At 28.3% G+C, this 144,179-nt stretch overlaps 3 protein-coding genes across 8 annotated transcripts in view; all 3 read right to left on the reverse strand.

The window, feature by feature from the left end:
* Positions 1 to 2,154: 2,154 nt before the first annotated feature.
* Positions 2,155 to 5,675, reverse strand: LOC129962522 (kinesin-related protein 10-like). Its single transcript, XM_056076275.1, has 2 exons — positions 4,028 to 5,675; positions 2,155 to 2,186 (listed from the first exon to the last, which is right to left on the reverse strand). The coding sequence occupies exons 1-2, from the start codon at positions 5,673 to 5,675 to the stop codon at positions 2,155 to 2,157; spliced, it is 1,680 nt and encodes a 559-aa protein (XP_055932250.1).
* An 8,784-nt stretch (positions 5,676 to 14,459) lies between these two features.
* On the reverse strand, positions 14,460 to 72,792 carry LOC129963394 (cGMP-dependent 3',5'-cyclic phosphodiesterase-like). Of its 5 annotated transcripts, XM_056077737.1 has the most exons (27): positions 44,800 to 45,071; positions 44,668 to 44,687; positions 44,171 to 44,232; positions 43,972 to 44,024; positions 42,957 to 43,031; positions 42,826 to 42,867; positions 41,586 to 41,651; positions 38,695 to 38,816; positions 37,146 to 37,257; positions 35,361 to 35,400; positions 35,181 to 35,244; positions 33,748 to 33,832; positions 32,575 to 32,635; positions 31,667 to 31,748; positions 30,451 to 30,485; positions 30,240 to 30,355; positions 29,770 to 29,844; positions 29,276 to 29,395; positions 28,185 to 28,255; positions 26,874 to 26,999; positions 26,368 to 26,455; positions 26,230 to 26,277; positions 23,779 to 23,853; positions 20,727 to 20,826; positions 20,522 to 20,634; positions 17,729 to 17,874; positions 14,460 to 17,586 (listed from the first exon to the last, which is right to left on the reverse strand). In XM_056077737.1, exons 3-27 carry the CDS (start codon positions 44,208 to 44,210, stop codon positions 17,412 to 17,414), a joined length of 2,130 nt encoding a protein of 709 aa, XP_055933712.1. In that variant the 5' UTR covers positions 44,211 to 44,232; positions 44,668 to 44,687; positions 44,800 to 45,071; the 3' UTR covers positions 14,460 to 17,411. The 5 variants fall into 5 exon arrangements, with proteins under 5 accessions (XP_055933712.1, XP_055933711.1, XP_055933715.1 ...); XM_056077736.1 differs by lacking the exons at positions 44,668 to 44,687; positions 44,800 to 45,071 and adding an exon at positions 72,436 to 72,792; XM_056077740.1 differs by lacking the exons at positions 44,668 to 44,687; positions 44,800 to 45,071 and adding an exon at positions 60,780 to 60,798.
* Positions 72,793 to 98,894: 26,102 nt separating this feature from the next.
* Positions 98,895 to 144,179, reverse strand: part of LOC129962524 (uncharacterized) — a 46,106-nt gene continuing 821 nt past the window's right edge. Inside the window, exons 1-3 of one of the 2 annotated variants that reach the window (XM_056076277.1) lie at positions 116,363 to 116,558; positions 109,938 to 110,053; positions 98,895 to 101,525 (exon numbers count right to left, since the gene is read on the reverse strand). In XM_056076277.1, the coding sequence (XP_055932252.1) occupies positions 99,985 to 101,525; positions 109,938 to 110,010 (1,614 nt within the window). In that variant the 5' untranslated portion in view covers positions 110,011 to 110,053; positions 116,363 to 116,558 and the 3' untranslated portion in view covers positions 98,895 to 99,984. Of the gene's footprint in view, positions 101,526 to 109,937; positions 110,054 to 116,362; positions 116,559 to 144,179 lie in introns of those variants that run through there. The other variant, XM_056076278.1, reaches the window with a different exon arrangement.

Consider the following 144,179-nt stretch of genomic DNA (forward strand, 5'->3'; position numbering starts at 1 on the left):
ATCATTTGCCTAATTAAGAGGTCTAATAAATGCTCAACTTTCTCTATACCATCCTTTAGCGAAGTACAATCGTTGAAAAGTGCTGGTCTCTGGATCCTGAAAGTAACAGTACATTTGGTAATAGTTTCCAAAATTTTATCTGGTGAATACCAAAATCAAAAATAATCTGTGGGAAAGTCCATTATGATTCTTTGACAAGGCTTATGGATCCCAATCCGTCATATTTGGTTGCATATCAATGAGAGGAAATTTTTTGAATGGAATAGAAAAGTGGAATAGTTAGTATATTTCTTTAATGAAAATAAACCAACCATTTAGGAGAGCTCGTTTCCAACATTTTGTACTTTATTAGGTAGATTCATTGTAGGAAGACTATCTATTGCAATGGCTCTCATAACACAACATCAAGAAGATATTACCAGATCTTCATCGATCATTGATCCTAAAACCCAAAACCACCTTGTGTGCGCGTGCGTGCGCGCTCGTGTGCGTGTGCATGAGCGTGCGTGCGTGTACGGGTCTAACGTTTTGCTCATGTTATCTAATTAATGCGATAACTAAAATAATTTTTGACTGGATTTCAATCACCCTGGTATATGTTGTAAGGAGAGTAAAAATCTCAGATGGGCTCGCAGATGAGTCACCTAACTCAAAGAGGGGGGAAATGGGAGAATTGAAATTTTCATTTCCCTATAATTTCTTTAAGACTGTAAGAAAGCAGGCAAATTAGCTTCCCATTAAAACGAACAATTTTGAAAAACCTTTTTGATATCTACAACTGCTTAGAAAGTAGGGACGGAAAAGTAATTTTTAACCTCTAATTTCAACTATTTTTAAACATGCTTTATACTTCCACATTTAAATAAATAAAAAAACTATACTTTCTTTTCTTAATTTGAAGTTGTTTGAATGCACATCTACTAAAGTTTAATAGCTTAAAGAAAATTAATTAAATAAAAATAAAGGAGCAGAAATAGTTACTGTCAACATTTTCTAAAAATGGTCAACTTTAGGAAATTTCCGAACTTGCGCGTGCTTTAGCTCTTTTGTATTATTCGATCATTATTTATTTAGTTTAATATGACAATACAGTTCACTTTCTAATAAATACTGAGCTATGAAATATCAAAAAAGTCTTTATTCTATGCTCGCTTCAATACGAATTTCATTACTTTTGTCTAGGAATTGAAAAGAATCTGAAAATTTTAATTTAAATGATAAGGAATCTAACTTTGCCTTCCAATTTGTTGGTAGGAATATTCTTTGTTTAATTATTGTCACATCAGTACAGTAAAAGTTATTGATCCAATTTCTGGTAACTAACTTTATATCGTAAAGTACTTATACATCATATTCAGACGTATTATGGCATTGATAAATAATTCGTAAGAAAGTGAAAAGAAACCTGATTTTGGCAACATAAACAATAAGGCAGTTCAAAAATGGAATAAATACTTTATTATAATTTTTTCGATAAGTTATAAGATTCCACTGCCTTTGAAGATCTTTCATCAGATTTCATCAACTGAAGCAATCGTCGGCGACCGGCGACAGTAGTCGATGGGTTAGATCCTATCTGCATTCGACGCCTTGTCCTATGAAGCAGTTAACATTGTAGATAGTTTATTTTCTGATAGAATTATTAAAGTTTTTGAAAGAACATAAACATTAGAAATTATAATATTCAATATTTGAAATGCTTTAGTAAAGTGATTTATTTAAAAGAAAACGCAATAAGCATATATATATATAGCCCTTTCACTACTTATGGGGCAAACCGGTCTTGCTGGTTCTATAAAGCCCCGTTCCAACGACCTGTGAGGGTCTGGGGAAGGCACATCTTCCCCTCTTTCCTCTCTCTTATGGTTTCCCAAGGTTCTTTGATGTCTGTTCAGTTTATCGACAGTTTGTGGGAAACTCCGGACAGGGCGTCCACAGCCATGGATGGTCATTCAGTGGATCAGTTGGTAAATCCGTAAGCCTCAGGTCATCAGACTTAATGGCGAGTTGGTCCGTAAAGTAAACGAAGGGTGTAGGAATTATCACCAAAATGCCATCAAGGGAGAAATGTCAGTCATAAAAAACTGGACAGTGATGAATTCACCTCACTTCTCCATATGTAAACAGACATCCGTATGTAATTGTAGTCAGGTTTTAACTGTCTTCAGGGGACAGAAACTTGATTGCTATTAAAGCAAAATAATATAATTCTATAACCAAAATTGATTAACATCTCTAAAAGCACTGTAAGATTTGTAATTAGTATAAAAAAATATCCCATAGTTTGATATTAAAACAATTAGTAATGGTTTCCATGCCCGCTGACCATCATCAGCCTGAGATATATGAGATAATATTTGCAATATTGTATAATATTGATTAATACTGAATAATATTTTATAATAACATATAATATTGGGCTACAGGCTGTGCTACCTGGGAATAATAGTCCAGGTTCTTAAGGGGTTCATATACAAAAGAGATTTCCGCAATATATCACGCTTAATAAAAGGGGGTGGAATTTGATAAAAATATCCAGGGCGACTCAGGATGGCAATCGTAGCTTCGCTGATTGGGCATTTGCAATCTTTCCAAATTGACAGTTATATTTAAGAGAAAATAACCAAATACAAGAAACTACAGGCGTTTTCAAAATTATTGAAAAACCCATGCTAAATTATTTTTTGCACCTACTATGGTGTGAGTGCACCTTTGGCAGTTAAAATCACTTGAATTCTCCTTGAAATGGACATATACAAGTTTTGTATGATGTTAAGTGGGATGTTGTATTATACCTCTTGCAGAAACTCATATAACTCCCGGAGAAAGGCAGGAGGAGAATAACGAGATCTCACTCTTTTTTTCAAAGCTACTCACAGGGGCTCTTTGATGTAAACCAGTAACTAGGCAAACCGTGGAAAGTAAGTAAATAATGTTTCCGAAACCATGACAATTACGTATTTAATTTACTTCTATACAATCACATATGAAAGTCACTGTTTTCAGCTAGGATTTTCCATTGTTTTGGACAACCCTGTATATCCGATTCCTAGAATGTGCCCCTCTTCTTGTAATTAAAGATGTTAGTTAGATTAGTTAAAATCCGTATCAAAAGATTTTGCTGATATTTTCATATCCTGATTGAGCATTTATTCAATCAGTTTGCTATTCCTCTCATTTATTTAGCTGCATTAATTCAAACATCACGGTTATAGTTAACTATGTTTTTCTGTGCATTTGATAAATATATATACTGGAAAATAGTATCGGGTTAAATAAAATAATGCTCCATGCAGAGATTCTTTATAATTAATAGAAAATTAAAATGCATACTTTTCAAGTCGATTTGCATCAGCGTGGGTAATCGTGGGTCCAGAGAAGTGGCTCGTAAATCTCTCATTTTTTAACTTTGGCATTTCATTGATGTAAAACTGTGTGTTATTTTTTGCGAGTAAATTTCTTTGGGAAATATTTTCTTCGCAATATCGATAGCAAGATTTAGAAAGTTCAGGCCTGGTTTCAGCACTAATATAATTCAATGGAAAATTCTTCATCCTTCCCGTGATTTGATTACATGTAGAATGGTGAAGTTTATGCATCAATTTTTGATTTTTAATTTCAATTGCTTCTTTTCTGCATTTAAAATTTGTAGGGTCAGTTTCCTTTACTTTCAGCATTTCGTGTTTGTGAATTCTCTCATGACTGAAAATTTTATTTCCATATTTAGGGCTTGTGTCTGAACTATCTGTATTGTTTGAAATAAAACATATTTCAGACGGTTGCGAGACGTTGCCATGTAATGAATCAGTAGAATCATAACAACTTGACGATGCTGGTGAAATTTTATGTGTTTTAATTGTAATTGGTACAATACTTGCACAACTATTCAAGCTGGGTTCAGTATCAATAGAACTTTTAAAACTAAGTTTTGAGTTATCTAAATCCTTCTTTAATGTAATATTCTTTTCTAACCGTTTTGATTTTGTTTTGTTCTCATTCAAAGGAAATTTCAAAGAGAAAAAATTACTTTTAACAGACTTTACAGAAGCCAGCGAGCTGGCTTTGTTAGTTTCTGTTGATATTGTTGTATTAGATTGTTTCTTTTTCGAAGAAATCTTATCTCCTGGAAATATGACGGAATTACTTGCAGATTTTTTATTTTTAGGTGGTCTGAATACTTGGCTCATCCTAGAAATACTTTCAGAGACCGCCTTGATAGCTGTGGCACACTTACTTCTTTTCTTGATTGCATCATTGTTTGAGCTTTCATTAGCAATATGTGATGTTTTTAATGGTTGTTCGCCTTTGATAACTGTGGCACGCTTCCTTCTTTTCTTTCCTACATTGGCATTTGAATTTTCATTAACAGTGTCATCAGTTATTTTTAATGGCTGTTTATCCTTGATAATTTTGGCATACTTACTTCTTTTCTTGACTGAATTGCCATTTGAATTTTCATTAGCAGTGTCTGACGTTTTTAATGGTAGTTTGTCCTGGAAACCTTTGACATACTTACTTCTTTTCTTGACTACATTGACATTTGAATTTTCATTAGCAATGTCTGATGTTTTTAATGATTGTTTACCATTGATAACTTTGACAAGATCACTTCTTTTCTCGATTACATCAATGTTTGAACTTTCATTAGCTATATCTGATGCTTTTAATAATTGTTCGTCATTGATAACTGTGATACGCTTCCTTCTTTTCTCAAATCCATTGACATTTGAATTTTCATTACCAATGTCTGATGTTTTTAATGATTGTTCGTCTTTGATAACTATGCCAAGATCACTTTTCTTGATTACATCAATGTTTGAACTTTCATTAGCAATGTCTGCTGTTTGCAATGATTGTTCGTCCTTGATAACTGTGTCGAGTTCTCTTCTTTTCTTGATTGCATCAATGTTTGAGCTTTCATTAGCAATGTCTGAGACTTTAAACAGTTGTTCGCCTTTGATCACCGTGGCACGCTTCCTTCTTTTCTTGACTGCATTGACATTTGAATTTTCATTAGCAATATCTGTCATTTTTAATGATTGTTCTTCATTGATAAGTATGCCAAGCTCACCTCTTTTCTTGATTACATCAATGTCTGAACTTTCATTAACAGTGTCTGATATTTTTATTGACTGTTCATCTTTGATAACTGTGCCAAGATCATTTGTTTCCTTGATTACATCAATGTCTGAACTTTCATTAACAGTGTCTGATGTTTTTATTAATTGTTCGTCCTTGATAACTATGTCAACATCATTTCTTTTCTTGATTGCATCAATGTTTGAGCTTTCATTAATATTATCTGATGTTTTTATTGGTTGTTCGTCCTCGTTAGCTACAGAAAACGTAGCATTTTTCTTATTTGTATTAATCTTGATACTTTCATTTGTCACTTCTGATATTTTCAATGGCTGCTCTTCATTGTCTATTTCACGATATTTAAAAATAGGCCGATCGAACCTTGGCGGAATCAGCGTATTGTTTTCAACATCTACTGTTGGCATAAATACTTCGATTTCTACTAATACTTTGCGAGGCAATTCTTTGTTTTCTGCTTCAGGCACATTGTGTACCTGAGACCTAACTTTACGACGACGTCTGACTTTCTTCTTACCTGAGATTCGAAATTTCCTCTCATGAAACGGGGAATAATTATCAGTACTTGGAAATGACATAGGAGAAAAATATATTTCGACAATTGATTTATTAAAATTGTTCAGTTCTTGTAGATTTGAGTTTTATTTTTGTTCTTTCCAAAATTATTGAAATACCCCTTCGTAAACTGCATTTTCTTTAAAATTTCGAATAAGTGTATTTAATTTGCTTCATCAATATTAGCATGGTATTCAATAAAAATTAATGGTATCCCGGGATACTAAAGATGCCAAAATCTAAAACGGAAAAAAAAAAGAAACTTTAAAATTATCAAACAGAGATCTTGAATAATAAAATGTTAATATATTAATACGATTATTTATAATGAGGACTTATATTAAAGAATGCCTATTTCAGTAATACTCTAACAATATCAAAAAGGTAATTTAGTAGATATGATAAAAATTATTTTGGTATCTTCTACAGCGCCAATGGTTTTGAAGTATGATCGTTAGTTAATTTGCTATGCATGCAGCGAAGAATATTTTAAGTATTCTAAAATTTGAAGAAAAAAAAATATTTTGTACGATATTGATGGACGCACTTACAATATTCATATAAACTTTTCCAAACACACTCCAATCCTTTAGTCGAATCACGTGTACTCTTTGGTCAACTCCACTGATTTTCGCATGCACACCATTGAATCAATTACATTAATTTGATGTTCACTCGTTTATAAATATGCACACACATATAATGTGAAATCAGTTGCTCTCTTCTTTCCTACTTCCATCTTAATTACTTTCCACATTTGTTTCGAGCAAAACATTTTATCCCTAAGGAATTCGACTATTATCTTTGGTTATCTCTGGACTTCTATTTTTTGAATTGACAGTTTAGGAAACACAGTCCAAACAGCACACTATATTGCATAATATTGCAAAATTTGAAAATAATAATAATAATGTGTAGTAGGTTTCTTTAAAAAAAACTGAAATATAGTAAAATATAAGATTTTCGCTACATTATTCAGTACTGAGTTCCAATATTGTACGATATAGTACAATACAGTTTTCTCCGTATTCTACAACATTCAATTTATTTGCCAATAAGAAAACTAAAAGATTGGTGGGGGGATTATTTTTTTATTTTCATTATGAATCTTTTAATAGATATTTCTGGCATTTGCGCTTGTTTTATCAATTCTCTTGTAATCTCATTTGCTTTCTACCTTTACATTCAAACTTCTGTTAGCTGAATAGCTAACAGAAAGATTTGAGATTTTATCTATTAAATTAGTGAGACCTAGAATTTCTGTCGTAGATTATGATAATGGAGTAACAATTTATAAGTCGATGATAACTATTATTCATATTTATTTTCTACTGTCAGTTAATTTTTTTAATGTATTTTTTGTTAAATTGCCGCTTAAATTGAAAGAGAGAGCACATTTCACAGGTAAATAATCTTTTAGTTCAAAAATAATTATGAGACTTTAAAAAAAGTATTATTTTTGGAACCATTTACCATTTGGGGTGTTGATTTAATTTATAAATACTAAAATTTCAAGACTGAGTAACCGATGGAAAATTCTTGATAAAACGAGTACTGCTAATCGTAATTCTTAATAGCTTCCTAAACTGGTATAATGTTTACTTGCTCGTAAATAATTGCGATAGATCATTTTGAGAAAGCGGACAATTTTACATCTGGTTTGTTATTTTGTTTTAAAAATGTGAAGTGATTTATTTTACTTCAAATGATTTATAAATAATTGTACTTAAGGGCGATCCAGGAAACTTCATTTAAAAATAACAAAGAAATTAACCTTTTTTAAATCTAGGATAAAAAATTGCAGCCATGTTCATTACGATCATGTCCAGGTCCAGATTGCTTAGTTACTTCTGATAAAACACATAAAAATTGAATAATGTGTCATTTTATTGTTTTCATTCTCAATATCCCATATTTTCATTCTCAGTATATCAGTTATCACATGAATGCTTATAAATAAAAGCTATATAATATGAATACCAAGGAAAACGGAAAATAGGGTCAAATTATTCTTTAATAACAAGATTTCCTAGATTCTATAGAAAATTTTCATTCAATAAAATTTTAAAAACATCATAAAAGTAGAGTTTAATTTAACATATTAATTTTAAATAGCACTGTCAATTGATTGAGTGATTATTTTTTTAAAAAACTGAGATAATTATTCTTTGAGCTTTTGAATTTCATATTATTCAAGGCAATAAAACTGATATTATAAATTCTACATTTATCGACATTGTCAAAGATGGCGAAATGCGCTTTTGATAATGTAAAAACTTGCATACAAATTTCAATTCTCCAACATATTATAAGTATTAAATACATCTAGAAATGCGCTGAATTTTTTTTTTTTTGGGGGGTTTTTTAAAGAGAAGAAATTACAAAATCAAAAAGAAAAGTTCTTTTTGAGAGTGAAGTTATACTTGTAATCAGCAGATGGCAGCATATCATCTGTACAATACTATAAATTCTACAGTTTTCGACGTAATCAATATTAACTCGTGGAGGGATGACATCGTGAAATTGGTATATATTGAAAACAGGTTTTGATATTCAATACGGAAGAAACGCGACATACATTGGAAGAGAAGTGGAAAATTAGCTTTTATTTTAAAAATATATGACACTTTTTAAACTTTTCAAAATTATTCTGTTTCGGTGAACTATCAAGAACAACGAACGCGTTTTATAAGAGTTATTTCACATTTTAATCAATTATAATTTTCTTTTTGTTCATAAATTAAATCAAACCACAAAAGCAATAACTTTTTACGAAAACACAAATCTCACACATTTAAAAGCAATCATATTTTAACTAAAATTCGTTAATTTAAGCCATGGTAGCGCCAAGCAAATTGTATGTAAATATATTTATATAAAAAATATATAAATATATGTAAATAAATGTAAATATAATAAATGTATGTATATAATAATATATAAAATGTATACAAATGTGTGTAAATAAGCGCCAGTCAAAATGTATCTCGCAATACGAACACTGCTTAAAATAATGAGATTCTTCCCACAGTATTCCTAGTTTTTCTTCAAAACGGAACATTAATATAACTCAAAACTATTCATCCTTATTATCGAATTTCCCTTCAATTTACCATATTATGAAATATATAGCAAGCAATTAATTTTAGGTTCATTTTCAGAGCAGCGACAACCTGATGATAAGGCCTCAGCTTCGAGACCATATCAAATAAGTAAACTCATTTCCAGTTAAAAAAAAAAAAAATTAAAGTATATATAAATAAAGAAATAAAATTCTCAACTAATTTCTATCTTTGTAGAATCAGCTTTCGTTCTAAATATAGAAGGTAAAATCACTTATGTATGGAATTCATTTTGTAATGAATCAGCTTCTTCCTGGGTGACCACTGTGACATTTCTTTTTCCCACACTCGATAATGTACATTCCGGGCCATTCTTCATCAACGAAACTCCCACAGTGTTAAGTGCCTCCAGATTGCCAAATGGAAGACCCTCCTTTTAAGTACGGTCATCTGGCCATTTAGTGCTAATCCAGATAAGGAACCACACGTGCGTTTCCCAGGCAAATAAATCGTGTCTTCGAAAGGCGACAGTGTCAAACACTCCAGATGTCCTGCATTTTTCCCATGGTGGAGGGTGAATCATCAATGGACATTTTCCCACGGGCGACCAGAGACGATTCAGGTTGTTCTGAACGGTGATTGGGTAACAGGGAGTCTGAGAGGAAAATAAAAGGTGAGATTTTTCGGAAGAAGACGGAGAGAAGCTTCGTGTGAACCAAGGAGAGGAGCTTCGTGTGAACCAAGGAGAGAAGCTTCGTGTGAACCAAGGAGAGGAGCTTCGTGTGAACCAAGGAGAGAAGCTTCGTGTGAACCAAGGAGAGGAGCTTCGTGTGAACCAAGGAGGAGAAGCTTCGTGTGAATCGGACTTCTGCGTAGAATTCCACCCGAAGAAAATTCGGTGGATTCCGAGAGCTACCCCCGGAGTAGCCTAAGACGCCAACAGCCTGTTAGCTGTTCTTGTAAAGTTGTTTCCTTCGAAATGGTTCGAGGAACTATTCTTGTGTAATTTTCGTGTTGTAAATAGCATCATTCATTTAACCTAGATTAGAAAGAGTTGTTTTTATGTAATAAAGCTGTAAATAAAAAAATTTGATCATATCGCTACCTGTTTTTGGATCGAGACTTTACAATTTCAAATATTGAAAATCCGGAATTGAAAAAAGAATTCTAAATCATGAATTCATTTGAAATATTTAAGTGGATGAAGTTACATACTATTATGAATTAAACTTACGTTATATACAGTCGCCAAGTTTAATGTTTAAACTACCGCACCTGTTAAATGCTCACCAAATGCTTGTAACTTTGGGTGAGAAAAATTTTCTTGACTGCCACAGTCGGTGTATTATTTCTGGAAAGAAAATCAACTTTTGTGATAGTATCATATATTAAATTTAACAACTTGATGAATTCATATAATTTTCACTAAAGTGCAAATTTAAAAAAAAATTAAAATTTTTAATTTTAGAAAATATGAAACAAGTAATTATATTCACCCAATCGTATGAAAAATAAAAAAAATTATAACACTTGTCAATTTTATATAAACTCCTTTTCATCTTTTTAAAAAATGATACAAAATGAACGGTAAGCTTTAAGATTATAATTTGATTTCTCGCCAAGCACGACAGAATCAAGGCACCTATTTAAAAACCCGCCGTTTCGAGTCGCTAACAAAAATGGTATCTAATGGCTTTTAAAATCAGCATATTTGACAAGAAATCATTAAAATATATGCAATTTGCTCATCGACCATTATTTTTAAGTCGAGCCAAAATGCATATATATTTGTATTCTAAGAGATAATTGATAAGCGAAGAAATAAATTATAAAAACTTTATTACAATTTATTATAGGTGTAATAAAGTTTAGTAGCACTTTAGATTAATAAAAGTTTTCTCGCCAAGCACTTTCAAAACGTGCCACTTAACCAAAAATCGCCAATAATCCGCAATCATGCAGGGTTACCAGAAATGTTAACGAAAATCCTTTGAAATTGCAATGATTACCTTTGGCGAGAAGTCGCTTCCAAAATAAGTCACCTTTGGCGAAATAATATTAGCTTCAGTCTAACCTGAAGTTTGAATCTGTGAGTGCTTTATTTTCCTTTAATTTCAAAAATCACTTCGTTTCGAAATTTAATCATTTCCTTACAAATATGAATAGCGGGAAATAATATCAAAGAAATAAAAAGTAAAAATAATCACCTTAACTCTAACAAATATGCGATTCCAAAACTAACTTCTATTCCGGCAACAAATTAAAAAAATTTTTTTATTTCATTTCAGAACTCAAAACTAACGCTTGATATCTACGTACGCGACCACTTGAAGTATAAACTCACAGTTATTTCTAATTAAATACGAGCTCAAAAATATTTTAATATAATCACATTAAGATATTTCTTAAAATCACTTTAATGCCATCTATTTTTTTAGTGGCTTAAAATTTTTAAGTTTCTTATTTTTAAATTATAGTGTTTATATACTATCGTATTATATGTAGATTCCGACATGTAATATTAAAAAAACCTGCAAAATTTCAAAAGAACAGATCGTTGGAACTTAAATCGACGAAATTTGCATATAGTTACTTCTGTAACAAAATCTACTTTTTGAAAAAAAGGCTTTTTTTTCAATTTTTTTTAATTATATGAATTAAATCATAATTCTAATGTTATTATATAACCCAAATGTTAAAGTTTTTTCTTAATTACTTCAAAACATATTCCTCAATTTAAAAAAGAAAATTAAATTGCCTTAAATTTCTAAACATTCTCTCTTCAGTTTTATCAATTTTATTTTCGCCCATTTTTTCCTTCCTGACTTCACTTAAATTTGTTAAATGTTTATAACATGTTTCACTATTTTAGGTATAAATTTTGCGCTCATGCGCGTTTTAACGGTTTTAAATAATATTTTCCACGCGCATTATTGCTGTCATGTGATTAAAAAACAATTTCAAAAATACTATGAAGACAAATAAATTCTTTATGAAAAGACAACAATCCTCATGCTATGCTCATTCAAACTAAAGGCTCAAATTTATCTTGTCTTTTTTTCCCTATTGATGTTTTGAACTTTCTTTATATTGCTGTTGAATAAAGATGCATGCTTTCTTGTCATAATTTCACAATTAAATACCTACAACAAACTAGGCATTTTAGAATATAAAAACATGTATAACAAATACTAATTTAACATTCTTCCAAATCACGTTTCCAATGCCGTGGTTTGTCGGGAATAAAGACATACAAAAAAATCCGAAACCTGACAAAACTTGCATAGTAGCTCACAAAGCGCTTCTTCGAAAAAATTGATAATGGCGATAACATTGCATTTAAACAAATTGAAATCTACCATCCAGCGCTTCCAAAGAATGACAAGCGACCTCGCCATCTCCCACATGTCAAGGACATCACTTTAGCTTTCCCACCGACTTGACTCAGGATTGATTTTGTTGAAATTTATTATTGTAAAATCTTCTCATTTTTTTCTCTCATGTGTTATTATTAATCATTATATTTTAAGTAAATTTTCAATTTTTCTAGAACAACCACTTACTAAAGAATATCATTGCCATGCCATTACTCTATTCACATGTTATGCCCGGAGCTTAAGAAATTTGAGTTTGAGCACTCGCCTTAAATCGGTTGAATTCTTCCAAATATTATTCTTGTACTTGTCGCCTACAGCGTCCGATCGTTCGCCGTAGATATTGGCTATATTTAATTTCAATTAAATCGTTTAGATAAAAACTTGATGGTCATGATTCTGTCGAATTATCAGATATTAAAGACGTCTTATTTCAATAGGCGTACATATGTTCTGTTCACTGTATATACGAATTTCTTTAATGAGATCAGTTCAATAACATTATAACGCCATTATGTCTAGGTAATCTGTTTTCTAAATGCAGTGGTATTCTAACTTCACTTTTTTATTTTTTCTGTAAAGATGTATAGATATTAAACAGAATCCTTCTTTCTTAAACAGAAGCTTTCAACTATAAAAAAGAGCTGAAGCCCTCAAATATTTAATGAAACAATGAAAATGATTTCGGTTTCATTCACGGCAATGTTGTGAAACAAAAATACTTTTAAAAGTCTAGATTAAAAAATTTTTACAGCAACTAAAATTTGTATCATTGAAAAGATACTTTTTGGACTTTAAAATGGTGCAAAAATCACCGGGAATATCTTCGGAAGCAGTAGCGGAAAAACACCAAATCTAACTTATTTTTTTTAATTATTAAAATGTCTAAAATATCGCTCCAAGATGCACATCCCCATCATCCAAAGTATATCTGTGCCAATATTGATAGTTCTAAGGCAAACAGTCTGGCCTTGTTATTCTAGATCATTAAAAGCTTATATTATGAATAAATTACAAATTTCTTACAATAAAGTTGCTGTTTCATACAAATAGCATTTTTTTTGATAAAAAATCAAAATTATTGATATAAATAACAAATGCTGAATAGATTCCACTTTATTTATCCCACTATGCTTATTACATTATTACACTATCAAAAGTGATTGAATCAAAATGTTAATGTTCTTATTTTAAATGGCATTTCTGTAATAGAAAAATCATGCATGTCAATATAAAATACATAATGTACATGTAATGACAAGCACAAGTTTTTCTGTTAAAGAAATATCATTTTAAAACAGGGTTACCACTTAAATCGGGAGAGGGGGATTCCCTTTGTTTTTCCTATGAATGGACAGTATCAGAGAAAGTATGTGAATAGCACTCACCTGCTAGTTACAATAGAATGACAATGGTCTCCAAGATTTTATCAATGGGTAAAAGCAAAGAGAAGTAAACAACAATTCAACATAACTTGAAATAATAGAATATTAAATGAATGTTTATATTTACAAAAAGAAAAAAAAATTATTATTGCATAAAATTTTGTAAGACAGACAAATATATAAGTTAAGGGAAAATAATATTGTTTATCCTAATTTAAAATAACTCAAAATTAAAAACTACAGTGAAATAAAATACAAAATAATATTCTGCTATTGTTATACAAATCATTTAAAGATTTTAGCATGGTACTGAGCCATGTAGCAATACAAAGTTTTTTTTTTTTTCTTTTTAAAGTTTTGCAGTTTAGTTTAGGACAGTTTTTCGTAACAGTTGCCAAGAAAATTGGTGAACATAGCAGATGATTAAAAGTGGTGCTAGAATTTGTTCCCCGTTTCACCGTCTAAATGCGCTTGGCTACATAATAATTGTAATCTATAAGAATTGCTTTCTTTTCTTTTTCCTCTGACTCAGTCGCTTCTGACAATATAACAACCAGATACGATATTATCAGTGACGAATTTTAGACTTCCATTAAACTGTTTATTGCTATTTAGCAACAGTTATCGACAAAGTCTAAATTTTTTAAAAATAAATTTAAAAAAAATAACCCATATTCAAAATATGATCAGGCCAACCACATGGAATGAAAACAATATTCAAAAGAGAATTAGAAGTTATCATCATACTATTCAACACAGCAATGACATGTTTATTAATTCCCTAAATCTGTAGAAATTCATTTGATCGTTTACTTTAATTTAAACTCCTGCATAAATTTACTTTTAATATAAAAAAATTAAAAAATATGATGACTGGATCAAGAATAAAGACTCAATTCTTCTGTTTAGCTTTATATATTGAAATAACACAGGCATGCTAGATGAAATAAATATATAAACAAATGTTGAAGCAATTTTTTTTATTTCTAGGTTTTGTAAAATATATTTCAGTATGAGTTTTGATGTATACAAATCAGATCATTATTCATCAGTGCAATAATTTCAATACATAAACTATGTACACTATACTCTGTTTATTACAATAAACTCTTATAAACAGTCCAAAGTTTCACAAACTAATTTTAAACAAATACTCATTATTCAGTGTATACTGGCAATGCATTAAATATGCATCATTTTTAGAATTTCCAGAAATCAGGCCCCGTAATATATATTTTTGTACTAAAAAACCATTAATTCAAAATAGCACATAATATAGGGAAAGCAATAACAGATATAAAAGAAACTGCAACAATGATAAACAAATTCTGTCAGGAAATTCAAAATACAAATATTTTGGTTGACACTGTAAGAATTTCCAAGAAGTATTTCCACAATATTACTATAATATAAGTATTTGGGAGAAAGATTTAAAACAAATTTGGCAGTCGCAATATTTTCTACGAATTAACAATAAATTAAATAATAAAATTATTAATTTAAGGACTAAATTAACATATTTATAATAATTATAACAGTGGAATTTATCTAGCATTAATAGTTTCATGATAAAAGTTATAATGGGCAAAAATCATTCAAGAAAATGAATCCCAATTTTCAAGATACGAATTAGTTAATATTTTATAGAACATATTTTTATATGCATCAAATACAAAATATCCATATCATAAAAAAACAGAAATGAGAAAAAAATATTTTTGATGCAATCCAAACATTCTATTTAAAAGTTCTACTTTCAGATTGAATGCATGTATAGCTAATATTAAGTTAAATGCAAATAATAGAATTTTTAGGTCACTTAGAAAATTAACAAACTTAATAAAAGGAATAACAAAATAAAATGTAATATTTGTTCAGCATTTGAAAATGAGATCAATAATTGAACATAATGGAGTAGGTCAAACACATATAACCTTAGTATTGTTTCAGTTATATGGGTTATTTAAAAGAAAATATCTAAATCACAACAACAAAAAAGTGTGAAAACTAACAAGTGCAGCTGGATGCAATGATTACATGGGAACATGAAATAAGTCAATAAAATCTACTTTAAAAATGTAACAAGAATATATTTATTCTCTATCAAGTCAATAAGAATAAATTCTTTTATGACAAATTGTGTTGGCAATGTCACAACCTAAAAGCGCACTATCATAAGAGCACAAAAATAAATTAAACTCAACATTTATATACAAATATTATATTTCCGAAAAGAAAAACTAAAATGAAATTGATCTACAATCTTTCACTCCAAAATAATCATAAGTGTAAAGAAATGAGGTATATAAACAATAAAAGTTTCATCGAATGTTTTAGTTCATAATCTGTTGGAAAACTTGAACATTACTAAATTCTTAAGAATGATAAATAAGCACTAATGTTCATAATAACATAACAATGTAAAGGAAGTGTTTAAGAAAGATACATTTCACATCAATTAACTTTAGCTCATAAAATCGAATGCTTCAATAAATATGAAATAACCCAAATAAGAAAGAAATGTCAATGCAGCAATGAATTTAAATGAAAGTTGTTGAATGCTTAGCATGGATATGAGAAATCAGTAACTATGTTCCAAGCACATAAACATTTTCCATTATTTTCATGTGAAATATATTCATGTTAAAATATATAAATCATTGAATGAAGAGCTTTAAAAAGCAAATTTACTTATCTAAATAAGATTAATAAATTTGCTTTTTAAAGCAAAGTGTATTCTTAAGTTATTCAACTCTTATTTAAATTAACTATAAAAGTAAATGCATCCCTATTACTGATAAAAATTATCCTGATTTTAAAAGTAATACAATCCATTAAGGCTGAAAAAAACTGCATTCAATAAACTAATTAGCACAAAATAAAATTAAAAAGACATATAATTCATTCTATATTTTTTATAAAAATAATATATATAAGCAGGATAAGCAAAGTACTATTTTACTTGCTATATTTTCTAAACATGCAGATACTTAACTGCTCAAAATATTTTAATAAAACTTAGAATTCCCTTAGAATAGTTACACATTTTTTAATTTAGGTTGCATAAATACCTAACAAAAATATAAATTAAACATGCAGTAAATTGCAAGATAAAACTTTCTAATTGCTCTGCTTTTTCATTTAAAAAAACCTAACAAGTAATGTTAAATGCATTGAATTTATATCTTAAGAGAAAATTAATATCTAACATATTATTGAGCAAATTGTTTTCAAAAAACAAAATAAATCAAATGGCACATTCCTACATCTGTAACCCAGATAATATATAAAGATTTAAACAAACATAAGCTGGAGTGTTTTACTGAAATACATTGATAAAATTAAAAAATTTATATTAAAAAAAAACCTAAAAATCTGACATAAAATTAAATTTTTGTTTGTTTTTTGCACATTGTAGTGAATTTAGTAGGTCGGCTAAAAAAAAGTTTAATTTTTGATTAAGAATATTTAAACTGTAATTGGTATAATCCAGTTGCAGAACAGTAGCCCCCAAGAAAGATATCATCAGAAAATTATGCACTATTTAACAGGTATCAGAGTGATGACTATTTCATTCATAAATGTATTTACAATAATGTAATGCAAAATAAGAAAAACAGGATGCTTGTTGCAGATTTTTGAAGTTCCAAACAAAATGAACTATGCATACAAATAACTACATTACATATTTGTAGAAATTATTCAAGAAAAAATATACATGATCTTGTTATAAACTATGATCTAAAAATATTTCTCTACAAAAGCAACAACAAGCTAAACTATCAATGCATTTCTTAAATTAAATCATGCAATATAAAATAATGAAAATGTGTTATAAAGGACCTAAATAAAAAAAAAAAACTCATGAAAGCATGAAACAGGTATTTAAATTTATGAACAAAGGGCATTTATGCAAACAGAACATTTGAAATAGCAAATCAGACAGACATTGCAGCATTATCTACTCGGTCATCATCAAGAAATTCAAGGGGTTCTAAATTGCTACTTTCCAAGTGATTGGCAAACACTTCTTCCACTTTATCCCACTGTTTTTTATGTTGATTGATTATGTCTACAAGCATTTGTAAATCTGGAAAGAATCCTGACAAAAGCCTAAAAAAAAAATATGTATATATGTAAAATCATTCAGCAATTGTTTGAATAATTCATAAAAAAAAATACAAATATCAAAATAAGATTCTAAGCTTACAGAATATATCAAAATAGAATTCTTAGAGAATGATTCAATACTTACTCATAAACAGGTAAAACAACCTGTTCCAGAAAATTAATTTGTAAACGAGGTATTCTAGCCTTTTCTCTATCCATCATTTCACTAGGCATAACACCCATTGCCTTTTCAAGATCACCTTGTGAAAAGAACTCTCTATAGATAAGTTTCTAAGGAAGGGAAGAATTCGTCATTGAATAAGGGTATGTAAACAATTTTTATATAAAGCAACAAAAAGTATAAGAAAATTAGTTTACTCAATAAGTTGTTAAAAACAAATATTAATTTAAAAAATGTTCAAATATTTAATAATTCAGCCTTGATAGAAAATTCATTTGAAAAGGCTTGAAGTATGGCAACAGACTTCTACCTTTTTATTTTCTTCTTAAAATAATACTTTTGGAACTTAAAAATTTCAGGGATATGATTAGATAACAGGAAAAAAGAGAGAGAGAGAGAAAATCCAAAAATGCATAACAAAACGAAGCACAAAGAAAAAACATGTGAAAGTAAGGTATGAAATTTATAGCCTAATTAGCTTTTATATTCATTTCAAAATATTTATAAATGTAAGAAATTACAGAATATGATTTTCCAAAAGACATTTTAAGCAATATATTGTTCAAGACAAATTTAAATAAATAGAGAACAACAAATTCAAGGAAAAACCAGTCCTTTACTGTAAATATACTTCACAAGAATATCTTATTAAATATTGCTGTAATGATTAATGGATCTTTGTGCCATATCTCGGACACGTTATTGGCTTCTTCGGAATTTTTTTACAAGTCTTTCATTGACATGTTTCAATTAGCATTTCCTACTAATAGTTTCCTTTTGAACATCAGTCACATTGGTACAACAAACAGCTTCATAATATGTATAGATGCAGAAGAAATTTTTGAGACTTTGGACCTCATTTTTTCATTTGAATATTTTTCAGCAATTTTGTAGCATTCCCAAATATTTCCTTTGAAGCTTTTTCTCACAAAAGCATTTTCCTTAATTGTGATTGATTGTATTATGATTGCCACATTGTTTTTATATTTCTAAAAAATTTTCTAAGAATTTCTGCTCTGTAATTCCTTGCTGCTAAATTACTGTTTATATGAAGTTTTCTGTCCATTGTATTTTTAAAACAGTTCTTTTTATGTACTTGAATTGAAAGTTACTTTTCACACATAAGCTCATACTTCACAGTCTGATTAGCATCAAGTAACTCTTCATTTAGTCTATTATTTATTTCAGAAACAACAATCAAGTTCACGATACCAAAATGCAATTGAACTTTAGGCTCATGTGAAACTTAGCAAGTGAAAGCACATTGTTAAGAAAGTAAAAGAAGTTGAAAAATGCAATAAAAAGTGGGGAACAATAGATCTATGGTAGAATCGCATCCCTGAAATGTTTTGAGTTATTGTTGTTTATTTTTAAGTCTTTATTGAGTAAGAAATTCTATATCAAACTTATCTTTAACAATGGTTATTATCAAAACTGCACACAAATTTCATTAAAACATAATTTCATTTATCTTTAAAAAATATGAATTAAAGCATGCTAGAATATTAAATAGAATCAACCCATTAAAAAAAACCTGTATAAAAAATATGATTCAGTATCAAACTACTGTTCTATAAATGCAAAAAATTAAATATTTTATTACATTAAATATCCTTATATTTTTCTAAAGCTCCTTATTTATCCATGATTTGTAAAAATATATCCTTATATTTTTACAAATCATGAAATGAAAAATATAAGCTTTTCTATTAATCTATATTCATTGGTAATTACTTTTTAAATAAAATAAATAAATATTACATATTTATTAAATTAATTACATATATTGTTGCTAGATTTTTAAAAATAAACATAGAGTGATGATGATCAGGAGATCTTTTTAGACCTTCTTCAATACCGATTATCATCCAAATCATGAAACTGCAATTACTTTAAATTCTAAATCCAAATGAGATTTCAAAATTTAGAACTATGAAACATTCAATATGGAGTGCCTTAATACAGTGAATTACTTTATTATAAATACAAAAGAAACACATGAAATGATAATTTATAATATTTTATATATTCTTCAGATTTTTTTTATATTTGACAGATGCTTTTACATACAAGTGAATGAAATTAAAATTTCTAATATGAGGAACACTTAATATTAATAGTATTAATTATAGAGAAACTTGTCAAACTTTTTTTTAATGGCAAAGAATTGGTGATATACAATTACTTAAACTGAAATATTACTTTATGGGAATGTAGAAATCTAATTAAGTTAATTCTGAACTGTTAGGATTGCTGATATGATAAATGCCACTTTATAAAAAAAAAAATGAGTAGGCAGCTAAAAGACATTTTAGTAAAATTAAATCATATTTCAATGGAATATATAACTATTATATCATTTATATGACATAAATGATGATCATACAGGACCAATTAATCATTTAATAATAATAATAATATTAAAAAAACAAGTAAAAATTGTACTTGAAGAACATTCATATACAATATTATGGTTAAAACTTACATTTAAAAAAATGCAGTGAAATGACTTTTTCTCACTTATCGGAGTAAAATAATATAGCAAACAATTTTATTCATTGTTCCTTATACATTTTTTTCAATGTAAATATATATAACTTTAAAAATGTTATAAAAAAACTTATTAAAAATGTTGTAAAGTAATAAAAAAAATCTAAAGTTCCCAAACATTGACCATTAGAATATATGGTATAAGATTTAAATGCAAATAAAATTAATTTTACAAAAAAAAAAAAAAAAAGCACAAACTATACATACAGCTATTTCTTTAGTATTTGACCAATCTTTAGTCTGATCAGATAAGTCACATGAAGTAACCATAAGGCACAAAAGAATATTGTGATGCTCCGGATTAGAACAGTCATATCCCTCTAAGAGAATTTAAAAAAAATCATATCTTAAGTCATTTAATACTTTTCTTTCATTTAAAAAGCTTTATTCAATAAGAGAACGAAACACTTACCACTTAAAACTTTTTTAATGTCTTTTATAATCCGAAAGTGATGAGCTAAGTCTGTGGCTAAAATTATATCCCTTATATAATCCAAACATTGCTTGAACTCCTATGAATAATAAACGTGGCATTTCAATATTTAGAGTAATATTGTTGATTTGAGTTCATATGAACTATATCTGAGTTTGTAAAATTAATAGCCCTTCTTTTGAGGATGAAATATTTCACAGTAAAAATTAAATCATCCATGAGGATTATGCTTTAAAGCAACCAGAAATATTTCTTTCACAGAATCCAAATAAAGTATTCAATTAATATTCAAAATAAAGAATGTTTTTTTTGGGGGGGGGATTTTTTTATTTTCTAGAATTATAAAGAAGTAATTTGATATTTGCAAATATTTTATGATTTACAATTAATTCACTTTTAAAAGTTGCAACAACAATTACTTCTCTATATAATTCTAACTTGTATTAAATCACACATAGCACAGAGCACTAAAATTTTAAACAATATGCTAATAAAATAAAATAAAAAATTAATAATAATATATAAAAATCTCATGTCAAGGTGTTTGTGTTCGTACTCCTCCGAAACGGCTCGATCGATTTTCATGAAATTTTTATGTGTATTTGGTAGGTATGAGAATAGCTCGTAAAGTATATTTCATAACGCTAGGCAATTAGGGTGTTCCTATCCACTTTCACCGTACGCTGATGAGATCAAGGCTTGCTTGAAATCATCGCCACTGTGACGTAATGTTGAAAAAGTCCAGCTAAAAATAAACACGCGCGTCCAAATGCTACAAGATCCATCTGCTGACACATTCTCGGACCAATTGTTAGATATCGGTGATGGAAAAGTTGCTGTCTATGAAAATACTGGATGCATAAAATTGCCCACTCATTTCTGCACTATAGTTGATTCGCAAAATGCTCTCATTGACCGCATATTTCCCGATGTACGCACATACAGGGGTGTTTGTGGGACTCCAAAAAATCCCCTGAAACTTTTACGGACTCAGTACCGACATTTTGGAGTTTCGAGAAGGGGGGGGGGGGAGAAATGAAAAATTACGATTATGAAGTATTGAATGACCTAATTATAAAAGTTCAATGAATTACTTTTTTTGCAAAATTAAGACCTTAGAACCCAGGTCACGTGATCGCACATCTGGTCGAACGAAGTCTCTCCCTTTTTTTTCTGCCGCGGCTACTTGCCGAAAAGAATCCAGAAGAGAATGTCCGAGAACCGGGGGAATGAGTCATAACTCGCAATAAGGAAAGAACAAAAAAGAAGTTTTTTCCCCCTTTTCACACATTATCACTGCCTTTGGAGAAAGAAAGGAAAACTTTTCACCACACACACTGACCTTGCGTTTTCTGCTTTCAAAGCAAACAAAATTACCCAGATCAAAATAAATAATTCATTATTATTCCTACTTCCTTTTGAACGACGATCCCCGGAATTTCCGGGTATCGAAGTTCAAAATCCCCGGAATTCCGGGGTTTCCCCGGAGCACAAACACCCCTGCACATAATACATAAATCATGCGCTGCCGGCAGAAAGAGCCATTTTGGCAGCAAAAAATGTGGACTTCGACGATTTAAACTTCAAGATACAGCAGTCGTTGCCAGGCTGCTTGGTATCATACAAATTGATCGATACAGTTTGCGAGGCTAACGAAGCTGTAAATTATCCAACAGAATTTTTGAACTCACTGGATTTGCCAGGCATGTCACCACACCTTCTACGACTGAAAGTTGGATCTCCGGTTATTTTACTTCGGAATTTGAACCCATCATTGCTGTGCAACGACGCTCGATTGGTCATTAAAAAATTGATGAAAAACGTTATCAAAGCCACCATTTTGAATTGTAAATTCCAAGTCTAAAATGTTTTGCTACCACGAATTCCAATGATTCTCACAGACTTGCCAATCGAATTCAAACGCGTTCAATTTCCTATTAGATTAGCATTCACAGTGACAATCTATAAGTCGCAAGGCCAAACGATGTCTGTTTGCGGCTTAGATTTGGGCACACCATGTTTGTCACACGTGGCATGTTCTCGCGTGGGCAAACTATCGAGCTTATTTGTGTTGGCTAAAGACGGACTGGGAAAAAAATATCATACACTCAATTGCTCTTAGAAATGAATATTGATTTTCTTGATTTCATTTTTATACTTTATGACAAAAAATATATTACTTTTTTCACTTTACGTTTAACTTTTAAGAGATCAAACAATGCATATGTTCGTTACGTTAATGAAATACATTATATTGAGAAAATGAATGGTTGGTGTTTTTAGTTTTTATCGACGATCATCGTCTACAGTGCTCCCTTCCTCTTTCTGTCATAGATTTTTACATTTTTAAGAGCCCGTATCTCGTGAATCACTCGGAGTAGCAACGCGAAACTCATATCGTTACGTGCATTTCGGCAAGGTACTATCCAACGATGCGAGTAAATGCAATGTAACTCGAATTTGTAAATTTCGAGATCCGAGGTTCGGTAACAATGTCATTCGACTCTACTTATCGAGACGAGTATTTAGACACGTCGCACTCGTCTCAATAGAGTGAGAACTAGAAGTCGAGATGTAGCAACTTCCAGTTTGACCGGAAGTGACGTCATCGACATCCCAAGACCCATAGGTACTTTATGGAATCGATTCGACATTGATTTGACCATTATTAAGCAAAATCCGTACTGCGCATGCACAATGGATCGAAAATTGGGGGGGGGGGGGCTTAGAGGAAACCCTGGGATACTTCTGAAAACCCCGTGTCTCTAACATATGTAGTTTACGAGATATAACGAAAACAATCTGCGCATGCGTAGTAGATGACTCTATGGTAGGAGGGGGATCTTATAAACCATAGGATTACTATAGTACTTTGCAGGGCTTCATTGGGATCATAGATGCGCTAAGTCGCCAATTTGTTGCCTATGCATTTTGAGGCTTCAACAATTTGCCAGGCTTCAAAAAACCTCAAGCCGAAACAACATCATGTTCTTGCATGCTAAAAATATTTATAATAGGAAGAATTACTTACTGCTTCGGAAAGATTTTCAAATATATTGCATCCTTCAGTATGTAAAATGGCCATTGTTTGCGCAAAATGATGCCTCTACAAAGACAAAATTAAAAAAATTAAGCACAATATGCAATAAAGGCAAACTGAAATTGCATTCTTACATTGAGCATTTCCTATAGATTTTCATCCATAACTTTCTATATAAATTTTTATATCAATTTCAAGCAATTTTAGATGGTACAGATTTCTAAATAAAAAAAATGTTGCATAAATTATGAAATACTTAACATTGTTTTCTCTATTTCTCTATCTTTAGAAAAAATAATAATATAAATTATTCACAAGCTTTATGCAACAGCACTTGTTGCAAATTCTATCATTTATAGACCGCTATAAGTACAACAATATTCATTAAAATTTAAAAGCATGCAAATATTTCTTAAGAGGATATTCTATACAGTAATTTTGATTTATATTGAGCACAACTGAAATAAATTAAAGCAAATTATGAACAAAGATGCATGTAATCTAGAGAAAGTAAATAATTGAAAACTAAATAGAAAGTTATATTAACCTTTAAAATGAATTCTCTGACATTTACATCAATGAGAATTTAATAATTGAACATACTTAAACAAATAAGATTCAGAAACAATTTAATAAATTGGTCAAGATATTAATTTGATGCTCATGATTATAATTAATGTCATTTTGAATCTACTTCAAAAGCTATACTTCCTTTAAAATTACATACCAATAGAAAATTTCTATGTATATAATAAAAAAACAGCACTTGAAATAATTTATCATCAAAAATGAAACACTTTCGAATAAAAGGCAAAAAGGCCAATTAATTTTCAAGTTTCTTTCATTAATTCAATAACTATAACATTGAAAAGTTTCATATGCATATCTTACAGTGAAAAAAATTTGATATTTCCTACAAAGAAAATTGAGAAAAAGAGTTTTTCTGTTACTTTCAACCTAAGTCAGATTATGGGAGGGCTGGGAACCTACATAATATTTGAAGCATTTCAGATGTGTCTTATAGTATATGGCTTATAGTAGAGAGGTTAAAAAACAGATTAATTGGATCTAAAAAATTTTGAAAAATTAAGATGATAATTTTTTCAACTTCACTACACATTTCTAAATTAAAAATAACTAGCTTGGGACTGCAAAAATATATAATTAAGGTACATTTAAATTTTAAACAGAGAAGTTTTTATAGTCAAAAGTCAATAAATTTTTAATACTTGGAAATTGCAATGCAATGGTATAAAGTATTATTTTCAGCATATTATATTAAGAAACAAAACAATCTGAACAACAAAAATTGGATTATTTAAAATAACATGAATAAGAATTAATATAAATCTTGTAAATTGGAGAACAAAAAGAATTGAACAGTCGAAAATCTATACACTATATAAGGTTTTGCAAATCAGAACAAATTTTAATCAACATTTAGTTTTATTATGACTGATTTTTTAAACAAAGGAGTATATAAATTAAAAATATTTTTCTTACTTTCCTGTCATTTCTTTATTAGTGTATTACTATGCTCAAAAAGTTCTTATTTTATTACAAAAGATGAAAATAAGGATTACAAGTCACATTCTGCCACCACCTCCAAAGTCTGTATTTGTTCAGAATTTAAGAATCTCTGTCCCTTATGCAATTCTCACATGAGAAAATCTTGCACTTTCTCTATAATGGCTAGTTTTGAATAGTTGTAATCATAATTTATGTTCACACTATATGTATATGAATTAAATAGAATTAGTTCAGACTAATCTGGTCTATTGATAATATTTGTCTATTCTATAGGGAAAAAGAGAAATTCAATTATTTTTGGAAAACATTATAAATATTTCAAAATTGTTTTAATATAGTAGTTTATGATTTAATATAAATAAAAAGAATTAATATGACACACATTAGTCCTTTCATATAAACAAAACAAAAAAATAGAATAAGTACCTGTAATTTTGATTTTGTAATATTGATATTCTGTTCATATTATTGCAAAATCCCACACAAAAATATTTTGTTTTGATAAAATGACTAGAATGCTAAGTTTTAAAAAAAGATATTAACACATTTTCACTCGGTCCCTTTTAATATATTTATTATGTTCTCAAGAAGAATATTTTTAATCCATATCATTCAATATCTTTAATTCTATCATAGAATTTTTATATAATTAATGATCATAAGATTTCTAAATCATTTAAAAATATTTTGCAATATTTTTTCTTCAGATATGTTACTGATCTTTATTTTGTGTAATTATTAGCAGTTTTCCCATTTAAAAGTATAAAACTATTTTTAGATGCATGTCCCTAATTTTAAGATCGGATCAATTGAAAATAATTTTTAATTCTATCATAATTACTGGGTTAGTAACTAATTATACAGAAGGATACATAATAAACATATAGTAAATAAACTATAAATACCACATACCTCTAAAACAGACCCTTCAGAACTGTAAAGAGCTGCAAGCACAGATTTCTATAAAAAGAAATATAAACTTCATTTGCCTTAAATATTGAAAAACATGAATATTATAAGTACAATCTATGTTGTTAATATATAACTTACAGAAGTAACTTGAAAAGAACTTGTTGTACCTCGATGATCCAAGTCATGGCATAAGCATGAAACAAAAAGACATAAACCTTCTAAAACACTTAAGAAATAAAAAAAAATTATAAAAACCAACTCAAATTTAATAAAATAAATTTAAAAAATGATAATTCAAAATCATAAATCTTTTAATAGTCCTGAAATATTGACTCAATTTGCATAAGCAGTTCTAAGAATAAGAAGTGCTATAGTATAATTAATTCAAGAATTAACAGTTAATTCTACCAATATAAATTTTTTAAAAAAAGTTAGAAATTAATAAAATATACAAATTTAATACCTATATAAATGAAATATTGCACTGACAAACATATTAATAAATAGAAAAAGAAATCCAGAAGATAAAATCAAAGCAAAAAGTAGCCAATAATTATCGAGGAATTAATATTTCTCTAAATTTATACCAAATAACCTGAAAGTTATAACTTAATAATAAAGTTAATACAAGTTTATTAACTTACCTTATCTGGTTGTCCATCAATTTTAAGTTTTTTAGCAATAAATAAGAAAAATGTGCAACAGAAAAACCATGTTTCCAGTTATGATAGGGTGGATCACGATAACCTTGTTTAACTGTGATGATAAACCTGCAACAGAAATATTGTTGAAAAAAATATGCCAATTGATAAAAATAAAATGATAAAGATAATATAGCACCTATTTAATGCAGGAAAAATAAGGCAATTAATTGCAACAATCTCATTACAGTTATATAAGCACTGCTTTAATTATCAACATTTATTAACCTTTCTTTATACTTTTGTGATATTCATACAATGATAAACAATTGGTTATTTTATAACAGCTTGCACACAGATGATATATCAGTGAAATTTTGAATGTTCAAATACATTTTTATTTAACAAATTTATGTATTATGTTCATTACAGAGGCATATAAAAAGACAGCATTAAATATCTGGCTTGTAATAAAATTACAACCATTTCAATTCTATAACACAAAATTCATCTTTTATTACCTTAATCATCCCCCTGTAACACTTCGAATCATCATATGAATGAAATATGACTCCCACTGTACTTCAAGTACCATGTGAATCATATTTGATTTGCACTAATATTTTTATCTCAAGAGTAATGAAACTATTGCACTATCCCTTTCATTACTCTTGAGTAAAATCTCAATAAAGTGCTTACAAATAGTATGCACTTAATAACAGGAATTTATATAATTAATATGTATAATTACGTATGTGTTTTAACTTATACAGATAATTCTTTAGAATTTTTAACAAAATGCATCGACATAATAATGGTTTTAAAAATTTATTTTTAAAATAAAACCTTCATAAATATGATATAGCATGATTCTCAAAACATAAAAAAAAGAACAATGATTAGATATAAAAAAGAAAGATGACATTATTAATGAACTGAAAAGTACAGGTATACATAACAGTAAAAGAGCGAACATAGAAAAACTCAACTCAAAAGGGGGAGGGGATTCTGTAAAGGTTAACTAGCACTCAAAAGATTTGAGTTATCAAAGTTCTATTGTATTTTTATTTCAAAACAAGAATTAAACTTTAAAAGAATCCTAATACAAATATAGACTTATCACACATCATAACAAATAATAAATACCAATGGACTATAACACTTTGCTCAACATTTAACTATTTGACAATGCATTAAAATACAGCCTTTAATAACACAAGTACCTAATAAAAGTATATAAATTTGTTTTCTAACATATACATAAATTGTGCATTTCTTGAAATCCCAACTTTTACAATATAATTTTCAAAATACCTTATTAGTGTACTTTTCCGTAATCTCCAGAAACTTGAGAAACCTAAGTCTTCAAACATTCCAAGAGCTGCCTATTAAAAGAATAAGTTCTTAAAAGATTCATAAATTAAATGTAATATAAAATTTGTAGAGCACAGTTTATTTATTATTTAGAAAAAGAAAATATTATTAGATATGCAGTTTTTTAGCATCATATAAAAATATGTTTCACATGTTTCACACGCACATAAACAAAGGAAAAATTCAATACCCCAATACAAAATGAACTACACAAAATTTATATAGATATATATTTATAAGATATTCTTCCTTAATCAGTCTTTGAAGAAAGAAATAAGATATTAATTGATCTTAAGTTGAAGGATTCAAAGAACATCTCAGTAATATAAGGTAGTTCATAATTCCAATAACATTATATAATGATAAATTATAATAAATCTAATGATTTTCAGCAATTCACAAGTTATGCACATACATATGTAAATAAAGTGGTACATTTAGTTTAAATTGAAAAAAAAAATTGCAACAACTATGATTTGTATTAAAGAAACATCAACAAAAAATAATGGAAGTAATATAAAAGGATTTTTTTTTTAATAATGGGAATTTAGGATAGAAAATTCACTGAGAAAATAATTTTCTTTGCCTGTGCAAACACTTCAAAATTAAATATACATACATTGAGAATTCTACAAGATTACTATAGAATTTGCATAGAGTAAAATAAATGTCGTATATGAATTATTAAAAAAAGAGGGAACATGTATAGGCAAACAGAAACATTTCTTGTTTTGACAAATATATCACAAAATATTTTTTTCTTATGATCGTGTGAAAGGAATAATGATTAAAAAATGAAAGACATTTCAAATAAAGAATTTCAATATATAATCAATGTAAGATTCCTTTTTTTTTTTTTTTTTTACACAATTATTACAAAGTTAAATTTGAATTCTTTTTACATCTAAATTTGATATTTGCTAGATGAACTGTGCCCTGCTGCACAATACATTTTTGACTCAAAAAGGATGTATCTTCTATTATAAAAAAATATTCTTAAAAATAAGTAAAAAAAATTTAATAATGCTTACATGAGCTGCTTCAGAATCACTTAGCAGTCTTGGAATAAAACTAAAACTACGGAAGTTCTCAGTGATACAATTTGCTCCACTCATTTGACTCCTCAATCGTAAAAATTCTTCTTCCGAGACCTTTAAATTTTTTTAAAAAAAAGAAGAATAAAATTTCAAACATAAATATATAAAACATATTTCTAGAGCATTCTTTAAAAATCTAATGTTTTTGTTAAAGTTTTATTTAAAAAAGAATAAAATCAAAAAATATTACATAGTTTAAATACTCCATATCTGTCTTTGAAAAATGTAAGCTAATAAATAAAAACTCTTTAAATTCTTATAGTTGTAAATAAATTCTAAAAAAAATTACTTCAGACATAAAAACTGTGAAAATCCACCAACTTTATATGAGGTAAAATAAAATGAAAGTACTCTAATGATAAATTCTGTATATTGAATAAAATATAACACAAAAAAATGAAACTTACAAACCATAGACGCAATCTCACCTTTGACTGCATTATTAAACCATTTGACAAACGACTACGGGACTGTGCATCTCGAACTTTTTTCCACATCAAAGACTAAAATAAAGAATATCTAATTTATGAAAACAGAATTGTCTCTAATCTCCATAAAAGTAATTTACAGATATTGAGGAAAGTAATTATGAATAATCCATTAAGGCATATCAATTCATTATAATTAATTACAGATTAAACCATAACATAATTTAAAATGAAATGCATAAATTTAGATTACAGAAATCAAGAAAATAATTTACTCTAAGGCTTTCATCAAAGTATTTAGACCAAGCATAAAATAGATGTAGCTTTTTACCAAAACAATGCTTTTTTTATTTTAATTTGGGGATATTCAACTTAAATACAAAATTAAAGAATTGTTACTACAATAAAAATAAGTACTTCTTCTTTTGGGTATTAATATTTCAGTTCTGAAAAAAGAAAAGAAAGCTTACATGCATGATACAAATGGCACAATAAACTGAAAATGTACTAGCAATTTCTTCATCAAATGATGTAAAGTTCCTGCGATTGATTTTATTACATAATTCTGCAACACCTATAATTGCACCTAATAAAAAGCAAAGAATATAAAAAATTTTTACTATAATTTTATAATGATCTGTTACAAAAACAATTTAGGAATTCATATATAAATGTATTTACCATTATCATCTTGAATCGGGAAGCACAAAATATTCCTAATGAAAACAAAGTAACATTTAACTTTAGAAATTGATTTTAAATAAATCTTTATGAGAGAAATGGAAATAAAATTATTTTAATAAATTTTTAATAACCTAACTACATCAAGAGGCTTAATATATGATATACAACTACTAAATCAATTCTGGGGGGGGGGGGGATTAATCAGAGAGGAACTTTCGTTTCCAGAACTTCACTCATGCAACTAACCTGTAGAATTTTAAAATAAACATTTCCCATTTCTCCAAGCCATTTATGAAACAACAACAACAATAAAAGAATTTTATTTATTTTTCTTCCATCTTATACATCTTTTTGGAAAATTACTTTTTAGTGGCATTTTACCTATGTTAAACTGAAATTCAGATTGAAGTTTAAAAACATGCTCTAGTATGATTCATTTCATCAAAAATATTTCATTTTGCTGAAAAAATATCAATTAAAAATGCTCAAATTTGAATTATTCATTTACTGGATGAATTAATATGTACAAATTTAAGTCTCGGAAACAAATGAAATTACAAATCAATACCATCTATACAACTATTGCCAAAATATTATCATTTAAGAAGTAACACCATCTATTTCAATTCTCAAAAAAAAAAAAAATGTATAGAGAAGAAAAAAACAAAACACTTTTTGTAACAAGTGTTTATCACTTTTTTCAGATCAGATATGAACATACAATCTTGCATCTCTATGATGCTAAAAAAAAAAAAAAAAAAAAAAATCAGAACTGTTTGTTATATAAGGTTACACTTTCAAAAGTATACATATACAACCCGCCCCTTCCTTTAAATGAAATATAAGAGAAAGAAAGAAAGAGAGCTATTTAATTTTAATTTTGATTTTTTTTCTATAATTTTTTAAGCACAAAGTCAATGACCAAGATTCCAAAAAACAAAGTTTTATACAGCGTTAATTTTAAAGTATTTGAATTTTAATGGATATTTAAGCCAAGGAACTAACAAATAGCTATAAAAAATATTTTGCAAAAAAGTATAATGAATAAAAACAAAGAAAAAAGCTAGAACTTACAATTGTGAATTTCATTTAAAAATTAAACTATTTTTAATAGCTTAAGCTTAAAACAGAAAAACACCTTTTATTTCTAAGAAGTTTTGTGGAGGTACATCTAAGAACAATATTGGAGAAATAAAATTTAAAGAAAACTTACCTAGTTTTAAATCCTGTGGTATCATCAATTTTGCGATAAAACAAAGGATGCTCATATGCATCACTAATGTTCAAAATTTCACCTAAAAGATGTATAATATCATGCATTAAATCATATAATGAAATTCAGTTCAAAAAACTAATCACATGATGAAAATTTCAAATTTAGCAATTATAAAGAGATCAGAATATGTTTCGCAAACTCCAAGGAAAGAAAAAATAAATTAACTGCATCCATATCAAAAATATTTCTAATGTAAAAACATCCAAATAATAACAAGAACAGTTAATAAAAGAAGTATATGGTTAGATACATGACAGCATTTCTTTAACTAAGCCTGTTTACATCTAGATTCTAAATATGTAGAAGTTCATTGTGTCAGAGAAAATGTACACTTTTCACATAAATGGACAATAGATGCAATAAAGTTCTTTAAGAGTGAAATAATTTATTTCAAAGACAAAATAAGTGGTTCATTTATTCGACACAACTGTAACAATGCTATGAATACAATAGACTTTAGATAAGATTTATGGTACAACACCAGTCTGATAAACACATACTTCATAACAATCGGCATTTTAAATTAGATAAATTTAATTATAGTTTAAATACTAAAAGAAAAAGATGATTTGCTTATTTTAAAATAGTATACAACTGCGTGCATTAACTGGACAATAGTGACATAAAAAACACACCATAAAATATCATAAATGAGTATAAGTTTACAGCTTAAAATCTTTAGTATGAATAAAATTCACATCTGTAACAACAATACAAAAACAAAGAAAAGTGAAAAAGTTCCATAAACTTATTCCAATAAATACTACCAGAAATGAAAGAAAAATTAAAATAATCAAAATGATTTATCACAATTGTTTAATTAGAAACAACAGCATAATACTTACCGGTCATAGCCACATGACCAGCAATGCCTTCAGTCACAGGAATTGTTATATCTTTTGGGCACTACAATCATTTGAAATTGTAAGAAAAGAATTTTATAAACTTTAAAGAGGTGAACTATATTGAGTAACAATTAAAAAAGTGACAGGGAATAATTATTACAAAAATAATTCTATTTGATATCTAATAGAAAAGAAAGATAATATAAAATATTCTCACAAGTTGATAAGAAGGACAAATGTCATTATTCAGTTTTACATATGCTCCTTACCATAAAGGTGAATCAATCTTAAAATAGTTGATAAATGATTCAAGTTTATATAATTTTATTCATGTTGATACATGTTTCATTCATGTTCATTCGAACAACTTGAATTTTATTCTATTTACCAAAATAGCATTAAGGGGAAATTCAATATTTAGCATGAAAACTGTTAAACATAACCTCCAAGAATTCCAAAAACATATAGAAGAAGCTAAGTAAAGAATTTGCTATTCACTGGATTATTGGAGTTCAGTTTAATTGATTTAATTAAAACTATTAAACTACATCAAAGAATTTGTTTAAATTTTTATAAAATATTTGTAAAAATAAGCATTTTATTGAGTTTAATATGGAAAAAATATATCAATTAAATACAATGAAAATTTATAGTTGGGGCTAAAATAGCAAGGGAATGTATTAAAAATCTAATACAATAATAATTACATTTTGATGATTCAATAGGCAAGATAAACTAAAAAAACTTCAAACCTAAAAGATACATTAAAAAAATATTTTACCATGGTCATTGAGTAAATTCTTTGAAAATAAATAGTCTATTAAAACTATTAATTAAAAAATATTCATATATTAAGAAAAACATTTTAATGCATATGTTCTGATTTCGAATTATTTGAATCTTGGAATTTTTAAAATTGTTCAAATATTTCATTCAATTGATGAAATCAAATACCAAAGTTTTCATATTTTAAAAAGCCAAGCAAAAAAATATATAATCATTAATGCTGAAATGAATTATCATGTATATTATTTATTTATTTAAAGCCAGGGATATCTCTGAAACAAAAAGTCAAGAGTTATGGCACTTTGAATTTCAAAATATAACTCTGTCATTTTTATAAATATAATTGAATTAGATAGTAAAAATTACATTGTTAGAGGCAAAACTTACTTCATTGAGATCTTCAGTACTATTGCCATCAAACACTTTTGCAACTAAGACATTTTCTTCTTTATCAAGAAGAAATAATGAGCATCTGTTGATTAAAAAAAAATACTAGTTATAAGGCATAGCACTAATAAAAAAATAAAAATGTTCATTATTCTCAGATTAAACTGAAGAGAAAATTATTTTTAAAAAAATCATCAACATCTTTTATTTTAAGATAAAAAAAAATACACATTTATGATTTTATTTTTCAAAATGATTTATAACAGAAGCAAAATTAGTTTAAATTTTCAACCAAAGGACTTAACTCCAAAACACATATATATGAGGTATAATTGCATGGGCTAAAATATTACAACAGCTCTTCAGTATTATACTGCATTGTTATTAATGCATACAATTTCTTTTTCTTCAAAATTCAACAGTACTCTATGCAATGTGATATGCATTCCTAACTATATGAATAACATAAGCAATACATATAGGGTTATCTATGGGCAGTTGCATAGGATATATTAGAAATATAATGGTGTATACTTGTTTTAAGCTGTATAAATGAAATCTGTGTTTATAAATTAAAATTAGAGTAATTCCATAGTTATCCATGCCAATTCCTTTACTACAGCAATATTTTTATTAACAAAATTTAACTATTTACTTAAACCAATTGATGGGAGCTACATGGTGTAAATGTCACAAGTCAGAAACAAAAAGATATTGAATAATAATGTCAATATGCAAGTAAATAAAAGCATTTTTTTAAAAATTATATAATATTTTAAAATAAAAAACTAGAGGGCTTTGACCCCTGTTTGCTTTTGCTCGCAAACTCCAATGCTGTTCTCAAATTAAATAATGCTCTCAAGAGTGGGATTTCCTGAGAGATTGAATTCTTCTCTCCAGAAAACAAAAATAAATGGAAACAAACATTTCAAAATGTCATGAACAGAAAGCTTCAATTACGAATATATATTTTTAAAAAATGACTTTAGCATCAGTTAAAATTAAGAAGAAATTTCATCATAATTTTAACTTTTTTAGAAAGAATGAAGAATTAAAAAAAAATCACATATTAAATGAAAATTTTCATAAAATTTAAAAAAAAAATACTTATTAATATAGCATTTCAAGTTGCTTAATTTTCATTAACTATCAGTAACTTTAAAAACATTTTTAATGCTGGATTCTAATTCCAGCTCTAAATTTCACTCTAGGCACTACTACATACAATTGATCATGTGAAAATAACACAATTTGATCATTAATAATCAGACCAACTATGTCAAAAGTCTAACCTTGTGATGTATTGATGGTCATAATAAAATTTATGGAGTAATAATGTTTTAATAAGAAAAGAATATTGATTTTTTTAGTATTCAATATACACAAACTTAACATGGAAAAATAATAATGTACAGAAAACATAAAATGCAAACCTTTCTGCTCCAGTTAATTTTCTAGCTTCAGTCATCACTTCCTTTAAAAGCAAATTCACATTATCTAAAAACAGAAAGAAAATCAATTTAATGAATGTCAAAAAATATTTTACTATATCTTTTTTTGTTATTTAATCTTTTAACATTTTTACTTTCAGTAAAACTGTTAGATTTACATACCTATTTGTACCAAAAGTGTCTTGATAACTTGTAGCAAAGACTATGGAAAAGAATAAAAGTATTTATTTCAAAATTAGTTAGAAATCTTAAAACAATAAAAACACAGAAAATACTTATATATAATAAAATTATTCATTTCTCCCAATATCTCTCAGCTATATTAGATTTTTAATTATAACCACAGTCCTTTCTGCATAGTGAATATTTCATTCATATCACATTACAAAAAACCCCCGATTCAATTTGCAATTTTAAACCTTTTATAATAATTTCAATATGTAATCGACTTAATTTCAAACATGCAGTGATGAATAGATACATGTAACCAAATGCTAGAAAACAGTATTTGCAGCACCACCTTAGCAGACAATTCCAACAACTCCCCAAGGACATATCAACCTTTAGTTTAAGCTTCAGCAGAAACAAAAGAACATGACTTTTCCTCGAATAAAATTTATTTTTATTTTTCCATTTTAATTAATTAATTTATAATTATTTTATGTAGTGTCTGTGTTTTAATTAATATGTAATGTGTGTATATGTAACGATATCACTTAATTTAGTTTAAATCCTAATTATTTTCCTAATTATTATTTTAAATTAGCCTATGTTACAAATAAACATTTTAAAATGTTCTCTTATTCCCTAATCCAATTCTTACTTTTTATTCAATTAATTCTAAAACAAATGTAACACTATTGCTGATCATGCGATTCCCACACTGGGAATGAAAAGATAAAAATCCTTAACACTTGCATATTTTTTTTAAAAGATACCCAAGATTCCTTTGCCTATGTATTCAACCTGTGTCGAAGAAATCCCCATGAGATTCTTTAAGTAAAATCCCTGAATATTTTTGAGACTTTACTCTTATATCATGATGTAAACAGAAGTTTTTTTATCAACACCTCTTCCCTGTATAAATTTTGATTTCAAATAAAATAAATTGAAGATAACTTCAAAAGTGTCTTCTTTTCGGCCACACATCTGCAAAATTATGTTTAAATATATTTGAATTTGGATTTTGTCTTTTACAGAATTTAAAAAAAGTCTAAGCAGATTTTAAAAAGTTTTTAAAAAGTCTAAGCAGATCCGGCAGAATATATTTAAAGATAATACAACTGCAAACAGCAATTGTATTTTTAAAAAAAATAATTCAGGCACAGTAAAACAGAACAACAAAATCCATGGGAAATAAAAAAAATGAATAAACATTATTTAATACAACTGTATAAACGAATATTAAGATATCACAATGGTAAAAGTATTCATTGAACTACCCAGGAATAAACAAAAATAACATTTCTAAAAATCTAAACTTTTTCTTAAATTCAAAGTTTAATATTTTAAAATTTTATAAATGCTCAATTAAAATTATTCATAAACATCTGGACAATACTAATTATACTAATGTCTTGTAACAACGTTTTATGCAATTAGAAATGGTACAGAAATTATCATAAATTACTTTACATTAAATCATAAGCAAAATAAATTTACTTTGCAATTACTAGCCATTTCTATGAAAGCATAGAAAATCACTTTATATCTCTACATACACTTTTTATTCCATATAGAAAATTCTTCCAACAAAAAAAGATCAGTATAAAAATGAAACCACAGTAAAAAATTATTTAAATTGTTTATAATATTAGATTTTAAACAGATAAACATCAGTGTTTGTAAAGACAAAGTACAAATATAACTGCAAAATGTTTTAATTTTAACAATATGTTAGTTTTCAAAATGGAGGGGAAAAAAAAACCATTTTGTTAAATAACATACTTGTGCTTGCTTCCGAATTTTTCTTTCATCTTCATACTGACGACATCTTAACAAAAGAGGAGCTATGTATTTTGCCCAAGTTTTTGTCATCTCAAGATCTTCAACTGTGAAACTGTAATATATATAAGTAATAAATTAATAGATATATCCAAACTAAGAAAGAAAAAATATACATTGATGATTATACAAAATTTCATTGATATTTTGAATAAACATCAATCAAATATAAAGTAGAAGATGATACTTAAAATAAAAAAAATACAATACTAAAAAAATCATACCTCCTATCTATTAAAAAAATAATGTAATTTAATGTAAATTTGATACTGTTCATTTATAAGAAAATATAAAATATAACATGAATAAAGACCACATTTAAACACAAAAAGTAATAACAGTTAAACATAAAAGAGACAGGAAATCATAAAACAAGAAGAAGAAAAAAAGAGAAAAAATACTAAATTTGATCTAATTAAAAAGAACTTATAAATAAAATTAAAGTCTTTATTAAATAATCCATTTTTACTTAATTGCTTCACTATAGAAAAATTAAGGACACAAATAATCAAACATAAGAGCTTAAAATTTTTTAAATATCTTTTAGAATAATCCAGTAATAATAATAATTAAAAAAAACATTTTGTTCATGACATTTTAGACATTCATATGTAAGAAAATTTTTATAAAAATAAATAAAAAAAAATTTAAAATATTATATTCGAAAAATATAATATTTTAATATATTAAATATTAAATAAAATATAATATACTATTTTAAAGTATATATTAATATAGCAGTATATATTAAATAAAATATAATATAATATTTTATTTAATATATACTGCTTTAAAATATTTTCTTCAACATCTGTAATTAAAGTGTAAAAGAAAAATTCATAAGAAAAAGTTTAGACGTATTTTTATCTTCTACATATTAATTTAATCTCAAATGAATATATTAATAATTTCTTACCAAAATATAGTTTTTTTATTTAATTATAATAAACTAATTATTAATGTAACTACATGTATTAATTTCATTTAATGGTACAATACAAAAAAAAAAAAAAAAAAAACTGACACATTTTTGGCAAATTCTGTACAGCAGAGAAATAATCTATATAGCCATACATGATTACTTCTTCCTGTATATCCTCTAAAGGTTCTAATCCACATATAATATTGTTTGTTTTTTATCTTATGAAGCAAAAAAAGTACTCTTAACTATAAGCTGTGTATATATTTTCTGAAAAAGTTTTGAACCCATAGCACAGTGGCACATAAAATATCATACAACACATTTCTTGCTAATGATGAATTAGAATGCCACAGGGACTGATCAGGTAACAACTGATATCACTAAAATTATGGGCTTTATAAAGTATTTTATAACAAAAATCTTCAAGAGAACAGTAAATTTATTGCAGTGGCAATGAGTGAAAAACTAAGTTTAAATTTATTTCAGTTTTTTTTATTAAAACAAATAATATTTAAAAATTAAGTAAGACATAGCACAAAAATATGTGACTAAAAATGCACTGTGCCATACTTTTTCTTATTAATAAGACAAAGAAGGCTTGTAACTGTATCTTCAGCATTTGAATTAAATAATGGAGCGCATAAAATTGAGTCAACATGAAGACTGAAGCTGTTGTTGTTTCCCAGGCAAAACTAAAAAAAAATAAATGATAGAAAATAATGTATATGGCTAGTGATCATAAATTAGTGCTAATAAATACAAATACAATAATCAGGCAAAGGACTAAAAAAATTTTTTATTTCAAAATTTTTCTAAAGATAGAATTTTAAAAAATGAATATGAATTTATTAAATAAATAACATTTACAGAACTAAAAAAAAAAAAAAAAAAAAAATATTTTTTTCAAACTTCAAATATAAAAAGAAGAATTTGGTGGACATAGGATAACATTACAAAACTACAAATTCTTTACATTATAAAATCTGATTGAAAGAGAAGCCATTTGAAAGTGGTCACTTCATAGAAATTTCTTTGAATTCAAAATAAAAGTAATCACAGCAATTTTTCTTTTTTCCTCTTTTTTTTTTTTAAATTTTTAATTTATAAGTATTTGTCAAATGAAGACAGACCACTGATATGAAAATTTTCCTAAAAAGATAACTAAATTTTTTTAAAAAAATCTAATGAATTAGATTCTTTGAATAATACAAACTAATACATTTTCTTATGATGAAGCATTAAAATAGCTATAATAGTTTCATTATTACTATTATTTGAAATTAGATACCCATCACAAGCTTTTGTATTCAATTAGTCTCAATACTGAATTGCATAGCAATTTATTTTATTGTAAATCAATTCAAGAATTTCATCAAGAACAACAACAACAAAAATCAAAATATTCAAAATACTTCCATCACTATTAGGGGATAAATTCAAACCCATTAGTCCCAATGAATGGAAAAATGATGGAGTTGGATTTTGTAAGCTTATATTCAGTGAATACTAATGATGAGCACTATTCAGATCTTCTGAACTCCCATTCAATTTCAAAATTTGAAATATCTAAACAATATTCATCTTCTGTGTCATCAAAATTCAGATATATTGGAATTGGGTAAAAAAAAATGAACTGTTTGCTCCCTATTAATTCTTACAAAAATTAAACAAACAAATCATATATTCCTTAAACTTTTAATTGGTAATTATATTACATAATATAAACTATTATCTAATGTACAGACATATTAACAAAAGCCATCAAAGCTTATAATAATATAATTCAGGAAATGCCAACGTTAAATTTAAATGAGATCAGCTCAAAATCACGAAAAGATTAAAAGGAATATTTAAATATATGATTGAATAGCCTAATTAATCAAACAAAATGATTAGCTTCAAAAATATTGAAGTAAAATTCTACATCAATAATACAATATTGGTGCATGCAGCATCAATGAGTGTGTGCTCATATTACATTTTATTTAATGCAAATTTCATTTAACATTTTGCAGGTAAAAAAAAATCTGATTTTAATTTTTATTGAAATGATTTCATTGTAGGAAAAGAAAAAAAAAATCTTGGATAAGCAATTATATTAGAATTACTCCCGCCCTTTTTAAAGCATCCAAGATGATCTCAGTAACTGTAGTTATGACTTAATTAAATTTAAATTGCCCATTTTAAAACTAAAATTGGATTCTAAAAGACAACTAAACAGTTGCATTCATTGATATGCCCTTCTTTTCATTCATGCCCAACCCTTCCTATTAGATATACTTTGTAAATGAGGTGAAGGTAATATGACTCATCCCAAAAAATTACATTAGTAAAACAGAAAACATCAGTTTTCATTCATGAATTCATGGTGCATATTGGCTTTGTCCAAATAAACAATATGTGAAAGTGGATAAGAACATATTATATTTAATTCTGCAAAAATGTAGAAATTTTTTAAGAAAATAATAAAAGCAAAATCACCACTTAGAGTAAACTCATTAAAAGTAATCTTGACATGAATTCACCAAAAATCTTAAATAAAAAATACACATACATTAAGTTGTACTTACATCTGTTAAAAATATATTTGCTTATTTAAGTAAGAAATACCAACTCTGTTCCCAATTTATGACAAATATCTGACAAATTACATATAATTAAATAAAATATTACATTCAACTTAAAAATAAACCTTAGTCAAAACCTTTATTCATTTATTTTTATGATTAGAATAAGATAAAAAAAACAAACATAAATAATTCAAATAAGACAAGTATCGTGTAATAAATTATTTTGGAGAGTACAAAAAAATTGTGGTTTATATACAAAAAATAATGCATTAAATTAATCATGACTTTATCATGCTATTAATATATTGTAGCAATCTTTATTAATGCCCATTAAGTCAGTAATATATATATATATTATGAAAAGTTATTTGGCATACTTCAATGAAATACAGGTACAATTTTCAACATCTTTATAATTAAAAAAAAACACAAATAAAATTTAAAAATTATAAATAAAATCAAAAATCAACTTCTCATTTTTTTTTTGTATTTTCTTTTCTCATTATAATAGAATATATTATAATATCTTGAAATAATTTCATAATTGGCCAGTTTATAACCATATAATATCATTCAACAATTACTTTCTAAATAAAATAATTTTTTCTTTTATGTATGTTAAGAATCTAGGTACTTTAATTACAGGCAAAGAGAATGCACAGAAGAAAATATGTGAAACAAGAACATAAATCTGGTATCATATATACTGTTTTATTTATTTTTAAATATTTCCTTGGAATCAGTTTTTGACATATTGAGTCCTATGCTTTAAATTTGATGGAAAGCTCTATAAAACACAATTATGATATTAATTCTAAGTTGGCCAGAAGTACTTAAAACTGGAGGCAAATTGTCATTAACAAGCTAACACATACCTTGAGAAACACATACCTTCGCTTTATTAACAATCTGACTAGTTTTCTTTTCTAAAACTCTTTGGAAAGGGGAGTTTTCTACCTAAAACATATTAATAATCATAAGGAAAGCAAAATTTAAAAAAACATTTATAAGCATTTTATGAAAGCATTTATTACATGATTATAAAACAATGAATTAGTATTCATAAAATATATTTAATCAATAAATATGAAATTTATAAATTAATTAAATGGTCAATTTATTTTGCATGCACCACAGAAATATCAGGAATAAAATAGAAATGACACAAAAATAAGCAAGAACAGAAGCTCCCCTCCTAAAAAAACAGAAAATCTATAAAAATTGTTAACTTAATGAAAATTAAATTAAATAAGAATAATAAGTTGGTATACATTATTTAATACAATATAAACAATATTGTAAAGTATTTTTAATGTCATGTAAAAAATGTATTAAAAGATTCTAAAATCCTTTGAAATTGTAAGAAATAAAAAGAGAGAGAGGGAGAGAAATCAGCATTTGATTCTAAAAACTATTCTCATTACAAAATGATTAAAACCTGTTTCTCAAGAAGAAACTTAAAAAAATAATAATATTTAAAAATACAAAAGATATTTTATAATCAAACTCACAATAACAAATATTAAAATAAAATAAGTCTTAATTCAAATTAATATTACCTACATATGATAAATTTATAGAGAATATTTATCTAATCAACAAGAAAACACTAATTTGCATAAAATAAATATTAAATCCCTCTCCATTTTAAAAAATAGCTGATGAAAAATAATAGAAAAAGTTACAATTATTTGATGCAATAATTTAGATTTTAATTAGTATACAAATTAAAATCTAAATTATTGCATTACTTTAATACTTTTATAATACTGTAATACTTTTTTAATTGTTTCTTATTAGAAAGTTGAAGCATAAAGAAAAAAAGATGATAATCAATGAATTTAAATATTTTTTAAAAACTTTTTTGCTTTAATTTCATACATAAAAAAAATTAATTAAAAAAAGTTAAAAACAATATGTTTAAGGTATCTCCTTACAGTGTTAAAAAGATGTTTGGAACATATATTTGAAGAAAAAAAAATCAAAGCATACCATGCCAACATATTAAGAATAATATACAAAAACAATTTGACTTAATTGACATTCTGCAATAATTAAATCATAAAATTAAAAAATAGTCTTCTTAAAATATATTTATTTGTCACAAAAAATCAGTTAAGAAAAGGCTTACGGATAATTTTATTTCTTCACTCAGAATTTTACAACCGACCACCTGCAATAAAGAAAATAAAATAGAGCCATAGAAACATTTAGTGATCTATAAAGCAGAGTAACTATAGTATAAAATTCAAAATAACTTACCTCACATGTGAGTTCACTTTGACCTTCAGTAAGAAAAAGAACAAGAGCTTCTTCAGCACATGATTTTTTCATAAGCTAGTTATGAAAGAAAAAAAATCATTACAGATATATTAAATAAAAAATTAAGCTGCATAAGGTAAGACCAATACATACTATTATTTTACAAATAATTATGTTATTAGAAGAATTATTTATTATAAAGCATAAAAATAATAGTCTCAATATATGTATCTGAATACAACAGGCTGTATTTAGCAGGAATAGAAACCAAAATAATAAAATGTTATTTTTATAAAAAATTATATTATAAAAAAAACTTTTTGAATTTTATATTATGTTTCTACAAATTTAGAGCTGTCATGATAAAAATTTCTTATTTATATAAATTATGTGTTATATTAATTGTTGACTTAGTGATTAAATTCATTAACAGAGCCTTTTGACTACATAAAAATACTAAGCTGATTTCAAATATTTTTTTAATCAGTTTATTCAGATAAAAAAAGAAGAAGAAAAAAAACAACAGAAAAACTCAACGCAAAAATGATTCAATTCAAATATTGCATATGAAAGTTTTACCGTATGAAATATTTTCATATTCTTGAAAATTTATATTATGAAAAAATTTATTAAAATCCGTAATAATTTAGTTATTACAATAATGGCAGAACAGATGTAATTAATATAAAAAAACAAGGATTATAAAGGTGAGACATAAGAAAAATTAAGAGTGCACTATTTATTTCAATAACCTTTTATAAGTATTTTTATTTACTCAAATTCAATACAGTACTTCTCTCAATGTTATCAATATGGAAATAAATAAAATTAAATAAATTTATTGATATTTTATACAATATCTGTCTAAAATTACAATATTATCAATAAATATAACAACAGAAATCCAATAATCTAATTAAAAAAAGAATTAATTACTCATTAAAATAAAAAGACATATAATAATAAGAATAAACAAAATTTCTTTCTTTTTAAATATTTATACAAAATATCTTACTATTTTATTTGCTTCCTGCTGGAATACTTTAGAAGAATTCTTGTACAAACTTTCTATAAAAAAAATTACATTCCGGTTAATGCAAAAATTTCAGTTATAAATTATTAGTAATCAGGTCATTTTTTTTTCAATTTAAAAAACAAGCATATTATTTATTAATTATAATCTTATATTCATCAAAATAATTGAAAGTATTTACCACATAATTTCAAAATATCAGATGAATCCAGAAAATCCATTTTTCCTTTGGTGAATTTTCCACTATATAAAAAAAATAAAAAAATAAAGTTTAAAATAATTGATAAAAGTATAATTCTATGCTTCTAATATAGATTATGGTCAAAATTTTGAAATGTATTAGCCAGGAAAGAACACACACACTCATACACCCCAAAAAAAACTTTAAAATCTACAATATGAACTTTTTACTGTCAATAAACTGCATAAGTATAAATGAAATACAATCAAATTTTTTTTTTATTTACACATACCTAAATGCATCATATTTTCCGTAAATAAATCATTTCAAATTATAAACTTTGTAAAAAATATCATGAAAGGAAAGGAATATCTTCATTGTTAATTAATTTAATTTCTATAAATCAGTTTAATTTTTTATAAATAATTTAATTTTCAATACGAAAAAATTTATTTTTTTTTCTTTAAAAGAAAATAAAATGCCAAATTTACACTTACTTCAATATACATCTTAGATGCTGCAATAAAGTACGAAATTTTTTTAAATTAATAATTCATTTATTCAACTTTAGTAAATATTTCACAATGAGTTTTATTTAAAATAATAGGTACAACAGCATTCCAACTCACCTTAATTATAATCTAACAATTTCAGAAGAAATAAGAATAATGCATTGTTATTTTTAAAATGACATAATATTGATTTAAAAAAAATTACAAATAAATATTCTTTCCACAAAAAATTACCTAAACACACCGCAAAAGCCTTGCTATAAAAAACGGCCGAAAAGATCGGATAGCACTTCATTTGTGTTCCGAAAACTGATACCTTTTCTAAAGAAGGAAAAAACTAATAAAAATGAAGTGGTTAAACGGGAACGGAACGAAGCGCAAAATGTAAACAGTCGTCTGCTATCCCCGCTGTTGCCAAACATAATAATAAAATCATCACATTATAACCATCAATGACGTTTCTCCTTTTCCATCGCTGTCGCTCAAACCGCAGAGTGAATATAATAGTAAAATTGGGCCTTTTTATTCTCATGATTCTGGCTAAACAAAATCAAAGTTTTTGACCATGATTTTATTTAAAGATCGCAAGATTCTCTAGTAGTAACTTTTTAATTATCATTTCTGACTTTATTCCTTTAAAATTAAGAGAATCTGAGGAATAATTTTAACAATCCTGTTTCATTTATTCAACGTAACTTGATCTTTCAGAGCATCAAATTGACTTCTGGTACAATGTTTAGCCTATTCTTATCTTCAACCTTCTAGAAGATTCAAACGAACAATCTGATAATTTTTCATTTCTCACATACAAAAATATAGTACAGTAATCATCAAAGTTAACTGATTGCTGAGTCAAAGTTACGTTGTGCCATTGTTTCAAACAGAACCATGTTCCTCTATATCAGAATCAAATAAATTTAATAGAAATTTTAATCTTATAGAAGAGAATAAAAGTAATTTTATTTTTTTCTATGGTGGAATATTTCCTCATAAAGACAGATTTGGTCGAAAAGAAAATTATAAATGACTGCTTATTATAATAGATACAGAGGCAGGGTGCCATGCACATGAGTCCCGTGACTGAGGGGGGTGCCCCACCGTGATAAAAATTAAATAGTGTTCTGAACAATAATAGTGTTTACACGTTCTGAAAGTATACAAATTTGATTCTACATGGCTGGCTGAACGCCGACTGATGCCGTTATTAAGCAATGATCGCAGTGATACCTATAAAAAAGAGGGGGGGGGGGGGTTCATTTATGAATAAGGAAATCCCCTTCACACATGTTAAGATAGATCGGCGCGATTTTTGGGCGCAAGCGGGGTCAGAAGTCAAAGCTGAGGCTGGGTTCACATGGACATGTAAATCATCAGCTATTTATTTTTTCTACATCTAATGTAATATTTTTTTATGCGCGCATCTGTATATGTTTGTTTATATTAAGTTGTTCAAACAAAATGTAAAACGAAGATAAATAAAACAATCAACTTCTAGCAATGCACATTGCATTACTAATTTACCGGCCACGACCGGAACGAACACAATTAAGAAAGAAGTTTAAATGGAGCAGTCAACAGATTTGGAAATATACAAAGTTTACGGCATATATTATAGTCTAGTACAAGTGTGAAAAATATTGTTAATATAGGGTAAATAGATTTGCAGTTACTTACCTCACCTATAGGTAATAATAGCGTATAATATAGCCTATAATAATCTGATAATTCATTCTATAAATTGCTTTATACTGTTAGATATAACCATGTCCATGCCAAGGATATATCCCTCTGGGTGTCAAAAAAGAAAATTTATCAGAAAAGAAAAAAAAGAAGGAAAGCTAAACTTCAAGAAGTAACAAGTAGATCTATTTTCTTGGCGAAGAAATTGCTTCGACTCCAGAAATTAGAGATGCATAATCCACGATTTTTTGAATAACAAATGATTTTGCTATTGTTATTTTTAAATATTTGTTCCAAATGTCTGTTATTTCAATCATATTATTAATTAAAAATTATTACTTAGTATTAAATATAAAATTTATTAATTGTAATTAATACTTAATTTACTAATTTATTTAAGTAACGTGTGATTGAATTAATTAACTATTTTAGCTTACTTCTTAAATTTGATTTTTTTTTCAAAACTATTGATTTAATTTCTTTATTTGAGTAAAACATTTTCTGAAAAAATTTGAATTAAATATATATGTCATTTCTTTAAAATGTTTACTTTAGTTCTATATTCTACCAATAGATGGCGCCAGCTGTAAGCAGAATATAGGCTAAGTTATGTCACAAGCAATTAAAAATGATTTGTATGGAATAGTGCATCATCAAATGCGAATATCGGAAAGTCAAGGTCACTCTCATGAAGCGGAGCGGTGACTTCACTAGAAAGTGTGTAGTCGCCACTCCGATAAATTTCAGTGATATGCAATTCAATGATACGATAATTCCAAGAATAATCGGTTCGTTCACTTTTCAACGCATTCACAGATTTCTCCTTTTCTGTTTTGTTCGAAAGCTTCCATTGGACAGATTGTATCGATTGTTACTTTCCAGTGAAGTCACCGCTCCGATAAATTTCAGTGATATGCAATTCAATGATACGATAATTCCAAGAATAATCGGTTCGTTCACTTTTCCACCCATTCACAGATTTCTCCTTTTCTGTTTTGTTCGGGAGCTTCCATTGGACAGATCGTATCGATTGTTACTTTCTATCGTGATCCAAATCCTGTAATCGAAACATCACCAGTAAAATCGTATCAAGGATTTGAATCACAACCCTCTTTAAAAAGTATTGATCACTGGTATTTGTGACTTTATGATATTGGTTACATAATAACTGCTCGTTAAATATTCGCCATCCCTATCAGAAGTTACAATTCAAACTTCAACTGGAGAAAAAAGTTCCGCGCAAAGTACACAGTCTTGCAATGAAAATGTTGAAGAACAGTGTGTTTATACAAATATGACTGAATCAGAAAATAATGACGAAAATGGCAATAACAAATATGATCAAGGGAGTATAAATGATCCTGGTTTACAGTTAAGTATTATAATTGATAAATCTAGAGTATTTTGTGTTAAAATCGGACCTATACCACACAAAGGAGTTTTTGTTAAAAATGCTGAAAATAGATCAGTTTCCACTACGTACTACTTTAAAAAATGCCAAATGGTGAAACTCAACTTCGCAGCTATTATTCAAAAACGCAAGATTGTGTATTTTGTTTTTATTCTATACTGTTTTCCAAAAGAGGAAAATGACCAAACTACACGATTTATAGGTGACTATAATAACTGTAGAAAGCTGTCAACTATAATCCAAGATTGTGAGAGTTCTAGTTGTCATTTTAATTCGTTTATTGCTTGGAAAGTTGTTTAATAGCATAATTTGCACTATTGTCCAAAATTAACAATATCAATAAACTATTTCAGGCAAAAAAAATCTGCTATGGACTCGGCTTTCAATTTAGTCAATAAAATTAAAACTCAAATCCAAAATTTAAGAACAAAATTCAACACATTTTTAGACGAAGCAAAAGTACTAATACGTAATTTGAACATTTCATAACATTTTCCTGCAAAACGATTTCGGAAAAGGAAAAGATTATATTCCGAATTAGCGAAAGACGAAGTTATAAAAAAAAACCCGATAGAGGAATTAAGGTGTTATTTTTTTAACACTGCAATTGATACTGTTTGATACTGTTATTGTACAAATAGAAAATAGATTTTAATATATACCAAATATTATTTCTGATTTCAAATTAATCACTGATATAAAAACTTTAGAAAAACATAAATTAGAGAAATGTTCCAAAAACTTTGTAAAATTTTATAACAAAGATGTAGATGAAAACCTAATCCAGGAAATTTGTTTACTACGGGATTTGATTTTGATTGAAAGAGATGTAAATAATGCACAAGACATATTGCAATACATATTTCTAAATGTATTAACTGTGCTAAATCTTTTCTTTATGTTGCCAGTAACTATAGCAAGTGCTGGGGGCTCTTTCAGCAAATTAAAATTAATAAAGAATTATCTTCGGTCAAACATGTATTCAGAACGCTTAAATGCATTTACTATATTAAGCATCGAAAAAGAAATTGAAAAAAATTGTAATTTTTCTGAAGTAATTGATGTATTAGAAAAACGTAATCCCGCATTAAATAAACATGCATTAATAATATATATATATATATATATATATATATATATATATATATATATATATATATATATATATATATATATATATATATATATATATATATATATATATATATATATATATATATATATATATATATATATATATATATAATTTGGCTTCACAAAAAATTAGGTCCTCAAATGGCTTTTTTCACCCGGGGCCCTTCATAGAGAAGGCCGGCTCTGTACAGAGGAGCCTATTGGCGTACAGATATGGGCCCATAATACAAATGGAATATTGCATTGCTTGTGGGCAGGCATACAACATAGTATGATTGGTGAAAAATATGTAGCAAGTACATGATAGCAAGATGATGACAAGTAGTTTTCCTCGTGCATGCTCCAAGTAACAAATTATACTGTATATTATTGGAAAACTAAAAGAAAAAACAGTTTTATACAATATTAAAAAAATATTTAAAAAAGTATTTTGTTATATTGAACAATACTGGATTCCAATATCCCTTAACGTAGTTACCGGTATTGTAAAAATTAATTTCAATATGATAAATGTTCCATATCGTGTAACTAAGAAAATAAACATATTAAAAAAATTTTGAAAAATATAAAATTATAATTAAACATTATAAAAAACATTATTATTAACATTATGAAAAAAATTTTGACATATACAACTCGCAGTATCTTACCCGCTGTACTCCCACAGGCTGCATAACGATTGTAGACTACGGTAATGGCATAAGGAGAGGGAATGTGCATTTCCGCATCCTATTTTTAATTGTCCTTTATTTAAATGACATTTTCTTACAATTTTGAGTTATGAATGCGATTTGAAGTCAAAGAGGAAGAAAATTTCCTTCGTAATTAAGAAGCTAAAAAAAATATATATGGAAATCGGAATCACAAACAATTATTTTTTAAAACAAGTGCATTAAGAAAGTTATTATTTTTTTAAAAACATTTAATTTTTAAATATTGATTTATTAATGAAAAATGGTTAAATGAACTTCACTACAAAGTAAAGATTGCGTATCAAAGTGCTTGATAGTTTCTAATGAGTTTTGTAACCAATGGTTTGGTGACATTTTTTTCAAAAGAAGCCATCTTAAAATGCATGGAATGAGTAAGCTTAATTAAATTTATGAGTTATACTCGAACGAATGAAATACAAAACACTTCCGAGTATCCGATTCACAACTATCCAGCCTAGTTTTCTTTTATGATAATTAAATGAGGAAGGCAAGGTATTGCATTGGCAACATTGCCATGTCTTAATTGATATACTATTTGTAAAAGAAACTTTTCAGAAAATCCTGTTTGAATACTTTCATATTCTCTCACAATCAGGACTAGCAAAAACATTTGAAATAATGTCTTCCAGATATATGTAACTCAATATAAGAAGAGATACCAAGAAAAAGATCAAAATAGATGAATTAAGAAATGGGCCACGTTCTACCCAACGGAGGCGCACGATCTGCTCAGGAGGAAGTGTGATGATAACCTCTCAAATTTTCACCAGATCTTTATTTATTTTCTAGTTGAATAGTCCGTTGTGTGAACGAGATAGTATAAAAGTATTGTTTAAATCTATAAAACTTTATTTTGTAGCTTATTACTCTGGATATACACATTTTAAAAGAAATAATAATTTCAATCATTGATAAAATTAATTTCAATTCACGTGTGAATTATTGTGACTTATGGCACTTTACAAACCCGCTGACGGCGATTTAAGCTGAGTGAGCGTCTCTTGTTTTTTCAGTAACGCCAATAGGACCAAGAGTACGACTTAGCTACTTCATGCAACACAACTTAGCTACTTCATGCAATACCCTGTAAAAAGGGGTTCGTTTGCACAACCCCTTTTAACTGGGGGCACATTCACACACCTCACAGATAGAACACAGAAGAAGAACAACCATGCTCGAACCGGGACTCGAGCCCGGGACGCCCAAGTCACGGCGCTACCCCTATGCCAGGACGTCGGCTCAATTCACGTAATTATGTTTTCTTAAATAAAACTAATTTAAATTAACTCGGAGCTCAAACAACATACAGAAATAGGATTCGACAGTCAAATATAAAATATTTATACAAAATTAAACTATAAACAACAAAATTGATGTTTTAAAGAAAGGTGAAACTTGTTAAACTTAACTACTGGACTTTATAAATAAGTCGCATGACTTCAGATATTACCATGCAATTTGAATATATTAAGAAAGAAAAAAGTTGGTCAGTGGTGAAAAAAAAAAATCTTTTCTAAGTGTCCTTATTCATTTCCTACAAATATTATTTCCAAAGTAAATTGTTAAGTGCTTTATTTCTTGAAACTGCAGGATTATAACAGCTACAACTAAGGTTTAATTCTCTTTCTTACATTTCCTCCTGAAAAACAGAGTAGCATTCTCAAATACTACTGATTAATACTACTGATAATTTTCACCGTGGAATAATTAGGAACAGAATTTTAATGTAACAAAAACTTGTATTTTTTTATGCATTTTGGAAATATAAAATAGGATAGCAGGCGATTGTAAGTCTAGGAACACGGCAATGTTTCCTCTCTAAATTGAAAGGTAAAAATTGAATTAAATTGAAGGTATTGAATAGTTAGGATAATTTAAATGTAATATTTCATTAAAAAGAATATATTTTTTTATTTAAAAACAGTAAAGAAAATAGTACCTTGAAATACTTGAGAACGGGTGGTAAAATAAATTCTGGGAAAATAAATAGTAGTTTCTTATTATTATAAATCGATTTGCTACCGTCATCAGAAGATAAAATGCATGCTCCCAGTTACCCATATTTCCTGGGGGTAATTATGAACGTAGCTATAAATAAAATTGGTAAATGAACAAATTAATTTTGAAAAAAAAGGCTTTGTTTATGGAGTCCTTCAGGCCATGGTTATACCTTCACATAAAACATAAACTTATTTTCCTTCTCATAAGAAAATTTTAAATCAAAGCAAATGATAATTTCTGAGAAATTCGTTCACAATTACCCTGACCAACTCTGTAAATGATCAGTGCTACTCAAGTGAGTCATATGATAACTAAAGAAGCTTCAAACTATCTTCTGTTCTTTGCAGAATTAAGACGATGCATAAAAAACAGTTTATAATAAAATCAATTAATTTAGATGTTGTTACAAAATTAAATGTAACTTCACTTATCGTCTAACATCTAACTGAATATTACTTTATTATCATTTTTCTCCCACCCGGTGATATGTAATGGATCAAAAATTTTATTGATGTGGCCCAACTGATGTTCTTTCATGTGACCGCGATTTGACTTCAACAATAGTATGCGCAAATATATGAGGTTCAGTTTGAATACTTTGAGAGAGGAAGTGATGACAATACTTTTTTTATGACGTACACGCTCATACACTCATGTATAAGTATGCTTGTTAAGTATCTTAATCCACTCAAAATTTTAATAAGTGCTTGATTGGATTTTTCTTAGGTATCGTAAATGACATGATAAATTAATTCAGAGTAATGTGCATTGCTAATTTATTTTTATTGCTCTTAAAATATAAATTATAGTATTAAGTTATCTTCATTTTCTTTTTTGTGAGCTTAAAAATAAATCAAACTCAACAAAAGGTTGTAAAAGTCGAAAGAGTAGCAAAATTTATATGCGTTAAAATAAAATAAAAGGAGTATTATACGAGATTTTGTTTGATGATTAACATAATAAGTACCGAATTCCTGCACTTGTAAGATCTTTTTATATATACAATGCCCTTAGATTAACTCTAAGCCCATTTTTATACTTTTTAGTAAGAAAATTATTAATAGTGACCTTCTAAAAAGTATTTGTCTATTTCTATTTCTTATCTTCCGTTTTAAAACAATGCAGAATGTCCCCAATATATACACGCATTTTAAATAGCTAACACATAAACATAAATAATATCCACCAAAGTTACATAGATTAATAGATAAATTTAAATGTAAAATTTTGCCAACTATCGATTGTTATTTGGTATTTATTAGTTAATGAAATAAATTCTAATTTTTTTACATTCAAGCAGTATTTTTTTAAAGGATAATGACTTCATAAACCATAATAATTTTAACTATTTGACAAATTGACAATTTTTGTTTATTATTGAAATTTGCAGGTGTCAGCTAAGTAAGAAACATTGTCAACTCTTGGATTGGTTGATTTTTCTTCTTTGAGAATACGGTGACTGATGACGTTAATCTAAAGTTACAATATGAATCCATAACTTTCGGGAAAGGGATTGGTTGACATTTCTTCTTTTATATTATCGTGACTGATGACTTTCACCTAAATTCACAGTAGGATTATGTTATGCTAAACATTCAAGAACGATGGAAAAAAAGAAAGGAAGAAAAATAGTTATTTGTACTAGCATCTTTATCAGTGGTGGATTTCCGACTAGGCAGCTGCCTAAGGCCGATCGACTGAAGGAAATGCGCACAGGGGAAAATAAGATATGGTCATTAATGACTTATTAATGTAGATATTAAATTTGTAAAAATTACAAATTTTAAAAACTAAGATTGTAGTGTGTGTGTATACATAGAATTATTAAAATCATTTATTGAAGCATGAGTGAATGAAATACTTTCCTTTAATATATTGAAATATTAATTATTCATTAATTTTTATTCTATTTTATCTGACAGATATTGTTAAATAATAATTTTTGTTCTTGTATTTGTCAGAAATTTATTATTTATCTATAATATTTCTCAATAATTAAATGTTTGCATTAGTAATCGTTAAATAATAAATATATGACTATTTTTTTAATAATTGTGTAATTTTAATAATTTTTTCCATTTTGCACTTATTGAAAATAAATAAATTATATATATATATATATATATATATATATATATATATATATATACAAAGCTATTAAAATAAAAAAGAATTAAAATAAGTTATAAAAATATAAAGTTAAAAATGTGAAACTAAATTGACTAATCGTTAAAAAAAAACTCTTATAATATGCATTGCCTGGGGAACCCAAATCCGCTACTCATTGCTGAAAAAGTGAAACTTGATGGAATTCTGACCAACAGATTGCTTTGACAAAAAGGCAATATTGAATTTTCATCACCCTTGCACTGCACTAAATATCTCCAGAAGGCATTTTATAAGCGGGAATCATAGGACAATTCTTGTTGCGGCAATGCTGCAATTGCAAAGTTCAACAACAATCAACGAGTTAGAGTGCTTATTGAAAGATATTGCTCCCAAATGAAAACTGATATGCTCAGAGCTGCTTATTACTCCGTCTGCAGGCACTCCAGCAACAATGCTTGGGCAAAATCATCAATAATTTGAAGACTTGAGTTGAAACCTGAATGAAAGTTAAAATTTGAACGAAAAGTTCTTTATTAGTGTATTTCAGCTGCGGAAGTTTAATGCATGTTATAAGGAAATTGCTTACGGGATATTTTTTAAAGTAAATATGCATTTATGGTCTCCAGCATTTATCAGTATTATATTATATTTGTTAAATTGGTTCTTTTGATGACATATAGGTGCTACATTCCAAAAGGAAAAATAATTTCCAATTCTTTGTCTTCTGAAAATAAATTTTAACTCCAAAACAAAAATAATTAATAAAGTTTTCTTATATACACATACACTAAAAAAGAACGTTACCCCCAATTAAAAGAAAAATAATTATATTTCGATTGCTTATCAAAATATAATTATTTTTCTATATTACGATATTTAAAATTTCTATTATTAAGATAACAACTAATTTCCCGTTTATTTCTTCAGAAAAATTCTCATAATAAAATGTGCGTTAAATCAAAAGCGATATTTTATTAAACCTTCAATACACGATTTTTTAAAATTTCAAATTAAAAAAAAATGTTTTGGTCGTAGAAAATTTAAATATAACGATATAAAAATACATAAAAAATTAAAATATAATTGTGATGTTACTTAATTGAATTTATTAAATTTATGAAATCAGATATATTGAGCACGAAGATATTTTTTCTTTTGTTTTATATTTGGTGCAATAAGTACAAAAATTTTAGATATTTTTTCAAATTCTATTACATATAAAATTATTCATACTTGAAATGATTAAAAACCTTTATTGTTATTGTTGAAATAAAGAAAGACATAATTTTTTTCACGTTTTAGAGTTGACAATTCTCCACATTTAGGACATTTGCACTGTTTTCTATTCGCCCCTGTTGTCTATCGAAAAATGTCCAATCCTATCTTACAAACATCACAAAATGGGAAGTAAGACGCTAATGATTTTTGGCATTTCTTGCACAATTGTTTACTGTATCTGATGAAACTAACCCATATTTTTTTGGAATTATTTGGACAGATCTCATATATAGCCTCTGCTACCTTTACTCGGATTTCCATAAGTACAAATTGTTGGTAATCTCATCTTTATCTACTTTGGATTTCGTTATACTTTATATGAAATACAAGCATTTAGGAAAGTTATCTCAAGCAGATGATAAAACAGCCTGGAATATTACTTTTTACTTACGATAAAAAAATATCTTAGAGATCAATCCCCACTCGTTTATTATACGCACAAATGGGAGATTTTTTTTCCTTTTGTTTTCTATAAAATCATTCACAAAATCCCATACCAAATTTGATATATTTAAGTCATTGTATTTTTGAGTTATCCCCTTTATAAAGTAGAACATCTACTTCTTGTTGGATTTGGCTCAAAATTTGATAGGTGTTTACATTACAGATGTAAATCTGTGTACTGAATTTTATCTATCTAGATCTCTTCATCTTGTTAATGTATATTCGGACAGCCGAAAAGATATACTTTCTCTTAACGAATTTTGCTGAAAGTATGTTAGAAATTTACAAATTTGCCGTATACCAAATTTCATCGATCTATCTCAAAACCGTCTTAACTCTGTTACAAACAGATAGACAGACATAATGACAGAAATGTGTTTTTCTAATTTAGAGTGTTCTAAAACGCGGAGATTCGTCTAGATCTCGAGTTCGAATTTTTTAGCTATTACAGTACTTCCTCTACATTTCGTATACGAAAAAATAAATATATAATGAATGATTATTTTTCGATACCCTGTGATATTTCTAATTTGATATAGCGTATATTGTCAAAAAAATTTTTAAAATTCATTATTAGCATGAAAAATAGATTATGGTTCAAATCTGATACAATATGAAGTCAGGGTTAAAAAGTAAACACGAGATAACATTACAGAGAAGAAATAATAATAATAAAAATAATTAAAAAAAACAGTTATTCCGATTCGTTTTGTTAGAAATATGTTCGAAGATTTAGATGCAGTTAAAACTCATTCTATGCATAAAACTCATAAGTTTCATTCAGAGAATTCGTTTACAATACATAGCATAAGGAATCTATTCAGTACTTTTTATGAGACTCGATGAAGATAGATAAACGTGTTTAAAGGTGCACTCTCAATGCTGGCAGCTTCAAACGGAAAATGAATGATATACCATGCTCCGTAACATTAATATTTAAAGTATGGAAGTTCACTTCGGCTTTCAAATTTACTTGTTAGGGAATTAAAATCGAAAAGAAATTTTGCTTTAAAATAATAAACACGTTTATGTAAGGAACATCTCGTCACACATTTAACAAAAAAAGCAATGAACTTCAAGAAAATCTTTAAGTCTTCTTAAGTGCAGTATATTTAACTGAAATCAGACCTTAAAAAGACAAATACTATGCATCAAACCACTCAATAAATCGTCAGTTTAACTGAGAAAAACAATTGTTCTTTAGAAATTCAATTTTATTTCTAAGTTTACTCTCCTTTAAGAATGATTATTTATTCCAGCGCTCCTCTAACTTTTAAATGCCTTTTTTGTAGAATCGTTTGTCTTCGCTCTCAAAATAGGCACCAGTTTCGGCAATTATTTCTTTATTTGAGCCAATTTTTTCTTCTTCTCTGGATCTTCTCTTTATGTCTGCAAAAAGCCAGTATTCGCTGCCGGCTAGAGCTAGAGAATACGGTGGGAGGTCCAAAAGCAATTAGAAGCGTAATTTATTCAATTTAAACATCGTTTTCATAAACATTTATCACAGGGCATTGTCTTGCTGGTGCAGCACTTCTTTTCCTACTGCATGTAAAGTCTTTTCTTCTTGATTTCTACACCCAGTCCATCCAATAATGCCATGTAACATTCTCTGTTGATAATTTTATCTTTTACAAGACAGTCAATAAACAAATTAAGGATGCCATTACCTTGCCAGCTGACTTCTAAGTTTTCGTTCTCTGTGGACGACTTCAGTATAGTTCGTCAACGGATTCTGAGACGACCACATTTCGACGACTCCATCTCATTAAGGGGTGAGACGCGGAACGATAAGTGCATTTCCAGTATTCCTTTTGACCTTGGACTTTCCCTATTACATACTAGTAAATGTAAAAATCTCCTCCTTTCATGTTTCCTTTCACCCCTATTTTGAAGAATTAAACCCATACCAACGCATGCGCAAAAACGCGGAAGGTTTTACAATCCGTTTCTGAACCATAGTTGCTGGCACTTGCTGACAATCATTTTCATTCAGGTGTGTAGTAGTGGATCCATGTTTAATCCATTGTCACATTTCAATGCAAGAAATCTTGCTTGAACAGCTTCAAAGATTGCTATGAATCGTGACGCTTTGTTGTTTTTAATCCGGTGTAAGCAAATGTGGCATTGACTTCGAAAGCAACTTACGCATGCTCAAATGTTTGTGCAAAATTGCAAACCTTCTGTTATTTTTAAGGTGTGACCTATCCCACGCAATTTCATTTTACGATCATCGAAAAATTATTTTGTGGACTTTTTACGGAATAACTGCCGGTTTTGGAAGACTAGAGCGCTCAGCATCCTCGATGTTTTTTACGATCGCATTTAAATCCAGCATATCATTCAATAATAATTGATTTCCCTGGTGTAGTCTCCATAACATTTAACAAGCCACTATTTGACTTCAACAGTATTTTTCCTCATCAAAACACAATGTTTAACTCATTTTTTTAGCCATTGTTTTGAAAATTATAAAACTAGGGTCGCTAATACCATTGTAACCTGTAAACTAGTTGTCAGAATGGCACGAAATTTTAACACATATTATTTGAAAGTTGGTACTATTCAAAAATCATCTGGATCTGTCGACAACATCGCCATATATGTATCAGAACAATGACTTATAGAGTGATGTCTTATTATTATAAGTCCAGTTGAATTATATTTTTTCCTGGGAAAAGTACTTATTGTTAATTTTACTGTTTCAAATTGTTGAGTAGGCTATCCAAAACAGGCCACAAAGTTTGCACTCGAATATGTTAACGGATAAGAAGTGACTAGAGAAGGGAAGGAATTGTTTTAATACCAGTGCTTGGAGTTTAAATTTAAAAAAAAAAATGGTGATTCTTATTTTTTTTTTTTTATTTTGGAATATAAGAGAATTTTTTGGAATTTCACATAAATACTTCTTATATAGAAGAGAATAACCGATAAAAATTTCAGATCAATATCAGAATTTATTTTTGAAAAATTCGGCTTTGCTGGAAAAAAAAGTAGGGACATCGAAAAATGCCAATTAGTACTTTTTATGAATCGAAATTCAAGAAGAGAAAAAAAAAATCATGTTCTAAAGATGTTGTTTAATTATTTAAAATGATAATGATCATTCATTCCAAAATGGCCATATCATTTTCAAAAATATGAAAATGGTATCACCATTAAAATGATGTCATGGCCATACCATTATTGCCGTATAATCATTGGCCATGCCATACAATGATAATGATTGATGATTATTACAGTATGATTATTCCGTAAATTATACTGCATTAATGATGAAAATTAAATTTGAAGTTAATATTTTATCTCAATATCAAGCCTGAATTTATTTTCTGAAGAAAGTTATGCTTTCGTGTGTCTTAAGAAACCGCACAAATTGTCAGAAAGTGATACTTATTTTCCCTTTTCAAATTTTAACTTTAAGCTTTTTTTTTTAAATCGACCATTATGACATTAATTAAAACTTCTAGAACATTATCGGAATTGAATTTTTATTCTATCTTCGAATTCTTTTTGTCAAAAAAAAGTACTTATAACCATTATTAGAAAATCATATTTTTTTCCAACAAAATCGAATTTTTCAAAAAATAATTCAAATAATGACCCGAAGATTTTTCCTACTTATTTCCTACTTTATAATTTGTAACGAAGCGGATTTCCAAAAATTTCGCTCAAATAAAGAAATGAAAAATATTTTTTTCAAATTTACTTCTGATCTAATTAAGCTATCGTTATGTTTCATTGTACAGATTTTTCTTGTTTAAATCTTCCTTCTAAAAATAATAGCTTTTTATTTAGACAGGAAAAGCCGGTTTTAAAACTTTTACACATCTCGTCCTCCACCTTTCTGGAACTCACGAGGTTTCAAACTTAAAAGTCGGTTACGAATAAGCACCTCAACAACTTAAGCAAATAAAATTTCTGCTATGAATTTTTTTTTCGCATTTTGTTATTTTTCATGACAGTTTATTTGGACTATATGTACTTCTGTTATGAAGATGATATAAGAAGTGAACAGAACGAAGGTGTGAATTATAAAACTATCAGACTTGAAATAGTTAGCGCTTTACAGCGGTCGACATGACTGATGAAAAAACACGCCTGTATCTGCCATTGCTATTTCATATCATTAAAAGCATTTTGAAATGCTGCAAATATATACAGATTACAGGTTACATGAAAATTCCTTGTATAAAACATAAAGTTGGGGAATATTTTATTAACTATTTATTCTCTATGTGTTACGATTAATCAAAAAAATACACGTCTATGAAGGTAATTGATATTTCTGATATTTAAAAGCAGTTTGAATATATCAAAATGACTGGTTCACAAATAATTCTTGTATAAAACATAGTTTTTGGACTTATTTTGTAAACATTTCTTCTCTAAGCGTTAAGATCAAGCAATAAAATACACACCCATATGAGTAAATTCTATTTCATATACTTAAAAATAATTTGAAATATTATGAATAAATCAAATTATCCAATTGACAGGTTCACGAATAATCCCTATAGCAAATGTAGTTTTGGGGCTTGTTTTGTTGAACGTTCCTTCTCTGTGCGTTGAGATCAAGCAATAAAATAGAAGTTTAGATGGTTCATTGTTATTTCATATACTATTTAAAAGTAGTTTGAAGTTCTATGAATTAATCAAATTGTTGAGATGAGAGACACATGAACAATTCTTGTAGCAACATAGTTTTTGAGCATACTTTGTTTTACCATTCACTATTTGTTCACTGAAAAATAAAAACAATAAAAAAAATAATCTTTAAAAACATTCTTTTAATTAATAAACATTTTGAAATTTTGAAAGCAATAAAATACAAGTCTTCCAAGTAGTTTGAAGTACTATGAATAAATCAAATTCTCGAGATGACAGGTTCACGAACAATTCCGGTTTACATACATAGTTTTTGAACATTGTTTTACCATTCGCCATTTATTCATTGAGAAAAACAGTAAAAACATAATATTTACAAACATTTTTTTAACTCACGAATATTAATAAACATTTTGAAATTTCTTTGTATAATTTATTTTCTTGAAGCATTTTTGGAAACATTAACCACGTTTATATTTTTAATTTATAATCTCTATTTAAACTATAAATCTAAATTAATTTAGGATAAAACTAACTTTGGATATAATCTATTTAAAGTACTAGTAATATTCAAAATTAAAAATCCATTAAATTGGTTTCATTGATCATTTTAAACATAGCAACTGAAAAAAAAACGACTTTTGTTTGATGGCATTTCAAAAGAGAAGCCACCTCTATTATTAAGAGATAACATTTCCTTGATAACATTGAAAATCACGTACCTATTGAGTCAATAGTTTTTGAATGCAATATGTCAAGATCACAGCATGCTACATTTATTTTAAGAAGCACATCTTGGAAGTGCAACCCAGAAAAGACGTAAAAGAACTCTGACAGGAAGCGAGAGATTTCTACATTATGGCGAACAAACCTCTCAACATAATCAAATAATTTATTTCAGTGGAGTGCAAGAACAAAAGAGACGTTTACAGAAGATAAGTGGAATAAGTTGTTCAAAAATGTCTTTCTTCTTTCGTAAATTATGAGATATAAATAAAATGAAATGTAGTATTTTTTTCTGTTTGAGCAGAGTCAAAAATAAAAACTTAATTAAGAATGAGTTTTTATTGCATACCCATTTGTTTTACTAAATAAAAAAATGAGCAAGACATAAAACGTTGGATATTTATTACTAGTGTTAGAGAAGCTAGGAGCCTTTTTTGTCTTAATTACTTTATATATTAAGTGTACGAAAAAAATCCCTTCGCGTCAAAATGAAAAAAATCCGAAACATTATACCATGTGTATTTTAATTAAAAAAAATTCCAATAAATACTTTTATTTAATACATCTAAACAACAAGAATATTTTAGAGAAAGAATGAATTTCAAACATATGATACAAAGATGAATGCGATATGTGTTTATAAGCACTAAAATCTGTATGAATAATATAAAATATAAAAATATAGATTTTAAACTAACTGAAAATTTAAGACAGAAATAAAATTTTTCTTAGCCTTTGAGGTTCTAAATATATATAAACTGTAGCGAGCTAGTTTAACTCATTAAATTCATTAGATATAGTAGTTTTAATATATTTTTGTGCTATAAATAATAAAATACAGTTTCAAAAGTTTCCAAACTTAAGTATTAATTAAAGGCTAGTGCATTAAATCTTGTTTCTATAGAATCGGCGCCATTTGGTGATGAATTTCAGAACAATTAAATTCACGATTACATAATATTTTTAGCAATTAATAACAAATTGAGGGGAAAAAAATAGATATATTTTTTAAAAAATCTACTTTTTAGTATGATTTAAAAATATTTTATTAAATTTACCAGTATATTTTTAATATAAGCTATTCTATCAGATGCTTTGTTATTTAGTTATTAGATGCCAATTTTGTATAGTAAATACAGTTCAAAAATTAATACAGTTAATATTGATAAATAAAGTGTTCGGTGACAGATCTATTCCCGTAAAAAAGAAGGGAAGTAAATCCAAATAAGTGGAAAATAATGCCACAGGAGCGAAAGATCGCACAATGGACGAAGCAGGCACTGCTGGTGATCTGGCGAATAACAGGAAAAGGCTTTCAGAGAGCAGAGAAACAGTTTTAAGAGAACTCGACTAAACTAAGCTGAAACTTTCAGCAAAATAAACGTTTAGTTTATACTGTTTACTTTCTTTCCTAAAAAGACAAGATAAACGTTTATTTTCGCACAATGGAACAGAAAAGCGTTTGTCATCATCTATTAATTTGGATTTGGATAACCAAGAAATGTTTAATATGATTAACTTAACAAAATAATATTATGCCTATCGATTAAAAAAAGCTTAAATTTACTTTTCATTCTTGAATCGAATTTCAATAACTCGATTTCTCATGATTGGCTAGCTGTTGAGGTTTTGTATGAATGTTCTACTGGTATAAAAAAGGAAAGTTTTTCTGCCGAATTTTGTGACCAGATTTGATTTGCCAATTACATCAAAATTAATTGTTTAGTTAATTATTTGTTTTCATCATTGCCAAATAAAATAATTTATTTGTTTTGTTTTGAAATGATATACATAAATATTTATTTCTCAAATATATATCTAACGAAAATTGACTTTCTGTGAACTTAAATCACTGATAAATCAAATGACAGCATGAGAAAGCTTTGGGAAATCAAATTACATATAAAAACGCATGCAAAAATATATTTATGAGCGTTTTAGTGTCATAGAAATCATAGGATATATACAAGATTAATTAGTGATTTTTTTAAAAAAACTAAATTCTCCATAATATTATGTCTCAATGCATTAGAATAATATTTAGACTTAGCTGTTTTTGTTGAATCGTTGGTTTTATGGGGAATATTAGTTGCGTTTAATTTCAATTGAATCTCCTATGCGGAAACTTTCATGCTTCCCTAAAAAAATTACCTTTAAGCCCCAAATTATGATAGAATTTAAAATAATATTCTCTGAAAAGAATTACGCTTCTTTTATTTATTGTGTAAATTAACCTTCATAATGGAGACTACTCGCATGTTATCATAGTACTATTAAAAATACTACATTCAGGTTTATTTATATTCTAACCTTTCATGGTACTATAACTTCTCTTTCTTATTCCTACAGATATCAGTCATAATCTTTCTTTCATTGATTTTAATGATGAAAAATTATGAAATTAAATATTTTTCGAAACGACGAACTTGGGTTGAATTTTATTGAAATAATGAAATATATTATTGAAAATTCTTGTAAAATACACATAGGGTGTCTTAAAAAGTGAAATATGTTTTTATTTCCTAAATATTGCACCTAGACATGAATACAAAATTTCCAGATATCTAGTTACAAAATTTCATTAAATAATGGGGGAAAAGTATGAAAACACTTTGGTTTCTATGCAGATTTACAGTAAAACGTAAAAAAAAAATTTTAATTTTTATACGTCCCAATAATGCAAAAGTGTCACTAAACAAAATGTTTATCTTACATTCTTCTATTCACATACAAAGTTTCGCATTTTCATTGACAAAATATCAAATATGTTTATTTTTAAATTTAGAATTTTAGAAATTTACATGAAAAAATTTATTTCGGAAATGCAAATTTATTTAATGTTCTAGTATACTTAAATATTTGTTTAGACATTTGTTTGTACATTATTCAATCATCATGGTTCCAAAAAAATTATTCACACATGAAGTTTTTCACTTTGATTGATTAACAACTGCATCATAGACTTTATAAAGAAAGGGGGGGGGTCTTAAGAATGGGGCTGTATGGGTTAAAAATATTTCGATCAGAAATTATAAAATAAATATCGATGATTCTCAGAAGTAAAAAAGGAATATGCATTGAAAGTAAAAAAAAATTCAATTAAAATATTACCTACATGTCACACAGTTTTTAAACTATTTTCTTTATAATCTCTATCCGTTTTATGCAAATTTTAAAATGACTACTATAGGCAAAATAATGCTGTGGGAGTCTCATTAAAATGTTTCAGACGAAAAGCAAGTCTCAGTTATTCTTAATTTTTGTTCTATTTTTTCTGTTCTTAGAATTATATCCGAGATATTTCTTTTATCAGGAGCAATCTGGTTTTCCCAGTCGTCTTTTTTACTTCCGTATAACAGCTCTGCACTCCCATTTGTGAATTCGAGATAGATGATATTACAGAAAAAAAGTGTAACGTTCGATAAATGTGATCTTATCAGAAGAGAATTCACTATTGATGAAAAAGGGGAGATCTTGAAATCTTCTAAAGCTAAGAAAAGTAGACAAAATTAAATGTTATCTCACTTCGGTATAGACTTACTAAAATGTTTTATTTTTAATTTCGCATTTCGCTGAAGTCGTTACAGATTATTTTCAGCTCTGAAAACAAGAAAATAGTGGAATTTATCAGTTTTACTTAAAAGGAAAATTATAAAAAAGATGTCAAATTTAAAGAAGCAACTTAAAAATGATTTGAAAAATAAAAATGATATGGTGAATGACAATCATAATTCTAAGGGGAATAAAAATTCATTTTAGGTTGCAAGGTGACTGAGGGTGATGCAGACAAGAGGCGCTATCATCCAACTGGACATTAAAAGCTCTAGATTTTTTCTAGCATTGTTTGAAATTATTTTAATTTGTATAATAATATAAGGACATTTGAGATATTAAAGAGTTTTTAATTGATTTTTTCATTTTAAATTATATGATATTTTAACTTCATTGCAGAATTAAAATAAAAAAATTCAGCTATTCGATGCATTAGCCAGACTCGTCTTTGTATGCGAAGTGGTTAACTCTAGGCGCCATAGCGATCGGAATAGAAAACTAACCGAAACAAAACAAAACAAAAAAATCTGTTTTTAGACTTCTTCACATCCAGGATGATCTACTACATGAAACAGAAAGTGTTTGTGTTGTGACTTTTGGCACTTTACAAGCCCGCTGACAGTTAACTATTATCGATTTAAGCCGAGTGAGTGTCTCTTGTTCTTACAGTAGCGCCAACTAGAGCCAAGAGTACAACTTTGCTACTCCCACGTCACAATACTTTTTACGGGGCGGACTTCATCCATGCGCTCATCTACAGATCGTAATTTAGTCTTGAATAAGAGAACGATCACCCCTGAACCAGTACCCCCAGTGGTATTACACTCAACATGGAGGACTTTGTGACCAGGACATATTTATATGTGCGCCAGCTACCACACACACTGAGAGTCTTCAGCCGGCGGGGTTCGAACTCACTACCTAAGAGACGCGAGTCCAACGCCCGACCAACCAGGCTATCTCGGCCCTCAGAAAGTGCTTAAACGTCTGTTACGCAAAGTTTATTAAACCGCTACAAAATGTATTTAAACCGCAATCAACTTTTGTAGATATAGTTCCTGTGCATGCGGTATAAGGACAAAAAATATTCATCGAGAGGGAAAGTAATAAAATCTTTTGCTGCAACAGAAGAAAATTTCATACAAGTACTTATAATTTAGTCATTATAATTTATGTTTTATAAGAAGACAATTTCTAATTTCATAACTGACAAATATAATTTTATGGCTTTCAACTCTTTATAATGACTATATTTAAATAAAAAGCATTCTTAGCTTAAATGATAATCTTCGTCATATGGTAAAAACTCTGTTTTGTAATGAAGGTAAAGCATTTGTTTTTTCAGTGAATAGGATAATTGAAACAGTGTGGCTAAAAATATATTAATGGACGAAATCTGCCTTTTTGGTTAACAAATAAATTGCTTTAAAAATAGAACGATTATTCAAATAAAGTCTAGTACAGCGATTGAGAACATCAATTTCCGTGTATTTTTAGGTATGTTAATTAGGGCGTGGCGATAATGGTTGCTTGTTTCAGTAACATATTCAGATATGGAGTCACGCCACAAGTAGTTAAGTACACACATTATTTCGAGAATACATACAGTATACATAGCTCAATTATACATAAATAAATGATACATACCACACTTTGTAAACATTTTTATTTTGAAAAATACAAAAAAAAAATGTCATTTTAAGACATTACATAAAAATATTTCAGCGAAATTTCTTAAAAGACCATTGTGTAGATAATATCAAAGCAGCAATGAACCTCGCAATTGACAATTTTTAAATCCCTGTTTATATCTGCCAATATGCTCAGACACTTTTAAACGAAGCTATTTGTTATTCGCATATGATAATATATCGGATTTCAACCCTAATAATCCTTCATTGCATGATGATGGAAATTTCCATCATAAGATGGTGATTGGAGATTTTATACTGAGCTTAACATGTAAATTCGTAGGATGATGGATATTTCGATCATGCTGTTTTTTAATTATTTTATATTATATATACCAGGATTTTTAAAACATTTCTTCTTTATTCTAGAGAATGAATTATATCACCCTAATTTATTTCATAAGAAAGAAGAAATCATGCAAAGAAGAGATAATAATAGAGGATTACACTATCCATGGAAAATTGCTAGATGCAGCAGAAAAATAGACTTTTATTCCGCACATATCAAATTAAATGAAGTCTTTTCAATCTAAAATGTGTGATCAATGTTTTCCTAGTTTTTTAAAAAATAGATTGTGGAAATGCATTTGTCATCATTTCAGATTTTACAAAATACATTTAGAACTATATTGTTTAACTCTTTTTTACGATGTTTAAGTTAATACGAATTACTTTCTTGTAGTTATTCTTTAGCAAAACCCATTTACAGGGTATTTTTTCTTAACAGCTCAGTCTATATGTCTTTTTATATGAATGTCTGCGTTTTAAGCATCTAGTACTAGCTAATTATAGCTTCTAGTACTAGTTAATAATAAATTCCGATTTAATTATCATAAGTTCTTTGCAACTATATTGGTTCAATATTATCAGTGATTTACGACTAAAATAAATTAAATTTAAATTTGAATAAGTTTTAGCAGATTTTTCTTTTCATTTAACGTTATAATACCTTTAATGTGCCGTATTAATTACCATACGAAGCAAATATTTAAATAAAATGAAATTTGATAGTAAAACAAATAATTTCAATCACACAGATATTTCGAATGATAGTGCAGCTTCTGTTGGAATTAAATATAAAATCATGAATCGCAAAAAAGAAAGAAAATTGTGGAATATTCATACGCAGCCAAGGAAAAAGTAATATTTACAAGTAATTTGATATTTTCGCTTTATGTACCAGAGCAACTAACGGTAGGATGTTTATCCCTGATAAATTTGATGCTTGCCAGAAAAAAGAAAGGAAAGAAAAAAAACAAGCACCAATAAAATGTGAGGGTAAGCTAAAATTTGACATCATTTATCAAAACTCATTATCTTATTGAGGGACATAGTTGCAGAATATGGAGAAATGTCAAAAGTGCTATTCTTTGTGAATTTTTTTAGTTAAAATTAAAGTCCCGTTTTGAATTTATACAAGGTTTGTAAGCGTTAAGCAAGTTAGAGTTTCTAAACCGTGGGTAGATGAGAAGGATTACAAGCAAAGTGATATTTCATCTCTATATACCAAAGCACATTAACGGTAGGTTGTTTGTCCCTAATAACTTTGATATACGCAAGCCTCGCATGCATAGCGAATCGCCCGTTGTTGAAATTTGTCTGGCTAAAGAAAATAATTTTTTGTGTAATTAGTAAAAAGCTAAATATATAATCACACTCTGTTACAAAATCCTATTCTCTTTCTTGTCGTTGATCACGTTTCAGAATGTGTTTTTTAAACAGTCTTTTTAATTTTTAATCGACATTGATCTTTATACATGCAAATAAAATGGTCATATACTCCGAAATTGGCGAAGTGGTCGCAGTTTGAATTTTTTTTGTCCGAGTTTTACTTTTAATTACTTTTGAAAAATTCTATGTTTTTTAAAAAAATAAATTAGTAAAAAAGTAAAAATTATTTTTAAGTTCCATATATGTACAGACATTTGTGTCTAAATGGCAGTTATCAGACATTTCTATTAAAACTAGACGTCCAGTTCTGCCAATTTATAATTCTTTAGAGATACACCAAACCTCTCCTACAATATCTACAACATCTTAAATTGCAGTTTAGAAATTCTAGTCACTAAATCAAAGCTGTTTAAACTTTCAAAGAATGATTAAAGTTAAGAAATTTTGGTCACTTTAAATCAAAGCTATTTGAGTAAGCCGTTTAAATTAAAAAATACATAACGCCAAATGCGCCAGACTCCTCTTTCAATATATACAACATCCTAAATTGAATTTTGGAAATGTTGGTCACTTTAAATCAAAGCTATTTGAGTAAGCCATTTAAATTAAAAGATACACACTGCCAAATACGCCAATCCACTCTGTCAATATTCTTAAACTGAAGTTTAAAAATTTTAGTCACTTAAAATCAAAGTTATTTAAGAAAGCCGTTTAAATAGAAAAAAATTCACAATGGAACATGATAATTTACATAACGTACTGACGTTAATGATTAAATCATAATCTTATTGATAAAATTTTTATAGAATGACAACTAGTTCTAAACCATCATTCATTATGACTTGGTAATATTAGAGTAACTTTATTCACTACTGCTTAAATTGTGAAGTTTTCGTATGCTGGGCCATAATACCAAGTATGCAGAAACCTCGCGTTTAAGAAAAAATCAAAATAAAAAAGATAATTATTTTAAACTGCGCCATTCAACTAGATTTCCAGATTGAATGAAGTCTAGAAAAGGTCGAAAGTGATGTGCCTTTACATTAGGGTAGAACTGGTTTATGATAAGCTATTCTCAATTTGGCCCCAGGACTTCAAATTAGAGGAGAAAAGTAAATCTAAGTAAAGTATTTTACTAAATTGAAAAATAATTGGTAATTTTTGTAATTATTATTAGTCTTGCCTTTTAAATCAAACATGAAAAATAAATTGTGTGTGGAAATAAAGTCCTTGTGCTCGCTCTCATGGCTGATTCAGAACTCCTTCAACACTTTACACTAGCTACCCATTTTTTATTGCGAAGAAAAAAGAATTCGAAACCATATTTCTATTCGAAAATTTTATTTAAAATCTCAAGTATGGAAAAAAGAAAGTATGGTAGATAAAATATAGAAAATAAAGCCTTTCAAATATAGAAAATAGAGCCTTATTTAATTATAATTACATAGAAATTTAATTAAAATATTGACTACGCAAGTTTTCAAAGAAATAATTTTAATTTAAGGCAATTATCTAATTATTTTTGATTATAAATGTTGAAGAATATTGAAATGTTGAAATTTATAAATAAAATAAAAGTAAAAACATTTCTTAATATATTTCTAGTGGTTTGTCATATAGCATTGATTCCAGCTGGAAATTCCAGTAGCTTTAAACCAAACACTAATCAGTATTTTCTTTATTGTATAAATTATCCATGTGTTTTAATGAGTCACATCAAATATTCTTCCTAGCCTTTACATAAAGACTTATATAAATAAAATAGCAAACGATAACATTGTATAATTTTAGAATAAAAAAATAATTCATGTTAAATGAGCTGTTTTCGTTCTTTTTGTTCAGTTGAAATAGAAAGACTGTCCATAGAATTAAGCCACCAATAAATATTTTTGTATTTTTAGTTAAAAGAGAAAATAATGAATAGTTTAATGCTCTAACGTTAGGTTGATTTCTTTCTTTTACTGTTTTTATTTATAAAATTGAGAGAAATTTTAAATTCACTCTTCATAAGCAAATAAAATATGCAAATTTTATTAATACATTAATAAAAAAAAAGATTATGAGAATAAATCCAGATATTTTCAGAAGTTAACAATCCAGATATTTCAGAAATTAACAGAAGTTAGGCAGCATTATAATAGCATTGCTCGCTAAAATGTATAAAATGCATCTGGCACAATTTCTGTTTTTAAGATATAAAGATTTCATTTATATATTTTTCGAATTTTATTTCTGGTGGTGTGAGGATTAATGTTGGGATAACTTACGGCTAAATTTCTTTTATCTTGTCAGTTTCTTTCAAATAACTAGTTTAAAATGAATGCACAAGAATGCTAAATAATTATCAAGACAACAAACATTCAACTGCGCAAATAGAAGAAGAAGCAGAATTCTTTATATTTTATACGTTGAGACTTAATATTTTAAATAAAAAGACGTTCCACTGTTACACAAATTAAAATCGAATCACGAAAAGTATATTCACAATCTCTTTCTTTAATTCATCGAAAAAAGTTTGGTGAATTATCTGCAATGCACAAATTATTTAGATTTGCACATGAAGGATTAGGGTCAGTAATCAATGGACGAACTCTTTAGAACTCGGGTATTTTGCTTTGGGAATTTGTTAATTTCAGGTTATATATTAAATATTATATTTAAGATATTTTAAAATTTAACGCAATTCATAAAGTGAATTAGAAATATTGTGTTAATAAGAATTAACTCTTTTTTGATAAAAATAGAAAAATAGCCAAATAAAAAAAATGGAGCATGATTAAAATATTTCACTTTAAACGTATTTAAAATTACTAGAATAACATGAAACAACTATTAGAAATACTAAAATCAAATTACAAAATCGTTGGAATAATTTGTGCATCAATTTTAGAAACACTGATCAATCAGAATTCTTCTAGAAAATCGTTAATTTGGATTCTGTGAGAAAATATTTGAAACGGAAATTTAAAAGGGAATGAATGATACACCTACTCAGTTTTCTATTATTTAGAATCTTTTAATGCATAAAATTTAAAATATTTGAAATTAATGTTTTATTATTTAACTTAAATAAAAAATAAATAGTATCTTAAACCTTACATAAAAGATGTTTTTTAAAAATAAATTTGTATAAGTGTAATAAAAAGTTTTCTTATTTTAATTGTTCTCTCTATTTAGTATTTAATTTAAAAATCATTATCGGAAATATAAGATTTTACAATCAATTTTTTTTCTCTAATTCCGTATCAAGTGGCATCATTCATTTTGAATTAAATTGAACTAAATAAATTGATTCACAGACTATTAAGTTTTGAAAATATTAAGATTGTATAATGTTATCAAAGACACACAAGTATACAAAATTTTAAAACTTCAACATATAAGGACGTGCGTGAGGAATATATTCCAAAATTAAATCTTATCGTGATACAAATCAACTTAAAAGTACCTAAAAATTTTGCAATGCATGTATGAAATGAGAGACATTTTAGAGCTTAAGGAATCTGTTTACCTATTCGAAACATGATGAAATAAGAATAATTAGAATCTGGTAGTGCTATTTGAACCACACGGAAATAAGATTATTTGTAACTTAATTGCCTGGATAAATCATAGAATGTTGATATTATAACATGTATAATGGCACAATTTATACGTAAATTACAGATATGTTCTTCATTATACAAGTTTACTGTTTCTCTGAAGAAAAGCAGCAAACATGTAAATAAATTCTTACTCAAATTCGTTGGTACAAAAGACTAATACAAATACAATACTAACCTAAATACAAATAACACCGCAATGCTATTCATGACTATCCTAAAATATGATGATATTCAAGGAAAATTAGAATCTGGCTGCCATTATTTCTTTAAATATATAACCAAATTCTAACCTTTCAACTGTTAAATTTAAAAGATTTTTAAAATTAAATCTGATTGATGCTTTAAAAATTTTTTTAATATTAACTATTTGTTTGCAAGTATGAAAAAGGGACAACTCAAGAAATTTTACTTAAAAGCTGAACAAATCCAGAAATGTTTCTTTTAAATAGGACAATGAATGAAATAAGGACTACCCGAACTAATAAGGGATGCCCATGTCGGAATAAGTCTTTGTGTTGTAAATGAAAATATCAAAATTCAACATATGATTAATTAACACATAGCTTCAAATGCTAGAATAGCCTTAGAATATTTTGAAAGAAAAATTGGGTAATCAATAAAAAAATTTAGAATATTAAAAAGAAAAAAAAATAGAAATAATTGCAGGATTTTCAAATTCTACCAGCTAATTTATTCTAAGTGCCTTAAATGGCACTCCTTAGAATTTGAATTGAATTATCTAATTTGTATATAAATTAATATTAATTTAATAATAAAATAATAGAATTACATTTGAATTACATAATTTGTATATAAATTAATATTTAAATGGAAACATTTTACCATTTTTTAAGCATTGCTATTGATTAGCATCCTTGTTTGGGTTTCCAATTATTTTGAAAATAAATAATTTATCAAATCTTCATTAACACTATACGATAAGAGTTTTTATTTTATTTAATTATTTTTTGCAGAAAAAAGTAAATGATCAACTAGAAATTGGGAAAAAATAGATATTCATGTGACTACTAAATTTTATTAAAAAAAAATTATGAAAGATTTTTTTTGAAATTGCATATTAATCTGAGTTCTACAATAACCTAATAGCAATAATAAAAAAGCATTTCACTTACGTTAATGGATTAGTGCCCTTTTTGTCACCCCAATTATCCTTCAGAGCGTACTTTCGATATCTTCCAAACAAGCACGTCATGAGAAAAATATTATTCACACAAGAAAAAAAAAATATTTCTCTTTCTTCAAGCAATTGTTCCTACAATCACGACAAAAGCATTAAAGCCTTAATTTTTTCACACAGCACCAATAACTCAAAGTTGCATTAAAATGAATAAATCCAACGTAGAAAAATCATCACTTCATGCTCACTATAAAATGCGAAATGTTTCCAAAATCTGAGGAAAAAAATTCTATAGATCTATTTTTTTTTCTCGGCTTCCCTGTAAATGTTAGTGCTTGAACACTCGCAGGCTTTGTTGTTAAAAAAAGGAACTCCTGTGATTCAAATTAGACTAGTAGCTTTTTGCACAGGGTTGCCAGTTCAGGCGATGAACAGCTATCTAAATATCGCCAGATGAAAAGATTTTCGGAGATGATGGAAAGGCAATTTATAACGCAAGAAAACAGAAGCTCATTTGAGGAAAATTTGATAAAAATGAGAAGTACACGTGTTCGACGTCATGTTCCATTTTTCTCCTAAGGATGGAAGAAGTGACGTTCCCTCTAACCTGATGCCGTTTTGCATACAAGTTGAAAGTTCTGCAGGAGAATTTAAAACCATTTTTAGTCGAATTTTGTTTTTGTTAAATTGTCTGTGTGCTATTTTTATAAAACCTGTTTGAAGTGTTTTGGGTAATATGAGTGATTTGAATATTAACATACGCACAATGCGTTGTTTCCGATTATTTTTTGCTTTTGTTTGCATAAAATCAGTTTGGAAGCATCATCTTTTTAATAATTAATTCATTTTAAGGGATGATATTCAATATGAGTGAAAAAATAGGTGATATTTCAACTATCTATTCAATTTCCCTTATAAATAACTTTGTCCAAAATGCTTTCCAATACTTTTGTTACACAGTGCTTTACAAACAAGTTTTCAATGCTTTTCTCTAACAACAAAAAAGAGAGATTATTTTTAATGAGTCTAATCGAACATGCTCTTAATTTTTGCTTTATTTCATTTTGAAAGGAGCCACATGGTGTCATGATCTTACATAAAATTTTCAATAGTAAAGAGACCATGCGTTTCAGTGAAACGACTATGTATATTAGTACATGTCGATTATATACGATTTTGTATATTTTATATGTAATACTATGTGGGTATGATGTATGTAAACAACAATTTAATACTACTTTGTATTATCCAAGAAAGTCGTGAAGAGATGTTTCCCTCGGAGGTGTCTTATTTGGGCTAGGAAATCGAGAATCAATTCCATCCAGAATTTGGTGCACTCTCTAGTTTGTGGACAAGGGATGCCTGCTCAGGTATCATTCACGTCATCTGACTACACATGAAAATTCTGAAACCTATCCCTAAATAGTATTGCTTAGCTTCAAAAAATAGGATGTTAATCTAATTAAAGTAAATCGGGAGTTCAGATTTCAGGCTCTTTGTCTAAGTTTGTAATAAAATAGCTTATTTTGAACCAAATTCCACGGATTGTCTTTTTTTTTATTATAATTTTTTAAAAAATTGATCATAATTAAAAGTTTAATTTAAAATATAAAAAATAAAATACACGATGAAAAAAATAAAATAGATGCCAAATAGGTGATATTTCAATATTTTTATTCAATTTCATTTGTAAGTAACTCCGACCAAAGTTCTTTTCAAATAATTTTTCTTTTTTCCTACAAAAAAGAGATTTATTTGATGAATCTAATTAAACATCCCTTTTTTTGCTTTATTTCATTATAAAAGAAGCCACATGCTGTCCTGAAATCGCATGAAATGTTCAGCAATAAAGAGACCATGCGTTTCAATGAAATGACCGTGCATTTCAGATTAGCCAAGACAGTCGCGAGGGAATGTGTTCCCCCGCATGTGTCTTATTTGGGCTTGGAACTTGAAAATCAATTCCATCCAAAATTTGGCGCACCCTCCAGTTGGTAGGTAAGGATACCTGCTCAGGTGTCGTTCCCTTCATTTGACTACACATCAAAATTATGAAGCCTGTCCCTAAATAATACAGCCTAGCTTCAAAAAGTAGGATGTAGGATCTAATTAAATAAAATTAAATCGGATAGTTCATTTTGAGATAAAATAACTTATTTTGAATCAAATTCCTTGGGCTGTCTGAATTTTATTGTAATTTTTTAAAAAATTATCACAATTAAAAGTTTTATTTAAAATATAAAAAGAAATTATTTCTGATGCATTCCTTTTCTCAATCATTATTTGCTGAGAATATTTTAAAGCAGAAATGCAGTTTCAGTAGCAATTCTGCGACGAAATCACGATAATTATATGTATGCTAAAAATGTCGACAGTCTTGGAAATCAGCTTATTCAAAACAAAGGAACGTTCTTGAAAAACGAGAAAAAGTTATAAAGAAAAAAGAAACAATTTTCAGTCAACTGTCTTCAGTTCACCTTCATCTCCTCATCACTCTGTAAACAAGTACTATACCACTAAATCACTGAGGCCACGGTATTGAAAATTATTTTCGCAATAGTGTAACTATCCAGTTTAGTAAGGAAAAATTTCAATCAGAAACTGAATTTCATAGGCAAAATGTTTTAATTCCTTGAATAGGCTAATGGTATCAAAATTATGAATAGTTAAGTGACCAGATATTCCGGATTAAGCGGGACAATCCCATTTTTGACTTGATATTTCGGATTTAATATTTAAAGCATCGAATTAAAGTTTAGAAATTTAGTTATCATTTTGATCAATAATAAACTTGCTTGTAACAAAGGGGAAGGCAGATATCTAAAGCAATTTTTAGATATCTGCCTGCAGTTAACCTTCGTTTCATCACTCTGCAGACAAACGCTATACCACTAAACCACTGAAATCTCGGCTCTGGAAATTATTTTCGCTATAAATAGCTATCCAGTTTAAGAGGAAAAATTTCAATCCTATACTGAAAAAACATTTGTGTAATGTCACTTTTTGTGAATAGTCTAATGGTAGCACAATACTTAAATAACCAGATATTTCAGATTAATCGGGACAATCCTAGTTTTTGACTTGTTATTCTGGATTTACATTTAGATTCAGTATTTAAAGCATCTCGTTAAAGTTTAAAAAAATTATTATTTATCAATAATAAACTTGCAAAAATTTGAAGGAGAAAACATTCTAGAAAGTTTACAAACTGTGAAATTGTGTATTTGATACATTACCCTTGCTACAAAGAGATGCCAAACATTGTGTAACCGATGAACCTGAATTTGACTTATTATTTAGGATTCTAGAACTAAGAGCAAGATTAAAATTAATTTGGAAAAAAAAAACGAAAACTGTCTTATGAACACATTTTTTATAAGTTTACTAAAACAAAAATATTTTAATTTCTATTTTTAAATATTTCATTTAATGCTTATTATCATAAATGGAATGCTTTCTAAAATTGAAAGTTCTGATTATCTAAGGTATGGTAATAGAGAACAAAGAACACAGAAATATATAAAATTTCAAAACTGGTGTTGCAGGATTTCAGTAAAAGCTCGTTTTCAAAATTCGATCTTTAAAAAAAAATGTATAAAATAAAGATTAAAGATTAGATTTGATTTTGAGCTATTTTAGAAATTAAAACAGAGATTATAAAACAAAAACAGAACAATTTAAAGTAAAACCTGAGACATAACTAAAATTTAAGAAAAAGAACAACTGGAGGCAGAAAAACATTAATGATTTAGGAAAACATATTATAGATGCGATTTCTGAATTATAGATGTGATTCATTTCTTCGGCTCAGACACTTCATATTATAATGATAGGATTTCATAAGCACTTACCTCAAAATATTCAGTGAAAAATTTCAACACAGGGCAATACTCTTCAAAACAGGACATTAATTATCCTTAAACAGGACATAAATCAAAAATCAAATCACATCCTTTAAAAGATCATTAATGTAACATCCGGATGTATGAGAATTTCGTAATATTTTCAAATCTCAAAGCTATAAATATTTCGTCAATAAATGAGAATGCAAACTGTTGAAATGATCACACTATTTGAGTTTCTGTCGACGTAAAAGAAATTAGAGAGAGAATCATAGATATTCTTGGGACAGAGAATCGTTTTTTGGGTTGGTGATGAATCATGGATCGAACAATTATATATTTGAATTTTACTATGTGCAAATAATTATTACTTAACGCAAATTGTGTTATTTTTCCAATAACAAACATCGAAAATCAATATTTTAAGAAAAAAAATCCGATTAAACTCGGTTATTTTATTACTAATCCTATTTAATTGTACACTTTGATATACTTCATACAATGATGATGGTTCTATTTAAACTTTCTTCTGATACATCAGAAATCATTGTTAGAATAACAGGTCCATCTATTCGTCTTTTTGTTGCTATTTTTTTAAACTTTATGCATGTACTGATATTATATATGTTATATTCTGGTGTATGCAGTTGTTTCTAAATAATTGTATATATCAGAATGAATGACATTTGTACACTTTACTACTAAATTTCCGAAACGAAGATAGCTAATAGTTGAAAGCTTCATAGCTAAAGGTAGCTTATGACACAATGATTATGGCGATAGAAATAGACATATCTATAAGTTAAAAATGTAATAAAAACTATCATTAAAATATACTTTAATTAATGCATTTTGAAAAAATTTTACTTCTTTTATTTAATTATTTTCTAATCTTTATTCTATAATTTATTATATTGCTATATATTTATTATATAATAGTATACAAATAATTTTTTAGTCACGAGCTCCATTTTAGTTGCTTTTAAATGCATTGAGCCTTTTTTTCCTTTGAAATGAAATGCAGCAGAAAAATATTTAAACAACAAGCTTTAATAATACTTTTTTATATAACAAGCAGAAGAGTTTCAATCTATTTTAGAATACAAAATTTTATTCTGCTTTTAAAAAAATTGATGAATACCTTATTAAAAAAATCACTTATTTTGTTCAGTAGCTATGACAATTAATAATCCATTTAAAAAATCTATAAATAATTCGGAATATAAAAAATTATTTATTGTATTAAAAGATCACTCATTGCATTATTTTTTAGATATTTAGATATAAAAATAAAGCAAAACTTAGCCAAAATGTGAAATAATTTATTAAGAAAAAGAAAATTGATCTATTCTTTCAATCTACCTATTTATTTATTGCGAACTTTTGTTCGGATTTACAGACATTATTTATCAGCATTTTTCCCAGTAAAGAGATTGTTTGATCTTTGAGGAAAAAATTCGTTACATCAACGATTCAAAATTCGTTTCGTTCAATGATTTGTTTATCGTTATTATAATTGTCTGCGAAGGTTAACTGCGAAAGTCAAATCAAAATCTTTCAATAAAAAAACTATTATAATAAAATATGAAATAATAAAATACGTATAAAAAATCTATTATAACAATATATACTATAAAAATCTATATTAACGTAATAACAATCTAATTTTTATTTCGTTAAAATTATTTATGGATTCTTATATAAATTTGCATATATTTTTCCATGTAACTTTAATGTCCATATAACATATGAATTTGTTTGCGCTTGAAAAATTTATAATACATTTGAGTTGTAATATAATAATATAATTTATCTTATATGCAAAAAATAACTAGGTTTTAAATATTAAATAGGAATTTTTTTAAAGACATAAATAAAAGACATAGAATGCTACAGTAAATTTTATTTTCAAAAATAAGTAATACAGTAAATTTTATTTCAAAAAATATTTTCTGTTTAACCCTCAAAAAAACTTATTGAGGGTTAAACAGAAGAAAACGGAGTTAACTGACAAGTGATTTTATTAAGAAAGATATTTTTAAATGTCGAAGTACTTTCATCAGGAGCACTAGATACTATTTCTAAAATTCACCTCATACTATCATAATATATGGTGTTTTTTTTTATAAAAGTATTTTTTTTTTCCTCTTTTAAGAAAGTGAAGAATTTTTTTATAATTTAATATTTTAATGGTTGCAAAATCTTTTTCCGAGAGAAAATAAGGAATAATATTTCAATGCAAAATACTACAGAAAGGATGACCTGGAATCGTCTGACAGAAAAAAGTGGTACTGAAACTATACGTTCTAGAAAAAGAGGGATCGGAAAATAATTTTCAAAAGAGAAAATGTTTCCAGCTTGATAAGCTTATAGAATGTTGCTCAGGTATTCAGCTTTATCTACATCTATATCAATATCTATTCAGTTCTATTATATGCAATATAATAAAACTGAAGAACAGCATTCATTATACTATAATTCTAAAATTTCAACCTGTATTCATTAAAATATATTTATGAAATTTCAAAATTATTATAAAAGGAAATTAAGAAGTTAATAAATAACATTTTTCTGAATTTCGATTAGGATTTGGAAAATGATTTACAGCTCAATTTGAGGAATGTTTTTCCATATAAATAAGAAAAAAGATTTTAAAAAGTCAAATTCAATAAATCTTTACTGAACCGTGAAACTTATTTAAGTAGATGTACAAATAATGAGAATGTAGACTTTAAAATATAAAGAAAGATAAAATTTGAAGAAAGTTCTTTTCCCTCATTTTATGTTAAAATCAACTCGATAAAAATAGTTTTAAATAAAACAATGCGCCCTTCACATAAAAATAAAATTAGACAACTGAGAACAAATAAAATAAATCATGTCTGGCGAAAACTTTTAAAACAATTAGTTGTACTAACCGATTGTCAAACCATAATTGACTTGTTTACGAATGATATAGAATCTTGCAATCAATTTTTTTCCACATTCACTTTCAAATCAAGAGAGGAGTAAAACAATTTTATTTTTAATTAAATGATCTATTAACTGATAATTATGTTCTGAAAATATTAACGTTGGAAATATTTTGTACTGTTAGTAAAAACAAACAAATGTCAAAAATTCCAAAATCTAGCACATCTGGAAATGAATGAAGATTCGAGTATAAAAATATTAGGAATTGATTAAAAAGACAAAATTAAACAAAATTTTCTAAAGAATTGAATATTCTTTCTGATACACAGATTTTCTACAAATTATTTGAAATGAATTTTTTAAAAAAAAAATAAACTTTAATGTGCAGAACAAATGAAGAATCAAAAAGCGAGATTCATTTCTATTTTTTAAATTAGAAAAATAGGAGTAAGGGAGTTAAAAGCCTTTATATACATGCATTTTTTTTTTGGGGGGGGGAATAGAAGTCATGATATGATAATCTTATGCTCTGAAATTTTTGTAGGGGTTTGATACTAATAAAAAGCATTAAAATGGTAGAAATTAAGGCCTTTAGGGCCTCCCCTTAGATTGAATTATGTAGGAACACCGTCTTGAATGTATCTTATGTTTTGTATTTAGTGTTCATAGCATAGATACACGATAGAGCCCTAAGGTGAATTGATTGCTCATCAATAAAGTTTAAAAGAATATTTTATGATGATTAAAATATAAAGCTACAAAAAAGATGGATTAATAAAAAATTTGTTTAATTCTTTTGCCTAACTGGCTTCAATCAAAGTTATTGTATTTTTTAAATGGAACAATAGCATTTCTATGTTTTCGGGTAGGTCATGACCCCCAAGCTCTTCCCTTCCCGGGAATCTGCCCCTGTTTACAGCATGCATTATCGAATCATACACTATTAACATTCTTGAAAATTAATAAAAAATCTCGAAACATTAAATCTTATTTTCGTTAAATATCATGAAGATTATGTGCATACCCGAGAATATTAGAAATTTGTTTTATTATTGATTTTTTTCAGTAAATAATACCAGAATAGGCTCCATACGAAAATCCTTTATCTTTATGAAGAAAAGCTGAGATCATTGCGTTGTAATAAAAATCCACCAAGATTGAACTAAAGCTCATCATCAAGGCTAGAACCTTATCTATACTTTCATAATAATTGCTCTTAGAAAAAAAACTATCAGATCAAGGCTATCTAATTATTTTCTTTTTTATTCTTCAAACTTTGCTGATCAATATGCGGATATCCTGTTGACAGCAAGCACTTACATAATGGGAATCGATTAGTTTATTATTTCGCTGGGAATAAGTACTTATACAATGAAGATTTCCAGCCAAAAATGGCAACCTCCGTGAGTTTTCATATTTTAAGATAAAGCTCGATGCCTGAAAAATTTCACGTTTAGTGAAGTACGATGAAGAAGCGAAAGTTATTTAATAAAATATTATACAGGAAATAAAATTATCGTGAATGTATTGTTCCATGACTCTAATAGCTGTGCGAACAAAAGGAAACAGCTAGCTGCCACTGATGTGAAAACAAAATAAATAAATAAATAAGAATTCCGGAGTAAAGCACAAGCCTGTGTTCTTTGTCTCCTTGAGTTTCCGAACATTGGATCGTAGCCTAAAATGAAGCATGAGCAGGCTATTTCATAATTACTATTGTGTTGCAATTTCGCAAGGTTCAGGCTTGTTTTCATAACTTCAAACTCAAATGCCCAAGTACACAATAGTTAACGTACAATGCATGAATATTCAGAGATTTCTATAGACTGTAAACACAGGAAATTACTTTTTCTAGTAATTTTACTAATGATTTATATTTTACATAGCTATTTTACAATGCAAATTTTAACTAGCTTACGATTTTGAGCTGAAATAACTTCTGTGTTAGTCTTAGTAATACAAATAGACTGTTGTATTCAACTGAGGAAAACAAATCAGATGGGCAGTATTTTGAAAGTGAACACGTTCAGAGTCAACCAAGTCAAAAAGATACTAAATACGGATTTTAATGTTTCCTTTTGATGGTTGAAAATGAGTTAATTTTGGTATTTTTGAAACTAACAAGTCCTTTGATTTCTTCCTGCAATCCAAATTTTCACGTGACCTCAGAATTAGAATATATAAATTTATAGCTGGTTTTTTAGTTTATTTATTTATAACATACCGTTTTAAAGTAACACTTGGGCTATTTTGGGTGGACCTCGTAATTTTAAACCACGGTCAGATGACGAGGACGACACCTGAGCTGGCATCCCCTTTTCCAAATTACCGCACTACATCACAGCAGCGGGAGGATGTTTGGCCCCAACTGATTTCGAGTACATCATATCTGCTTACACGAGAGTTGAAACCATCCGCTTCCGTCCTTACTACCAGGCAATCGCGGCCCTCCTTATAACTGGTGAATAAGGCAGCCAATGCAAAGCATTAAGTTTTCAGATTTTTTTTATCAGATCTTTAACCAATGTCCTAGAGAGCTTAGATCGGTTCTTGAATATCGACAAAGTATTGTATATTCACAACTTAAATAGAAACAAAGATATAATCTTTAACTGAATTTGGCAGTTCGAAAGGCATTTTGAAAAAAAAAAGGATGAATATGATTTTTAATAATTTCCTTTCATGAGCTCATTCACTGTACACAAAGAGATCTCGACACTGTTCTAAAATCATATGGTATATTAGGATTAAATCAATATTTACATTATGTTATTTTTCAGTTGTGCGAGCACTTTAACAGTGCTTAACAATATGTCTGACTTGTGAATTGCAAAATCCCTTAAATAAATTAAAATAGCAAATATTTTTTTTAATAATTTATACAGCAATACCTCTTTCAAGAATTCTTTAAGTTCTTAAATAGGTCGAAATAATAATGCAAGTCTGAAATAAGAACTCACTAATTTATTTAAAATTAATATTATCCCATTGCAGTTAAGCGAAATAGAAAAATAAATTTATTTGGTTTTTAAACTTTGGTTAAATACTCCTTTGATCTTCAGGATCTGAGATCCAGAAACTTCCAACTTCTGACGGGGGAGATTCTCCCCTTATTTCCTTTGAAAATTCGAAAAGACAAACAAACAAAAACTGTAAAGCGATTATAGCAAGCTTACAAAACCAGTTATCAATAATTTTTTTATAAATATAGGTAATTAAATATTCTACACATTATTACATTAGATTAAAACTTATTTCTAGCATAGCTATCCTATAATAGTATATTTTACATAAAATGGTTGTAAAATATGAAATTTTTCTTTGATATTTTTGTATATTAAGTGCATCCAATAAGGATTTAATTGAAATGACAAATTTGAAATGTAAACATATAAATACTCTTTAGTTAAATATTCGAAATACCGTACTGTTTTGTTTTATCAGTGATGTTCTTAAAAGCCTAAATGAAGTGGGTTTTTTTAAGAAAAAAATTCTATGGATTTCTTTTGAAAGAAAAAAAACATGAAAAAAAGTTTAAAATCGAAGCTTTCTAAACATCAAGAATACAGAATCTTCTGTAGATATGATATTTGGAACAATAGTTTTTTAAATTAGGAATTCAAAACCATACATAAACCTGTTTTTTTAATTTATAAATATTATATTTATCGATTTTTTTAATTTGGATAATGTAGAATTATATAATTGCTCTAATTTTACTGTATAATGTCAACTTTTAAGTTTTTTCTCCTTCTACGACTTTGTTTTAGAAGCTATAATTTTGGACTTGGCAGTTCTTTCACTTAATAACGCTATGTAGATTATGCAGCTGTGAAAACGAAATATTCTCCATTGCCATCATAGAATGAGAAGCTTTCGGCAGCTGAATTTACCACTTTGAACATTTGATTGATTCATATAATGAAGAATTGTAGAGTTTTTGAGTTATGGGACATTGCATAGCATGAAGAATCAATCCTCCACATGCTTTCAAGCTTATGGAAGATCTAGGCACTCTGCACAATTTTAAGGCCTATTTCAATAATAATGAAAATAGATGAGACAGCATTTCAAAAGCAGACCGCTTCTCTCTCCTGCAATTTGGTGTCACTTCATCGCTATGGGTGCATGGAAAAAAATCAAGTCATTATAAAGCTGGAAAAACAGTTTTTTATCAAAGTATATTCTGTTAACTGGGGAAAGCATCTCAACAGTGGTTTGAGTACTTTAGATCATTAATCATAACATTACACTTTGTTCAGCATTTGAATAATTGGTACTTTCTCTTGAGTTGCATTAGAAAAGCGCTTAAAATATTTCTTGCAGCAGGACATTTCCATGGATTATTGGATATGAGATATCTGAAAGGAATAACAGAAAATTTTTTATATTACGTGGGATAGATTCTTCAGAATTTGCGGTTTAGAATGAACAGGTATCGTTTGTTTTTTATATGATGACGGAATTCTAAAGAAAAAACCTTAAATGTTCTGCAGGCATTAAACGATGGAAAGATTTCTATAATAGTTTTTTAATAGATAGTTTTGTGGCCCAAACCTACATATTTGTAAGGCAAATAAAAGAATTCAGCTACATCTACATCAATAAGCATTTTAAATGAAGATTTTCAAACTTAGTGAAATATACTGCAAATAATTCCAAATAATATTGCAATAGTGCTCGCTTTTATTGATTAGGTAAGATCTGTCTTCACTGACATCTTGATTATCTCGTTCCTTGCAAAGAATCGTAACTGAGAATATAAATTTTGGCTTTCTCAAGCAAAAAAAGAAGTAGTGTGACTAAGACAATATCTTTCACTGCAAGTAGGGTATTATTAGGGTGAAACATTATAGAATTTAATACAACGCAGAGTTTCTAGAGAATAAGTGTATCTGACAATTACAAGAATTTGCCAATGAGGACTTACCCGAGTTCAGTAATCACCTCAGCTTATAGTACCGATCATTTTATTGAAGAGTAGTGGAATTATGAGAAAGGCCTTTTTAAATGTTTAAACTGCAGAACTATCAGTCGGCAGTATTGACAACCTGAATTTTGCCATTGATGGAAGTATATTCATTTATCAAGTAATATATCCAAAGCTGATTGCAGGTCTTGTTGACAACGCTTGTATACATCTTGCATATACATAATAGTTGTTTTTGACGAATGAATCGTGTTAGAGTTTAGACTGTAAAATTAAAAGGCAGCCGGACGAAACGTTCTTCAACAGAAATAATTTTTAATGTCTTCCTCATTCTAAACAAGGAAGCATTTCATTTTGCAACTCGTTATATATACAATAACAGAAATTGCTGATGAACATTTTATCCACTTCACAATATAAATACTTCAGAAAAATAAGAAAAAGATTTTCATTATTAAAGATATTGTTCTCTCTGTTTTAATTTTTGCTGTTACTCCAGATGGTATAGATATTATCATGCACAAAAGAAAAGTGTTAATTTTTATGACCCTGAAGGTCAGCAGAATTCTAAGGTTCTGAACGATTGCAAAAATTTCAATTCTGTGCCGTCATGTGATTCATTTTACTGAGTAAATTTCAAAGTTCTAAGGAAAGCGATTATTCTAGGTAATGCATTTGTTCAGTCAGAAATCCAGCAAGATATTATTGACATCTTTAGTGACCAAAATTCTATTTATAACGACATCGAAAAGGAAAATGCGACTCTTCATTGTATAGTATAGTACTACGAGTTAAGAAAACTTGAATAAGAGGAAATATGACTCTTTTGATAAATTAGCAGATCAAGTGAATGCTGCTGTTGTCTTTTTCCTACCACATGATATTTCCGTTGAATAATCTACCAAATAAAAACATGGCACATATATAGTTTGAATCCATTGATAGTAATTTGACTATCTCTGAAGGGACTCAAATTACGACTTATCTATTACCTGAATAGACTATAAGAATAATGAAATAAATATGGGTGTGTGAAAAATAGCCTGCACTGTATTAATATCTGAGAGAACTATTGAAACCAAATTTGTCCAAATATCGAATTAACATACATTGTCGGAAAAAATAGTGATATTATATAATCAGAATAATAAAATAAAATTACTTCAAACGATCTAAATAGAAAAAAAAATAATAATTAAGATGTTTTTAAATTAATTAAAAATTATATTGAGATATAATGTGAAAATTTTGCACACTTACGTATAATCGTAATTTAAAAGATCATGTTTCAAATTCTACGTTTAAAAAAAATTCTGCATTATTTGGTGTTTAGAAAACATCGATTTCAAACTTTTTAATACGTTTTCATTTCCAAAATAAAATGCACAAAATTTAAAAAATAAGGCTAATTCGTGTAGGCTTTTATGAGCGTTATTGGCGCGACAAAGTAAATCAGTGCTGTATTTTCGAATATTTAGTTGAATAATATATATTTTTTATATGTTATGTTTCACAATTCAATTAAATCTTTATTTGATGCATTTAAACAAATAAACAAAAAAACAAACAAACAAACAAACAAAAAACCCAGCGAAAATGGTTTTCTTGAAATTTTCTCGCGTATTCTGTAATAAATGAGCTTGTGCATTGTCAATCGCATGTCATTGGTGAGCAATAGTTACGAAAAAAGCCTATTACCATACGATTTTTGACGAATAATCATTGGAATACTTTGGATTGCCATTTTCGGACTGATTGAAGTCAAAGTTTGATGCAGAATTGCAATTGTAGTTACAAAATCATATGAAATTTTATATATTTAAGTCTTTGCCTTTTTGAATTATCACTGCTACATACTAGAGGAAGTGCAGACCTGTAGACGATGAATCTTTTGACGGATTTAATTCCAAATGTATTAGACATCTAAGATACATACTTTAGATACTTTTAGACATACATACTTTAGATACTTTTAGACATACATACTTTAGATACTTTTAGACGTACATACTTTAGATGTTAAGTCTGTGTCACATTCTATTCATCCACTTCTCTTCGTTTTGTGATTATCATGTTAATTTATACTCGATTAGCTGGACAGAGACTTCTTCTGGATGGATTTTGTTCAAAATTTGATGGAGACCCATAAATTTGGTGTAAAGTCCACACACCAAGTTTTAACCATCAAGCTCAAAACTCTCCTGAGTTATTGTGTTCACGAACAGATAGACAAGTAATTCCAAAACAGTGTGTTTTTCGAACTCAAAGTTCTGAAACTTGGAGATTAATCGAAATCTTTGCTTCGAATACTTAGACGATAAAAATATTTTCTCTTTGCATGTTTATGTACGAAAAGGTAAAAATCATAGAAAAAATTTCGCGTTTTAATTTCTTTAAAATAAATTAATACAGAAAAACTATGCCAGATATAAGATTTAATTTAATGTAATAATATATAAAATAATAAATAATCAATATTTACGGAAACTCATAGTTGTAACTTGCTTTATAAGCAATCGCTTTGCGGTTTTTTTTTGTTTTTTTTTAGTATTTTTTGGAAAAGGGGGCGGGGAGTAATGAGGGAAACTTCCCCATCAAAGGTGAGAATTTTTAGATTCTTAGTTCCTAAAAGTGAAAGAAATCTTTGATTAAATTTTAAAAATTATATACATTTTTTCTCCTATTTTTCATTTTTTGGTCTAATTACAAATATGCTAAGAATACGTGTGGTTTCAGGGACAAATTTTTAAAAAGTTTCATTTCTTTTCTTTCTTAGTTTTATAATTACTATACATTAACAGCAATTCAATGAACTAAAAAAAAAGGGAATTGCTTTTTTTGAATTTCTACCCAGCAGTTATATATTTCTCCCACTTGAAACCATAATAGATCACATAAAAAAATCAACCCAAACATACGCATATGTGTCAACGTCCTTGAAAGAGTTAACAAAACCTTCAACTTTGATTGATTGGTCAAAATAAGCGAGATATTGCCAAGATGAATTTAAAATATAAAATGAATGTTCTATTTGAAAGCTACATGAAAGCGATACATTTGATTGTTTTGAAATGTGGTCAGATTACGTAAATGATGGATGAACGGATCTTGAACTCATGATCTATTATTCTAGAACAAAAAAATGAAAACGAGAAGGAGTTAAGAGGAAGACAAAGTATAAGTATTTGATCTATTAAAAGATATACCCGCCTAGACATGCTCTCTCTTAGCAATATCTTAGATATGCTTGTAACATATTGACTAATAAAAGCAGTGAAAGATAATTTCATACAAATTAGCCGAGATTATACACTTAAAAAATAAAAATAAAAATGTTATTTGTAGTACTCTCTGGGGCTAAATATATAGTAACATCGGGAGTTCAGTTTCTTTCAGTGGGTTAATGTTCACTAATGCTCGAATCAAAGTGAATCATTAAAATAAGAAATAAATATTGATGCACAAAGAGAAAAAGAATTAATGTTAAATGCAAAATAAAAATAATGTTGAAATAAATATCAGCAATAGTTTCCAATGAATGAGCATAATTATGAAATTATAAAAATTCCAGGCCACAATTTATTAACTGTTGCTACAATTTAGGATAAAAAGTATAAGAAAGCATGTCAAGTTTACAATCTCATAACTAATTATTATTCATCCTTAACTATATTTGCCCACAGATAAATCAGCCAATTTAAAAATAAAAAAAGTAAGTAAGTAATTTGTCTCCATTTCTAGAAACAGAAGATGGATTTCGCGTTCGACAATGAAGCCGCCGAAAGAGCAGGTATATTTTTAATTCCGCCCTTCGTTACAGACGGGGTTGGATGCTTATATCTACCGATTAACGACGCTTACTTTTGATCAGAACAGACTGACTAATTATTTAGAAAACGAAGCACATTCCTTATAAAAATTCAATTTTACTAAATCGTCGTTGCTTGTATTTTGAGATCGTTTTAATTTTTAACTCATGCAATCAAAGTGTGTTTAAAAAAGTTAAAAAGAAACAGTGTAAAGTTTCTGCGCTGGGCTTTATTATAATAAATTTTTGCATGCTCTTTCCCGCTGTGAATTGAATCTAAAGTTTAAGACACACTTAAGAATTTTGCGTCAAAACTACATACCAAATTCTACTCATCTAGTTCGTAGCGTTTTTGAATTATTTTGTTCATATAAAACGTCGGCGGAATGGATCCAAAATTTGATGCAAATCTGTCATTTCGATTTAAAGACACGTGACACATTTTATTTGTTTAGTAATTTCTAATTTTGAATTTAATTTAATCAATCAAAATTTCGAGTCAAGAACTTTTTTTTTATGACGCAGTACTCAAGTACTTTATGACACAGTACACAAGTACTTTATGACACAGTACTCAAGTACTTTATGACACAGTACACAAGTACTTTATGACACAGTACACAAGTACTTTATGACACAGTACAATCAATCAAGAACTTTTTTTTTATGACACAGTACTTTCTCCATTGACTCTCTGTAATTCTTTCAACAAAAGGGACCTCACGACGCCCTAAAGAAACTCGCCTTTTTCTCAGAAATGCTACGAAATATTATATAATTTTATAATAATATTTACAATTGTAATTCCATTTCATGGGTCGTGTCATTCTAGCAGATCATTTGTCATAACTTATACCTCGATTGGAAGAAACATGAGATAAATATATTTCCAAAATGATAATGTCTATAATTTTGCGAAGATTCAAAATTTATTTAATTTCACTCCCCTATCTGCATTTATTGCTGCAGTAGAAGATGATTTGATTGAATTGTTTTCCGATAATTCATCGAAATAAAATTTAACAACGTGGAATCCACTGAGTTTTGGTTACCGTAAATGATGCATATTCATTTTTGCTTTCAAACCCATTTGCTACACATTGAAAAATGAGTTTTCCAATAGTTGTCATAGAAGATAACTGAATTGCACAATTTAAGGAAAAATTAAAAAGCTCATCCATTCTACTGGTAATTAATTTATATTTTTATTAATATTTAAATAACTTTAAATGTATTTTATTTATTTAATTATATTATTTTTAATTTAATAATTAATATTTATCATGTTTCATATTTATTACTTTATAAAAAGTACTTATGGAAGTTTTTCAAAAGGCGCTGATGTGAAAAAAATCTGAATTTACCGAGAAGTGTCAAGAGTTTAGTGGCACTGGAAGTAAGGCACCAGTAAGAGTGAATCACTTAAGAGAAGATAAAAAATTTTTTGTCGGAAAACTCATTTTGCAATAATTTAGCCTGTTACGCTACTGCATGAATATGTACGTTATTTCTAAGCAACTATCAAAACTGGCTAATATTATGTTTTCATTTTAAACTTATTTTTTGATATAATTGAATCATGAATGAAATTGAAAATTACTTTATGAAGAAATCAAGGATTTTTCATGATGTTTTTACACTTGTTAATTTGACTGACGCATGCTGTATTAATCATGGGATTAAAGTTATACGGCAAATAATAAAAATATGGAAATTTTGAAGTTACCTCATTATAGTAGAAATCTGCAAAATCAGAAAGACGGGAAACTAAGAGACTAAATATTATATGTCGCTCTCATATATGATGACAAATTCAAAGCGATAAAAAAATATTAAAAATAATTAGAAATAATTATTGAAAAATTATAAATAATTATCTTTATAAATAATACCTAGCTTTCATTCATTTTCACTAATAATAATTATCTAGGAAAAAGTGCCTACAAATACAGACAAATGGATTATTTATTTGAGCATTAAGCTATACAATCTTGTAAAATATACTTTAATTAGGGAAATTCTAGTAGCATTACTTTAGTTAATTGATATCATGTAATTAGATGAAGAAATGATAAAATACTTATTATAAAGTGAATACCAATTATTCATATTATCTCATCAATAACCGATGTCTGATTTTGTAGCGCCATCTATTGATCAAAGCCTGAGTAATTTTCTCCATGATAGAAAAATGTTTTATTTTAAATCAGCAGATAACTTGATCATTTTACGGTAGCAGACATATGTGTTATGGTCATATATATATATATAAATGACTTACATAATATTAAGTAATAAAAGTGTATATAACCTATATTAATTATTTTTATAGAAATTATGCTAATATGTAGTTTGGAATAATATTAGTTAATATTAGTAGGATGAAAAATATTTATATTACTACAGTGCTTTTTGAATTCTGAATACAAAAATATAGATTAAAAATAAAAATTTAGAGATATCTATAGTTTTTTTGTAAACGTTTTTTTTTATTTATTCTCGTTGCCCTTGCTGAATTCAGATCACTCCCAGATATCCGATGCAAAAAGTTAGCAATCACATTTCGCAAAATATGTCAATAATCTTTATATTGATTAAGTAAAAATAAAATCGGTGTGTTTTAAGTCATAAAAAAAGTCGTAACAAATAAATTTTAATAATCAATAGAGTGAATGGACCATGTATGGATGGCAATGATTTTTCTCAAATTTTAAAATATACTGAACGCAACTACTCTATAGTGAACGCAGTTACATTCAACGATCCTCAAGTTTATCACAGTAAGCCAAGACTGCAAGATGCACTCTGAAGATTGGCCACTTGTGACGCGCATTGGTGCTAAATCTCGCATACACTATCGACCTAAATCTTCAGGCTTATATCTCTTTGGCCGACTAAAAGTTTATATCTAAAGGAAATGGATTTAAAATGACATAAAGCTCATTGAGAGTGTAAAAAAAAAGTGACATGAAGATTCATAGCTTAAGAATATGCATTCGTATTTTGGAAACAAAGATGGCTGCAATATACGAAGCTATTAAATATCTTGTTGAATCCTATTCCAAAGAATCAGTACTTCTATTTGTAAAATTCATTACTTCAATGTTTACCTACTGTCTCTAAGCTACAAAAATATTGTGCAGTACTTTTTGACCGATCTTAGTACATCATTAGAATCGAATTATCAAACAGAGAAAACAATGAAATGCCAAAAAATGTCCCCCCACAATTGAAGGCCTTGAAATTTTTTATGTAGAGTTCCAAAACAACTTAATTCCATGTTTTCAATCGTTTTACAGAAGTTCTTATTCAAATTATTAATCATTTATTAAAACTTATTCAAATTGCAATTAACTACCGATGAAATTTCAGAACATTATTCTTAGGATGTTTTTCTCGTATTTCACGAATTTAAATAAGAGCTTCAACTAATAGCACAAAATACCCTACAGTACTGCAACATTATCTTCAAGATAATGTTGCAGCTCCTTTCTTTTCTATTTGATTGACTGACTAGCAAATCAACAACTCTGGCAAATTTCCTATTACAGAATCAATATAATACAGTATTAATTGTATTAAAAAGTCATTAGCTTTTATGATTTTGGTAAAAGGCACTTCTAAATTAATTTTTTTTTCATTCGTGAGATAGTAAAACCAACTCGCCCCCAAAAGACCCATAATTACTTCTTTGTTCCTTTAGATTATCGTAACATTTGTTTCTTGAAAAGTGTTAATGTATACCTACCTACATATTAACTCTTTAATGGTTTGGTATGGTGGTTTATTTGCTCAAAAGCCATATATGGCCATACTGAGAACTAGATATGGTTAAAATAGAGAATATGGATGAAGTCACAAACCACTAGTCTATGAGAATGTAAAAAAAACAAAACTAGAAAATGATAGTAATACGAAAAACTAAAGTACATCAGAAAAATCAAAAGCTTTTAAAAATCTAAAAATATTTGGATGAGGTTGTTCCAACGCAAGGTCCTGCATATTTAAAATCGATGAATTAAAGAAATGTATGCGATGGTAATTAAAAACTGGACATTCAATTAAAATATGTGAAACACTTAAATTAACATGGCATGTTGAACAGGTAGGACTAATAAAATAAATAAAAGATGTTTAAAAAAAGAAAAAAAAAGTTTTCCAAATAAAAGATGTTTATGTGTAAAACGTGTATGACCAATACGAAGTCTTACCAACTTAAGACTTTAATGGCCGCTCACGATAACCGGAACAATTGTTAGTGCCCCCTCATACAACATCTGTGCAATGCTACAGCTGAAGACTATTGCTCGGTACCACACCTCTGCATGATGATAAATGAACATGAAGAAGTTTTTAAAATTAATTTTCTAACTTTATTGGCCGCTGGTGTTATTTAATTGCTTGAACGTGAGACCATTAAAATGTTAAATTAAATCATTACAAAAAAAATTTGTTTTGGAAGTTGCGGAAAGGAAAAGGGGTCTGAAACCTTGCATTGTCTATAGACCTCAATAAAGGCCAATCAGGTCTTATACATAAGAGTATATTTTATATGTAATCTGTATAAATGCATGATGTTAAAATGCTTCATATTAAGAAGATAAAAAAGTGATTTCTAAGCCATGTTTTTTAGAAAATTTTATTAAAAGTAGAACAAGTTTTTCGGGAAAGAAATAGCTTAAATCTTGCCCAACCAAATCCGAATCTCTTTTAAACACAATACAATGAAAATAAATGTTAGTGGTGGAGCCCTAGCATTTACTATAGAAAGTTATTTTAATATTCAACCTCAGTGCACGAATTTAAATTACATAAGCTTTCTAACAACTCGAAATTCGTGCTTTGGAGGATAATAGTGATGCGAAACAAACGTGAAGCGAAGCGTTTCACTTTTTTTTGCATCATATTACATAAGGCAGTTTAAGCACGCACTACTTTCGAATAATTTAAAATCCTCTTTGAAAGGCTAAAATTTATTTAACATTTAGTACTCGAGATGATTAATAGTGAAATAATCTGTATTAGCTAATCGTCAAACATTTAGCTGCTTAACAAAAATAATTTTATGTGGGTGTTTATAGTCTAAGGTCAAAACCATTAAGTGATACACAAATAAACACACGTCCTTGGTTTTAGTGCAATTTATTATTCATAAAATTACATCTGAAACACAGTAATTAACAACAAGAGTCTTTATTATGGCATACAAACATGAATAAAAAGTGAAAATACATTTTTAAGACACAGTGCTTTTGACAAAAGCAACTTACTCTATTCTTACAATCACTCGAGAAGAGAAGACAATTCTAAGACACTCTTAAAATACATGGGTATCATCTCCTAGATTAAGAATATTAACATGAAATTCGAAAGTGGAATCATGAATAAACGACACTCTTTGGTTTTGCACATTCAATGTTTCTTCATTCACATCTTCGGCATATATCACATTTGGCTAAGTGTGCAAAAGGAATGTATCAAAACATTGCGCAGCGAAACAAAATATCCAAGAATGATTTTACAGATATAACAAAGTATAGGAAAGATATTGATGGATGCAAAAGAAGAAAAAAAAAGAATTATTTCTGAAACTTATTAAACTTCGAACCTCGGTTAAGTTTTACAAATTATCATTTAACTCGTTTCATGTTGTTGAAACGTAATTTTGTAATTAATTTTTTAAAGTCACTTTCTGATGTGCTGATTTTCACATTATTTACACTTTTGTGTTCCCAATGACGCTACATTAGTTTTTCAAAAATTAACAGTGAATCGAATAATTTAAAATTTTGGTACCATACACATACCACTTGCTAGTGAATTCGAGAAAAATGTGATAGCAAGATTTTATTATATTTACGTTAAATATAATTAAAAATACAAAATAGATAAAATAATTACCTTTTAGTAAATAAAAAAAAATCAATTTTCAAGTTTGCATCAATTTATTAATATTTTCTGGAAAATTCATGATTTAGTTTTATTAATGCCTTATTTTCAGGCAATATAAAGTCAATTTCTTAAGATCCATGTAACTTCTATTGGGACAAAGGATGAGGCCATCAGCTTTCCATCTCCTAGCTTCCATGCCACACCAACGCTGGCCCTTGATACTAGATTTAATGTGGATCAAGTTTCAAGAAGTTGAAATTTTACCATTATATTATTTCGGTTTCCCTGCATTTAAATGATAATTTTTAATGTTTATTTATATGCAGTGTTTGGTGAAAAAAATTAAATAATTTTGGAAATACGAGAACTTCTAATTATATTTAACATAATTTAATTTTGTTTGTCAAACAATATAAAATAATTGAAAGCATTTATGTAATTTGGAAACCATCATCAATTTATGAAATTCGATTTTATTATAGAAAAACAGAATATAATATCAACAAAATTAAACAATTTCAATCTTTACAAAACAAACAATTTATAATTCAATAAATTATTCTTAAAATATAATTCTTTCAACGATGTTTGAGGAATACATATTATATCTGAAAATTAGTTCTTGAAGTTGATTTTTTCATTGCATATTTACGTCTTAAGGAAACAAAATTTCTAAAAAAGTATGAAAAAACTTCACCAAGGTTCAGAAGTTTAGATAAGGATAAAATATAGAATCACTTGCATAACAGAGCTCGAATCAAAATAATAAAAAATATCGTAAAGAAAATATGCGAAATACAACATATTAACAGATAATATCAAATCATAAAAAAATCATATTGTGTAAAATTTTTAAAACTTATTTGAAGCACGTAAATAAAAATATAACATATCAAGATACAATACATCATTCAACAGAATTCAAATTTACACTTCTGAAATTAACATGCTTAGATTTATAGCACCAGTAGAACTTAATAGCAATTGCGTTAAATATGTTATTGCATGCATTTATAAGTCATTACATTTTCATCAAGAAAAAAAATAACATACATTCAGTCATTTTGCTTCAAGAAAATATTTAGAAGGGAACAGCCGATGCTAAATGAATATTAAAAAATTGTTTTTCTAGTCAATTTTTTTAAATCGTATTTTTCATAAATTAAAAGCATATTAAGATATCTTATACGACTTCACTGTAGTTCTCTTGCTAGTTTAACGCGAATATAACATATCGTTTATATTCAAAGTGACAACTATTAAATATATATATCTTCATAAAAAAAATGCATACATAAATTCATCCTTTTTCACTAAAGCACAACCATTCAATACACCTGAAATTTCATAACATGATTAAAATATGTGATTCAACTCCAGTATTGTTTTTATTAATTTTATTTGAGCAATCTTTTATGCATACAAAAGAAACATATGCAGAAATTAAAAAAGTATATATGTGTATGGAACGATTATACAATATTTTACTCATTCAGGTGTTATGTAAAGTGTAACAATTTGGAACAGCAAAAATTCGCAAAAAGTCAAACGTAACAAAAATATAAAAACTCGGCAATATCAGTATGAGTTTCGCAGGAAAAAAAAAAGAACTTTAAAAAAAAGAATTTAAAAAAATTAATTTAAGAAGAAATAAAATAAATTTAAATAACAGAAGAAATTAAAAAAAAATACGGAACGATAATATAACATTTTAATAATTCAGGTGTTCTGTTTAAATTTTGTAAACAAAGCTTTATGATTTAATCTCATAATTTTTTTCTACATCAGTTATTTAAATGTTAATCTCAACAGTATGAGTTTAGCAGAGAAAAAAAAGAACTTTAAAAGAAAGAAATTTAAAAATTAAATTAAATAAATAAATTTAAATAAAAGAAGAAATTTAAAAAAAATATGGATTGATTATATAATATTTTCCTAGTTTTCAGATGTTTTGTTTAGATTCTGTAAACAAAGCTGTATGATTTAATTTCATCATTTTTTTTCTGCATCAGTTATTTGTATGTTAAATAAATAACAAGCCCAGTAATTTAAATCATATTTTTTATAAGATAACCATTTATTTTTCATTAATTTAATATAAACTTTTAAAATAAAGCATAAAAATTTTAAGATATGTAATTTATACCTTAAATGAAGCATGCAAAGAAATAACAATCACCTATTTTTATCTACATTTCACCTTAATAGGAAGATAATATCAGTATTTGTTTGTGAGTGGCAGGTTAGTAATAGAATTGCTTTGTTTTAAATGAAATTAATTCACAACACAAAAGTCTCATTAAGAATTAACTCATTAATTAAAATATTACGATAAAATTATACATTTCATGAAAATTATTTAATTCATTCATTAACGTTCATTTCACGAAAACTATTTAAAATTGTAAACTACTTTCCATATTTCAAATTGAGAAGTAATATTCCTATTTAAAGAGATTTTTAAAAATGTAGTCATAAACGTTACTGCACGTTTTAGTTAAATTAAATATTTTTCAATTTTAAATATAAAGTGTAAGAATTTGGAACAGCAAAAATTTGCAAAAAGTCCAACATAACAAAAATATTAAAACTCGTCAATATCAATATGAATTTCGCAGAGAAAAAAAGAGTTAGTACCTATTTTTTTATGGATGCAGAAAATAAATAAATAAATAAGTGAATTCAAGGCCACCAAAATTTTCAAATGTTAAAAGCAATATTGAATGCCCAGCGAAAAGTTGTGCATTTCGTTTTCAAGATCAATAAGATATTTACTGTTGATAGGCCAAGAATTGTTTTTTCAACAGTACATCACAATAGTGCGATGATTAGACAGGCATGCTTCCTAAAACTTTGCTACAGTTTATAGACATCGAGTAACTACAGTACAACACCAAAATTGCTTAGACATTTGGCCCCTAAAAATATTGAAGAAAAATATATAAGTTATCTATGTATGTATGAAAAATTTAATTCGAAGATATTCAAACAACACTTCATTAATGCATGAAAATATTTCACATGCATTTTTGCAAAGACACAGGTTGGAGTTAACATCATAAGAATATGCATTTTTTTATTTGAGCTTCAAAATTTATAACAATTTGTTCTGTTTTCATTGCATAATGTTACAATAGAATTATTAGAAACATTACAAACATTTAATAAACATTATAATATTATATTAAATTCATTGATGTAATTGACTTCGATTAAAAATTAAAAACAAAATATATCACGGACAACGTAACCACGAATTCAAAATTATTCCAGAAATAAATTATACTTTGCTCAAACACTGCCAATATTGAGTAAATTTGTTATAATAAAATGAATAAAATATAAAGAATGATTTCATTAGAAATTAAAATTATTGAATATAATATATACTATTCTTATTTATTATAAAGAGTAACTAGTTTTGATATCTAAATTTTTTTCACAAATTTTTAATATTATTCAAATAAAATTTAACAAGTACAATACACTCTCGAATATCCGGCCTAATGTGGCGGAAGGGCAGGCCGGATAATAAAAAAAGCCGGAGTTCAACGAACTCATTCCTTTGCCAGAAGACAATACCAAAAGGCAAAGATATTATACCAAAACGCATTGTTATAATACGCATTTTCTCACTTCTTATTGAGTATTAAGCCCTCCATTTATCTCAGATCATGTAGAATGTGAAAACGGCTGCGGCCCGGTGAAACATACAAGCAGTTACCGGTACTGTGTGGAGTTACAATAGAAGGCTCTGTAATGGTAATTTATAGACATTTATATATTGCACTGCAAGAATTTATTAGAGAAAAAGCAAGTTAAAGGATATAAACTGTTCACATTTTAGAATGAATTCTGTACACTTCACAGTGGTATACTTAAAAAAACATTAAGCAAACCCCAGAACAATGAACGAATCCTGTACGTTCTGTGCAGTTATAATCAGGAACAGCGGTAACCATTGAGGTCCGTTACGTACTGAGGAAACAATGAGCAACGAACAGAACGCTGCTTTTTCCCTGTCACAACTTGTATTTTACACACGACACGTAGGAGGATTGTAGTAGACATCCGCTTCTAATGCCTTGGCAATGTTGCCAATGCAATGCCTTGCCTTCGTCATTTAATTACGATAAAAGAAAATTAGGCCGGATAGTACGGAAATCGGAGAGTCCCGAATCCGATAATCGAGAGTGCATTGTATATGTAAATTTCCACATAGTCACACTAATTTTAACAATGAAATTTAAGAATATCATTCGTAAAATTTTCAAGGAAAAGAAAATATTTTAAACATTTTTACAAAGATAAAACCCAACTGTTTTCTTTCATGCAATGTAACATCTTACTTTTCATAAGTAAAAAAAATAGTTTAACGAAATGAAAATCAATAACTTAAAAAAACTCATAAAAACACTAAAACTAAACTGTAAACATATAAGTAATGAAAAATATCCTTTTGGCACAAATGTATTGGCACAATTTTATCTAAAACCCTACAATTTTAAAACCTAATAACAGCAATTTGTACACGTGTAAATGCATGAAAAACACTTTTGAATACATTAATGTTTCTATATAGTACAATATCTGGCGTGATTAATAAACAATGCTGCAAAAGTTTCTGAAAACTTCGCCGAAAGAATATACAATAAATCTTCATATAATTTGCTATTTTAATTCTACTATGCTACTCGATTTAAAAGAATAATATAATGACAAGAAAACATTAATTTATCAAAATTTCCCAGATAATGAAAATTTTATTGATTATATAGTATCAAAAAAACAATTTCATGCTATTTTCCAAACATTAATTTAAGTGATAATAAATATTAAATCAGAAAATTATTCAAACCAAAATTGAACAGTTTAAAATATCGACCATTTCAGAATTTAATTCTTCATTCTGTAACACTGCAAAAAAGCATATAATAAGATATATATATATATATTAATAATGGCATGCAATTTTTAATGAAATTGCTTTGTAAACAGGAATGCTTAAAATAGATATAACAGAAAAATGACTTTTTACAGCGACGAACAAAATAGTGGACAAATTAGGATATTTTTTTTTCTTCAAGTTTAGTGTTTTAAACCATGATTTTATTTTTAATTAATAGCAATATATTTATAAAACACATTAAACAATCAATACAAAGTATTAAAATAGAAGCCATAAGTAAGAATTTATATATATTTTTATCGTAAAGAAAGTATTCTGAATTACTAACAATTGAAAGAAGGGTAAATGCTATGATGCATCATATATGTTATGGCAAAAATATTCTCAAATGTAAACTAGAGATTAAATGTAATCATTTTGACAAATGCACATTTGTATTAAGAAGAGTCACTCATTATATGATGTTATAGCGCGATCTGTAACAAGTGTCACGGCTGCGACAGCAAGAAGTGAACACACGCCCAAACCACTAATTTATATTAATAATTATGAAATAATGTAAATGATTGAATTTTGTGTGTGTTAAATATTTATGTTTTGTGAATATAATAAATGTAAATGGTGAAAAAGAGCTATCTGATATCATCTGATAATTGTTGAATTACCCACAATTCAAAGAAGTCCACGATTTTAGACGTCAATGTTTATTTTTTTACACAAGCACGTAAAAATTATATAGAAGCATAAAATATCACTTAATTGAAACAAAAAACGTTTACATAAGCTCAACAAGATAAGAATAAACATTCAATAAAGGTTTATAAGTACTTCACAACATAAATATGCGAATTGATAAAACAGCCATATACATATATATCCAATCGTTAATTCTTAAATATAAATCTGAAATCGAATGGGAAAGAGATATGTCAACCATTATTGTTGCAAATGTGCTCATGGAAATATGTAAATCTCAATGAGAAAGTAGTCAAGGACAAAAATTTAAAAAGAAGTCTTATAATTTTTGTTGCATTTATCACACGTGTAATAGTTTTGCAAATAGTCTCAGTTAAAATTTCCAGAAGACGTATGCTGAAGAAATATTTTACGTTTGATTCTTCATTCATGAAGAACCATTTAATCACTCATGAATCAACACAATTTGAAGAAGCCTTCCGTCTTCATACCTTCCCCATGAATTAAAATTTCTTGAATTTGAAAGGCAATTAAAATGTTTTATGATACCCATTTTAATACCGTTGAAAAGTTGGGTTGGCCACCCCACTAGGCTTGGAAGCAATTCTGCGGGTACTCTGTTTCGGATTTAACTGTTCTTTGGAATCAGTAGCTGTATTGCGCAAACCTTTATTAGCGAAATTGTGAATATTGAAAGTTTTCATGTCAGACTGAGCGGGTACGGATTCAACAGAAGGATCTCGCGAGCTGTCGAGAGGAAGGGTTGCCGAATCTTCGAGCGGAACTATACTGGTATCGAAAGGTTGAACCACGCCCTTTTCTACAGTAGGAGTAGTACTGGCAATAGAACCGGCAGAGGTTGTTGAGTATATGTCAGCAGAAACAGATCCTCTATAGTAATCTACGTAAAGTGATGTGGGGCGTGGTATTGGAGTCAAAGTATAATCTTCTGGTCTTAAGCGCATGTGTGAACATTTTATACCTGGAGTGAATCTCTTCTGAGACTTTCTCAAACAGCAACATTTAATGAAACAAACAGTAATGCATATAACCAAAACGAGTCCAAAAGTCACTCCTACAGCGACGTAAGCCACAGATTCGTGTTTGGCAACTTTTGCTATGATGCTGGACGAGGAGTTGGATGACTTAGACTTCTCAAATTTAAGATCTACTTTTTCAAGTTTGACAATTCTAAAAGTCCTGTTAAGAACATCGACAGTAACGTTATTCCTGCCGTCAATATTTGGCAAAAACTGAAGAGATGGGGCAGAATTTCCAATAGTTAGATTAATGTTCAAATGGGAATAACACTTAGCATTGGAGACTTCTGGAACCACATCTCCAAAACCGAACTTTAGCATCAATTTTTCTAGCATTTTCTCAAAATCTGCTTTTGAAAGACGAGAGCAATCTTCTGCGCGCAACACAAGCATCAAAAGTTTTTTATGTTCTAAGTCTGCAGGCACCGTTGTTGTTTTGAAATCTGTTGATTCGTTGTCGGACGATGCGAAAGAATGAGGTGGAATGCTGGAATAGTAGACACTGGCATGGTTAGAGGATTCCTGTGGTTGGAACGTTATACTGGAAGATGCTGCAAGTAGCGACATCAAAGGGGTGTGGAAGTGTGAATAGAACGATGTTTCAATGATATCTTTGGTATTTAAGGATTCGGAGTCGATTTCCTCAGAATAATTTGCAGAGATAGGAGTGGTGGATCCATCAACAACTCTGATCGACGAAGTCAGATTTAAAATACCACTTGGTGATATGGAAATTGAAGGATCATCAACACTATTTCTAAGTTTTACACTATTATGAAAAATTTCACTATAACCTGTGTATAAAGAAGTATAATCTTCAGGCACATATGAAGAAGTAATCTCTTTTGTTGAAAAAATTGACGGAGTAGATGTATCAGGCTTTGTTGCTAAAAGTACTTGTGATGATGAGTATGAAGGCCATAATGTATTTTGTACTTTCAAAATTTCCGTCAAAGAAGGCGTAAAACTATTGAAGTCGGAGTATTCGCTAGCTTCGTTAAAATAACTTTCACTCATGGAAGTAGAAAGCACATCTGTTTCCATAAAACTTTCACCTGAAAAACATAATTCAAAAGCATATTAATTTTTTTTAAATATAAAAGTATATTTTCACACTGATGAGTTTAAAATTATATGATTAACCCTTTAACCTATAACTAAAGGCATAACCAGTAGTACGATGAGCGGGCCAAACATAAATATCACGGGCAAAGCCCGTAGTACGATGATAGGGCCGGAACTGCAAATAAATGTTATTGATTTATGTTATATTTTAGAGACTGAATATCCACCAGAATTATTAAATCAGGTTGTAATTATCTATCAAGTATCTCACAAAATTAAACCAGTTGTCTCTTATACACAGTATTTACATTCCGTAAGTCGTGCGCGTACAAATTAGAACCGATTTGCCGAACCATGGAATAGCTCGAAGTCAGAGCGATCTTGTTTACGTTTTCGGCCCAAACTTTTGGAATGTAAATTGTACTGTATGGGGTTAAATTAATGGAAATAACTGTAAATTGCGATATTCAAAAACAACTTTTACATTGGTACATTTTATTAGAAAAATTAAGTGAATTGGATTTTATATATTAGAAGTAACTAAAAAAAATCATTTAAGAAACTTTATAATGTTTATTATTTTCAAAAGTGTTTTAGAATATCATATTAAGCAGTCTACTTTTTCTAACATAGAGTGATGTAGATTGAAGGTCAATGTTCTCCAGAAACTTTTTTAAAAAGATTTTTATAAAACAATAGTAAATTTTAACGCAGATCTAAATATGCCTATATAAGTTATGAAAAAAATATATTATCATTTTATTATTTATATTGCTTTCTTTTACAATAAATTGATTTACATAAAGCATTAACACATTTTTCAATTTCAAAACAAGAAAATACATATAAAATGCCAAAACGTAAATGGCCATTTATTCTACATTCAAAATTTGCTTTTAAAAAACACAAAAAATTGAGTTGAATTAGATTAAGGAAATCTAATATCATCGATGTAATTTAATGTAATTTCAATTCATACGCATATAAAAAAATATGTCCACTTCAGCAGTATTGAAATCAGTTTCATTTTTTGAATTTCTTCAAATAAATAAATAGCACACATTCTAATAAAAAGCAAATTGTTTAAAAAAATTGTTTAAATCGCAAATTACTGGGAAGTACTGCTTGAATTATGATGAGTTTCTGACGTCTTTTGAATACAGAAACTATTAATGATTTCGTTTACACTATTAGTAATATTAGTATGAAATGATTTTAAATATTTATTATTTATAGTATTTTTTCGTATTTTCTTGCGGTTGTTTAAAATCAAAAGTTGTCCAGTTTTTCAAATTTCTGCATCATCTTGCGTAGGGCACCTGGAGACATTGGACATCTTCGTATCTACTTCATACGACGAAATTCCTTTAGAGTAGCACGGAGTTTTGTTGGTTCTGGTAGAACAATTTTTGCGCTGTAACGCAAATTATGTTTCACATTTTCAATATATGCAAATAAATGTCATTTGTGTTAAAGCGTCATCTATTGGTGAATTTTTGTACTGAATTTTTTTAATTAACCCTTTAAAGGGCCATTTTTTTCTAGTCATATTATGTTTTAATATTTTTAGGCTTGAAATTAGAATAAGAAAAGGGATTCATTTAGCTTATTAGATAAATTTAATTTGATTAATTAATTAATAATTAAGTAACAAATCAAGACACATCATTTTGTGTAAGATAAAAAACTGAAGTATCTTAGTTTTTGTTTTACTAAAAAAATTTGTCAGGACTTATGCCAACCTACATAAATCCATACAAAGATTGATAAATTTGGTGGGAAGCATACTTCCCACGGCCCTAGAAAGGGTTAATAAATGTAAAGCGCATCATCTGAATAATCTGTAGTTCAAATTTCATCTTATTTGGACCAATAGAGCGCATTTTAGAGCCCTCTGAAGTGGGTAACTTATTTCTTGCTAATCCTGTAGTTATGCTTGTCTGCCTTTACCTTTACCAAAGAATTGCCACGCATAACACTGGTGTACTTTAGTTACGAAATACTAATCTTTGAAGTGAATTTGGCATTTTCCATGAATCTGTCGCGTGTACCTTGTGGAATGTTTTATTGATTACTCCCTGATATGCAGTTAACAGCATCCGAAAATCGAACTTGTGTTTTAGACGTGTTTTTTCCCAACCGATTGAAACAAAAATTAGACACAGAACTATACTTGCGGTCACAAAATTAAATAGCAGATTTGATATATTTAAGCTATTGGGTTTTTCAGTTACAGCATTTACATGTTTCTGAATGTATAGATCGATAGATAGTCAACTTCTTGTTGGATTTGATTTAAAACTTGGTAGATGACTACACTTATAGATGTTAAATCTGCGTACTGAATTTTATTTATCCCTCTCTTTCTGTTTCGTAGTTATTATATTCGAACAGCCGAATAGACAGACTTTCTCTGAATGAAGTTTAATCAAAATCTGTTAGAAATCTAAAAAATTTGCGTAAAGATCACATAGCAAATTTCATCTATCTAGTTCAAAGCGTTTTTAAGTTACCTTTATCACAGGCAGACAGAGAATAATGCCAAAAATGTAATTTCCAAATTCGAGGAAGTCAAAAACGTGGAGAATCTTCAAAATCTCGAGTTCGAGTTTATTACAATACTATTTCTGTGCTTTGTATATGAAAAAGTAAAAAACATGCACTGCGTGAACTTTTTTCTTTCCTTTTGAATAAATTCGTGCAATACAATTATTCACTTGTTTCTTTTGAAAGTAAGATAGCTGAGCTAGTAAATAGCAAAAATGCCCTGAATTGGAGTATGTTAATGTGCCATAAACTTGAAATCAATCGAAGCTTCCATAGTATCACGATTCCGTGCGAAACGTATGCATGAGAGCTACAAATCATAGGGAAAGCATCACGTTCCAATAATTTTCACAATTACCATCGAATTGTCTAAGAAATCTCCGTGAAAATTCCCATAACGATTCAAAGACATATTGCAATAAAAGGTAAGCTATTATTATCTTGAAAATATTAACAAGGTTTTCTTTTTATAATTTTTGATGAATTTTTTGAAATAAAAGTTTAAATCATTTTTATCACATTAGTTATGATATGTATTAATAATTAAAAAGCTTTAAATAAAAATAATTAATTCATGCCATTATTTTAATTTCACAGAATGTAAAATTTGCTAATTAGCTATTTTCTTTCAAATTTTTGGAATGCGTCCCGAGTAGAGGAAGTCGAGATTCGGATAAGTTTGATTCAATTGAAATCAAAATATATTGTTATTTTGCATATTTGATCGAGTAAATCAAAGCAGCAGGTTCATTTTCATTGGCAGCTACAAAAAGGAAACTAAGCAATGCCCTGGTAACTTTAAATTACAATAAAATTAAATGTAAAATTATGCTTGTAGCTTAATCTCCACGCCAAATTGAAGGTTAAAGATTTATGATCATAGCTAATGCAACTTCCTACAGTTCTTTGGAAGTTTGTGTTTCGTTTGTAAGTTGCGAATGTCATGCTAGAAGTCGAGCAATATTCATTCTTGGATTCGGAAATCGCATACACTAAGAAACATATATTCTGTCAAAAAACGGAGTGAAATAAGAAATGAAAGTAATGGATGTTTACATTTAGCAGTTGTATGAACTCCTATAATTCAGGCAATTCGGTAATAACCGCTCATCTTTTTGCGTACTATCATTCATAAACGACTAAAAGTGCTAGTCTCGAGATCCTGGAAAGAACGGTAAATAGAATTTAACAAGCGAATCTGAATGCAATGAGAATACAAACATGCTTATATAAATGCGTTATTCCTTATTAAAACATTAAGGAATTGTACAGTTGCAGAATTTAGGCATTTTGTGGACCCAGGCAGCACGTATTATGGGACATCTCTTTTAAAAATATGAATTTAGTGTCAAGGTATTTTAATGTAACTAATATATTAATGATTTAAGTTAAACTTTTTATTTTAGTAACTTAGAAAAAAATATATGATTTTATTTATTTTATTTTATGCTTATTCGGCATTCGTATTTGTGCAGAATTATATTTATTCAGACTTTTTGTATATATTATAAGAGACAAATATTCAGTAATTAAAAGAATGTTGTTCTATTATTTTATAACTAATAGTATTTGTATTTTATTTACAAATATTTTGGAAGTAGTTAACATTTTTTATTCGACCTTTTTTCGTGCCCTGCCTCAAGGCAGCTGCTTAATCGGAAATCTTCCACAGAACAAATATTTTTATTTTATCTCTGAGGACAATTTTTCAAAAAAAAAAGTTTGTGCAGTCAATATTTAAAGAGTATAAACTTCATCAACATTTTGTAGTATTTATTTTTATCTTTCAGTTTAATATATTCCATATGAATTTCAATACGCGAAATAATGACAATAAATCACAACTGTTTAATTTATTTATATTAACGCCCCGTTTTAAATCAGATATTAGGGCTTTTTTGGGACGGACCTTGTAAATTTGAACCGCGGTCAATTGAAGATGATACTTGAGCTGGCACCTCTTCTCCAAACTTCTGCATCACACCAGCGAATCTATGACGGATTTAACATGCACCAGACTCACACGGCGATTTTTCTATAGAATCGTGTCTCGAGCCGGAGTCCACTGGTCCCGAAACCAAGACCTTTACATATCACAAGGTATTCATTCCAGAAATCTGAGTTACCCCGTTACTTGATCGTAACTGAACACAAGCCAAACACGAGTAAACTTGTACGCTATCCATTTAGTGCTAAAATAGAGATTTTCATGAAAAGGGATGGTCAGATTGATTCTAAACTTGATTTTGAGATGACCATTGTCATAAATGTGAATATGTTTTTTCAGCTGTGTTTGCAATAAATTGGTTCATACTTCTTCGCCATTACATGTCCAACATATCAGGCCTTCAAACACGAGAAGCTCGGACTTATTTTGCTGCTTTTTTTTAACTCAGTAATGTTGTACGCGGTGGACCGATCCGGTGATTAATACCGGATATCCTGTGTAATAGGTTATGGTATTTGTAGCGATTACATGAGTAAATTCCTAGTTTCATTTTAAAATACAGGACGGTTAATCTTATTTTACATTGCGGTCAGATGGCATAACGACGTTTGGGCTCCATCCAACTTTTTCAGATTTCAGCTGAATGTTTGGCTTTTAACAAGATTTTCGCTAGGGTAAATTCTACGGTTATAGTTATTTGTCTTGGCTAGCATACAGTCACTTTATTATCAGAATTTTGTCTTTAAATGCTTCCTGAATAACAAATCGTGCCAAAAGAAATTACTTTAGACAAATTTAGACGCGTGTGGGGTCCTAATATCGCAACAGGAATATTCCGGGCTTGGAACACAGAGTTAAAAGTCATTTTCTAAATTGTATAAGATTTTTAAATTTCTGGACGTATCGCGATGTCATTTCAAAATAACAATGGCAGAGAGAAATTTGTAAGTTTTTACGTTCTAGCATTACAGCAAAACTTCGGATCATTTTACAATTGTGGACTTTTTTTTATTTTTATTATTTTCTCGTATCCGAAATATTGTAAATGTCAAAAAATTCGAACCTTTGATATCGATGAATCTCTACATTTTCAGACCTCACCGAGTTCGAGAAACACATTTTTGGCACTATGTCTGCCTGTGACAAACATAACTCAAAAACGCCTAGCGCTTGAGGAATGAAATTTGATACAGGAACTTTACACGGAATTTGTAGATTTCTATAAAATTTGGTGTAAAATCCATTGAGCGGAAGTCTGTCGCTCTAATTGTTCGAATATAAATTAACACTATAACGATAAAATGGAAAGAGCTAGATAGGTAAAATTCAGTTTACAGATTTAACATTTAAAGTTAGATATCTATATTTTGATATATTAGTGTAGAAATATATATTTTAATATTTCGATAGTGAAGATATCTATCCAAACAAGGAGTTGACCATTTATCGGTTTATATATTTAAGTAATTGCATTCTTAAACATATCGAAATTGATAACAGATTTTGTGACTACAATTGCAGTCTTGTGTCAAATTATGGTTTGGATAAACACGCCTGAAAAAAAAATTCTATTTTCAGATACTATTGATTACAAGATAGGAATCAAACGAAAAGGAATGAATAGGATCGTCAAGGATCACATAATCAATTCAGTAAAAATGTTAAATTCATGACGAATGTTAATATTTCGAAACCATTGTACGCCACTGCCATGCAAGGCATTCTCTACCTTATTCAAGGTCTATAATTTTTTACGTGGGATGGTGAATAACAACTTCATCAGAAAGTATGAGAGAGTTTCGGAGAGACTACTTACGTTGACTATAATTTCTCGAATTAGTTCCTAGGAAAAAAATGGCAATGCTTTGGATAAAAAACACTTTTGCCAAGAAATGTAAAGACGCCTCAGCATCGAAAATATAATTGATTAAAGAATTATGAAATAAGTTTTTCCCCTATAAGTACTGGTAAAATGAATGTGTTTACATCGGGCAGTTTTCATATATTCTTAATTCAATTAGTTACAAATTTTCTGATTCATGTAAATAAATGAAACCGGAAAATTTGCACGTGACCGAATTAAGAATAAACAAAACTCTACTCAAAATTGTTTCTGAAAGCACTAATTTCTGCGACAAGCAAAATATGGCTGCGCCTACTTGTTCTTCTTCATTATGTCTGATTAAATTTAAACATCTGATTAAAATTATTTGAATTATATCGAATAAAAATTATTTGGCACCTTTTAAATAAGGCAATGTTTAAAAAATTTTGAAACAAAGAGAATTATCCTTAAAATAAATATCTACTAATAATAAAACTAAATATGTGCATGTGTTTGACTATGAAAATATTGGCGCGACACAAGCCAGACTTTTTGACTTAGAGCTACGAAACTCGTCACAATTTAGAGGGTGGAAATGTGCAACTGAAGGCGATTTATATTTGAAAATGTAATTAGAACTTTTATTAAAAATTAAGCTGAATTTTGGGGTTTTCTGCGATAACGTTGGAAAATATTATTGCACAAAAATAAATTTTACACTATTTTAAAATTAAAAAAAAAAAAGATTTTTTAATGATACTAATTTAATAATAGTGCGAGTTCTTCTCGATTTTTGGTAATTTAAAAAAAAAATATTTTTTCTCTAATTTCCAACAGTAGATTACATTGTTGCTCCGAAATTCGAACCGTTTTCATTGTTTCATCAAATACTTAATAGCATGATTTTATTCTATTGATTAAAGTTCAAGAAGAAAAATTCAGTTGAATATTTTTGCAGTTTACTACATAAAAAAATGTGAAATTAGAAACTTAAATAAGTCAATTAAAATAATATGATGTTAATATCAGTCAATTTGGCGGAATCTTAGATATGGAGATATATCTAAATTATTTATCTGAATTCAAATATAACCAATATTCTCGGCGAACCAGCTTAATCGCCTGACGCGACAGGTAAATAAATAAAATAAAGAATTAAGCTTGTGTTTTTCGGGATATTTATGCATTAATGAATAAATACAAATTGTCACATTATTTTGTTAAAAATTGTCCAAGAAATAATCTGTTTAAAAATGCTTCCAAAACTAAACAAATCACTGAAAAAAACAAAAAAACGAATTTGCAAATCCTCCGAAAACTTCCTGTATACACATTCTTTTCAAGTTCGCAATATTTTTCATATGCGTTTAATACCTTTTCGTGCAATGACGAGTCTGGTTCCCGCATTGAATTACCGAATTTTAATTTATAATTAAGTGAAAATATTAAGTAATTTAAAATGCAAAAATCACTTAAAAACGTTTCAGTATCTCAAATGACTTTAAAATAATTATAGGAATTAAAATAATGATAAATGCCCAAATAGGATGTGTCATCTAATTAGGAAGGTAAGTCAACCATCTAACTCACCGACCCGCCCTAAGGCACACGGATTTAAACCATAGAACTGAATGACCGGACCGCCGCAACAGCAATTGGTGGGAACTGTGGTTGAGTCCTAAGGGCCGTCACCGGCCACGGTACAACCCTCCCCGAAGGAAGTACGTCCCGTCATCGATGGGAGGAGCCCGGAAGCATCTCATCCTCATTTCGAGGTGCCCCCCCGAATTAGGAAGGTAAAACAGATTCGTAGGTCAAAGGGCTAAGAAATAATAATTTTGCATTCTTCACTATTCTGCATGTATTTAGCAATAAAATAATGGAAACAATTTCAATTAAAATTAATGATTAGGACATCTGAAATTCATTCAACTAAAATTTCAATTAATTTTTCAATTTATGAAATAGAAAATATATATGCAAACAACAATAAAATATTCCAAACCAAATATAAATTGCTAATAAGAGACGAAATTTTTTAAATAAATAATTGAAAAAAAAATTATAGACTGAAATTCTTACCTTGAATACTACCCAAAAAACTACAACACATCACTACTAATTGGAGTTGACGCCGAATGACGTGTAAAATCATTTTATTGCTAATATGTTCTCACATTGTTCTTAACAAAAGTAACCTGAAATGAAAAAAAAAAAAATAATTCAATAAAATCTCGTTTCAATAGTTTCGGAAATGATATAATAGAAATAAATTAGTGTAGTCTAAAAGCGAATATGAATGATAAAAAAATGCACATTTCGCAAAACATTTTTCGATAAATAGAATCAAGGTCGTGTTTTTAATTGAAATATGTATAGTTCTAAACTAGGATTTCTTATTCTACATAATTAAATAAAATACAGTTCTAATAGTTGTGGAAATGTTACATATTTTGTCAAATATTTTTTGATAAATAGAATAAAGTAAGCACTTTAAAGGAAATATGGAGAAGTCTACACTAGATTTACCTACTCTAAGCATTGAAAACGTTCGGAAGAATATTTCTTAAAAACAATTTTTTTAAAAATTAAACCTTGCAAATAATTTTCGGTAATCTTTTTGAAAAGAATCATTCAGAAGTACAGAACTGAACAATATATTTTTTTAAAAAACCTAAAATATAAATTCAATAAAATAATTTTTTCCCCTCTGACATGAGCAGGCAACACGAGAGGATCGAATCTCCTCTGTTTCTGGTTTTAGTTCCTCAAAAATTAAATATAATAAAATTGTGCAGTGAAGATGCAAAACTACCGCAATGTTAAATTTTATTTTTAAGAAAATGATTATAAACCATTACTTAAATTCTTTCATCGCTAAACAGGATGTCAAATAATTAAAAAAAGCTATCAATATTCTTTCCAGTCACATTGTTTTTCTGTATTCAGAACAATAATAATAATAAAATCCTCTCGGTAAGCTGAAAAGAAAATGTAGATTTCTTAACATCTAAGTTACTACTATCTGGCAACATAAACTGTTGATGTAAGAAACAGTCAAAATTAGGGCTTGAAAATCACTTTTCTGCCCCTTAACTTCTTATTGCAGTTATTGAAAACTTTATATATAAAAGTTGTTCGTCTTAATGAGGCGCTAATTTGGTTACTTCAATATTAAGAAAGTTATAACGAAATGAAAATTTCAACCGCCCATCATTTCCACCCCTTTAAACTAGGTGGGCCGTCCGAGATTTTTACAGTTCTAACAACATATTTGAAGCCAATTAAAATCCAAACAAAATTATTCTAGTTAGCCTGTTCACAAGGGGAGCAAAGCATTATACGCACACTATACGCACGCACACACAAATTTCTGAACGAAGGACGGTTTTGAGTTCAAGGGACCATGATCGGTAAAGAACTGAAGAAATTTTCCCGAAGTCTTGTCATGAGAACCATTGCAATAGGTAGTCTTCCTATAGGTTTCCTATACTTAAAATGTTTTCATATTTTTTTTAAATATTGCTGATAAATTTTGAATTACCACAACAGAAATTTCTGATCAGGTCTAATCAATTTGAGTTCTAGTCAGCTGACAAAGGCGTCTCAAGAATCGGCTATCTATTCCAAATTTCCATACCCCACTATATCAACTTGAAGATATTAAACTCTTATTAGCAACGAGGACCAAATTCAAATCCACAATGGATATTTCACAAAGGAATCGAACCAGGATTCGGTTTAGTTACGTCAACGTCCAGTTTCAAAGCAACACGGGACTGTTATGGGAAGAATCTCCTGAACCACGATCACATAATGAGCCTCGTTTCCAAATTTCCAGACTACTTAAGAGGTATAAAATATCAGAATTAGTATGCATGGGTGGAACTGTCGACAATGTAAATTTTGATGTCAGAGCCTATCAAACTTATGGCAATCAGCTGCCAAAATTCACACCTTTAATGATATCATTTGGCCACACAATTTTTATACGTCGAAAGCGTTCCAGAGGATAACATAGGAAAGCAAAAAGATCCACGAGATAACATGCCAGTATCCAATAGGGATTCGGAACTGGAAACCCTTCGATTCAGAGGCCACGATCTTACCACTAAGCCACCGGTTCCTAAGAATGAGAACACGAACCATCATTCCTTTAATTGCGTAACTGGGACTTAATACAACGTTGCCGCATTTCCTCACAAAATGTAGCGCCAAGAGAGTTATTGTAAAACGATATATATATATATATATATATATATATATATATATATATATATATATATATATATATATATATATATATATATATATATATATATATGTAATGATATTTTAACTCGAATTTCAATTTAATTAATTTTCATAGTCACTTCATCTTAATTTAGCCCATAGTAACTTCATTCTAAAATATTCTCTTATTTCGTGATCCAATTCCACTGTCTCTACTTAATTAATTCAAGAGAAGCTTTGTTAAATTGTTGAATCAGCTAAAATCTAACTTTCCCACACTACGCGTGAAGAGATAACATACCGCTGATCAAGCAAATTCTTTTTTAAAATCTCCCTGTTTTCCCTACCTTGTCCACCCGTGTAATGAAAATCCCTATCGAAATCTCATAATACATTAGTACTATGAAGAAATATTTTCCCTATCAAAATCTAAGGTTATATAAGGCGAGGGATAATTTATTTCGGCCCCTTCTTCCCCACTTCGGCTTTTGTCTGCGCTGTGGCGGACGTCTTGTCCGCGTTTCTGCTTGTAAATAATTATGCCTTCCCGATGGATATTAAAAAGAATTTAAAAAGATAAAAAGTCTCTTCACTGCTGGTCACAACTGCATCATGCTTCACAACAAATAATATTACACACATATATATATATATATATATATATATATATATATATATATATATATATATATATATATATATATATATATATATATATATATATATATATATATATATATATATTAGGACTAATTAATAGGAGTTCAGAGAAAATGTGAAAAAGAGTGATATATCCCACAGTTTTAATTCTTAGTTTATGAGAGTCCCTTAGAGAAGGAATAATTAATACAAGGAATAGGGAGAAAATATAAAAATATTCTTTTAAAAATTAAAAAAAGGTTTATTTTTTACCCATCCCACTGTAGTTATTCTTAGCTTGTGGGACTCTTTCAGAGAAGAACTAATTAATAGAAGAAGTAGGGCGAAAATATGAAAATATTTTTTCAAAAATTAACACGAGTTCTTATCAGGTTAGGAATATATTCAGATAAGAGTATATCATAAGAAAAAATAGATACATCATAAGAAAGAATGATACATCATCAAAAAAGAAAGAAACATTCAAAAGAAAAAGCAAATACATTCAGGGTATTTTAGTTTTAGTTATTAAACATTGGAAGGGCAAGAGACCAAAATAGATATTAAATTTTGGGTCCAAAATAATAAAAGACTGAAAAATATTGCCTTCCGAAGCATAGAAATTTAAATCAATTTAAGTGCAGGCTTAAGCAGAATTCGAACGCACACAAATAAAACCAATAGGTATTCTCTGCTTTGTGTAAGGTTCCAAGCACTTTCTCTTCTCATAGCTCACTCCCAAGATCGTTTGTATTCTAAACCAGTGAATTTTCTCCATCAGCTAATTAAACTGAACTTGGAATAAATCAAGCATTCCAGCATTCCATAATACGTTAATTAATCAAAGAACTGCTAGAGCGAGACCTGTCTTCTTCAGTGAATTAAAACGCGTGATTTCGGTATTTCAGCGCGATGGGCTGGCCTTCAAGAATTCTTTGCATTCCTTTGCCGAGCCAAGCCTTAATTAAATTTTTGGGATAGGGTCCACTGATATTAAGCTCGCATAACCTGGATTCTGAATTCAGGGCTTAGTGAAAGCTTTCTTTCCTTCTTTTGTGCGCTCGTAATTTATATCTTGAATTATTAAATAGATATACAAAGGCTTAGGATGCTCCGTAATATAAAACTCCGAAGATTAAAACCCTTGTTAAGACCGTGTTATTAAGCCGAAAGATGTTGAAGTCATCTAGTTCTAATCTTAACCATTATCTTTTGAACGAATCTTGTAGCTAAGATAAACGGATTCATATAATATCATATTAAATCCCTTTCGATAAGATAGAGGATTTAGCATGAAAATAAACAGAGCATAAGTTGTGAATTCCATAAGTTATGATGTAACTTGGATTAATACTTTCTGAAATGATTAGCTCGTGATTTACTTAAATACATGCACGATTAATTCAAAATATGTTATAAGTCGTGCATACTTCGCAAATATAAATATTTATAATAATATGAACAATCCATGCATGTAGTTAAGATCACGAACTAATCATTTAGGAAAATATTAATACTACACGGAATGATCGGTTATGTCAAGTTATCTCTAAATAATAATATACATTTTTTTGTGTGCTGTGTGTGTGGTTATTTCAGAATATTCTAGAAATTTTCATGAAAAATAAACATCTAAAAAATGTTTGTATAGCGTAAAATGTGTCATCACTTCCGAATAAGCATCCTCCCCCCCCCCATCGGAGTGTCAATAAACCTGGTTCATCAATAAATAGAGATCGTTTTTAGATTTTTATGTCGATTTTAAAACACATCTCAATCTTCCTGAAAGATACACAGATAATATTAAAAATTATATAAAATAAAAGGTTAATAAAATTTAATCAGAAAAATTTTTCAAAAGAAATTTTATATTCAACTTTAACTATACTACGAATGTAATATTTTCGTAATAACCAACATAAATTAATCAGTCCAAATAAAAAAATAATTTGAAAACATATCTTCGCCTACCTCTATTTTAACTTACATTTTTAGTTCTAGAACGCAATTGACCAAAATCCTTTAAGTCTATACACTTAAATTATAAATATTTTTAATATAAAGAGAACCCTATGTGCAATAGTCATAAACGCTAAACTTTTAACATTTAAGTTATTACGTAAAAAAATTACAAGAAAAGTAAGAAGTTTACTAATCACAAAAATTATTTGTTTTTCTAAAACATTAACGAATGCTTAAAAATGTATTTTTGCAATGAATGATAGCTAAAATGTAAAATTGCGATCTTTATTAAATAATCTCTGAAAAAGATATAAAGTATTTAGTTTAAGAAGGCTGTAATTACTACACTGATCAAAGAAATAAAAAGTTAAAACTTTATAATAATCGCCAAAGTAATTTTACTTCAGAAAAATATACTACATAATTTAAAAAAAAGATATCTTTTGTTAGTTAATTTTTATTAAAGAAAGAACTTCGGAAATTGAACAAAAAAATTATTTATAGAAGAAGGGACAGCATATTCTAAACAATGTTCGAATATAAATCTGATTCAAAATAAATCCTACAAAATATCTAAAAATTATTTTAAATGTTAAGTGCCATTTTAAACGAGCGCATAATGAAAAAATCTGAAATTTACTCGTACATTTTTGTGGATTGAAAACTGACTTAAATTTAGATAGAAATTCAGTGAATATAAATATAAGATCTGTTTGAATTTTTCCATTTTTTTTAGTTATTATTTAATGAAATACAAGACTTCCCTTCTTAATTTTTAGATCTTTTATAACATATATCTGGGAAATTTTAACATAAACACTGCGATTCATATTGTTAAACTGATAAATTTCAACAACATAACACTAAACAATGAATTTCAATAGAGCTGTTTCTTAAACGATATACTAAGAATTAATTAAACGAAAATAAATTTTAAAAATACACGATTATTAAAGTGTTAATCATTCTTTCCAGATTTTTAACATTTAATTTATAATTCATTACCATATTAATGAATTATAAATTATAAATTTCATTATGAAATTTTGTAATCATTTATTTTTTCAAATTCGCAACTAGGTACCCTCACACAAAAATGTAATATATGAAATCGAAATTTACTCATATAGATTGATTAAATGATAGTAAATTATTGGGAATGGCATATTTGATGATAGTACACTATTTTTTGATATTTAATTTATAATTCATTAATATAAATATTATGGAATTTCGTAATTAATTTTTGTCTGATATTCGCAACTAGGCTCTTACACTTAGAAATTAAATGTATGAAATCAAAATTTACTTAAATAAAGTGAGTAAATGATAGTAAATTACTGGTAATGCATATTTGATGACTACATTATTTTTGATATTTAACTTATAATTCATTAATATAAATATTACGGAATTTTGTAATTAATTTTTTTATATATACGCAACTCGGTATTCTCACACAAAAATAAAATGTATGGAATCAAAATTTAATTAAATAAATTGATTAAATAACAGTAAATTACTGAGAATATTAAAATTGTATATTGTCATCAAATATGCATAATTTCACAATTCTACTACACCAGGAAGTAAGTGATAAGTAGATTACAAAATTCCATCTTAACAAATAGTAAAGTAGTAAAATATATTTTTTTTTTATAAAATGAACTAACCAAATCAAGAGAGTAAACAACCGTTAGAACGAAGTCGTTCCAGTGGCAGAAGAAAGCGAACAATTATGCAATCGAACTCATCAATCATGCAATCGAATAGACCATCTAAAATAGCAAGTAATCCATTTGAAAAATCATTTCCATTCGATGATTAACCAAATATCATCTATTCTAAGCTCAGCCAGCAAAGCGGAACGAAGCAAGTGGCCCTCATTCGGTTTTGATTTATGTCTCTAATCTGTATTGGATATGATTCATTGCGCCTGAGAGTCGAAAGCGTATTGCTAAGTGCGCATCGCGTGCCAGAAGCGGCGTTATGCGTGTAAAAGCTCAAGGTGAAAGGTTAAGCGGAAATCCGAGAGAGGCTTTTTGGTTAACAACTAGCATGGCTCGGCGTGATTCATTGTATTTTGACTTCAAAGTAATGGATTGCTTTTGGAGTTGCAAGCCTTGAATACTTCATTTCAATATTTTAGCTGAGTAGATGTTTCTTTCAAACATGCTGCATAATTCTAACTAATTTCACGTACATAAAATTTTAAGCGCTGAACTCGTTATTGTTACATTAAGGTGACTAAATGTCCCAGATTAGTCAAATCCTGAATTTTGACTAGTTTCCAAATTTATTCTCATTTTTATTAAATGTCTCGTATTGCCTTAAATTATTTCACAGTCGGTACGATTATTAATTAATAACTGGATAAAAATTAGAAAAAAAAAACCAGTTAAAAATGCTAATTTGAAATTTTTAACTTTTGGCATGTGGATAAAATAAGTCAACTTAGATTAGCCAAGATATATCTCATTTTTGACTCTTTTTTTTATCAATAAATAATTCTTAATAAAAGCTATGATTTATACATAGAAGAAACGTTCTGAAGAAATTCATTATCTTATATAACTTTGCAATATAATCATTATGTTTATTATCATTTGATATATGACTCAATCACAAAAAAATAAATTGTGAATAATTGGAAAGTATGTTATTTTTGCTTTTTGTAACTTATCTTTTTTTTTTAATTGCTGACTATTTTATTGTTTTTGTATTTTTATTTTATTTATTCATAATCTCACTTACTGTATTGCACAATCCCGTTCCAGAAAAATCAGGATTGAATTTGATTAAATATTTTCACTTTCGTTAAAATGGCACATCACGGATCAGTTGGTGAATTTCCCAACTTTTAAAGGACATTATTTAAAAGACAAAAATTTATCATTAACATTTCGTCTTAACTTTTAGGCTTAGTTATTTTAAATGAAACATCTCAAATTGCACTGTTTTTCAGTTATCATCAAATACTTCTTTTAATTTTTTTAATGAACACGAATTTAATCTTTAAAAATTAGTTACCGAAAACTTCTTTCCTATTTAAAGCTAAAATTAAAGGAATAACTTATAAGGAGTAAATGGTAGGAGAAAGTTTCAGTAAATATTTCTTTTAATAGTTTTGAAAAGTAACCTCCAAATCTTTTCCGTCGTAGAATTCCTTTTTTGTAATAATAATAATAATAATAGTAATAAAATAAAGTAGTGTTTTAAGTGTTTAAACATTTTGATTTTTTGATTCTTTGATCACCAAATTTAGAACAACTTGTGGCCAAGTGGTCTTTTTCAAAAAAAGTATTTTGGATGCACTTTTACCTCGTTGGTTTCAATACTTTATTAAAATGTCAAATAAATATAGTTTCTTTTCTTCTGGCGAATATTCGCATCCATTTGTCCTTGCATATTAGAATATGGGCACAATTTTAATTGCATAAAATAATTGTTTAGTACAAAAGCACTTTGAAGGTAGATAATTTTCGTTATGTGCAAGTTCGAGCTATTATTACTGTGTGGCACAGGTGATTAACGAAATGTCAGGAAGACAGAATCGTTCCGAAATGGAAAATGAGTGGGAATATTAGTACCGTAAAATAATTTTATGAAGTTACGGTTATCCAAAGCAGCCCTCGTTTATTGACTATTTCTACAACTTCCCATCCCTTTTTATGAAGTGTTCACTGGTTGAAATTCCTGAAACTCTGGTTACTTTATTTTAAGTTGAATTGATATTAGGTTGCATTTTATCATACATGTTAAAATTTTATGATACATTAGTCTGAAATTTCGAAATATTAGAGATGTTTTTCTGTTCAAAAATCATTATACACGTAATAATAGGTGTAAAATATCGTTTATATCAATACGGAATGTTAGACTGATCATACACATTTTACAAAGTTTTAAGCCATTGAAAACAATTTTGAAGTATGTAAAAAAGTACGTTTATATAAAATACAAATTATTAATTAAAAGAATTACTAATTACTAAAAAATACAAATTAAATTAAAATGCAAATTATAAAAAAACAAAACGAAAAAACCCAAAAGGCATTTATTTTCTTTTAAAAAGTATCACTGAATGAGATGTGTCCCAAAACTTAATAAAATATACGTTTAAGAGTAATGATACACATATTTGTATTCATAAATAATCTTTTTGAATGTTGTGACTATCATATTTTTCTAAATATATTTTCTAATTGACTGAATAAAGCAATATTTTGGTTTCATATATTAAACACAAATATTTTAGAAGTTTGAAAAAATTAAATTCTTTTTTTGATAGAGTAAAAAATAAATTTATTTATAGATTGCAGAGAATAGATATAGAAAAATTTCAATAGTAAATAACGGATATATACACTGCCTCTAAAAGTTCATATAGGATATTTATGTAGTGTTTAAATAAGAATTACACAAATTATTAATAATTATATTAAAGTTCAATAACAAATTAATAAAACAAAATTCAGAATTTCTAAATTAACATAAAAATAATAATAAAAATAATTTTAATTAACATAAAAATAATGGATTTATTTTTAGGAAACACTTTTTGTTATTTATATAATGTATTTTCACAAACTTAATAGCTGAATTAATTGTCATAATTATATTATTGTAAAACGTATAATCTTCATTTTCATAGTCAAACGGGACGTGGATGTATCAAATGCTCACAGTTTATTGAAATGTATCGATATTTAAATGAACTTAATGTTTATTTATCTGAGTATATTTTAAAAATGCTTTATACAATGCATTCAAGAGACATTTAGAAATGAATAACGGTACTTCCAACCATTGGAACTGCTATAATAGCTGAAGTATTGCCGTTTACAAATCGCGAAGTGAAATTTATCATAATTGACGAATAAACAATGATGAATTCTTCTACGCATACAGGGCTTTTTGCCCGATAAATTTCCTTTCGTTGAAATACTTGTAACATAATGTTTCTCATTCAGGAACAGCTACAGTCCATAAACTTATACATTTACTGAAAATAGAATAGGCACAAATGCCCACCGATATGCTTTGAGTAGTTCCATAGAAGTCTGACCAATTCCATAGGTCTGTTGCATCAGCAACACCTGGAGAATTGCAATAAAGAATTCAAAAGTTTCCAACTACTAAAAATATTTTTAAAAAATATGATATTATAATAATGCTTCATAAATTAATATGAGTTATCAAATTTTAATATATGTTATTAATTTTGGTTTCGATAATGTATATATTTTTTTCGGCACGTGATATTTGCAGATATTAATTTTAGTTTAAAATTAAAAATGCATTGATGACTTTTTTTTAATCGAGACATTAACCAAAAATTGTTTGCATGGCATAAAAAAAGTTCGAGGAATCTAAAAACATAAAAGTCTTTTTATTATAACACATATAGACACATTAAAAACATAAAGTACATTTATTATATAAAAGTATTAAAATAGAAATCTCTGGTCTCATCTTTAAATTTATATCAACTTTTTAAATACTCAACCAAATTCCAACAGAATAAGGAAATGTTCAGTAGAATTTTCAATCAAATCAATTTTTTTTTATCTTTATCATATATAGCTTAAATATTTCGTTTCATCTGAATGAAGAACTCAGGAACTAAGCGGAACTCCAGGAAATCAGCTTCCGTTTCCCTTTCGCCAACTTTTGGGATGCGTAAAGTGACTGACATGGATATGAAATAAAATATTTGAAAATCAGCGGTAATCAGCTCTCCAAAAATTTCTTGCATATTCCAAAACAAATATGTTATCTCAGAGAAAGTCTGACATGGTATCGGCGTACAATAGTTAAAAAAATATTAATCTTATATTAATCGAATATCAGAAAAGCGAATTTCATTTTGTACTTATAGTGTTAACTTATATTCAGTCAGCGAAACAAACAGATTTTCTCTTTTGCATAAAATTCAATAGAAATCTCCAAATTTGATGCAAAGACCATAGATCAAATTTCAACACTGTCTACCTCAAAGAGTTTCTGAAATATCTCTCTTACAGACAGACAGGTATGGTGCCAAAAATATGTTTTTCGGATCCAGGGAGTTCCAAAACGCGGAAATTCATCAAAATCTCGAGTTCGAAATTTTTGACAGTTACAAGTCTTTCTCTATACTTCCTATACGAGAAAGTAAATAAGACTTTCAGTAGATCGTATGTTTGCCTGTAAAATAGTTATGTGTGTTCTGTTAGCTGTAGCAATCGATCATTGCTTTTTAAATAACTATTCAAATTAAAGAAAAAATGTCACGGAATGTTACAAAAATTAATTTTTTAAAAATTACAAAACGGTTTAAAAAAGATTTTTGCGCTATAATAGGCTCCGAAAGTATTGAAGAAAAACGCTGGCATTTTGTTCAAGTTTTAATAATTTAAAAAAAAAAAAACTTTAATGTGTGGAACCAAAATATAAAAGTGCGTGTGAAATTTAATAGCTCTACGAACATCATTTTGAATGATTTTTGGCGCCTTAATGTTGAATCTGCGATAATCTGGAGTCATAGATGATATCTATCGTATAAAATTTTCTTTCAAGTTAAGTTTCAAGTTTATTAAGTTATCATATTCGACGTGGGATTCGAATCTTTTATATTCTTTAAGTATTTGAATATTACAATGCGACTAAATTTTCTGCCATAACAAATAAGAATTTTCCCATAACAAATTCTATGGCATTTGGCAATAAAAAGTTCGCATCAGAATTTTGAACGTGAAGTCAGATATAAAAAAAAAATTCGATGAAAAGATCTGAATGGAAAGGAGAGGCGTAGTTTACTCCTCCTCCAGAATTCTAAATTCAAATGCCGAAATGGTGGAATAATATCTACAGAATGTGGAATATGCAAATACATGAAACTCCTAAGAATAGTTTATGCAGTATGAAAAAAAAAGTTGTTTGAGAAATTCTAGTTATTTTTAAAAATATGAGAGCATTGGCATTTAAAATGAAAAAATGTAGACTATGATATTGCATAGTGTCCTTTTGGAATACTGAATGAGAAGCAATTCAAACAACTATTCATTTTTCTGCTAAACATTTGCTTAGATTAGTTTGATTTAGTTACATTAACGTCTTATTTTAAAGCAACACTAGGGCCAATTTGGGATGAACCTCGTCATTTTGAACCACGGTCAGATGACAAAGACGACACCTGAGCTGGCACCTACCTCCAAACTACCAAACCACACCAGCTTGAGTACGTTTAACGTGCACCAGACACGACGGTTCTCCGGTGGAATCGGGATACGAATCTGAAACCTCCGGTTCCGAAACCGAGACCTAACCACCTGGCCATAACGGCTAAAAATTTGCTTAGAATCTAAGCATTAATTTAATTTTAAAAAATCGAGTACAAGCAGAGAAATTCAAAGCCATTTTTTCAAAATTATTAAGTTTATTGATTTTTAAAAGCTCTCTATCGTATTGATTGGATTTATTGAATGGCTGAGTGTGGCAAAATTGATTTCTTTAAGCATTATTTTGTAATGAGTTCGTTCTCCATTATTAATATAACTAAAGCAAAAAATTTAGAAATTAAAAAAATAAACCCATATTAGAAAATTAAAGCAATAAATTATGTTACGTTGCCAATTATGGTAAAAAATAATTAAAAAAAAAGATGCCAATGAAAATTTAGTTTTAAGATTTGCCCTCAAAGAGATTAAAATCAAATATCGTTTTTCATTAAATAAAATTTAATTTAAGAAATTTTTATTCAAAATAATATCTACATATATTTCGGCAAATCAACTTAAAAAGTTTCTATAGAAAAATAAGAGGCATTTTAATAGAATTTTTCAGAAATAACCTTTTGAATTTAATACGAAGTTTTATTACTCATTCGTACTTTAGAAAAACTAAGTTTTATTATTTTATTTATCCTGCAATTTACCTTGAAAACCTTCTCACTGGCTCTCTCTCTCTCTCTCTCTCTCTCTCTCTCTATATATATATATATATATATATATATATATATATATATTTGCAAATTTAATATTTAAATATTTAAAGTTGTAAAGTTATTGTAAATATTTAAAGTTGGATTTGTACAACTTTTTGTGTCCCTATAACTCAATTGTTTCATAGCTTAGTCTCAGTGGAAAATTCAAACTTTACAAGACATGTTTTACCTTTAGCAGAATTTACTAAAAAGTACAAATTTAAGTTAATTAAAAATTCTTAATGATGAAATAAATTTCCTTTAACGAATAAAAATAAAAATAGATAAAACATTTCGATCAGAGTCGAAAAATAAAAGAAACCTTTAAAATTTTTGCTAAAATTTTAAAGTTTAACTAAAATTACAAAATTTTAATTATTATATATTAAAAATTTGCATAAACATTCCTTTTAGATTCTTATATTAAAATAATCAAGCATAAAAATAAGAGTATTAAAAATTAATCAAAACAAATAATAACTTTAATTTACTTAAATGCGTTTCTTTTTTATAGTCACATTTAAAAACGTATTCCATAATATTGAATTAAATTTCCATAAACATTTCTGTAAGTTGACTAGTATTTAATGGTTTAGATTACTTATCAAAATTAGTATTTAAAAATTAATTAGAAACAGAACGAGATTTAAAACTTAATTCATAACCAATAAAGTAAAATTACGATTGCATAAGCTAGCTTTATTTTGTCGTCATGTTAAAATAATACTTTATTCATATTTACATTTTTATCTTGTAATTATACATTGTTTTTTTTCATTGATAATATAAGTTGCATAGATTGAAATTTTTACGAAAGATTAATAACAATTTAAAGAACATCATGTCTTTTCTTTCAATTTTTTGGGGAAAATACTTGTAGTTATTTTAATTTTCAAATATTAAAAACGAAAACTTATTTAAATTTTTACATCATTATACGACACAGTTGTTACAACTAACAGATTGTATAAAATACTTTTAAATACAATATATATATCGGTTACACCTTTTGATAAAAAATTATTTCGCTGCTACCTATGACATTCTGCATAAAGCAACAATGTCACACAAAGTGTTAAAATTTAATAAAGAATAATATTTTCTAAAATACTTCCCTTTCTTAAATATGAATTTTTAAAATCGGTCACAGGGCCTCCAGTGTCTTTACAGCAGTTCGATAATTTTACAAATAAATGCGACTATTCGAATACTGAGCTGGAAAGAAAACTACTTCGCCAAAATCGAAAGCACGTTTATTGCAGCCGTTAGTTTGATGGTAAAAACGTGAATCCTCCCCATTTCGCAGCATTCAGCAACGCCCCCCACTGCTTGAAGGCGGGGGTGGGCTGCAGCAGGCAAACTCTGACATGCGCTCCGAGGGGCTGAGTGGGAGTTGCAGCAGTTGAATAAACCAATTGCCCCAATTCACATCTTAGAAGTGTTTGACGTGCGACGACGTAGGCGAGCGACGCACAAAACTCTAATCAAACAGAATGGGAAATGATTTTCAATCAGTTGGGGTTCTAATTATAGCCCTTTGAGAAGCACTGTTATTGTCAATCGCCTAAGATACGTTTTGCTTTCTGCAATGGGTGTCCTTTTAGTATAAAGATTCTATTTAGCACCTTTTGTGTTTGATACAAACAGTTACGGTAATAGAAAGTTGGGGGAAAAAATGTTTTAGATTATTTTTAATTTACTTATCTCAAAGTAGAAAACCGAGTTTCTTGTTGATGAACAACATACCGCATATTATGAGTCCGATGATTATTTCATATTATAGAGAAAGAGACCGAAAATGTCATTTTTATTTTATAGGGAAAAAAAGAACTGAAGACCTTAAAAAAATGACATAAATAATTATACTTTTCTGTTTCTGATTGGAAAAGGATAAATAAACATTTGTAATTAATAAAATAATGAGCATAAAACATTTCCTTTTAGATTCATGAATTAAGACGGAAAAACAGAATTAATAGCTGAAAAGAAGAAGAATATTTATTTTTATTATTCATAATTTTTTTCATGACAGTTAGGTTCATATGCAAATCTGAAAGTACATTTTCATTTGTACGATGGAAAGGCAAACAGTAAGATAAAATGCTCTTCTTCATTTATCTTTCGAAACGTCTTTATTTGCTACTTAATTGTTTAAAGTCCCATAAATAAAGATTATATATTTCCTGTTTTGAGGATATGAAATATGTATGGCCTTCTCCATACCAACTACAACTTTATATGATCGAAATTTGTTTTTTCTGGATTTCTGAAACCAAGTTAAAATATTTTTTTCTAACGTTTTATGAAATTTCTATGAGCAGAATGCAGGGATTTTTATGAAAATTTTTGATATGCTTCAATCATCTTTTAAAAAAAAATTTCGTTTAAGAGATCGCGTGAGGCCGGTATAGCCTGGTTGGTAGGGCGTTGAACTTGTATCCCTTAGGTTGTGAGTTCGAACCCCGCCGAACGAAGACTCCCAGTGTGTGTGGTGGCTGGTGAATTTATAAATCTGTTGAGGTCACAAAGCCCACCATGTCGAGAGTAATACCCCTGTGGGTACTTGTTCTGAGGTTATCTTTCTCTGATTCGGATATGAATTACGATCTGTGGATGAGTGAGTGAAATGCATGAATGAAGACCGCCCTATAACAAGAATTGTGACGCATGAGTGTGTGTGCCATCTTCATATGAGCTAGTCAAGTCAGACTTCTGCCCTCGGGTGCTCAGGGGTCTTTACCCTCAGAAGCTGCTGCGAAAAAACTAGGCTTAAAATAGTCACACGACAACAACAACAAAGATGTTGTGCATTTTAATATACAGATGCTTTATAATTGTGCATGCTGATCAATCATGTTTCAAAACTGGATGCATATGGCTTTCGTTTAAATGGTATAATGCTCGCTGCAGGATCCCAAGATTAGCACTTTTCAGCGACTGTACTTCTCTAAGGGATGATACGCAGAAAGATGAGCAGTTATCATACCTCTTAATTCAGCAAATAATCTTTCTTCCTATCGCTAAATGTAAATAACTCATCTTTCCTCTCACCCTTTTCTTGTTGAAATAAGCACTTCCTGACTCATGCACAAAAAAGCGGAAGTTTTCCGAATCCGAGAATGAACATTATTTGTGTTTTATTCCGACTGCGTATTTGTCTTCCTCAGTGGTCTTAATTTTCGTCTTGTGTCATTTGTTACGTTTTCTAAAGTACGCTTTAACTGAGTTTATTTTCAATTACAGCTCTAAAATAACTCGATGTATTGGCATAACAAGGAGTAGGAAAAGTTGTATTAGATACCCGAATATATCACGAAGGAAATATTTTTGTATTTTACATTTTTAAAGCTAGATAATGATGGTTGAACGTGGGCAATTAAACTTTAAACACGCATGTGCATAAAATTAAAGTCATTATAACAATGTTATCGGTGACATTTACCAACATTATTCCACAGCTAACGTGAGACAAATTCTATATTCTTCACTTTTATGTTCCGTTAATCCTTAGAAAAAAATATTTATTTTCTTCTTCTATTTTTAAATAATAGATAGCTTATAGCTTATATTAATAATTAGCTTATATATATTATTTTCCTTATCATATAATATGATAAGGAAAATTTAAATTAAAAGTACAAATTTCCAATAAATATCGCAATTTTTACCTTATGAAATGAGTTTATGATTAATTTTTATATTTATTATGAACTATGACTATTCTGATTAATTTTATTTTAGTTCTTTTAATGCTCATTTCTTGTAGCAACACAATTTTGGACCTCATATGTTTGAAATGAGGTCAGATAACTAGAAAGGCACCTGAGCAAGCACCTCCCTCTCTAACTTCGCGACTCCAGTGGAAGAACGTTAGATTTCAGAGGATTCAGCATGCTCTAGATTAGCTCATCGGCAATTATTATGTGAAATTCGGATTCTCGGGGATTCACTTGGAAACCTCCTGTTCTGAAGGCAAGAACTTGCCGTCTGGCTATTCTGGTGCAAAATATTATTAAGAATTTGTACTTTAACTCTAAAAAAAATATTAAAATAAGAAAGAACTGCCGGCGTCCTTTCCTAGGGGTAACGTGTCTTCTCCGTGATCTGGGCGCCCCGAGCTCGAGTCCCGGTTCGGGCATGGTTGTTCTTCACTCTGTGTGCTATCTCTGAGGTATGTGAAAGAGCCCGCCTATAAAGCGGGGTTGTGCAAGCGGGTGTGTGATTGTCATCTCCATATGAGCTAGAAGTCAGGCGTCGGTCCTCGACAACATCATCATCAGAAAGAAGATCCTTGCAAAATTATTATTTTGTCAAAATTATTTAAGTTTTACAAATTCTGAAAAGACGGAATAGAAAATAAAATCCAAAAAAGTCATAAAGTATAGAGGTTATTTCTTTCGCTGTAAACGCAGCGGATTTTAGCACAAGAAAAATATAAAATTAAAAAATAAATAAATTAAATCTCCAGGTAATTCAAATTTTAAAAACGCACTTTAATTCACTCTACGCCCCCTACATAAACAGTTTCTTCAACTCATTGTTAATAGCCTGATCAAATCTCGAAGTATCTTCTTTTCAGTTCTGTGATTGTGTTACCGGTGATTATTCATGACTGCCGGATTAATACACACACACACACACACACACACACACACACACACACACACACACACACACACACACACACACACATACACACACACACACACACACACACACACACACACACACACACACACACAATAAATGCTACGAAAAAGAACTTTTCAGAAATTAATTAAAAACAAAATAATCTACTAATTACTAAGCATGAGCTACAAACATTGTTTAAAAAACGAGATTCTGAAACATTTTATTTAAAATTGGGAATTTCGGAATTAAGAATCAAAAATTGAATCAAAAACGACTAACTAGCACGCCGGATTACTCAACTGGTATATTTCATAAGAACAACATCTCTTGCTAATTTCTGCCCAATACGCAAAAATCCTTGATTCAGAATCATTAGTTGATGAATGTCTTAATGGAAGTTATCATTTGAATATGAAACGCAATGTTAAGTAACGCAATATAACTAATTAAAAATTTATTACTTAATTATACTATTAGTATTACATGCTAATTAATTATACTATTAGTATTAAATGCTAATTAATTATATAATGTTCTGACCAATTAACTATAGAACTATCATAATGTAAGATGCCTAACAGAACTTATAAAAATGTTAATGTTGTTATATGAACTAAATGAATATAGCATATTTTTTAAAAAATTAAATGTTTAATGAAAAGCAATGTATTTATTTAATTACATTCAGAAAATTTTCAGCTGTAGGATATTTTTAACATCTTTGACGCTGCGTTGGAAAATATTCCCATTAACAGCATCAATCTCTTTAAAACTCTTCCACGCTTATACATCACAGCCAGTGTAAGAGAGTACATTTTTTTGAAACTTAGTTTCAAGGGCTTTTGAAGAGCAAATACAAGTTTTAAGCAGATCTGAATTTTAAGGGCTCAACTTTTGAAAGATAAAGAGCCTTTTTTTTTTTTGACAGCTTCAATGTAAGGTTCATGAATTCGCGTAGCTATAATTTTATTATCATTAAGTTTTTTTAAATGTAGTGGCGTTCATTGTGTTCCCAGGTTCTTATTTTTTAACAAAAAACTTGCAGATTTATATGTATTAATTATATTTCGTACACATTTAGAAGAAATCATTAAGATTCATGATGGAAAATCATGAGCTGCTATTACAAATCGGTACTTTGAAATGAAAAGCCTCTTAAGTTAAAGTACAGAAAGACTCGAGTTGGCAACCAGTTCATTTCTATCAGTGTTCTTAAACAGAACAAATTAGAATGTTTCTAAGTACTAATAGATGTATTCTTTCTCGATTTATCATGTCATTAAACAATATCAATTGTTTGGTGCTTCGCAGTCGGAACAAAAGGGGATATGCATTTTGAAATTACTTCCTTTGTTCAAGTTGGTTAAGAAATAGGAAGCTGCTCTACTAGAAACAAAATTTTATCCATTAATATATTTGTAATTTTGATTATTGCCTTCATGTTTATACGAACAGACAGACCAACAGATAGTCAACCCATTCAAAAGTAGGCTCCTATACTAAATTTCATCTAACTGCCTTCTGATGTATTGGAGTTATTGTATTCACATGCGCAGGGATGGTTCCGAAAGATGGCTATTTCATCCAAATTTTGACAAATTACAATTGTGATGTAAAAGATTAAGTATCAATCTCCATAACTCTTATTAATTGTGTTTCTGAGATATCGTGAGACACAATCCCAAAGATAATTTTGTAGAACTGAAGGAGATCTACCATGCGTAGATTCATCAAAACCCCATCTCGATATTTTGATGATCACATATTCCTTCTTTTGCATAGTTCATAAAAGATAAAATAAAAATAGTATTTCAGTTTATTTGAAGTTTGAATCTCGAGCTTACAGACAGCGTATATCATCGTAACACTTATTATTATGTGAGAACATGATGCTGTTTTCGTTACGGGGTTTTGAATATTTGAAGGCAACGAATAATTGAAGCTCGAAATCGCGTAGGCAATGAATAAAGCATAAATGGTAATACTCATCTTCATCTGCTTTTACCAGTATTGCATTATTATTATGTATGCTTCTTTGGAAGCAGGTGCGTTTTTAAAAGGTTGACCGGAATGCGCAGATGGTTTATATCTCGTAAACTACACATTTTAGAGACATGGGGTTTTCACCATAGTAATCATGCCAGACTATAGAAGATTCCCAATGAGACCTCTACTGCGCATGCGCAGATGACTTTCGTTATATCTCGTAAACTACATATGTTAGAGACAATGGGTTTTCACCACAGTAATCCTACGGGGCTATAGAAGATCTCCCATGGAGTCCTCTACCGCGCATGCGCAGATGGCTATCCTTATATCTCGTAAACTGCATATTTTAGAGACATGGGATTTTTCACTTAGAAGTACCCCCGGGGGTCCTTAATCCCCCGAAATTTTGGATCCATTGCGCAGCGCAGTACGGATTTTGCTTAATATTGGTCAAATCAAAGTCCGATCGATACCATAGAGTTCTTATGGGTCAAGGAATGTCAACTTCCGATCTGACCAGAAGTTGTTATATCTCGGCTCCTACGCAACGACGACACTGCGACGAAGAAGTGCGACCCGTGTAAACACTCGTCTTGATGAATAGAGTCGAAGAACCTTTTTATCGACACTCGTGTCTTGATACGGTCCAGGATAGTTGCATTTGCTCATATCGTTGGACAGTACTCGCCGAAATGCACATAGCGATATGACTTTCACGTTGCTAGCCCTAGTGATTCGCGAGATACGGGCTCTAAAAGTTGTAAATATTTGAATTTTCGAGCGAGGTTTTGGACCTCGTTTTTGCAAAAACTCTCTTTACGACTGGCATCAATATACTCTACTCGATGTCCTCTAACGAACGATACCACATTTACGTCGCTTACATTATTAGGGGCCGAGAAACGGAAACGGAAACGAGAACGGAAAAAGAACATCTCCCGGTGAAGCCTTGCAAAGAAAAAAAGAAAGGGAACGAAAAAGCAAACAGAGGCCGGCACAAAACTTTCAAAGGCAAAATCTTCATCCATCATAAATGAATGATGAAAATTTAAACTTAGAAGCTGATCGAATTAAACATAAACGTAAAATAGCTTTAAAACGGGAAAGAAGAAAGCGTAAATTTTTGCAGTGTGTTGCAGATTCTCAATCGCAAAACTCAATTTCAAACTCAGAAGTTGTCCCTTTGCATTCTGAATCACAACAGTCAAAGTTCAACGCAAAACGTCTTGATTTCGATTCTGAGTTTCAAATATCGCTTTCTAGCTCCAAGCAATTCATCGAAAAAAATGTTCTTTGTAATTTGAATGCAGACCGATTTCCTTTGAAAACTTCATTCTTCATTCAACCCTCAAGGTGGTTACTATTATCAATGTTTTTTAAGTATTTATTTTCTCAGAAAAGAAAAAGAAAAACATTAAAAAGTAATTACCATTTAAATTGAAGGTTGAATCACAATAGAATTAGATTCTGCTGGAAGAAAACAAGCAAATATATATAGAAATCCTTCAATAAGATCTGGAGCAGGGTTTTCTTTTGATAAAAAATTGTTAGGATTAAGTTAAACAATAGTCTCTACTCCTTTCAACAAATCTGAAACTACGATTATGAATCTGAGCTAAGTTATCTTCTTCCACTGCTAGATGAATAAGACGTCCACAACAGAATTTATCTTCTTGCATCTGAAGTAAATTGGAAACATTAATATTTACGACGGCAGATGGACCAGAAAAAAATCAAATGAACAAAACAAAACAAATAAAATAAATTTATTAACACACGTTATGTACAAATGTGGTTACTTTTCGATGTAATTGCTGTATAGATTCAGGACCAGGTATCCGACATCCCCCCTCCCCCACTTCTAAGAATGTTGACACCGATGATATGTGATGGTCCTTAACATTCCTTTGAGGTTCTTCATTAATCTGAAATTTCTTTGAATTTTCTTTTAAAGTAAATATATGGAGCAGAAATGTCTAAACATATATTTTCGTAAATCGCAATTTTAGCATACTTATCTATCAATTACCTGATATTCCAGCATCCTCCATTTCTTTCCAACGACTTGATAAACTCATTTAACAAAATCTTTTGCAACAGTCTTGCATCCTTGTCCTATTTCATGGAGAAAACGGCTTAGAGCCGAGTGATTTTGATCTCTTCCCTGAATTGAAGAACTGGTTGGATACCGAAATGAAAATTCCAGATAAATGAGGAGGTTCAAGGAACTTTAAAGACCACTTCGCATCACTGACGGCAACATGTTTTGAAAGAGGAGATAGAAAATCTGATTCATCGATATATAAATCGTTCAAACAATTATGTCTACATGTAATGATGACTGTGCATAATATTTCGTAATGAATTAATTTTCTTCACTACTTTTATTTTTTTATGGTTCATCGGATCTCGTATAAAGAAAAAAAACTGGTCCTAGAGTAAAGGAATATAAAGATAGTAAATTGACCTACTTGATTAATATAATAATCTTTAAAAGTGCTGCAATCATGTCATTATATATAGCATGAAAATACAAGTCACTTTTTTTCCACGTTTCTGTGATACACTCAAACATTGAAGATAACCATTAAATTTAACAAGAAAGTACGCAGAGAAAATACGAGAACTACCATTATATATTTCATCTCTGAACACGACCGGAATATCATTTATTCCTTGGGGAAAAATTGCATATTTATGTCCCTTATAAAATCATAGCCTTGAAGTTAAAGTTTATAAAAACAGTAGAAGTTTGAATTTGTAACTGGTAAGCCCGGGAATATAGCATGGCATCATTATCCGAGATTTTCTCGTTTTTCAACAATTGCTTTAATTAAGAAGTTATTTTTAAAATTTGATTTTAATTTGAAATATTTTTGTATGCACCTAGCAAAACTTGTTATACATGTTAGTAGAAATCCCATTCATTTTATTTATTTCATTTCTATCACTTTGTGAGAATTTGCGACATTTCTAAACAACTCGGAGCATTATATAATATTTTAAGACCGGAGAGTTAAATTTTAGCAAGAAAAAAAAAAATGGCGAAGGAAATTTTGTAGAAATGCTACCTTAATTGGAACGATGCAACTTAGAGAACAACTAAAAAAATTTTAGGAGTTATTTAGTTGAGCATAATTAGATTAAGTCGTAGTTTAAAGCTTTACGAGTACTATTTTGATATGGTCCAATTACTGTCGATCTGTGTTAAGAAGACGAGTGTTTCAACAAAGTTGACGCTTCACTCTGCAAAGTTTTATAACGACAACAAAAGATAATTGCTAGTTAAATTATATTAACGTCCCCTTTTAAAGCAACACTAGGGCTATTTTGGTACGAAACTCGTAATTTGATCCGCGGTCAGACGACGAAGACAATACCTGAGCTGGCACCCACCTCTCCAAGCTTCCACGCCAAGGACGTTTCACCCCACATATTTAACGTGCACCAAACTAGCTTACACAGCGGTTCTTCAGTAGAATCGGGTCACGAACCTGAAACCCGCCGGTTCCGTGGCCGAGAACTTAACACCAGGCCACCGCGACCACAAATATTTACGAGAGAACTAAACAAGACATAAGCATCACATGAAGGACTTTATAAATATATATTAACTAGAAGTAAGCATTCAAAAACGACAGTTTGTCTTAGACAAAGTACAGCAAAAAATCAAAATGCTGAAAGGAACCTCCAGAATTAAAATACTTTTTCAAAAAAAAAAAAAAAAGAACGCTTTCGTTTAATGTTTCTTAATAGTGATAACGAATAACATCATTATTTTACAATAACTTGAGAAAAAGGATGTCGACGTATGTACTGTTCTCGCTATTTGTCTTCAGATAAAAGATACGACATCTGTCCTAAAATAGTCTTAGTGTTGCTTCGAAACAGGACTTAAATATATCGAAATTAAACTAAAAATTGTAATAAGACATTCGTTTAATGAAAATCCTTTAATCAAAAATATCTTTCCATTTACATATTTTCTTTCTAGGACCCGTTGAGAATTTAAAACCTTTGAAACTTTGTTATTCTAATTCTACGTTTCGTGCAACAGTTCAGTTATGTTAACGCCCCGTTTTATAGCAATACTAGGGCTATTTTAGAATTGACCTCGTAATTTTGAACCGCGTTCAGATGACGACACTTAAACTGGAGCCCCCCTCTCCTAACTTTCGTATCACACCAGTCGTAACATGAGATTTTTTACAGAACCACTTTATGCAATTTATCTGTATTAAAATATTTAAAATTGCCATGTTAAGATCAGAAACTTGTTCTAAAGTTATACGGACTTACGACAGACTATCCCATTAATGCCTTTAACCAGAATGTTTGCAATAAAAATATTATATATGATCTGTGCATTGGAAGCAACAGGACGCTGCTTAATTTTGCTTTAATGATAACATTTCACACAAACCAACACAAAACACGAAAGACAAAACAAGACATTAACGCGCGCACACCTTAACAGGACAGCATTACATCTCATTATTATTACAATCGCAATGTACTATGGGATGCGTACCTAATCGTGCATCGCCATCTATTATCCAAAAAAGAAGATAGAATAATGGAACTGCTACAATGTGATGTCTTTAAGAGAAATATCTTGGAAGAATTTCTCTTGGAAGAATTATCGTGGAAGATGTCTTCTAAAAAGCAACAGAAATCAAGAACTCAAGTACAATTTCATTCTTTCATGTTACTTATTTTTGTGGTTTGCAGTATACTTTCTAATCTTTGCTCTAGACAATCAAATTTAATAAAGTAAATCATTTGTAATGTCAGCAATTGGTAGAAATATATTTTTAACCTCAACAGTAAATATATGAAATCAAACGAAAAAAGATATAAACTAAAGAATATGAAACTATACAAACCATTCTAAGTTATGGATTTCAATTTAAATTCAAGTCCATTCTTTTCATATTACTTTTTTACACTGCCTGTAAGCTCTAGATATTTTATTGTTCAGAATATAACTTGAGCACACACAGATGACAAAATTTTACGAGTCACGTCATCCCGTATCTCGGGAAAAATGTAAATAAATAAATATATATATATAGTTTATGACACAAATACCACAGCAGCGTGAAGTTCCACCCAGAGAGAAATGAAAGCATTCATTGCCACGCTTGGCTGAAAGCGCGCACTTGATAGCAAGTGAAATAAAGCATCAAGTGAAAGTTTTTCAGTTGTTGGCTTTCTATTTTCGTTTTTATGCTTTTTCATTTGACTTTGGTCTCCGAGTTTTATCTTTTTAGTTTAGTAACATATTCAGCAAAAAGCAAATGAGATTTATAAAAATATACTTTATCAACGTGCTCTAATATTTCTGTATTTTTTTTTCTTTTCAAAATCTGAGAGCGAATTTCGAACAGTAAAAAATAAATAAAAAAATATTGAAGCATTTTTAAAAAATTAAGATAAAACATTGAAAATCTCATATCGCAAATTACAAGTTATCATGTGAGAAATTTTTTTAAAATAACGTGGCTCCCTTCTCCAAACTCTCGCACCACACCAGTGAAGGGATATTTGACCGCGAAAAATCTGACATGCACTAGACCCTCTTACACGGCATTTCTTCTGTGGAATCGGGTCTCGCTAGTTCAGAATTCCGCTCATCGGCTCGGAATCGGTCGATGGCCTAGTCCTAGTTCTAATTCTCCGGTCCCGAAACTAAGACCTTACCATTAGGCAGGCCTCGCGGTCGGCAACGTTCGAATAAAATAGGCCACTAGAAAGCTTAAAAGTTCATTTTCTGCTTTCTTCAATAGAATATATTCATGAAATCTTCGGAGCTTTTAATAAGGGCTCAGGAGAATGATTGCACCAAGATGAAAGGATATGGAACGAAGTAACAAAAAAGAAGGAAAGTTTACTTTGATGGCAGCATATTGCTGAATTCCTAAGCAGGACACCGCTGAAAAAGTATCAATAAAATATTCTAAAAAAAGTACGAAGGAGAAGGGGGAAAAAATGAATTCACGTACAAACGAAAGGGACTAATGATGATAAGGTTAAGATTTAAAGTGCCATTTTAAAACTTTTGTAATTTCAGTAAAAAAACTTACCCCCCCCCTCTTTTTACTAACCAATGTATAATTTATTCCAAAATATGGAAGGAAACTATATTTGATAGAATATATTAATAAAAACCATTTCAGGATTTACCGCTTTTTCTGTTATTTTAACACCCAAAAAATAACTTTTTTCCAAACTTTATACCGTTAAGTCCAACAATACTTTTAATATTTAATAATTAATTTCTTCTCATAATCCAAATAAATTGATAGCATTTATTCATTTCGCCGTTTTTATCAGTTTATATATTACTTTCGCTGGATATTAATTAATAATTAATCCTAACTAATATTGCAGAGTAGATTTATCCGAAGTTTTAATTTAGTGAGCTAATTATAATCATCAGGAGTGATCTTCCCGAAACCTTCTAGCATACTTCCCAATAAGTTTTCCCTCGTAAAAAATTTTGGACTTCGGGTAAAGCCGAAAATATCTTTCATGGCATTGGTGAATGATAGTTACGAAATATAGATCTTTGGCGTGGAAATAGCATTTTTACTGAATCTATCGCGATGATATGTATTTTGGATGCCTTTTTGAAGACCGACTGACACCGAAAGTTACGGAACTTCAGGTGTAGTCACAAAATAACATAAACGAGTTTCATTGATTTAAACCATTGCCCTTGTGGATTATTGCGTATGGGAGAGTATAAATTGATAGATGATCAACCATTTGATTAGTATGATTCAAGATCTGATAAGAATTTATATTTTATTTGCTAAATCTTTGCACTAAATTTTACCTACATAGCTTTTTGCGTGTTATAGTTGTCGCGTTCACTTGCACTCGAAAAATATAGACTTCCTGTAAAAGGATTTCGTTACAAATTTGATAGAAATTTACGAATTCGATCGTAAGTCCAATTGCCAATTTTCAAGCGCCTAGCTGAAGCGTTCCTGCTTACAGACAGGCAAGCATAACATCAAAACTGTACTTTTTCGAACTCAAAGAATTCTAAAATATAGATATTCCTGAAAATCTTGAATTCGATTTTTCTCACGATCTATATTTCATAAATGAGAAAATAAAAATAATATGACTTTCATTATAAATTGTAGTGAAGGAATCTGAATGTTATCTAATCCGACATCAACAAATTTTTTGAAATAAAAGTACACCAACATACTGTGTCATGTTAATGTCATCCATTACAATTAAAACGAAACTGAATAAATTTCATTCTTATTTTGATTAAATTTAATCGCTTACTTCATTTATAAAAATCAGAAATCCCTTGCGTGCAAGCGTCAACTTAAGATGTTAGATTCTTATCTAGATTTAACACATAACCGACAATTACTGTTTCCGTAGATTTTATGGTTAGAACCTCTGTCAGTGAGATAGGAATATATGAATCTCAAAGGTGACAAATTTTTGCAACATTAGCCATCGTGCATGAGTTTGATAAATGCTCATATCAAGTAGTTCATTTATTTTTTTTTGGGGGGGGGGCGGGGAATGTAAACCATCATTCAGATAAAATTAGAAGGAAACGCTTGGATATCGCTTTTCATTAGATCTTCCGCAGGGATTCATTATCTTTACTTAAATATGGGTAAAAGTGTGGCATAATTTTAAATTATCAGATTTTCTGAATTCTAACGCCAGATATTTTTCTATTTCAAGGATTTTCAAAAAATCCTGCTAAGAATAATACAAAATAATAAGAGAATGAGAAAAATATAAAACATATGTATAAATGAAAGCGCTGACAAATCCGGTATATCTGAATTCTTTAGTAATAATTGCGATAGTACGAGCCTATACATAGTTGATGTAATAATAGTAAAAGGAATTAAATTTACATTTCTCACAAAAGAATTGACACAATTATAAGTATATCTTAAGAAATTATTCATTGTATAAACTTTGTTATCATTTAATCACTTAAATTAAAGATAAATCATATTAAAAAAATAATACAAACTTTATAAACAAGGAAGAAAAACAACAGATTATGCATTCAGGAACGCATTCTGGTAAAAAATCAAGGATCAAAACAATACCAGCAATTCTCATACGCATCATCATTTTTATAAATAATGAACTTAAAAAATCAAATAGAATTAAAAATTCGAAGATTTGCTTATAGATCATAACTCACAAAATTCCGAAATACTTTCTCGAAAATTTTCACCATTTTTTTAAGAAATGGCATCACAACATAATATTATAGTGATGAGAAGGAACAAGGGGAGATTCAATCTTCGAGTTAAGAAAAAAATTTCATAATCAAGATATGATTGAGTAGATAAAGGGACTGATTATTCTTTTATTCTATTTAACACTACTATACATGCTATATTAAATAAATAATATAATTTTTAGCCATTTAACATGGATGAATCAATTGTATAAATGAAGTTGATTTTCAGTTAGACTGCATTATTGATGTTTACGGAAAATACATCAATGCCGAAGTATTTTCAGGATCAAAGTCCTTAGTTATGACAGCGAAAAGGTTCCGGCAGACACTTTTTGAATAACATAAGTGGGTCTTTGAACCGAACAAGTGAATTTGAAGTGTTACTTAATTTTCTTGGAAACGTAGAGATTGTTATCTTGAAAGTAAACTTCTTGAAATACAAAGTCTATATAAGGGAAGTTTCAGGATCTTCGCTGAAAAATTTAAGACTTCAAGTTTTCTTCTTAATATAATTTCTAGAATTTCAGTAGTTTTTATTATTTAAAAAAAAAAAATTGTCTAACTTTTTTTTGACATTTCATTATTTTTTGTACATTTCCAAAGAAATAAATCAAGTAAAATAGTTAAATGTCATAAAAATATTTCTCTTTAGCATAAATTAAGTCTATAAAATGTTTTTGAATTACATACATTGAACTAGATTCATTTCAATTTTCATCTTTAATTCTAGGTTTCAAAAACTAAAAATATAAGAATTCGGATTTTTGCGATTTCAATAAAAATGTCGCCATGTTTAGAATACTCTTTTAGAAAGTTATTCAGTTTAAAATATTTTGTACAACTGTAATAAAAAAAAGCTTTTAGCTTAAATGTTTAGCTTTGATTATTTCTAAGGTAAACAGATTTTCTAAAATTCTACACCAAGCGCTCTATATGTTAAAAGAAAGGTAAAAACAAAAATAATAATACTAATATCAATCAAAATCCACTACTTTTAAGGTAAAACATAGATACTTATTCATTGCAGCAAAAAAAAATTTTTATTTCCTTCTGCGAATTTTTCCGATTATTTTTTCAATAAATAACAATTTCTCAATTTCTGATTTTATTTATTATTTTATTTTATTTATTTATTTATTGGAATTTTGTTAAATAGGTCCTACCTTTCTTAAATCTATTTTCTGTCCGTCTACATTTTACAGCACATAAGATAAGAAATTTTGAATAATTAACTTTTTAATTTTTAGTTGAAATGAATAGAATCATTCCTAAAACTGAGTTGTCACTTGATTATACAGAGTGAAAAAAGGAGTTTACAAAAATTCAACAACTTTTTATTCTTTAAAAAATTCTATTTCACTTATGGCAATTCTGGCTATAAGCGTTATGGTATAGGTGACAATTATTACAGTACTTCTTGGGTAGTATATTGGCATGGGAATCAATCAATAGCCTTTTTCTTTGATAAATATTTAAATGTCTGGAAAATCTTTTGTAATAACCAAAATATTGCTTATTCTGACTTTAAAAGCATCATCTCGTCTCATCTCATCCAATACCATCGATTGAGAAACATACTAAGAGCGAGATCCAAACTTAACATTTTCACACTTTAACAACTTCTACAACAGTAAAACGAAAACAAAATAGTCAATTAAGAGTGCACATACATCATTCATAAGCTTCAGTTTAATATAAATATTAACGTGTTTACTTGAAATTAGTTTATTAACTATTACTACGAAAATCCATAAGTCATTTCTAAATTTAATGCTAGTGACGGCGATTATACCTGATACGGCAGCCTATTAACTTCAGTTCAGATACTTACTGGTATTTAAGCAATGATCGGATTTTTAAGCAGTTTTATCCTCTTTTACGTACTAGGATTTAGTAAGAATGAAAGCCATCAAGCTTTATGGATTATTAAGACATAACCGGGTTTGATTTATCGTCCCGTCTTCAAAATTGTTCTTACTTTGTACAACTTTACTGTAAAATGTCTCGAATTTATCCTGATTCTGAATAGAATGAGCCACATTGTTTCGTCGGTCACTTTTAAGTAAAACGTTCATTGGATATTCTATCCAAATTTCCCTTTACATTCACTTTGCTTACTTTTAAAGAAATAATGAGATATTCTCCGTTTATAATATTCTGAGTAGGAGTTCACAAAATCTGACCACTTCATTTGAAGAATTTGAAAAAATGAAACCTTGATATTCAGTTTATCTCCCAGTAAAAATAGAAAAATGAATTCAATTTGAATTAAAGTAAATTATATTCTATTGTTTTGCATTTATTTTCTCTGTATGGTTCTGTATGTTAAAAAAAACTATACTAAATTACTTTGCAGTACAAGTATGATTTGATTTCCTAGTTATTTTCAAAACTTCAGCACTTTTTCCATACAAATAATTTTATTTCCCCATCTGTTAATGCCACAATAACGCAGAAATATTGTTATTCAATATTGCATGGTGTTACACTATATTTGCAATAATGTGTCTTACCGAACAATATTATGTAATATCAATGTTTAATTTAGTTATATTAACGTCCCGCTTTAAAGTAACACTAGGGCTATTTTGGGACGGACCTCGTCATTTTGAACCGCGGTCAGATGACGCGAACGACACCTAAATTGGGCCAAACGTCCTCCCGCTAGTGTGGTGTGGAGAGGGGGTGCCAGCTGATGCGTCGTCCTCGTCATTTGACCGAGGTTCAAAATTACGAGGTCCGTTCCAAAATAGCCCTAGTGTTGTTTTAAAACGGGACGTTAATATAACTAAACTAAACTAAACAAAAGCAGTTTTCACTTCCGGCAACACACGTGAATTTGATAGCTTGACTTTAAAATACTTTTTTTTTTTTTCGTCTTTGAAACTTTTTATACTGATAATAAAAGCTAAACTATAAGAATTGTTAGGTATTGCTATAGCTATTATTACCATAAGATTATAAAATATAAATGTTAAGATCTAACAAAAATTAAAATGTTTTAAGTAATTTGCTATATTATATTATATTATATTTATATTATATTTTCGTTTTCAGTGCAAGTTACTGCAATATGACTTTCACAAATTATTATTTAATGGCTGTAATAAACTATTCAAATTAGGGATGTAATATATTGATTCAGTATTTATTTTATTTTGAAAATAACAATCTAAAATCCTTTTTATAGCACAAACTACTTTTTACCTAAAGATTATTAACCATAAAAAATTTAAAATTATTATTTTTTTTTAAATCTATAAAGAGGAAGTTTTCAAAAACAAAAAAAAAATATTATATGTATATATCGGTAACTATAGCACTACGCAGATACGAATACTATACATTAGTAAAAATTAAAAGCATCTTCTGAAGTTATTTTAGGTCCTTGCACCTGTTAGCAACTCGCTTCATTACATCTATGCAGAGTTTTCATGATATTTTGATGAGTGGTTCGTAAACTATCCGGTATTTTTCATTTTTCTTCAGAATGAATTATTATTTTTGCATATTACAGTAGATAAATTTTAATATCATTATTCTTAACTGAATACTAACTTTAAACAAGTTTTAAAGAGCTTTCACGTATAGGAGTTGCGCTGAAATGAGACGCGAGATTCAAGGCAATTTTGATTGTTTACGATTATTAATTTTCTTCGTGTATTATATCTTTATTAGTAATAAACATAAACGAAACGTTTACATGTTTGTTTGTTGACTCTTTGACGTTGATCTACCACACTTGGCACACTTTGGAGAGTAGAAAGGTCCAATTTGGAGCAAATTTTCTGAAATTTTAATTAGAATTTGAACTTATTAAAGATTTTGCGGTTCTTTTTGCAATCAAGTTGGCGATTATTTCAACACAAAAATGATTCTTACGTCATCTTAAAATTTAAAAGATGATCTTTTCAATGACACTAATATTTTTAATAAATTTTTCTCTTTTTGCTCAATTTTTTAAAAAAAAATACTTTATGCTTATTTTAAAACAATATATTTCATTTTTAAAGAGAAAAATTGTTTCTATTGTTGCGATTAATATTTCGTCTTCACTTTTTTTTCCTATTATTAAAAACAAAGTATTAAAATTCGATTTATACTTCCATGTTCAGTAAATTGCAATACGAAACATCTATTAATTTTTTCGAAATTTTACTGTACTTGCAGTTAAGGTTTAACTTTAGAATCAAGGCATGGTGAAAATTTTTGGAGAACACTGCTGTTTTTTCCTATGATATAATGTGTGATCTATAAAGATATAGATAGAAAATTATGGAAATGGATAGCATAATTAAAATCTTCTAGTAAAGAATGCGTTATATATCTATTAAAATTTGAAGTTTAAAAATATTTTTATGAAGAAACTATAAAGCCAAATTACATAAAATATTCAATTTAAATTTTTAACAATCATGGATTGTAAGTAGTACTAATAAAAATATCTAAATAACTAATTCATATAGATACATTTATCATTTACATTCTTTGATATTTGTATCAAAAGATGTAAATAAAATAAATATTCACTGAAGAAATTGAGAAATATTAGACTGAATAAAACACTATTATCATGTATCTCAATATTATACATTTAATAATATATTTAAAATAAAATATTAAAATTTATTTCAAAAGAAGTCTTAAAACTTAGTTTTAATGATTCAATTTACAATCTTTAAATAAAACGTAAAAAATATTTCTTTATCCATATATTTTTATATGGATTTAAATTATGTTAAAATGGAAAAAAATCTATTTTGCTCTTTATTCATACAACGTTTTTTATCTTTTTTTTGCTTTCTAATTATCCTTTTAATTTCATTTCTTGAAAAAAAAAATGTGCGTAAACTACTAATACTTTTTTAGTCAGAAACTTTGGATAGTTCAATAACAGTGAAGTATTTAGATTTTAAATGATTATTCATGATCATATTTAAAAATATTAATTATATTATAATAATGTAATTAATATTTTTAATAATTAATAAATATTAATTAATTAATTTTAAGTTATTCTTATTTTTTAATCATCAATTAAAGTTCTTTTCTTAAAATGTAAAATTCGAAATTAAAAATTTTTTTTTATTTTATTTTATTTTTAAGTCCTTTATTTAAAATTTTAAAATTGAAATGTGACGAATATGTATTCAAAATTTTTAAATTGAAAGGTATATTTACATTTCAAATATGAAAATATAATTTCCTATGACATGTACATTTTAAAAAAAATATCGGTAAAACTAAATTTATCTGTGTAATCTATTTTTAATTATTAATATCTAATGATTCAGAAAAACTGTCAGTCTAAGGTGAAATAATTTCTAATGGTGATTCCTTCATTCTAATGATGAAATAATTTTTATTAGATGTAATGATATCTGTACATTATATTTTACAAAACATTAAAAATAGACTGGTTTTTTTCGAGCGATTTTTTTTCTTTTTAAATTTTATAAAATATCGAATAAGAGAGGTTTAATTTTATAGATTAAATATTTTTTAATAAAAATATTCATTATTATCATTTATCCGAAAATATTGATAAAAAAATTTGAAAATATTCAAACCACTTTGCTGTTGTTTTTTTTTAACTTATCGAACACTTATAAAATTGAAGGGAGTTCAGAATTAATAAGTCGGGAGAGGATGAAAATATGTACCTCTGAAATACAGCAAGATAGATCAGAAAATGAATCCCTTTTATCTACTTGACTATATATTTTATGAATTGAACGGTAACATAGATACTTCGTCATCCAGATCCAGTTTCAAAACCATTGAGTAAACCCTCTCACTATCCCCCTGTATCTCCTCCTCAATGGGTATCCCCCAGTTCTCTGACGTCTGAGTGCATGCTCATTTTATGAAAGGGAAGATAACTTGTTTCCAAGCACATTCAGTTTAAGTAAAGCGAAGATCGATACTATATAAATATAGAAACCTTTATATTTAAAATATACGTCACACTTTATAAAGATCTGAATATTTAAAAAATCGGTTAAAAAGACGTTTAATTGTAGCGAAAGGATTTGTTTTTTAAAGGTTGGATTTCTCCAACAGGTTGTTGAGATAACTGGTGGCACTTGTTGTTCAGAAGTGTAATTTTAAATATATTCACATAAAAAAATTAACTAAAAATTTTTCTTCTTTAAAAGGTAAAGAAAACTAATTCAAAAGGGTAAAAACAAATTTTCAAGAAAAAAACTAAAATATGTTTAAGAGATCTGTATTAGTATGCTATCATTATATTAATATTAGTATAATTTTAAAGATTCTATAATTTTAGGCTACCATAAAACGCAGGCTGGTATCTAGTTAAAATTGATGAGCTGTTTAAAGTGAATATATTACATAAATTCTTTACATTGAAAAAAAATATTTGACATAGAAGAAACTAAGAATACAATTCAAATTAATTTTTTTATGTTTCAGATCTTTAAAAAATTGACCTTTTTACAAATAAAAAAAAATGAAGTAAAAATAAAAATGTAATTTTATAAAAATTTGAACATATTTATCTAAATCTATTTGCTTTTAACAATTAAACTAAAATTGTATTAAAAATGTCTCATATTCTTCTGTATAGTTTTAATGAAAGCTCAAATGTTATATTATATCCCTTTAATTCCATTGTATAAATATGCACTTCTAATGG

The sequence above is a fragment of the Argiope bruennichi genome, chromosome 3 (genome assembly GCF_947563725.1).
Source record: "Argiope bruennichi chromosome 3, qqArgBrue1.1, whole genome shotgun sequence".
NCBI lineage: Eukaryota > Metazoa > Arthropoda > Arachnida > Araneae > Araneidae > Argiope > Argiope bruennichi.

Coding starts and splice junctions, on each gene's coding strand:
- LOC129962522 (XM_056076275.1), bottom strand. CDS start 5,675: ATGTCATTTCCAAGTACTGATAATTATTCCCCGTTTCATGAGAGGAAA. Junction 2,187..4,027: donor TTCTGTAAAGTCTGTTAAAA/GTAATTTTTTCT, acceptor TTGCTTTAATAG/CAATCAAGTTTCTGTCCCCT.
- LOC129963394 (XM_056077736.1), bottom strand. CDS start 72,515: ATGACGTGCTTGTTTGGAAGATATCGAAAGTACGCTCTGAAGGATAAT. Junction 30,356..30,450: donor CCCGATTCAAGATGATAATG/GTAAATACATTT, acceptor GCTTTTTATTAG/GTGCAATTATAGGTGTTGCA. Junction 29,396..29,769: donor GTTTAATAATGCAGTCAAAG/GTGAGATTGCGT, acceptor AAAAATTTAAAG/GTCTCGGAAGAAGAATTTTT.